The sequence below is a fragment of the Perca flavescens genome, chromosome 11 (genome assembly GCF_004354835.1).
Source record: "Perca flavescens isolate YP-PL-M2 chromosome 11, PFLA_1.0, whole genome shotgun sequence".
Lineage (NCBI taxonomy): Eukaryota > Metazoa > Chordata > Actinopteri > Perciformes > Percidae > Perca > Perca flavescens.
Genome location: NC_041341.1, coordinates 16,248,670 through 16,351,111, shown reverse-complemented (window position 1 = coordinate 16,351,111; position 102,442 = coordinate 16,248,670). Strand labels below are relative to the sequence as shown.

At 39.5% G+C, this 102,442-nt stretch overlaps 6 protein-coding genes and 2 long non-coding RNA genes across 9 annotated transcripts; 3 read left to right on the top strand and 5 right to left on the bottom strand.

Annotated features, from left to right (window-relative positions):
* Nucleotides 1-1,288: 1,288 nt before the first annotated feature.
* On the bottom strand, nucleotides 1,289-18,984 carry kpna3 (karyopherin alpha 3 (importin alpha 4)). The gene is made up of 17 exons (XM_028591074.1): nucleotides 18,787-18,984; nucleotides 16,132-16,176; nucleotides 11,542-11,631; nucleotides 9,696-9,725; nucleotides 9,516-9,568; nucleotides 9,335-9,430; nucleotides 7,573-7,658; nucleotides 6,625-6,711; nucleotides 6,359-6,528; nucleotides 5,997-6,041; nucleotides 5,758-5,889; nucleotides 5,498-5,626; nucleotides 4,973-5,077; nucleotides 4,623-4,694; nucleotides 4,111-4,273; nucleotides 2,563-2,657; nucleotides 1,289-2,473 (listed from the first exon to the last, which is right to left on the bottom strand). The coding sequence occupies exons 1-17, from the start codon at nucleotides 18,853-18,855 to the stop codon at nucleotides 2,375-2,377; spliced, it is 1,566 nt and encodes a 521-aa protein (XP_028446875.1). The 5' UTR covers nucleotides 18,856-18,984; the 3' UTR covers nucleotides 1,289-2,374.
* A 5,069-nt stretch (nucleotides 18,985-24,053) lies between these two features.
* spryd7b (SPRY domain containing 7b) lies at nucleotides 24,054-32,733 on the bottom strand. The gene is made up of 5 exons (XM_028590795.1): nucleotides 31,680-32,733; nucleotides 30,269-30,385; nucleotides 29,699-29,865; nucleotides 27,865-27,967; nucleotides 24,054-25,222 (listed from the first exon to the last, which is right to left on the bottom strand). Exons 1-5 carry the CDS (start codon nucleotides 31,843-31,845, stop codon nucleotides 25,125-25,127), a joined length of 651 nt encoding a protein of 216 aa, XP_028446596.1. The 5' UTR covers nucleotides 31,846-32,733; the 3' UTR covers nucleotides 24,054-25,124.
* On the top strand, nucleotides 32,452-34,908 carry trim13 (tripartite motif containing 13). 2 transcript variants are annotated; one of them, XM_028590793.1, is made up of 2 exons: nucleotides 32,452-32,748; nucleotides 33,393-34,908. In XM_028590793.1, the coding sequence occupies exons 1-2, from the start codon at nucleotides 32,716-32,718 to the stop codon at nucleotides 34,590-34,592; spliced, it is 1,233 nt and encodes a 410-aa protein (XP_028446594.1). In that variant the 5' UTR covers nucleotides 32,452-32,715; the 3' UTR covers nucleotides 34,593-34,908. The 2 variants fall into 2 exon arrangements, with proteins under 2 accessions (XP_028446594.1, XP_028446595.1); XM_028590794.1 differs by lacking the exon at nucleotides 32,452-32,748 and adding an exon at nucleotides 32,762-33,298.
* Nucleotides 34,909-35,131: 223 nt separating this feature from the next.
* LOC114563862 (uncharacterized) lies at nucleotides 35,132-50,243 on the bottom strand. The gene is made up of 3 exons (XR_003693696.1): nucleotides 50,112-50,243; nucleotides 37,927-38,515; nucleotides 35,132-37,558 (listed from the first exon to the last, which is right to left on the bottom strand). It is a non-coding gene; the product is annotated as an uncharacterized LOC114563862 (long non-coding RNA).
* Nucleotides 50,244-74,916: 24,673 nt separating this feature from the next.
* LOC114564058 (uncharacterized) lies at nucleotides 74,917-81,797 on the bottom strand. The gene is made up of 3 exons (XR_003693722.1): nucleotides 81,655-81,797; nucleotides 79,751-79,876; nucleotides 74,917-75,261 (listed from the first exon to the last, which is right to left on the bottom strand). It is a non-coding gene; the product is annotated as an uncharacterized LOC114564058 (long non-coding RNA).
* On the top strand, nucleotides 80,887-86,780 carry rnaseh2b (ribonuclease H2, subunit B). Its single transcript, XM_028591203.1, has 11 exons — nucleotides 80,887-81,330; nucleotides 81,676-81,744; nucleotides 82,753-82,860; nucleotides 83,393-83,469; nucleotides 84,987-85,101; nucleotides 85,187-85,251; nucleotides 85,358-85,463; nucleotides 85,704-85,785; nucleotides 85,890-85,935; nucleotides 86,211-86,288; nucleotides 86,604-86,780. Exons 1-11 carry the CDS (start codon nucleotides 81,267-81,269, stop codon nucleotides 86,712-86,714), a joined length of 921 nt encoding a protein of 306 aa, XP_028447004.1. The 5' UTR covers nucleotides 80,887-81,266; the 3' UTR covers nucleotides 86,715-86,780.
* A 1,198-nt stretch (nucleotides 86,781-87,978) lies between these two features.
* Nucleotides 87,979-90,869, bottom strand: c9h13orf42 (chromosome 9 C13orf42 homolog). The gene is made up of 3 exons (XM_028591920.1): nucleotides 89,931-90,869; nucleotides 89,708-89,852; nucleotides 87,979-88,300 (listed from the first exon to the last, which is right to left on the bottom strand). The coding sequence occupies exons 1-3, from the start codon at nucleotides 90,351-90,353 to the stop codon at nucleotides 88,056-88,058; spliced, it is 813 nt and encodes a 270-aa protein (XP_028447721.1). The 5' UTR covers nucleotides 90,354-90,869; the 3' UTR covers nucleotides 87,979-88,055.
* Nucleotides 90,870-92,475: 1,606 nt separating this feature from the next.
* LOC114564525 (uncharacterized protein CXorf21) lies at nucleotides 92,476-94,376 on the top strand. The gene is made up of 2 exons (XM_028591918.1): nucleotides 92,476-92,659; nucleotides 93,148-94,376. Exon 2 carries the CDS (start codon nucleotides 93,150-93,152, stop codon nucleotides 94,170-94,172), a length of 1,023 nt encoding a protein of 340 aa, XP_028447719.1. The 5' UTR covers nucleotides 92,476-92,659; nucleotides 93,148-93,149; the 3' UTR covers nucleotides 94,173-94,376.
* The last annotated feature ends 8,066 nt before the right edge of the window (nucleotides 94,377-102,442 follow it).

Genomic DNA, 102,442 nt, shown 5'->3' with positions numbered 1-102,442 from the left:
GAAATGAAAAACAAAAGGCACAATGATTTTCAACTCATTCTTGTCTTTAATATGCACAAGAGTTGAAAGCATCAATGAGCCACCTTAAAGAGAGGAATTCAATCTTAAATTTATAAAAAGATATAAACAATCAGAGGCCAAAACGCTGTCTGTTGCTCTTCTCCTATTATTTTATTTAAAACAACTTTTCATTAGCAAGTAAAAATCTTGCAACAAACATAAGCTTGTATCCAATTCAGATACAAGGCAACAAAATTGTAAATCTTTAAAGTGGCTCGGTCTAGTCTGCTAGTTCATGACTGTACACCCTCTCTATAGTTTTGTTCAGTATTAAACAGCTAGTCCCAAAAACAAGCTTGGGCTGCTCATAACAACCCAACCCAATATTTAAAACCCCAGTATGACCCATCCCCCTCCCACACCCCTTCCCCACCCCACCTGTCCTGACCCCCTCTCAGTAGTTAGCAGCCAACCAGAGGATCAGAGTCTTCGAGACCAGGGCTAGGGTCGGGTTCAAACTTTGACACATGGAACCCTCACCCATACACCAACTGGGACATGGGACGGCACATTTTAAACAGCCCGTCACCACTACGAAGAGAGAAAAAAAAAAAAAAAAAAAAAAAAAAAACAGCCTATTCCAATTCATCAGCATGTCATCACAATACATATGCAAGTCAAAAATAAAAACATTGAAACAAAGAAATATTGCTTCAACAAAAACAAAATAAACCCCTCCCCAGCCATCTTTGACAGTAAGGTTATCGTCCATCCAATGACTGTCAGCTGCAGCAGCTTTGTACAGGCTTTATGTAAATATATTCATATAATTCATTAGACGGCAAGGAGAGATACACATCACATTTTTGTACAATTATTCAAATTGAGTGATGACATGTGACCTTTTCATCGAAAAGTAGTTAAGTACTGTAATCAGGACCTGTACTCGTTATATAATTCTAGTCTTTAAGGAGTATAGGTCCCTTTCTGCAGGCAGACATCAATATGCCTTCTCAGACGTGTGCATAAGACTGAAGAAAAGTAAAAAGTAAAACAGACATATGGAAGCTCCACAGACTCAACCAGAAGAAGCTGAAACATGAACCTAAAATATTTGTTTGAAGAGAGCATTTAAAAGAATTAAAATAAGGTCAGGTAAGCAATTCGGGTTGATTTTAGCTCAACTTTTGTTTTGTTAAATGCCCCCCCCTTCCTTCCAAGTTTCACATTACAGGGGAGTCCCAAGCAAACACTTCAGTGGATCACAGGACGTGACCAAGCTGGGGGTAAACGCTACAGCAGACATGTTCCTCTTCTCTTAAGTCTCTGCGCCTTCGCCTAAATGTGCTTCCTCCCGTGACAGGTATTGACATCCGCTCTGCTGAATCACAAGCAGGCAGTTAGCAGGGTTTACAGTTTTATGTATTGAAAAAAGCAAAAAAATATTTAAAAAGATAATGGCATTTTCTTCACATTTTTGATGATTTTTTTTTTTTTTTTTTTTTTTTTTTTAAACAAATGTTGATAATTAAACGGAGGTCACATTAAAAAAAAAAGTGACGTCATTGAGTAAGAAGTCCCGTCAGTCAGTGTGCCACGGAGTCCTCTTTATGCCTTGGAGCCCTTTCATCCCCCCTGGGAGGGCGGTGGTGGTCCGTGGTTGATCATGGCTTAGCTCTGGGATTAACTCTTTAAACTGGGTGAGAGAGGGTTATTGGGGTGCCCGGCTATCGGGAATCTGTGTGAATAAAGTGTGGTGACGTGTGTACTTGTATGTCAGTGTGCGTGCACGTAGGTGAAGTAACACCAGAGGACAATCCAGGGGAGGGAAAGCACAAAAATAAACCACAAACAAACAGCAGTATTTCTTCCCCATAAGTGATACAATGGCTTCTAACAGAAGTATGCACTCAAATCCTAAGTGTCAAAAAGTGTATATATGTGTGTTTGAAATGTGCTTGTGTTTTTGTCTTAGTGAAGATATTTGGCAATTAAATCTTGCCACGAAGGCTTTTTCTTCCTTCTGGTTTTATTGTGGTTTTTGTGTGATATTTCAAAGCACTGGCAGAGAAAACTGACAACCCTCCTGATGCAGGCTGCCAGATGCTAATAGTGCCTGTTGTAAGACCAGGACTCCTATGGTGGGTTGCCATGTTTGGTGAAGGATGACCATTAACCAAAAAAAAAAAAAATAAATAAATAACCCCGTAGTGCAGAGGTGGGGTGGGTAAATCCTTCAGTGGTGAGTTTCCTTGTTGAAGTGATGGGAAGTAAATCCTTCGGTACCAGGTTGCCAGGTTTGAGGAGAGATGGATGAATGTCTGGAGTGATTACAGAGTACCTGTGCAGCTGGTTGAACCAAACATCCTGGCTTTTAGAAATTAAACTCCTTTGTTTGCATGTTGGAAGCTGGATCAAAGTTGAAGGTCCCTCCTTGAGTGGTGTCAGGGATCAAGCTTGGATCTTCATCAATCTGAAAACGACAGATATGTTGAGATCACGGCACAGGAAGTTGGCGTACGAGCAGGAAAAACAAACTATGATCACTGGTGGTAAACTTACATCATCTCCTGAAAAGTACTGATCAATGATCTCAAAGGCTAGTTTGTAGATATCTTCATTCTCATGCTGCTGCAAATTTTCTATCTTCTCCAAACCTGAAAAATGAAAAACAATGACAAACATTATTTCCTGTTATTAACCAATTTTCCCAATAAAAAAAAACACATTTAAAAAGGTCCAATATGTAATATTTGTACTGTAATAAATCCAAAAATGACACCAATGCCTCATCAGATATTAAGGAAACATGTTAAACTGAAATACTATCTTTTCTGACAACAATGCTAATTTCAGTATTTTTTCTTTTTGAAATTTACATTCCGTGACGGAATTTATGTTTTGATCTGTGTATTGTTATCCATGGCCCAGTTTGACAGGCAGGCCAAGTTGCCAGATATACCTGTAAAAACGTAAACCCAGCGCGCTACAGCTGTAACGGTAGTACAGCCATGAAAGCAGCAAACAAACGAACAGGATCAACGGAGATAGATTTCTACATGACATAAAAAAAGAAAACAGCATGTTTCTAACAGTTGCTTGACCAGAGACGTAACAACCCCCTGGTAAATATTGGAGATGTATTTGAAAGATGGAGACAGCTTAGATCCCAAAAGGACGCAGAGTTGGCTTATTTTCTCCTGAACATGTAAGCATTAGCTTCAGGCTAATTTATCACAGCTACTAGGGATGGGCATTTTTTGTCATTTCAACATTTGTGTACTCACATTGAATTATATAGCTAGAGTACCCGAGTTGGTTACTCGCAAAAACAAATGAGACATAGCCAGTAAAGTGATCCCGACTGGTCCTGGCTAACGCCGCCATGCTAACCCTGCTAACTGTTAACGTTACCGGGAGGACCAGGCAAGCAGCCCATGGCTGTTTACAGCGTGTAGCCTCTTCAGCGGCTGGAGCCGACAACGGTGAGTTATTTTAAGCCACGAGAGGGGGGCTGTAAATCGGAAAGAGGAGACTATGAGTTTGCAGTGTGTTTAGCAATTGTTGCCGTAATTCTAAGCTAATGAAGTGTGTTCCGTCGGCAAGGTAGTGGTATTTTTAGCGTTTCGTATTGTAATTCTAAGCCGAGGAAGTGTGCCTGACTGGCGTGTGGAGAGGACAGTGAGGTTGTTGTGTTTTTAGCGGTTCATACTGTAATTTTAAGCCAAAAAAGTGTGTCTGTTAGTTGGTTACAGAGCTCCACGTGAGCACGGGCTTTTATGACTGTCAATATAGCCAGCATCTAACGTTAGCTACTCTGCTGTGCTGTGGAGTAATGTCTGGCTATGTGAGAAAAGCGTCCAGCTACATTGTTGTGAATGCTGCGGTGTCAGCCTGGCAACCTCCGTGAACTTCGAGTCTGGGCAGGAGGGGGGCGGGGGAAACGACTCTCCAGTATTTTGAATTGGTAGTGCAGTAACTATTTTAACCGCTAGCTGCCAGTATTACACACAATATTACATATTGCACCTTTAATGTATAAAGAGATTAAAACAAATGAAGAAAGCAGACTGGGGTATAATGCAGGGAAACCATCATCCAGATACAGACCTCCACACTCCTCTATGATCTCAGCAATAGTGCTGGCTTCGTCCCCTGCCATGATGAGGATGTTCTTCAGGCCGTCCAGGACCACCTGCACCACCTGTGAGTCCTTTACCGACAGCAGGTTACAAAACGGGGGGATGACATTCTGCTCCACCAGAAACTCCACCTACACAAACCCACACACACACCACATCCATACTTGATTACAACACAGGTACATGGTTACAAGTGTGGAACATGTCCTTGGTATTTCACTCAAGTCAACATCGCCTAGTTTCACCCCTCAATAATGGGGACAGTTCTGCCTCTTGAAGAAAATGTGAAATGGTGAGTTAAACATTTACTATTGAAATTACGGAATATTATATGACTGACTCACATGCTAGGTAGGGTTTCAGCAGTTCAAATAAACACACTTATGTTGAATAAAAACAAAATAAATCCCTCATGGTATCAGTAAATTAATTCAAACGAGCTCCAGATTTCTACATCATTGGTCCCAAAGCCCAGCTCACCTGGTCTTTTCTCCCACTGATGGTGAGGTTGCTGATGGCCCACGCTGCCTCCTTCTGTGTACCAAAGTCACCCTGTAGAGAGACAAGCTGTCACTAAGATGTGCACATAGCAGCTCTTTTCTACAAAAATGCCGAAACACAGAAAATCCTAGGCCACATTTGCATTCAATCCATTTTTATCAAGAGTGGTTTTGATTCTCTGGCTACAAAACGTGCAACATAATGTATAGGATTAATGCCAAAATTATGCTTTTCCGAGTGTTATACCATTTGTTCAGAAAACTGAATATAAAGAATAGAGAACATAAAGCTTCAGGGATGCATTTCCTGCTCGTCCACCATGCACAAACCTTAGCCAGCTGGTGAATGATCATAGGAATCAGCCCAGCATCGATCACAGCTTGGACCTGCTGCTGGTTCCCAGCTGTAATGTTGGACAGGAACCAGACTGCTTCCTGCAAACAGACCAATCACAAATGCTCAAAACCTGCTCTATATCTTCCACACACCCCCGGATATTCTTTCACCGTGCATTTATATTCCGCTACATTACTCTCATTGACCTAGTAAACAGGGAATGTAGCAGATGATTGACCTTCTAAATAATTTTTGGATTACACAGTTCAATCAAATTCAAACTCTGGTGTTACCCTCCGATTCCATGTCTTTTACAGTCATCAGTCTATATAATCTAGCTACAGCACCGCTCTAACAACAACCCAGCTCCAGAGATATTATACTTTCCGACTCTCCTAAAGTTGTCATAAATGTAATGAACTGACACCTTACTCCTATTTCCATACTAAGCCGTAAGAAACCGGCAGACTTACAAAATAAATTAAAAAAAAAAAACACATGAAAACTGATGGTGATACCTTGTTGATCTTTTCTTTAGGGTGTGTGAGCAGGTTGGGGAAGTGCGAGAGGACGTCACAGTTGAGCACAACCTGCGTCTGCTCGTCTGTTCCTGTCACAATGTTACCCACCGCCCTCAGAGCTGCTGTCTGCAGTTTTAAGACAAAGAATAAAATAAATAAATAAATACGCTGATTAAATTTATTCTAATAAAATTGTGAAATGGTCATCTTACTGTAGACAAAGACTAATGGATTCAATCAATAAAACAAAGTCTCACCTGAACTTTGACCTCCTGATGGCTGAGGAGAGGCACAAGAAATGGAACGACTCCAGAATCAATGACCATTTGGATCTGCTCATTGCCCCCGTCCGTCAGATAGGACAGAGCCCACACTGTGTCTACTAGGATCTGAACATGCGGAAACATAAGCTCGTAAGACTGCAAGTCATTTTTCTTTACAATCTATTAAAATCAGTAAATACAAAATGACAATCACCCCTCGCTCTGATACTTACATTTATATCGGTGTGATATATTAGCACACAGAGGGCGGGCAAAATCTGTGGGGAAAGAAAAGTAGGTTGTGAGTGGGTTGGATGTAGGCGGAGGAATAGATGGATCAGATGAATGCAAAAACAGAGCAGAGTAAAAAGGCAAAAAAAAAAAAAGAAAATCACAAAGAGGAATAGCTGTCAAAACCAGACTTCAAATGTTGCTTTAAGAGCTTTTCCCCTGGGTGATGAGGCTGATTTGGCTACTGAAAAGGCGCAGCAAAAACTCTTGTGTGACTCAGCCTGCAGTGACACTGTCAACTGCAACACATCCATCTGTCTGGCACATGAAGCATGCACGCATGCAGACACGCAAACGCACGCACCTCTTGCACAGTTTCCATAGGTGGCGGGGGATCCTTGTTGCGGCAGAGGTTAACAATGACCCAGGTGACATTGCGGAGGAAGGTGATGGGGATTGATGGGTTGATAAAAGAGAGCAGGGGCTTGACCACGCCCAGGGAGATGACATAATCCCTGCACTGTGGACCATCACCTGGGTAGGCAAGGGGGCAGAGGTCAACATAACTCTCAACAGCTGCATCCAAGCAGTATATATGGGTACACACTTCAATTAGATGACACTACTTACCTATAATGTTTCCTAAAGCCCATACTGCCTGTTCACATACGTTCTGGTGGGGAGAGTGCAGCAGTCGCAGGAACAGGGGCACTGCATCTGGATACACAAACATCAGAATATCAAATACTTGCCCAAAGTGACCGATTGTGAAAATCCAGTCACAATAAAAGCCACATTAAATTAACCCATGACTGTGCCACAACTCTTGTATCTAAACATAAGTAGGTTTACAGCCACCTACAGCCTGTAGGTGGCCTCCTCTGCTGTCCGCTTTGCCGGACACAGAGGAGGAAGGCAACCTTCATCCCGAGGGCTGTCCAGCTTATGAATGATAACTGACTTATGAACATATATACACACACACACACACACATACACACACACACATATACATACATAGATACATACAACAGATTTTTTTTTTTTTTTTTTTTACAGCATCTTAAGCATTTTGGTTTTAATTGAAGCACAAGAAAGTACTTAAGAATTTTTTAATTTAAACTTATAACCACTACTATGTGATGAATGATGACATGTGGTATGTAGTATGTAGTGTGTGGTTGTGCAGTGTGGCTATGGATTATGTTTGTGGGTTGATGTACAGTATGCGTGCTGCTTATGTTGTTGATTTTGTCCCTTGGAATGCTGAGATAAGCTACTGTAATGTGCCCTTTTAAAATTGCCCCTGACGCTCAAAATTTCATGGGGGAGGACCCCCCCACTTAATAAGTTTCCCCCCCAAAGGCACATTCTGAGCCAGGAAAAACCTTAAAGAATAATAAAAACCTGAGCAGTTTTAATAGGGATCCAGTGGCCTCCAGCCCCCTCGGGCTTGGACCCCTAAAAATGACTTACGGCCTCAATTAAATGAAAAACAAATAAACATGCTAGCTTGGCAGATTGCAGACAGTATACAAACACAGCCTGCAGGAAGACAGAATGTGGGGTGAAACTTACTGGATTTAACCACAGCCTGAGTCTGTGCTGACGTCCCAGAGGCAATGTTGGTCAGAGCCCAAGCTGCCTCAAACTGAAGAGACGGGCTGCAGGACAGAGAACATAAAAAAAACAGTTAGGAAAAAAACAAAAACAGTTAAAAGACATTTAGAAAGCTCATTTAGTTTCCATAGTAGAGTGGGACAAAAAAGGAGGGGAACAATAATAATAAATATTAATGTGAAGACTTCCTGAAATCCCATCTGCCATTAACTGTTTTTCAAGGCTGATTTTTATATTTCCCCCCATGCACCTAATACACTTCTGTTTTGGGCCTTCCAGTACTAAATATGCTTTCCAGAGCAATGCGTCTTAAACTTATTTTAATCAAAAGTTTGTTACTTATTGGAGCATAGTGAAGTTTTTCATAACTAGTTTCTTTAAAAAAGATTCATAAATCAGTTTATCCATATGAAATCCTGGTGAAAACAGAGTTGATGTGGTGGATAAAACATTTGTGCTGTTTGGCTAACCAGTGCTGTGCTCAAAAGGGAAAACTATCTTGACTTATTTTTATTTATTTTTTTAAAATGCTGCAACATAAAATATTAGAAATCACAAAGTTGCAAGTGATCCTCACACCACCCACCAGCCAAATGCTAGTAAATCACGGCAAGTGGTGTTAAGTCTGTCTACGTGCATGCGCCCCATATACAAAGGCTCGGTCCTTGTCGCAGCGGCCACAGGTTCGATTCCAACGTGTGGCTCTTTGCTGCATGTAGTTCCCCCCCCTCTCTCCCTATTTCATATCTACAGCTGTCCTGACTAATGAATGCCTAAAAAAAGAAGAAGGAAAAAAAAAAAAAAGTATCTACTCCACTAAATATTTCATCAAGCAATGAGCCATGATCTTGATTTCCTACTGGTGTCTTAAGTGTTAGCTAAGATTCAAAACAGTAAACAGGGTGTGTGTCCTTTCTTATATAACCAGCCATTTTGGTTGCCTGTGGACAGAACAGTTTAATTTTCTGCCCTATCATGCGTTCACAGATTTCATTTGAAGACTAACTATTCTTGTTTACGTACAATGGTACTTCTTCATGCTGTACTTTGCATTGTGGTTCTGTACCTCATGATGTCGTTAGGCTGAGCTGGCTTGGCTTTCTGCCATAATGCCATGGCAACATAGTAGATAATTACTTTCTCTTGATGGAGGCACATTGGTTATACTGCATTGCTGCATTTGCAACTCAGAGATAACAGAAATGTCCAACACAGGATGGTGCTCCATGTTAACATGATGCAATCTGTTGTTTGTTGCCATGGTAGAATCCTTACAACTTCTTGCATACAAGTTCTTCCCCCTCAACTATTCATCCACCCCCCCCCCCCCACCCCCTCAGTGAACACAAGGTCCTGGGAATTGGGAACTCCGAGAGACGGGAATGCTGTTATATTTGGCTTGGCCTGGACTGAGAGGACCAGCCAACTGCCCTGCGTGCCCCCACATACTCTCACGTGTGGACACAGTGGGACTGGGACACACACACACACACACACGCACGCACGCACGCACGCACGCACGCACGCACACACGCACACACGCACACACGCACGCACACACGCACACACGCACACAGCCTCTGTTGCAGCAAAGACTTGATGTAGCAGCGCCAGTAATCCATCACAGCAGTCTGCAGTCTTAACAGCTAGAACACTCAGTTCATCGCGTCACAGAGAAATAACACTGAAGACAAACAAACTGTTTTAGAAGAAGACTTACTTGTCGTCCCTTTCCAGGCATTTCACTAAAATGGGCAGGATCCCAGACTTTATCAAGTCGTCGATAGGAGGGTTTCTGTCACTCGAGAGCAGTTTTCTAACAAAGGGCAACAAACATATCTCAATGTAAAAAAAACAGCAACAGCTGGAGTCTGTATATGTGTGTTCTGTCAGTCACTCACCTGGCTGCCTGTACAGCACTGAGCTGGACAACTGCATTATCACTGGTAGCGTTCTGTAGTGACAAGAAGTGAAGGCCATGATAAATGTCAGCACAGCATAATTCAACAGTTTAGGAGCTATTGCTGGTGGTACATTTGGGAAAGGCAAATTTATAATGGAAGACTTCACTGAATCGTTACCTGTAAGATGGCATCAAGCGTAACGTTTTGCTGTACGAAGAGAAATGAAATGTAAAGGAATATTAGCAGGCATAGTTAAAATTTTCTAAGTATACTCCATCATCAAATGTGAACCACTCCAACAGTCAATTGCAGATGCCGACTGCACAACAGTCCAAAACAGTGCATTTCCCTCATGTCATTACGGTGCAGTAGTGATACAAATAAACTGCTGCTCGGATATAACTTTTACAATGTAATATGCAGGGTGCTGTATGGATTCAAATAGTGAAAAACATGAGCAGATATTCTAAAAACTTTTGCAGAAGAACTAAAAAAATGTAACTACTCTTGATCAACACCACTTTACATAATATGTTAAACTTATGTAAATGTGCTTTTTGTTTACATGTCTATGTTAAAGAGTTTAGAAGCTTGCACCTTGGTATCTGACATGAAAATGAGTAATGTAGAATATGCAAAATTCTTGCTGGCTTTCAACTGAAAAGGATGAAGGACATTACAATGAGCTGCACCTTCTCTTTTCCCTACTGTTTGCTTGTTGTGACTCTGAACATCCAGTAGGGCTGAAAGAATAGTTTGTGGAAGTACCACCCCACTTCCAGGCTAGCTTGTTTCAGAATCAAGTGATATTTTTGATTAAAATAAGTCTCTCTACTAACCTAAGGGCGCTGAAGTTTGAAAACCTCACCAGTTTATCAAAAAATGATAGCATTAGCTTTCAACACAGCTCTAATGAGACTATAACAGTGTGTTTGTGTCTAACACACAGAACTAACATGAAGAGGTAACAATAACATTGGATGAAACATCTTGAATCTGTGGTGGCACACAGTCATCCAGGTTTTGATCAATGCTATACATTTCCTGTCTCACTATTACTGCTGTTGTGTGCCACAAATTGAGACTGCAATTTCAATTTGTGATTAAAATGCCCAGATTGGCTCACTCTGCAGGCCATTTCTCATAATTTCTTCTAAAATAATATAATCTGAAGTCAACCACTTTGGCGATAAATACATCTTGGGCAGCGCATTGCCCACATACAGCTTATTATCTCTTGTGGAGAAACTAGAAGGTGTCCTTAAATAACATAGCAGCAAGAGAGAGTGAGAGAGAACTGCAACCTTCTGGACCTAGGACCTTCAATTATCTGCTTTAGTTTTAAGATATTTGTCTCTGCGCTTTTTGATGCCAAAGCAATTCCATGAAGGTTGATGGCATTTCATGGAAAAATATATATTAAAAAAAAAACAGCAGATTGTGTTTCTAGAAACATTGTACTTGTTTCTCAGTTGGGTGGATTATCTTGAGAAAGTGGAACATTATTTCTGGAAAAGACTTTCAAAGATCATTTTTCATTGCTGTGAGGAGCACAAACAAAATCCCATTCACCGTAATTGTACTAGGGTGGTGGCAGAAATTGACAATTGCGAGCTCTCCATCTTTATAAAGAATGTGTGACATGATTGAAAGCTCCAGAACAGCCAGTAAATAAACCATGTGGTGAGATTTTAAGTCCGCTGTTTTTTCCAAGATCAAGAATGAACTTTCAGTCTCCCCTTAGGAGAAAATGTTTTTTGTAATGTAGGTGAATTGGCCCATTGAAGTTTGAAATGATAACTATTACTGACAGACAACATTAATAACATGAAAACGCAGCACTGTGAATGCTTTCATTTGGGAGGAAATCCCAGTAAAAACAGACCTTTCTCCATTTTATTCTTACTGAAGCTGTTCAGCTACTGCTACTTGTGTGTATCACACGCAGTTGGAATTAAATACACTGCTCCCGGGATTTTAACCCCACACCCTCACCCCCACACACACCCACACACACACTTACTCCTTTAAAGTCTGAGTCGACATCAGAGTCCTCCAGACTCTCCTCCTGCGGGACATTTCTCTTCTTCAGTAGATGTTCATCCCGTTTGTTCTGACAAGAGGAAAAAAGAAAGAAAAGCAATGAGGGGATGAGATGAAAGGGTTCATTAATGCATTAATGATTTCTTAAAGTGACAGTGAATATAGGCCTACCTCAAAAACAATTGCTCTTTCCCAAACTTTTACTTTCTGGCGTGTAGCCTACATGTTAGAAATCCCCATCATAAGTGGCTAAGTCAGAGAAATCTGCCGGCAGGCTTGTCCACAAAGCAAACACACACTCATCTTTGAAGGACACTGAACCTTAACCCTCTAAACACACTCCGCAACCCCCCAGCAAGCACACATTCATTCAGCGCTGAAATACAAAAGACATGGACATGCAGACAGGAAGAAAGACCCACACATCCCATCAATCTTCAGGGCATGTGAGTCAGTGGTAGGAGGAGATTCCCTTGCCCTACATTTCTGTGCATCATGCTGTTGTGCGTCACTGATGACTAATCAGCTAGTGCAGTGCTTCTTGCTGCTCTGATCCAGCTAAAAAGAATTTGCTAGACTTGAGACCACGAGTATTTTATAGCAATGACGTTATATGTTTTAACATATAATGTGTAACATAATGTGCTTGGTTACCACTATTCTTAGACTCTCTCTGGAAGCACAATGCTACAGTATCCATTTTGTTGATTAGAATTACCACCTTAGAAGGCCCTATACCAAAACATGCCTTTGCAAGTGAATCTGTCCACCGTCTAATGTGCTGTTTACATGCCGTCATTTTCTCGACGGAGTCACTTTTGTGCCACACTGGACTGTCAAAAACACATTTCTTAAGAGCAAAAGGTTTCAAGATTTCAATTTTTTATCATTTTGTGAGGCACCCAGTTCCAAGAACCAGAGGGAACCTTCTTCTTCCACAACCTGCATATGCCTTTCCTATTCCAGGAGACTAAGAAGGAACAACTCTGAAAAATAGCATATGACTCAACTAATGCAAATCAGACTTGTGGGCTAAATGTACAGTATCAGTAAGGCCAGGGTTTCCTTTAGGATTTTTTTTTAGCAGTGGGGGATACCGTGGGGGTGCAGATATGTTGCCGTGGGGGGCTGCCGCAGTCAAATCAGCATAGAGGAAACAATGAATAGAATATCTATTATCAATAGATAATCCTTACTAAAATGCTCATTAAATGTGCTGTGGATATTCATGCCTAATGGAACACCACTACTCAATGTGGACTTTGTAGTGGATTTAACCCTTATCGATGACTCTGATCTGATGATCTTAGTGCTTTATTTCTCAGTCATCAGGTGTAATCTACAAAGACATTTTTTCACTTAGAAAAAAAGTGATAGTTGTGATTGGTCTTCTCGTTGTCAGATATCACATCAAATGAAACAAAGAACTCTTAACCCAGATGTGACTGATCTATTAATCTGTTATGAACACAACAGAGTCCAGCTGTGTGTGAAAATAAAAAACTCAGGCCCATCGGCAAGTTTAAAGGGTGCATGACAGAACTGATTTCACAGTACAAAAAAAAAAAAAAAAAAGCACACAAAGACAATGCAACACAAGCTATTAAAACTCAACTACTGTTAAACTGTATTCAACCCGTTGAGAACCATAATTTCAATGAGGCTTATTCCAATGATTTTAATACATGACAGACAACACTGCAACCCACAACTAGAATACAGGTGCCAAGTCTGATGTTACCCAGCAGACCTTGACGATCTGCTTACAGTCTATGAAGATTTGACCACTAAATTGTTTTTGTTCAGTTTTAAACCAGAAAATGTATTAGTATGAGCAAGAAATATCCCACCAGGCACTGTCGCAGCACACACAAAGGCTGTCTCCAAGTGACAGTCAATGAAGCAGCTCTGAAGTGTCGAATCACATGCTGAAGTTAAGGATCAACTCCTTCTGACTCTGGGAGACTTGTTTGCATACAGAAATCATGATTATACTTAACAAAATAACATTAATATCAAACATTTCTTGTATGAGCAGGGTGAGGTTTTGCATTGGTAGAAAGCTACACAGTATTTGGCTACAAAAACAATGTTTATGTTTGAACCGGTTATAGCTAAGATTTTTCCTAGGTCGCACCGTTGCACCTAACGTCCTCGCATCCGCTGCCTCTCCACTAACGAAGCGATGTCATTTATATCGATATGGTTTAATGTTGCGTTACATGACCCATTCCTTCTGGAAAGCCGTGCCTGTGTTTGGATCGCTCCTCTGCACAGTTGTTGAAAACAAGTGAAGGAGCTTTCTCAGAGATATACATTTGTTTAATATATCCTAGGCTATTCATTTCAGATAACTTTCATTTACATGTGTTGCAGCTGTATATTTTCAAACTGGTAAAAGGAAACCCTGTATTTGCATTTTATTTTAATCACAATCTGTTTTAATAAAAAGACCTTGTGAAAATTGGCTTTGACTTAAAATTTTACATTTAGCCCACTTTGTAAAAAAAAAAATACATAGCTATATATTGTGTATTGCCATTCAGCATTAACGGCGACGCGAGGAAAAATTTGGGTGCACCTAAATTTTGTGATGGTGCACCTAAATAAAAAAAGTTAGGCGCACCAGTACAACCAAGGCAAAAAGTTAGCCTGGAGCCCTGAGACGATATCTAGTCTCATATATCGATGTCGATATAATATCGATATATTGCCCAGCCCTATGTGGCAGTCTAATGGGTTCTTAAGTATTCTACAAAGTGCTATCTAAAAGATGCCACAAAAGGTCCACAGATAGATGGAAAGAATTATGTGTGGAGGAAACGTGATTCAAGGTGTACTGCATTATCTGTGAAACATGGTGGTGGTAGTGCTTATGCTTGGGTTGCTGCCAGTGGAACCAGCTCACAGCTGACGGTTACAGCAGAATTAATGCATATGTCTCGTTTGTTCAGTTTAAATTTGATGCATCAAGGGCGCCCCCAAATAGCTCAGCTGGTAGAGCGGGCGCCCATATATAGAGGTTCACTCCTCGACGCAGCGGGCCCGGGTTCGACTCCGACCTGCGTCCCTTTGCTGCATGCCATTCCCCCCTCTCTCTGAAAGGGGTTTCATGTCTTCAGCTGTCCTGTCAAATAAAGGTCAAAAAATGCCCAAAGAATAATCTTTAAAAAAAAGAAAAATCTCTTTAGGCAATGTCATCGTAAAGCAGCAGCCGTACAATGATCCAAAGCGCATATCCAAACCCACCCCCTGAACTAAGCATGGGTCTCACTTACTGAAGAACAGAATGAAGGCAAATATTCCTTGCAACAAGCAAGACATTAAGACACCTGCATATTGTGATGTATATTGGTCATAGACTTTGGCACTTAGTGAATGCAAAGAATATGCACTCACTCAATCTATGTGACAATTCCTACACCGTTCAGCTGATGTAGATGTTAACACCCTCAAATTTAAGCTGAAAATTGGCATTTTACTCTTATAGTCCTTGATTATTTTTTAGCCAATGGTGCAGAATAAAGGACCAAAACAACCAAAAAAATATGTCATAAGCACAAAACTGCTCGTTGTACAATGCCTACTAAAAGCCCCCGTTGTTCATGTTTTGCTCCTACAATCAACATAGATGATAGCACTACATCCTCTTTCCTTTCAATTCCTTCACCGTGCTGAACAGTGGGAGTGCAGCAAATCAACAACAAACGCGGTAGCCTGGTAACAAAAACTCATCCTGGCCCAACATCATTTGGCAACATACTGTGTTGGCCAAATTGAATACATGCCAAGTATAATACCTTGTAGCTTGTGCTCTGTGTTTGTGCTAACTCTTCTATTTAGCTGTAAATTCTTAAAACAAATCAGTTTTTTCCCTGTGACAAGCAATTTCAATTTCTCAAAGAAGGCTAGTCCAAAAAGTGCAATTTCCACCATTATATTACAGAAAGTGTGCAAAAATTAAGAAGTTCAACAACAGAAATGCATAAATGCTCAATAAATCCACATTGCTTTAGAAGGTGTCTGTTTGGAAGATACCTTGATTATTGAGGGACAGACCACAACAATTATTTTGGTGTGCATTTAACACACAATGACTGTTAATTAACTATAACTATTTAACTATTACCTATTAACTGACTATGGGGGGAGGAAATTAAACAGGTGTGCCTCAAAACAGAACTGACAAAAGGAAACCAAAAATGCATGGCTTTCAATAGTTTGCATGACCAATGCTTAGCCAGTTGCAAGAAACAGTGTAATAGTGGGTGGTGAATGAGGCTTTGTTAACATTTGAGCCAGTTCACTTAAGGGTCAAGCAATATCTTTGACATTAACAATGAATTAAATGGCTAGTGGTGCCAGTTGATGAACAATGAACTTAAATGGCCAATCTTGTAGTTTTCGAACTATTATCTATAGAATGAATGGTTGCTTCCTAATGGCTCTCAGCATATAATGGTTTGTCAGAATTTTCTATTTTCTCAATGGTCTAGGATCTGAGACAGATTTATAATACTTTGACTGAGTGGTGTATGTGTGTGTAGACAGATGATGCATCTTTTCTTACCTTTCTCAACTCAACCGTCACCTCATTTCGATGTCTTCTCATAGTCTGCAACAAAAAAAAAGAAAAGAAAGACCGCAAATGAGAAATTCAACCATTTACTGCGTGGAAAAGAAAAAAAATTGCTGGTTACATGAATAACAAAATTGTCTAATAAATCACAAAATATGAGCAAAAGACATCCAATTGTGTGTTTTCCATTAGAGTGCACGCCTCAATAATAAAAGTATTTTAGTGATCTTATAACCATTTCAAAATGCAGGGCAAGTATATGACCTTTTCAGTTTAGTAATAATTCTGTGACTGAATCTTGAAAACAGAAACCACCACATGAAGTTAAGAGATATATAAAACAAAAGAATACAGCAGAAGCAAGGAAAGACTGTCTATTGGGTTTGCAGTTCATCCTGAACAGTTTGAGATGGTCTAAGATCTTGTGACTGTTTGAAGAGGTTCATGTTGCTATCCTAAATAGCCGCTTATGTAATCTGGGACAGTCATAACTCAGGAGGCTGTGGAGCAGAGAGGTGTCTCCCAACCACTGATAAACAACATAAATGCCATTACATTAACCCAAACAAAAATGTCCCTTAACAGACAGCAGAACATCAGATACAGTATAACAGTCCAGCCTGGGTGTCTAGAGAAGTGAATGCAGTCCAGTAAACTTTAATTTGCCTAATTCTGTTGGTTGTTTGCTGTGTACCCAAAATATGAACATTTCCTAAAAATAAGAATATATATGCCTAAATTGCTGGAGCGCATGTAGGCACCACAATAAATACTCAAAAATTAAATCAGCAGTTCCACAAGGCAAGAAAGACATGGTATTATGAAATGCTTGACCAATCTAAGCCATAAACACATTCCATATAATATCCATGTGAGACTTTACTGCTTTGCAAATCAAAGCTGTTCCTAATGATGTCATGAACGAAGAGCAATCTGTTAAGCCTGACCTACATAAATAAAACCCAAACTGGCATTTTCTCCTCTCCTGTAGTCCGAGTCATCCATTTAGAAAAACTCAAATTCCTGCCTAGGCTCTTAAGGGGACCCAGGTCAGACATCCAAGATGCCTGGAATAGCATCAGGGACACAAAGTATGTCTATCGTGGTAGCCATGTGCTTGTCAAACTGACTCCAAGTTTCAAAACAACAACCAATGGGGCTTCAATCCATGCTTTTAGGCATTTGAGGGTCAAAACAGCACCCTGATAGATTTTGCAGAGCCATTTTCAGAAATACCTTTGTTTGGGTCTTTGGTGGTAAACCATGAGGTCTGAGAGAGTTGCATTTTGATAAATTATATGTATAATGCAACCTTAACAAGTTTAGATACTATTTGTTACTTTGACATTTTCCTTTGGTCCAACACTGTTAGCTTCCTTTATCTTGGCTTGTCTGAATACAGTCTTTGCTAAATGGTTTGGTCATCATGTCAATGGGCATTACAGACAAATGCTGTCACAGAGATTTATAATTAGATTGGTTAGTTAAATGATGCTGCAATACCCAGCGTTTTGGACTGAGTTTGGCAGTAGGGCACCTGGTATAACATTACTGGTGGTGTTTATTATGTGACAGTGAAGCAACCACATGTCCTTCACGTTTGTTTAATATAGCAATGTCAACTTAAAAGTCTAACCACTGAGAAATGTGCGAGATAACATTAAAAACGTTAGACCAAGGCATAATAGTACTGCTGGCTCCATGTTTTAAAATTCCAATTCAGTAACTTAACATTTTTAAGTTAGCCATTTTTAGTTAGTTCACGTGAAGTAGTCTCTTTTTATTTGCTCTTTATTTCGATTTATTTATGTTTTTGATTATATTGACTCATACTTGCTGTTGTTATATTGACCTCTGGATATCCTGCTTTTGGCTTGCTTTTTCTGTCAAAGCAAACTGTTTTTAAAAAAGGTGCTAACGTTATATACAAAAAGTTATTATAAAATATTTGCCGTGTTCCACATCAAAGTAGACCGTAAAACTAAAATCCTCGCATCATTACAATCCAGCTGACTGTTTAGTGGCTCACCTGGCTTTACATGCTCGCTATTTGCTTGACAACGTTAGCAAGCTAACAAGGAGGGGCAATGTTTGGTTAGGGTGGATGTGGACCAACCATGTGATTCAGCCTAAACCGATGTTTTAATAATAATGACACATGTATGTGACGTTCACAAGTTACCGTAGGTGTTACTTGAGTCCATATGGCTGTAAAACATAGCAAATGTCAGGATTATGGTGCAGGCCAGGCCCAGTCTCGCTTGCGACCGGTGTCCATCCAACTAGCTAGCTAGTTAACGTTAGCTGGCAGTGACAGCTACATCGCCTCCTGCTTTTAGCTAATTCTCCCAATTACAACGGTCCGACTGTCATGTCGCTTACTTTTTACAAAACATATTCTGAATATTGGTAGACCACTTGTGTTAGCTGCATAACAATGATCACAACAGCTTAACATCGAGGGGGAATTGACCGTTAACAAGATAGGCCAATAAGCACTTTTGATGGCGAACTCTTCACGTTAGCTTACGTTAGCTGGCAGCTGCAGTCGGGCCAGGCTCCCTAACGAGGCCCAAAGACTATCGTTTTCTACGCAAAACTTATTCGATTCATGTTGTTTACACTTGCATGTATATGCCAGCTCACCTCAACATCACGTCCTTTATTTTTAAAGCTCTTGATGCGGTGGTTTTCCAAGCCGGCGTTTTCTGCCATGGCTGTATGGGGTTTTGCTATTACTCCGGCTTTCGGGATCTCCTCCGTGAAAGACGAGGCACGGCAGCTCCTGTGCTGCTGCTGTTGCTGCTGCTGCTGGCTCCGGAGAGGGGAAGGAAGACGACGTAACTACGTAACAGATCGCAGAGTGAGGGGAGGAGTAAATCCGAATTAGAATTTATTTATTTATTAATTGCCAAGTAACAAACACTTACAGGTAATTAGCCCTGGTGGTTGGTGCATACATACATAGCTGTATCAAAAGGAAATGAACAATGAACAATAAACAATAAAGAAAGTACTGCAACAGACAAGAACATAGAATAACAATAGGCTACAATAAATTATTACAATAAATAATCGATATGTAACTGACCGAGGAGATAAGGCTTGCTGAATCACTGACTTCTTTTAAATCTCTTCTCTTCTCTTCTTACTTGCTTTCATGTGATGCTGTCTTTTTGCCTTTTATCTGTTCATCGCCACTACTGGCTATTTCCACTTATCTTACTCGTGAATTCTCTTTCTTCTTTTTTTGTCCTTTAGAGCTGCCCCCTCTTTTGTTGTGTATGTGTACTGATGTGCTCTGTATATATGTTTTGTTTATGCTTTTGTTTCTTCTGTTAAAGCACGTTGTAAGCTGTAAGGTGCTATACAAACAAAAAAGTTAACTGTTTAACAATAGAAAAGAAGGCTGTATGGTTTAGTGCAGAATGTGCAACAATGGTGAGGAAATGTGCTAATGTTCAGGATATAGAATATGTGCAATGGTAAGGTAGCCTATATAGTCCAGGATGTTAGTTAATGTAGTGACTAGGGGTGGGGGGTGTAATTAAATTCAATTTTATTTATAGTATCAAATCATAACAAGAGTTATCTCGAGACACTTTACAGATAGAGTAGGTCTAGGCCACACTATAATTTACAAAGACCAAACAATTCCAGTAATTCCCATAAGAGCAAGCATTTAGTGTGACAGTGGCGAGGAAAAATTCCCTTTTAGGCAGAAACCTCGGACAGACCCAGGCTCTTGGTGGGCGGTTGTCTGTTGGTGCCGGTTGAAGATGAACAGTGGCAATTATAGTCACAATAAATACGCAGGGTGTAGCAGGACATAGCATGACGTAGCAGGGCGTAGCTGGCACTGCAGGGCGTAGTAGGGCACTGTGCGGCGTAGCAGGGCATAGCAGGGCGCCAAGCAGGACCACAGCGACAGCTGTAGGTGCCACCCTAATCCAGGGAAAACTGCGAGGCGAGAAAACAAAGACCCAGGGGAACAAGCTCCCCAGAGCTAGGTTAGTAACAAGAATGTGCCCACATATGAGGAGCTCATGTGTCAAAGGAAGTCCCCCGGCAGTCTAAAACTATAACAGCATAGCTAAGAGCTGCACAGAAGCAGAGATAGGGAGGGGACGCGCTGTGACTGTGGCTACACACCCTCCCCCGCCGGCAGAGATGGCAAAAGTACTCACATCCCGTACTCAAGTAGAAGTACAGATACTTGTGTTAAAAAATACTCTGGTAAAAGTAGAGGTACTGATTTAACTTCTTTACTCAAGTAAAAGTAACAAAGTACAGGCTTGGAAATTTAATTAAAGTATAAAAGTAAAAGTAGCCTTGCGAATGACAACCATTTTTTATGCAAAGCTACCTGGACCACACAAATGTTACTACAGTGGAAGCTGGGAAACTTCAGTGGACATGGAAAAAAAGGCTCTTTATATGCCATTGCCTACATTTTAAATGGATGTCTGCCAAATAGGTCTAAAACATCACATATACTGTATGATTATTGTGACAGAGACTGGGACTCCAGGTTAATAAGATTCTGACTGAGTAAGATATGAATTCAATTGTGATTCTGTGAAAATTCAAACATGAGTCCTTTAACTTACATCTGAGAGGTTTGAAACATTAACATTAGCCCAAAATAAAGTTGATATGAGACAAGACCAAGTAACGTTAACGTTAACTTAAGTGGTCTCGAAAACAAGAACGGCCTTGAGTAACGTTAACGTTAGTACAGCACTGTTACATTAAATCAAGTTACTGAATTTGTTTTTAATATGAAGCTATACATGCAGATATTGTATCAGCTAGTATTAGATTATTTTCAAATAAACTGAACGCTCGCTAACCTTAACGTTACTTGGTTTACTTAACTAAATGCTAGCAAACCAAAGCAAATGTAACTGACCATTAACATAAACTTAATAAAGTTACTGAAACAAACAACAAATAGCTTTTGAAAACAACAAAAAAGATGCATTTACCTCTATGTGTTTTTTCAAATTCTATGGTGAATTCTTGAACGGCATCAACGTATATTCCCATCCAATTAGATTGAATTCGGTATTGATGATGCGAAAAATAATAACGGTAACTCCACTGAAATTATTTGAAACTAAAGTAACAAGCCAAATTAGTAAAATATAAGGAGTAGAAAGTACCAATATTCATGTTAAAAATGTAAGGAGTAAAAGTAAAAAGTCGGCACAAAAATAAATATCTGAAAAATCTACTTGAGTACAGTAACGAAGTATTTGTACTTTGTTACTTCCCATCTCTGCCTCCCGGTCTGGACGAACACTGCAACTCCTCACTCCCTAAATGTAAGCTCTCTAGAGAAGCAGAGATAGGGAGGGGCCGCGCCATGACTGTGGCTACACACCCTCCCTCGCCAGTCTAGGCAAACGCTGCAACTCCTCACTCGCCAACTTTAAGCTTTATCAAAGAGGAGAGTTTTAAGTTTACTCTTAAATGTGGTGACGGTGTCTGCGCCCTGAACCCAGACTGGGAGCTGGTTCCACAGGAGAGAACCCTGATAACTGAAGGCTCTGGCTCACATTCTACTTTTAGAGACTCTGGAACCACAAGTAACTGCATTCTGGGAGCGCAGTGCTCTAGTGGGACAATATGGTACTATGAGCTCTTCAAAATATGACGGTGGTTGACCATTTAGAGCTTTGTAGGTCAGGAGAAGGATTCTAAATTCAATCCTGGATTTTACATGAAGCCAGTGCAGAAAAGCTAATACAAGAGAAATATGATCTCTTTTCTTAGTTCTTGTCAGAACACGCGCTGCACCATTCTGGATCAGCTGGAGAGTCTTAAGGGACTTATTTGAGCAACCTGATAGTAAGGAATTACAATAGTCCAGCCGGGAAGTAACAAAATACATGGACTAATTTTTCAGCATTGTTTTGAGAGTGGATGTGCCTAATTTTGGCAGGTGAAAAAAGGTGAAAAAGAAGGTCGAAAACAGGCTCTTTCTTGAAGTTTGTTTTAAGTAAGCGTTAAAGGATATATCCTGATCAAAGATAACTTCTAGATTTCCGACACTAGTGCTGGAGCCCAGGGCGATGCCATCCAGAGTAGGCCTAGCTTTAGTATCTTTAGATAATGAGGTTTGGAGGTGTTTAGGGCCCAGCACAATAACCTCGGTTTTGTCTGAGTTCAACATCAGAAAATTGTAGGTCATCCAGGATTTTATATCTTTAATGCATGCTTGAAGTTCAGCTACCTGACTGGTTTTGTCTGGCTTGATTGATAGGTATACTTGGGTGTCATGTTTAGGATTAATTAACAGGCTTGAATCAAAGATGGCTGCAACTCATATTAAATTGAGTAGGCCTATTAATATGACTGGGAGGAGTGGATTCATTTAGACTAACATATTCTTCATGGCACAGCCATGTTTCGGTAAGAAAGAATAGATCAATTTGATTATCTGATATCAAATCGTTTACTACTTTAGAAGACAGAGATCTAATTTTCCTATTCTGTTCTATCATTGCAGTGGTTGTTTTAATTCCAGTTAGGTTCTTAAGTATAGTATAGCTCCTTGTTTAGCTTTGATTTAACGGATTTGAGTCGGGGGGGACAGACACCGTGGTAATGAAACTGAGTGGGAGAAGCGCGTAGCACTGCACCTCTGATTACTGATTTCAACCTTGGGTTGTCATGGTTTATGACCGATAATAGACTCGGTCAGATTTCTTGATGAGAGCGGCTCTGTCAAAAATGGGATGTCTCTCCTAATCAGACCAGGCTTTCCCCAGAACGCCCTCCAGTTATCTACGTAAAAGTCTACGTCAGTGAGTGTCCGGGATGGGAGGAACCGGCCACAATTCTTACCTGGCCACTTCAGGGTCCTGGAGGCGTTATTATGGATCCCACGCAACTTCTAGGCAAGTACCGCCCTACGAAGCAGCCCGATTGGTTAGGGTTAGGAATGGACCTCGAGTGGTTAAGGTTAGGATAGCCGACTGGTCAGGGGATAGGACCTGAACAAATCGGGTTCCGCTACCTTGCGTAAGCACGCCTGACGTGCGAATGCTAAAGGGCGGGTCTTGCCTAAACGTTGCGTGGGTTCCCGTACGTAGGCTACAACTCCTTCAAGGGACGGCAGATTGCAGCCAATCTCCTACTGCATGGGGTAAGCTACCCGGCTTCATCAACGCAGTAATAATAAAATCACTTTCGACTAATCGACCACAACATTAGATTATAACAACGTTATTTTTACACAACAAATACACAACTTGACTTCCACCAAACTACAACTCTGACAAGTCTGCTTTCAGAACCAAAAGTTTAATGAATCAATATTTGGATTTGCTTGTACAATAACATCATTAGTGTAAACAATCATCAAGACAAGAGTTTGAAATATTTTAGGTCATACTTCAGCAGCAAATATGCAATGCAACACAACAGTCAGACATTTTTAACCATACATCTCTAATCAGAGACAGCCAGCTCTGGTAATATTCTGATATTATAGAATAAATACACCAGGAGAAAAAAGTGTGGGGAATCTAAAAGGCAGTTCATAGAAGAGATTTAGAAATCAAGTTTAAAATATATCAGTGTCAGCCATTTAAGAAACGTTTCACTTTGTATAACATATTCCAGAACCTTCAACTCAGCATACCTCAGTGAAAAGTCAACCTGGCTGTGCACTGGTTTATTCTTAAACATCTGTGGCAACTCAAATTGAAGAAGTGACATGAATTGAAAAGTGTTGCAATATCCCCGCTTTCAATTTATTTATTTTTGCAATATAAGTGGCTGGTTGGCTCAGTTGGTAGAGCGGGCGCACATATGCAGAGGTTTATTCCTCGACGCAGAAGGTCCAGGGTTCGAATCCGACCTGTGACGTTTTCCTGCATGTCCCCCCCCACCCTCCTCTCTCTCAGCTTTCCTATCCAATAAAGGCAGAAATGCCCAAGAAAAAAAAAAAAGAAAAAAAAGAAGGCAACATAAAAGTGAATGAAATAATGTTAAATGATGTTTAAGTATTGGCAGCAGATCCTTTCATTCACAAACTCTTGCTGGCCAAAAAACATTACATCTTTTGTCATACCAAAGAGACACATTACTTGATTTTTGACTTAAATAAATACAAATAAATATAGGGTGTATGCTGAGATGTCAGTATGCCGGCATTTAGGAGACTACATAATCAAAAATTTAAGTATATAGCAATGTCAATCAAACATGGCTTCTGATCCTGAATAATGGGAACATTTTACCATTACATCCACTGTCTGGCATCTACAAACAGATTGACAACGTAAGCAACAATTGAAAGGGTTTCAGTTAACACTGGGTGATTACTACCCTGGAAATCCAGAGTTCTCGTGAGAGCACAATTTGAATTTGCTCAGTGAGTCACTCTGGCATTGAGTAATGATGCTCATTAACCATGCCCTTGTACCAATCATGTCGGTGTATCTGATGTAGGCGGGGCCAGAGGCGAGCTAAACAGATGATGAAAGTTTAATCTACCAGTTAGCTCTGCTGGTAGCTAAGCGTATGGGGCTCTGGATACGTCACCCCGTGTATTGTTAGGATTGGTTGTAGTGTTATTCAATTGCGTGCAGTGAGATTTTCAAATGCATGCTTGGTGCCGCCCCTCGAGATGGGCCATTTTCATAACTCAATGCCAGACACTTAATCTTTCAGATTTGGGTCTGGATTTCCGGGCTAGGTGATTACCACTAACACAAGGTAATGATTTGATAGTTAAACATCAGCATAGTCATAGCCGACCAATGATCAGAAATCCCCACTCCTTCAAGGATACTCCGACGGCGACCCAGAGCATCAGTAGATTGACAGAGTAATCAGCGGAAACAAAACAAAAGGCAGTCAAGCCACACATAATATGATCCAATCAAGGTTAAACTGTAGTGTTACAGAGGTTGCTATGTGATATAGGGGAGGGTGACAAAGTAAAGAGGGGCTGAGGCTTAAGTGCTCCTTTAGAAGATTTGTTGCTCAAAGAGGATCTTCTCAAATCCTTGTGGAGCTGTGTGATAGAAGTCACTAAACTGGCAGTCTAAGATGGCGCTGTCATCCACTAGAACAAAAGAAGCAGTATTTAAGGTAAAAAAAAAAAATGTTTTCACAATTTTTGACATCTCATGTATTGTTCATATCCCTGTTTCAGTATTTCTTTTAAAGTTAATGCATGTACATTACGTCAGATATTCAAATCCAAGATGCATGTTATTTTGGTTGAACCATTACATAAAATGTGTGATGCTTGGCCACATCGTAAAAAAATTACATAACTCAATTTTGTTTATTATATTTCTCAGTTAAAATCATACATGTACCCAGGACTCCCTGGGAAGCCCTTTTGTTATTGGTAAAGTAAAATGAAATTGAATTGATGTCATATCTTACTCTGGGGTGATAATATGATAAACAAGCAAACAATCCAACATTTTGTCTTATTTATTCTGCAAAAGGTATTTGCTCTACAGAAATTAGGTAAAATGCATTCAAATGCAAATGAAATCGGTCCTTAGGTAGAGAAGTAGCATGTTCTCCAGAGCAAACACTTTCCAAAGTCAACACACATCATCCTGTGACCCTGTTTTGTTTAACAGTTGTCAATCCGAGGTGTGGTTACAGCAGAGGTGATGTTTATACAGTAGATCTCTTTCCTAACCACTCATCTCAAAATCAAGTTTACTGTACATGCCACACCTTTCTAAAGAGCTGCTTAAAAACAGAAAGCAGTTCCCCAACGGAAACTCTAAACGGAGCTAAAACCAATTGGATATTGTTGCAAATTACAATATAAGAATGCAATCATTAGTTGCAAAAGAGGAATAACAAAACTAAGAACTATGCTACTGTGCCACTGCAGCTCCTGGAACTAATTTGGTGAAAACTTTAAATTTTTGGGAAGGGTAGCTTACTATTTTAAGGTTTTTCATTACCAGCTTCTTTACATTTTTATTCAATCTAAAATATAGACTCAAGGTGCAATGATTGGATAATTGAAAAATATATATTTCATGGCATTATATTCAGTAGTAGTCGCAGTTTGATTTAAAAAACAAAAACGATTAATGCAGAGTGAGAGTGGAGCATGTCCCTATTGCCATAGTGGAGCTAAATTTATGTAAACACTTCCTAGAAAACAGTGAATTTGCCCTTAAAGTGATGGTTCGAAGTAATTTCACCCTAGGGTCCTTTGCACCATGACCTTGAGCCAAACACCCCCCCAAAAGCTTTTTTCACCTGGGTCGAACATTGGGAGAGTTAGCGTAGAGTAGCGTTATCAGCTGAATAGCTTATTAGCGCAGGGGCTAATGGACCCACGTTTGTATCTCGTAAATGACCCCACTAAAAATTACCGAAATAATACCAAACTTCTACACTAGTACAAATAGGTTATGTACTCATAAAACGATGGATTGGAAAGTTTGTAAGTACACCAGAAGTTTATGAACACTTGCCTGCTCTCTTCTGCTCTCTGTTGCTGCTGCTGTTACTGCTGCTACCTGCAGTAAGACAAGTGCTTAGGGCCGTCTACAAATTACTACACCGAAAAGAGATACAACAAAAATATTTATTAATTTAATGATTAAATAAGGTAATGTCTCCAAACTTATCTCAGTTATTACTCGTCTCCTGCTAGTTATACTACAGCACTTACTTTAAAAAAAAAAAAAAAGTTAAATTAAAAAATATTTTTGTTGCATCTCTTTTCGGTGTAGTAATTTGTAGACGGCCCTAAGCACTCGTCTTACTGCCGGCAGCAGCAACAACAGCAGAGAGCAGAAGCCAGCAGGCAAGTGTTCATGAACTTCTGGTGTACTTACAAACTTTCCAATCAATCGTTTTATGAGTACATAACCTATATGTACTACTGTAGAAGTTTGGTATGATTTCGGGCATTATTAGTGGGGTCATTTACCATATACAAACGTGGGTCCATTAGCCCCTGCGCTAAGCTATTCAGCTGATAATGCTACTCTACGCTAACTCTCCCAATGTTAGACCCAGGTGAAAAAAGCTTCTGGGGGGGTGTTTGGCTCGAGGTCATGGTGAAATTTATTTGGAAAGTTTGAGATCATAGTTATTAAAGCATCCAGAGTGACTTTCTGATCTGATGGATGTATTTCTTAGCTCAGAAATATTAGCGGTGCTTTACAACAGAGGGTGTTCGCACAAGAAAGCTCAGACAAATGAGTCACTGGTTACAGTCTGCATTAGTGTTGCTGTAGGACAGGAACAGGCAAAGCTGCCACTAAATACCAAAAGCTTACCCGTTTTCTTTCCAACATAAAGTGGTCAGTTGATTTCACCGACTAGCTTAACACCAACCCGAGAGGAGAAGCTAGTCAATGAAATCACCCTTTGACCAGAATAAAACCTGCATGTCCTAAATCTCCGTGACAAGGCTGTCCCTTCCTGCTAAAGACTTTGTTTAGATCAGACCCAATAACTCACTCTTGGATGTGTGGAATCTGTTTATGGTCAAATATGCAAATAATAATAAAAAATAAAAAAAACAAAGAACCAAAGTACAAGAGCCCAAAATGAGCAGTGTTATGTAAAAAATGCACAAATACAGCCCTCTAGTGGAATACAATTGTAACAGACATATTGCCATTTCTGAGGAAGCAGTTTGGCAATCAATAATGTTTACATAAATTGTTACAATTGGAACACTTAACTTAACACTTGGAACACTAAACTTACCATAAACAACAGGGTATACAGTGCCTCGGATCCCTGAGGCAGGACAATGCATGTTCTTTCCGTTCAGATATAAATTCAGCTCCACATGGTCATATGTGATGCCCTGAGGAACACAAACAAAACTGGAATTAATCTTAGAATGTCTGCATGTGAATATGACTACACATTTAAACAGGGTTTAATTATCAAAAAGTAACCTTCATATGTGTAACTTGGCTATTCAAAGTTTGTGACTGTAATCTATTCAAAATATAGGCGTTTAAATTCTTTTTTTTCAGCACACGTCAAGAGGAGCAGGAAAACCTTGGGAAAGCTAAATAGCATAGAAACAAAACAAGGTATGCATATGTTTTTATCCCACAGTATTAGTTGCTTTCCTCTACATCCTGCAGTTACACTTTGCAATTACGAAAACATTTTCTGGTGGATTAAAAATGTTTTGTTTTTTTAAGACATCAATGACATTGTAAAAACATATTAGTCATCTGCACATAGATGTTCTGCTGATTGAACATGTAAGTTAAAGTAATTAATATGCACTTAACTGAGCAGAAAATTAGTTGTAAGACTGTGGCGTTCTTTTGCCAAAGTGTTAAAATTGCACTGAAATGTGTGTGAGTAGCTTGAATCAAAAAACCATCAATAAAGGCCTGTGCTCTAAAATATATGTCAGTGCTAAACAGTCAGTTTGTATTCCGTGATCACTGTTCCAGGAGTCAATGATAAAGTGAATGGGTAACAATGTATGTGGGTTTTGCACACTGCTCCATGACCCTGCAGGCTATTAGTCAAAAGCTTGCATGCATCGCTCAGTGCTGGCAGCATCTTATCTTGTTCCTTTATACAAATTAGTTTTAAATGAAGTCCAGCAAACATTTTGGTTCAGCTGTGTTATTACAGTAGAACCTGCATATACACGTTGGAGGGCCTGTACTAAATGAGCAAGAATCCCTCAATTTAAGCTGTGATAAAAACACGGTTTACTGACTGACAGATTGGCCGACCTGAATTTAACTCCAGGTGAAAATACCTTAAAAATCTCCAGTACTGCCACTAAAGGACTTAAGGGGTCACCAAAGTCACCAAGTCTTAAGTGCCAGTAGTAATAGCTTTAAGCTGTTTTGGTCTCTTCTTTAGCAGGAACATATAGTGTTATAAAATATGCATAGAAATAAAGCAAGACAAAATGTTTTGATGCATTTATATTTTATGTTTGGGAAAAGGACAAAACAAGATTTGTCTTATTATGTTAGGTACAATGTCAACCACTGCTTTGTGCAGATAATGAATTGCTTGCTGACAGTGAGAGAGTTTTAAAACAGCTTCCGTCCACCCCCGCTGGGTTTTGCGTTGCACCCGCAGGATTTTCTGCTGCGCCAGCCAATAACTGCAATCCATGTTTTTTCGGACTCAACGTCTGTGCTTATTAACTTCATATTTTACTAAATGATTTCTTAGTCCTGAATGACATGAATGATGGTTTGTAATACGAAAAAAATGTAAACAATAAACGTTGTCTCGGTATAATGAAAAATCTGTTATGATTTATAAACTGATGCCAAATAGCAATTTGGTGCACATGTGAAAACGGAAGGATATACAGTATGGCCCATATTAGACCAAGAATTACAATGTGACTATGACGATGTCAGCCAGCTGCTTCGAAAAAAAAAAAAAAAAAAACAATACCAAATTCTACTGTGGGTCTCATGGGGCCTGCAGGCCAGCCTGCCCCACCAGGCCTCTAGCAGATGATTAGTCTGAAAGGGTTGATTTAAGTTCTGTAACACAAAATCTACAACCTTAGGTTGTAAAAAATACATTTCGCACTTACCACAATGTCACCCTCCTGAGGAAGGCTGTTTGCGGGTAGGCGATTCTTCTCTTCATTATTGTGGTACACAGACCCATCATGTCTCAGGACTAGGCTGTTTGTGTCTCTGCCCATAGGCACTTGATTAAGATTCACTTTCTGCGTAGCCACACCTATTCCCCACACACCTGAACACAAAGAACTTTTTTTTTAAATTTTAAAAACACTTTTATCCACAAAGATTAAAATGTATTTATATTTATGACAAAGGCCAGCTGCAATAAAAAAATAATAAGCAAGATTTGCATGCATAGCAAATTCGTAATTGAATGCTAGTAAAAACAGTATATGGCTAGTGTAAAGCTATGCAGCTTTACTTGCTCATATATGTAAGAAAGCAAATTTCTTGTCCTTCAAATACTGTCTTTGTAAGTGTACAGAATTCCACTATTGAGCATGCAGTCACAAGACGGTGTAGCTACTAAAAACAGATACTCTGGATGCAGCGTGTCAGTATTAATAACTCCAACTAGGAATGCACCAGAAAATGTCAATCTGGCAAGAAGAAACAGCCAGAAGCCAAGCTCTTACCAGTGGACTGGATCTTAAACTCAAAATAACTTTTGTTCTGGTGCAGAGGAGCGTTGGCCAGACAGCCTCCAGTGCCACATATCCTCCGGCCGCTCTTCACAATGACAACATCTGTGCCTGCAAAACAAAAGGCAATAATACATCTTGCTGTAAAAACACATCTTTGAGTCTATATAATGTCAGAAAATGCCCATCACTATTTCTTTGTCTTTGTCACAAGATGACAACTTCAAAAGGGCTCGTTTGTTCCAACAACCCAAGGATAACCATTTTTCAATCAAAAAGTCAGGTAAAAGCAGCAAATCCTCACATGTAAGAAGCTGGAAACAGAATGTGTGCTTGATAAATGACTAAGGATTAAACAGATGAGCAAAATTGTTGTTGGTTAATTTTTTTGTGGATTGATTATTCAACTCATTATTTCAGCACAAAGCCAGTTGCTGCCGTTGGTTTATTTAGGTTAATTGGGGTAAAAGAATTTGCTATTATAAAAGTATGGTCAATAACCAATAAACCAGTTGTTGTATTTGAATAAAGCTTCAGTTGTGCTATCCTTGTTAAATGTTTTCAAAATGTAAGATGAATCAAATTAAACTGTGGTCAATCATACGTTAAAGTACTGTCCTGTATGAAAATATCCAAGTGCACATTGGACTTTTCAGTGAAGTAGGATACATACTGTCCATTATTTAGAAACATGTGCATACTCCCTACTTTCTGGATTTTTAAATAAAGGGAGAAAGAGTAGATAAACCAGATAGGCCAAACAAAGTATAACAAATACAATGATACATTTGATATAATAGTTACACTAAACAGCAGTGTATTGTCTTTCCAATAGAGAAAAAACAATTAATAAAAAAGGTTAAGAATAATACTGAATCAAATAAAAGAAAAAATGAATAAATAAAAATAAATAAAAAAGTGTGGATGTCAATGACATATCAATGAACTAATTGGTGCAATTTAATATATTTTTCAACTAATAATTGAACAAAAACATACACAAATCATTATTCAAAGCAGAATAACGTTACTTTTATATGCCTAAAAAATGTGTGGAAGGGAACTTTAAAGTTGAGTAGAAGTAAATGAGATATCGTTAGCTGTCACCCGTGTATTGAGTTCAACGTTACATGACCTAGCTAGCTAGCTAAGCCTTCAAATTTCACGAATCGCCCTGTATTTAAAAAAAAAAAAAGATAATAACCTTGTAGAACGTGTGTTAAGGAGGATAATGTTATAAACACACAGCTTCAACCACTCCATGAGACCAAAAGCACATTTAACTGCAAAGGTTGCAACACTACGAGCAGCTATCGGTTAGCTAACTGTTAGCTATTATGCTAAAAGCGGAAGTTGCTCATTTGTAGACTTCAATAGTCTGTACAACAGCTGTGATCTTACTTACCCATGTGGTGAGTATCTAACTGAACAGTAGGCATTTCTTTAAGGGGAATATGGCCCGATCCGCCATCTCCGCAGCAGCCTAGACAACACGTAAACATCGCAGCCATTCTTGCTCCCGATACTAGCATACTAGCTAAACAACATCCGGAAACAAACTCATAGACCATCAAACCAAAGAGCGCTTGGCGTTAAAACGTCAGGCTCCACTTACACAGCGACGCATGACGGCAGAGTTTGGAACTACATAAGCCCCTGCTACCCAACTGTATCCAATCATAGTGGCTAAGATAGGCAGTTGCTCCTGATGGCATGGAAACAAGGGAAGAAAATCAAGGTCAAAATTTCTACACGTGACTAAGTAACTATTGGGTATCGATGTTACATAACCACAAGTGAGAAGAAAGTGAGAAAATGTATAAAGTTTATTGGGCCAATGCGGGATTCGTGATAATAACTGCATGAAGATCATCCTCAGAGGCTGAAGCATATCCTGATATAATGTTGCTGATGTATGATAGTGGTCATTCTTTGTCGGTGCCAAGACAATACATGTGCTCAGTGCGACATAGCGTTGCACTTTTTATATCAGTTGATGAAGCTGGGCGCCTTCACTTGCACCTTTTTTATCGTGTTAAATGTTTACAGATGCACAGGCCTATATTGACAAGTATAGCCACACAAGCGACTGAAGTGGGTTAGTGTAAAAACATGTGACGCCAAACTGGAACTAAAAACTGGTTGACAGTTTTTCACGCTGTAATGTTTTGCATAGCAACAGCCCCTCCCCCATCCGACTGGCAGGGATCCTCTGCAAATTAACCAGCAGGGACAAAAACGTAAACAAGCCGATGTCCAAAATTAAACACCTCAAAAAAATTTGAAATATCAGTAGCATTCGTGTTAGTGGTATTATAGTACACACTCAGATTCGACTGTCTGCAATTAGGAACAGATTAGTGTATTTAAATGATCTGTGCGCCACCGAAACGGTTAACTCTATACCCGGAAAGGGCGAAGTCTGCACAGCAACAAGCGCCATGATTGCGTTGCACTGTGCGTCTCAGCAGCTGGTGAGTGATTCTTTTGGTCCAGTAGTTGCATGTTACTATGCGCTTGCAAAATCTGTCACAGCCCTAGTTCAGTACCTTGCCAACAGGAGCAACGCTAACTCGAACCCTGTTTGTCGATAATTTGTCGCATTGGATTGCTTACACGGCGGTAATTTAGGGCTCAACTCAGCTAACCACTGCTCTGCTATTCTCTAAAACAAAGCTAGGAGAAAACAGTTTGCTGCTGTTATAGTCTACGTCTATAAAGTCATTTACGATTTTGCCTTGTTTTGCGACGCGGTTTTACGCTTCTTGCAACGCCAGCTGGTTTACAGAGAGATATTATAGAGCATGGTGTTATTTAACGTTCTGTGGTCGAACGGAGTCTTTGGCAGAGCTCATGCCAACCTTTTACGCGGGCACAGCGATGCAAGTCAGTTTCACTTTGAGGATGGGCATACTCCACACACAGCTGGGACATGACTGCAAAATCAGTATCCTTTGCGATTCTGCAGCATTTTTGTGTGTAATTTGTTCCCTGTGCTGCATTAGGGCATCCCTCTGAGTGTGGGTGCGTATGGAGCCTGTTTTATTAAGTGCTGATTTATTGGCTCGCCTGTACTTCGATTAAGCACAGATTTGACGCCTGGATAATGTGTTTACAGGATACCATGGAGCAGCTGGAAGAGGAACTTACGTGTCCTATCTGCTGCGGTCTCTTCGAGGACCCGCGGGTTTTGCTGTGCTCACACAGCTTTTGCAAGAAGTGCTTGGAGGGACTCTTGGAGGGGAACCGAGGTCCAGCTTACAGAACACCTTTCAAATGCCCCACATGCCGCAAAGAGACCCCTCACAACGGCGCAAACAGCCTGCAGATCAACTACTCTCTACGCGGAATAGTGGAGAAGTACAGCAAAATAAGGGTTATGCCTCAGCTGTCACTCTGTAAACAACACTATGGCCAGCCTCTAAACATATTTTGCGCCACGGACTTAAATCTAATTTGTGGGTTTTGCGCTACAACAGATGACCACAAAGGGCATACATTCTGCTCCTTTGAGGATGCATATGAACGAGAGAAGGAGGCGTTCGAAGAGCTGCTTCGCGGGTTGGAGAGCTGGCAGAGCGCAGATGTCCTGTCCTGCCTGGAGACACTACAAGCCAGTAAGAAAAAGGCGCTTCAGTCAGTGACCAAGGACGCAGAGAAGGTAACGGACTATTTCGACAAACTCATCAGTACCATTGAATGCAAAAAGAATGAGATCCTCTCGGATTTTGAAACACTGAAGCTGGTGGTGATGCAAGCGTACGACCCGGAGATTGCCAAACTGAGCGCAGCGATGGAGGAGCATAGACGGGCGCTCAGCATCGCCGAGTCTGTCAAGAGCATCGCCGACCCCCTGTGCTTTCTGCAGCAGATGCAGGAGTTTCGGGAGAAGTTGAAGGTCCTTAAGGAGACTCCACTGCCCTCTGGGAAAGACACGGACGTCGGTCCACTTGTGCGCAATTTCGATGTTAAAAAGTGGGACTCGCTGAGGCTCCGAGAAGTGGACAAGATCGCAGTCCCCCACGAGAGTGGCTCCTACCGAACGGGGGGTTCACGGATGGCAGTGCCAAGATGGATCACCTTATTTATGAGCGTGTTACTGCCAACACTACTCCTGCTGCAGCCGCACAACCTTGCAGCCTGCGTGCCCTCGCAGATTGAACCGCTTCTCACTGCCGTGTCCTCGCAGCTCACTCACACTGGTGTGTACCTGCGGGAAATGACTGACATGTACACAAGTTTAATGGGTGCAGGTCAGGAATGTATTGCTAACTTAATTTACTCTACGGTCAGTTTTATTGGCAGTTTTAATTACTAGCCTGTGGCATCTCTGCCATGCACTCACAGCTACAAATTGTGAACCAAGTGACCCATGAGGTGCTGTTTAAACGACAGATATATCGCACCTGAATACATGTGGAAGCACTTGTTTGCCTAATTGTTTACCATGTCTTTTGTTATTGCCCAAGCTCTAACCTCAATGAAGCAATAGAATCAATCCATAATCCACGTTATATAAACACTATCGATGTGCACAATCTCCTTTCTTTTTTTTTTTTGTTAAATACGTCATGACAAATGTATACCTATATCCAGGGTGATCTTGATAAATAAAACAAGTGTAGGCTAAGTCACTTTCATGTTCCGTTTTTATTAGTGCGAAATGCCAAATCAGCCAACTATTTAGAGATACAAGCGAGCCTGTGAACTAAGCAAGTGTAATAAAAAGAAATGAACAGTGTAATCGCTGGCCTCTTCCCTGCAGAGCGCGTCCGCACCACAGTGATGCTGCATCCTCTTCAAGGTTACAAACGTTGCATAACAAGGCCCGTGTGAAATATTCACCAAGCTGCAGACACGGTGGAGGAGGAAAAGAAAATAATAAAAAAAAACTCACTGTCCATGATTAGAATGTTTTCACGAAACCCTAAAACTGACAGCTGTATTTCCCCTATTACTGATAACAAAACGTAGGTAAGGGTACATGATTGTCAAGCGTGCTGGGCAGTCATTTTATTTCTACACAAGATCTAGGCTATTTGCGGAGGTTCATGTGACTCATTCGTTGCATGACTTGTCCGGCCTATAAAGTCAAACATCTGAAGCCTGCTAAGTTACAGTCTATGTTCTGATATACATCTGAATTCAAAAATGCAATTATGTGGGCAATTGGATGTTATTCAAATAATTTTAAAATCAGCGCAGCTCAGTGAGATTTTTGTCTTCTCACAAAAAAGGTCTTTATTAAAATAGGTCAGAGCAAAAAGACAAGCAGTGAATTGTGCATTGATCATTTAGCCTATTTGTTTATTTTCGGAGTAGAGCTGCATTTTGAAAAGAAAATTAAAATAATAATCCTAAAGTCAGACCACAAAGTGAATCCGTGATGTCAGCACTGACCATAATTCAGGATGTACGTCATGTCACGCATATACATATATAGCCTTCTGTTGCCAGGCAAAGATAGGATCCAAATAAATGTAGCCTACCACTCTACATTAATATTTGAATTGCACGGCACGCAAATTTAAATATAGCCTGAAAAACGTTAACTCCAATAAAATTAAGAAAAAAAATGTTGTGAATCACTAAGGCTTCTGAAAAGGTCGTACGGTCAGCCATTTACATCAAAGTTCGGCCTGCGGTGAGGGTTAATACAAATAAACTTCAAGTCATCATCTATTCGATCAATCAACAGGACTTAATACCCAGATGATAAGTGAATAGCCTTTTAATGTATCTGGATACACAAAATAGGCTACACACTGGAGAAGGTCCCGCACACTTTTACACCGAGGGTCTAATGGCTATTAATGTGAACCCCTATTTAATTGCTCCGGTGATTAAATCATCTTTAGCGGTTATTTCCTAATGTTAGAATATTAATTTTACACCGAAGTTAATTTTTCACTTTTTCTGGAAAAGGTGGTTGCAAATTAAGTACAAGCGAAAACAAAACAGACGTGTTATTCTACAATAATACAAGTAGGCTAGTTAAAATATGGACGGCCGATATGAAAGCAGGTAAAGGTTTAAAAAGTCACAACAGCAGTAACAGGTGTAAGACAAAATGTGGAATTTCACGCCGTACATCATCAAGGCGGCTTCCACATTTTGATGCGCTGTTCTAAAGACGCAAAATAGTCAGACATAAGACATTACATTTTAAATCGGTTAACTGCCCTTAATAAAGGGTAACATCATTTACAAAATAAATGCTTTTGAATTACGTTGACGTGGTTAAAATTCACATTCTCTCACACTCACACACACACACACACACAAAGTTCCATCTTGAAGCACTGACATTATATAGGCATATATAAAAACAGAAGTATCATATAAACGCCTGTAATCTTTTAAATACAGGCTATAGGCTAATAGATTTGAATGTTTCTCCATTAAAAAAAAAAAATTAAATAAATGCAGTAGTAGGCTACTCCTAAAATGCGCACATATCTATTTTTTCTCCAATATAATTTTGCATAAATTTCACTTTTGCCAAATACCCTAATTCCGATTTATTTATTGCAGTTGGAAAACAAATATGAGTATTCAGAATTATCATCAAAAAGGCCTACAAGGCCAAATGGAAGAAAACTGCTGCAACATATGAGTTTGTTCAGTGGGCAGAAAAATCCTATAACACGTTATCAAAAAAATAAAAAAGATCCACGGTCACCATGAAAAACGTTATAATTAGGTCACAGGTTTATTTATTTCATGCGTTTTTATTAAAACCAACGTCTGATTCGTGCGACTTCTTTTTTTGTGGAGAAGTGTAATTAGTTTGTGATCCGATTTGGAGCATTTCTATTGTACCGCACACGTTCACATAAAGCCCGTGATCTAAAATTTTACAAAAGCCAGATTTACCAACGAATGCCACATTATATCAAAGGCCTGTAAAACATTATGAATTTAGTCATTTTTATTATTAGGTAAATCGGATTAGAGCTTTTGGTCATCGGACGTCCTGGTACAGAGATGCACGTAATAAGGCGGTTACGTGCGCATCCGACACGTCTTAAAATGGAGGTTTTTAGCCACGTTACAGGACACCATTTCATTTGTTACAGCATTGTTGCGAACATCAGAATATATCATTTTATCTCGACTTTATAAACTGAATGACTTGTTATATATTTAAATGGTGTGTACACTACAGTCCAATATTTGTAATCCGCAGCCAGTCTTTCGGCTCGTGAACAGGCTAACACCCCAGGAGCTGCAGCGAGGTCACGCAGGCCATCTTGTGCATGATTTCTTCTTTGTGGATAAATTCTATATAAAACCACGTAAGGGATTTTCAGTGTCAGAAAACTTTCAATGTCAAAACTTTTAGTATAACGTGAATAAAATACTAATATACAGGTCAGCATTCTGTTAAAAAAAAAAAAAAAAAAAAAAAAAAAATAAATAAATAAATAAAATATATATATATATATATATATATATATATATATATATATATATATATATATATATATATATATTCATAACACATTACAGACAATAAGGCAATTTAAATTTTATTTCGCCAAGTGTGCAGAGGTGACAGTGAAATGTAAAAAGATTATGTATACACATTTTAACTATTAAAGAAAGGCAGTGTTGGAGGTTAACTCTAAAGCTGTGTGTAAACAATGTACCTGTGTCTCTCAAGAACTCACTCGCTGTCAGTCAGTTTGGCACGACCGGGTGGTCTGAGTAGTGGTTGGTTGCGCTGATTGTGAGTGGTCAGCTTTGCTTCAGCAGCACGATCAATACTGGAGGCTTCAGCTAGTCTTAACTCCAATATTTACGTGCTGCTACAGTAAGGCGACCAGCAAAGGAGAAAGGCAAAATCAGCCCAACAATTGTCTACGTGGCATTACTTTAGAAGGTCTAGGCTACATCCAAGAGTGATAGCCAACAAGTCAGCTTCAACATGTTGAAGAAGCGCAAAGTGACAGCCAGGTTGTATATTCAGGCATTACTGCGGCAGCACAGTATGGCCTGCATCTCAGTGTAACCCACAAACCATTCCGTGCTGCTACAGCATCACCAGAACTGCAGCCAAGTCCCTCCACTTCCAGCTCTTTTCATCTTCTGTGTTATTTGCAGTCTTCATCCTCCAGGCTTCTAGTCCAAACCACATGTTCACAGATGGCTACAGACTATCATCTACCACACAAAGTTCAGATGATCAGAATTGTTTTTCTTCTGTCCACTACTAAAGCAGGCGACGAGGTTCACCACCTGAAACACAGAAAGAAAATGCCGTTAAATGTTATCCTGACACTCAGCCTGTCAAAGTTGCAGCGTGGGGCAACAAAGTGCACTGTATGGCCAAAAGTATGTGGACAACAGAATGTTACACATGTACTGTATATTGTGGAATATCTCATTTAAAAACTATGGAAAATTCCCACGCTTTTGTAACCATTGAAACCTGGCTGCAGACATATGCACCAGTTTAGCCACAACGTGAGGTTGGGTGATAAGACCAAACATTCTCCCAGTTCAATTCAAAGCTGTTGGATGGGATTGAGGTCAGAGATACAGGCAAATTAAATTCTTCCACTCCAAACTTATTTACGGATCTCGCTTACATTGATAATGCAAAGGGACAATGTCGTATTGAAACAAGGACGAGCCTTTCCCCAAGTGTTCCTGCACCACTGGAACTATACGGTTTAAAATATTGTATGCTCTACCATTAAGATTCCTCTTCATTGGAACCAGTCAGCCTAGGGACAGAGTTGTCCACATACTTGGTCATATAGTGAGTAGTGTAAGTAAGTTCATTTCTTGAGTGCAAAAATTTGTGCAGACAAGTTCTCTAATGAGTAGAACATAATTCACTGCAGCAGATCTGACATTGTTGACTGAAATAGTTTAGTAGCATAGCTAATGTTCCAAACAATTTTTTTTTTTTTTTTTTTCAAAACACTGATATGGTATGACAAATAATTCACATAGATTTGTCAACAATGCAATGTGGAAACAGGAGAGCAGGGCTGACGGGGGGGAAAAAAAATAGCAGTCGGTACTTTGCATGACTCAAAAGATAACATTTTCTAAGGATTCACTGTATCACTCAAAATACTGTGGCATTTTCATGCCCAGTAACATACTTTAGTGCTATTGACAGACAGGTGCTCCAGACACCTGGGTGTAAAGTGAGCATCTTTGTCTGAGCTACAAAGATGGTTGCTTGTCATAGGGTGTGTCCAGTATCTCATTCAGTGGTTGAACACTTAGGTTACAAAGCCAATTACTGCTACACTGTCCTCAGCTAAATGTTCACCCCACAAAAAAACACTGTACATAACCTTAAAAAAAAAAAAAAAAAAAGAGACAAAATATATATGTTTTTAAGAAAAAAGGAAAACAGTTTAACCAGTACCAGCATATAGCCTTTAAAATGCACTTTAACCCCTTTAATAAAGCTAGAGTCCACTTATTGGAGGGACTGCATAGCCTAAGTTTACACAATTGTCAAGAGATAGCTTGTGTTCAAGAGTCATTTAGCCAATCACTGAAACCCTACCAGCATCAGAGGTGTTGTTCAATAGCTGACCAGACAAATTTAGCCAACTAGAGGAATCAAAGTACCATAAAAAAGTAGCCCTTCCACTTATACCAAGAATGGTAACTTTTCTAGCAAGATGTTCCAGACTGTCCTTGTAAACCTCAACAATATATTTGAATTTAAAAAAAAATCTCCTTCGACAAAACCTAGTTTGTATGCAAAGGTGCTAAAACAAACTTTGTCCTGGTAATCCTGGAGGAGATTGGGTCCAACAAATGTGTTGCCACTAGAGGTCTCAATGGACCTGTAATTATGACCTTGGTCCGACATGGACCTGACGGACGGAACCTAATAACATCTCTAACATACTTCCCTTCCAAAAACACTGACAAGATGTGCTGGCCTTCTCTCTGACACACACACACACACACACACACACACAGACCAGTGCAGCTCAGAAGAGGACAAAAAAAATAAATTAAAAATAAATCATTAATCGACTTGAGTAATGCATATTTATTTTTAAAAACATTGGCATCGAATTCGAACTCTGTATCGGCCAATGCTTTCGGGTATCTGAATCGGGAAAAGAAAATATGGTATCAGAACATCTCCAGTTATGCTGCTTAAAATTTGCATTAACTTTACCTAACTCATCTTTCCATCTTAAGGCATAATACAGGTAATTCCCAGTTATGACTACAGTTAAAATGTGTTATTAGGTATGCAAAGATAGAGAACACAAGTGCAACAATGTTATCCAGTCAGACACCCCTGACGGTGTCACCCTCTTACCATCGTCAGGTGGAGGGTGGGAACACAATGAGGATAGTTAGTGCAGTGCTTTCTATTTAAAAAAACAAAAAAAAAGGTGTAGGAGCCTGGCTCTTTCAAACACGTAAGATGACATGTATGCCTAAACAGTAAAAGAAATGTCGAAAAATCCATAGTTTACATTAAGTACCAATTTTACAATTATTTCTAAAATCTCAAAAATAAATTGTTTGCACAAAATTTGCACAGCCTTTGCAAAATTTGTTGCACCTTCTGAATGACAAATTATTAAACTGGTGTAGGAGCCTTTATGGGGGAACATTTGGTTTAGAGTTTACAGCAGGTATCAAAAAGTCAACTAATAATACTCAAAACATTTGATTGAGTTACACTGTGGTTAATTTACAACTTCACATCAGGGGTGTATAATTGTCAGATATGTGGGGAATGCCAAAATCACCTTGTATTAGTCCTGGGCTAGTAGGGTCCACATTTCCTGTCAAGGTCCACATCACAGGATGCATTCACAACGATTGGAAGCAGTGCCTGTTTAAATGATGTGAGCAACAAAAAAAGTAACTATTTTAAAAATCAATTAATAACTTCTTACATAAAAAAGTGGGAAAACATGGGAAACACACAACTTGAAATCACATACAGAATATTTGTCATTTCCTTATCTCTATGGCATAGGTTAATGCCAGTTTTTCAGATAGTATGGTATAGTCTAAACTTAACTAGAAGTCATAACTATTTATCTTGCTCATCCTTAAAAAAAATAAAAATGTAACAAATGTGCACAAAGGAAGTATCCAGGTAGGCTGTGTATTTTTTACTTTTAAGCTGATCATTTCTTTATAAGTCCTTCATATCAATGATTCTAACCTCTCCCCGTTTTTCTCCCTCTCCTTTAAGGCAGCATGCCCAGACATGTCACCTTCACGGCTCAGCCTTTTTAACCCATTCCTACACCATTTGCTCCCTATACAATGGGCTCAAAGAGTCACCTGACCCCAAGGTTGAAGGCCAAGTAACCTACACACCATTGAGTACAGGGACGTGGACATGACAACCCATCACCTCCCCAGAAGGGGTCTGGGCCAGCCTTTTTTGGTCTGGTTACACCATCTTCTGCCTGTATAAGAAAAAAAAGAGAAAAAAAAAAAACTAAAAAGGAAGAGCTACATTGACTAAGCTGTGCAAAAAAACAACAAAAAAAAAAAAAAAACCCAATGGCAATCACACTTCTCTGCACGAAAAGATCCATGCAAATGTGAGTTTCTTATTGTGTTCATCAAGCTTTCTATCTTCAGCCACTGGGACATGAAAAATACTCCCAAGTTAAATATCTGCAGACACAATGGCCTAGTTTGAAAGCACTAACAATTAAAAAATATTACTGATTTATACTAGTTACAGAATATATATTTAGTCATCCAAAATTCTATTAATGTAAGAGTAGACCCACCGTTTCTTTTCACTGGCATGCAAGCAACATACACACATCGCTTTAAAAATGTAAGCTAGATAAACGGCAGGTATTAGGCTAGCCAAATCATTGTTGTCCTTGTTTGGCAAGTCAACACATACAGTACAAATATATTCTGTTCACTGTGCCACAACTTTATAATCTTTCACCAGCTACTGGTGCCACATGTACACAGCATGAGATATTCACAGTAGTAAGCAAATACAAAACCAATTCATCTGTAATATCAAAGCAACCAATTGTGATGACATATCAGAAACGGAAAAAATAAATATAACCGTTATACAATTTAAAAAAAAAAGAAAAGAGGGTGTGTAAGTCTAAAAGCAATCCAGGAGGCATTGAACCGTTTTTTTATTGTTCATTGTAGATCAAGGATGCTACTTAGGAAGAACTGCTTTGTTCCATACACCAACACCAGTACTGTTATGGTGTTAAACCCTGGAAAAACCTGTTAATTTGCACAGCCAGCAAAACATGTCCAGCATAGCACAGGCAGAGTGACTGGGATTCCCTGGAAGCTACAGCCATATCTTATCAAATTAATTACAGTAAACTCCAAAAACATGTGAAAACACATACCTGGGATCGACAAGGAAGTAAACCAGTACAACACTAGCAGATTTGTGAGAGTGACCTCAGAGTCATTCTTGCACTCCACAGGTATACACCACCCCTCCATTTACTGTCAGGTGTGAGTGTGACAGAGACTCTTCAGGTACACAATATCTATAATGGATAAAATTATTTGAAACACTGCATTTGAAATTACGTTTTTAAAAAAGGCACAACAATCATCTAACATGTAAAATAATGTTGAATAGGACTCATTATGCTCTTTTGAATTAGTGAGAGCACGTCTTACAACAGAACAGTGCAGGCCTTCAAAAGTTTAAGAATAGTTCAAATATATTTTTAACCACTTCCAAAGAAAGCGTGGACCACATTATAGGGTTCCCCCAAGACATACAGCAGTGTCTGCCATCTAAACACACCAGTGTGTCCACAATGTGTCTGGTGAAATATTTAATCTGAACACACAATTGCTATACCTGCCTTTTACTGCAGAAACGATGCATTTCAACACAGTATTATGCATTCCTCAACAAATCCATTTGACTCGTTATTTACTACTTTATATGAACTATCTCAAGCTTCCTCTTACTGCCATGGAAGACAGAGCAGCAATAAACAGGATGCAGACAAAGCAGTACGCTGTGGCGCAATTTCAAAAGTACGTTCATTTACACTTGACCATTAGTATGGAACGGTTAAAAAAAAAAAAAAAAAAAAAAAAAAAAAAAAAAAAAGGCATGGCAAGAAGCACACATTTTTGAAAACTACCACAACTTTTAACATCACTACAACCTTTTTATTTATTTATTTTAAATTACAGTGAGTCTCTACTTACAGAACCATCCGTAAGGCTGAAATTAGTGTGTATGTACATGCACTCATAAGCAAGAGGGGGGGGGGAAAGAGGAAGTAAAGCTAAAGTGTGAGAGTTGAATGGCACACCCATAAACCAATTACATAAACATAGACTATACTTGGTTTATTTTGTGTGCGTAGTCCAACTAAAATGCCTAGAATGAATTCAGACACTAACAATACTTGGGTTCACAGTGTAATACATGTGTGTTAAACATTACAACCAAAATCTTTTCCTGCAAACAGTAATTAGGCTTTCCAAGGACTTCAAGTTTTGTTACACTGTTGATTGAATTTACATGTTGATACAAAATTTAAATAAATCAAAGTGTAGTATTGTTACAAAAATTAATTACATGTAAATACAGGCATTAATAATCTTTCCGATGACTTCGCTGTTGCTTGCTAGGCTTACAACTGTATTGGCAGTGACAATTACACACCAGCAGATCAACATGAGTTACAGCAGTAAATCCCAAACTATGTGTGTGCATGAATAACTGTCTCAAATGCACCAAATTAGTTTCTTGAAGTAAACATTAAAAACTGACCAAACGAGAGATTGTTGGTCAGACTGTGTGTAAAAATATCTGGTCTCTTTGCACCAAAGCACACTGCCTGTCTGGGGATAGTGGGTAAGGTATTACCTGCCTACCCAGTTACAGCCACTAAAATAAAAATACACATAACCAGCCACCAATAATTTAGGATCACTATAAATCTTTCCAATCAAACTGCTCACAAGTTAATACTGTGGGCTAATCTAGCACCCTCGAGTGAAAAAAAAAAAAAAAAAAACGGCTGGTGTAGCAGAAATGAAAACACCATGTGTGAGTAATCAGAGGAGGTATACTCCTGCTATGTCAGATCTTACTGCCAGTGCAGTTGCAGGTTATCATATTACTACCTAAAATTTAATTGTCAAGCAGAGAATTCACCAGCACTGTAACAGCTGACATATTCTTTCTGAATATTATGTCCAAGTCCATAAGTACTTCTGTCACTACACAAAACAACAATAAAAAGGGAATCTGGGGAAACTTTTTGAGTGCAGCTGCAGAAGATCATAAGATTTGAAAATCTACAAAATGTTTAACCCTCTAATTGACCACCTAAATTTATTAACGTTCACAACAGATTATCTTACTTTAGCAGGCCATAAAATACCACTTACTTTACCAGCCACTCATTAGATTACCATGTTTTTTTTTGGACTGGTGAGTGAATCAAATGTACCAGCACCATGTATATTTTCACCAGCACCATCTACCTGGCTGGTGGATGATGTTATTGGATTATACACAAACCATAACAGCAGTTAAGCACAGAACTAATCATTATTTAAAAAAAAACAATATTAACCACCAATATAAGCAGCTTTTTTAACATCTACCATTTAGGTGAAACCGGTGTAACGCCTACTACAGTGATGCAGCACCTACTGTATGAAAAAACCAGCTTGAGATGAATCGTGAACATAAAACATTTGATTTGACGTAAAATAACCTTCTGAAAACAGCAAAAAAAGGCAAAGGTACAAGACTGTGTACACAAACTAGCATAGACTTCAATGGTAGCAGCTAGCTCTAGCTAGCTGTTCGCGGGTTCAGTTAACATTTCCATGGTAACAGTTTCACTGTTAAGCTTAGGGTTGTGGGTAGTGTAGTATTTCTCCATAAGATCACGAATAAAACACGTTTTTCTTAAAACAGGGTGGATTTCATACGGACTTCTAGCTTCTACAGTAGCAGAAACTTTCACTTCACAACCTCGGAGCTCGTGGTCAGTCTACCTCGGATGGTTTAGACATGATGGCTAATAATCAAAATCCTTATGGAGAAAATTAATGGGATTTTTACTTCCGGAACCGTTGAGCTCTATCATTTTCCTTATTACACGGTCTTGTTGACGGTTATTTCTGTATAACAGACCGTTGCTAAGTATAACACACCATTGTCATGGACGGAATTATGATCGTAGAATCTTGCCGACCATTTTTAAAAACAATAAAATCGTTTTTGAATCAACATTTGTGCTCATATCGCTGATCAGCGGATAACAAAGAGAGAGAGTGTGGAGCAGACGGAGATCGCTAACAGTGCTAATGGCAACTGTGCAAACAGAGCATTAGTTAGCTTTATGCTAAGCTCAGTCACCAGAGCGACATGGCTTCCGCTGGACAGCATTGTTTATCAGTGGCAAAGTTGTATGTATGTATGTATGTATGTATGTATGTATGTGTGTATGTGTGTATGTATGTATGTATGTATATATATATATATATAAAAATTTCAATAATGATCAGCTCGCTCCTCAATATCCCTTACATTTTGCTCCATTAATTTAGCCAACAAGTTTTTAGAAGACATTAGAGCTTCTCTGTCGACTCATAAGTAACGTTAGGCTAACTGACTTTTTAGGTAGCTACCAAACAAAATGTTTTAATGTATTGCAATATTTATATATTTTCAGTGTTACTAACTGGGCGTGACATCTCCCGAAAGAAATTCTGTATTAGTTTTTCTCCATTGTATACACACAAAAACATGGAGCTATGCACAAGTTCTGAAAAATGTAATCCCATGTATCAACAAGACTTCAGACCATATAAATAGAATTAGATTTATTATATATTACTATGCTCCAGACTGCTTAACTCTCAGCAAAAATGTTTTCACCCAAAATAAAAAAAATCTTATTTTAAGTTGCTAGTGCAAATTTTAAGCTCTTTTATTCTACTAAGTTCGTGGCGCTCTGCTGGACAGCGCTCACAGCGGAGAGCTATGTGACACATGCCACTATATGGAGACTGGCGGGTTAAATAGAATGTCCTACAGAGAGTATGGCCGACAACCTCGCGGTGGATGCACTGGAGACAAGCTTGGACATGCGCTCCACCGACATCTGCGGGCTTGTGTCACGGACACAAAAGTGCTTAACAGGTGACTGCTTGTTTCCACGTCACTGCGCGCAACGTTGTGGCTGCGCAACCGCTACAAGTCTGCAGCTGTCCGCCAAAAGTATGTCTGAGCCTCCAGGACGGACGAACTGGTACTCAGTTGCCTGCTTGTCGGTTAGCGGTTAATGATCGGTTTACAAGGGTCAGCTATCGGTCAGAAACAAAAATATCTATAAATTAGCATCCAGACATAGAACCCTACATAGAACTAATACCAATGCCAACTTCTAGGGAGGAAAAAAATAAATTAAAAAAAATAAAAAGACGCTTGAAAACCAGTTCCCATTACTGCAAATTTGAATACTATAAAGTTTGTGCTGAGTGTTGCAGAAAGAGGGAAGAGAAGGGTGGGGGTTCTCTGCAGCCTGGCTACAACACGTGAGCAAGTACAAAAAGAAAAGCACAGTTTCACCAGGAAATGGGGGTGGGAGCCCATTTTGCCGGAGGGGTCTGAGAAGACAGAATGATGAGTCACAGAATGTCATGCTAACAGTCTGAAACAGCACAACAGTGCTGTACAAAGAGAGTTAAGAGGCAAATACCAGAGAATGGAGGCGAGACATAGACCTGTAGCATTTACAGGAGACTAACTGTAGGCACCACAGGAATAAGAAACTGTTCAAATACACCAGTACTAATTTGACAATTGCAAACGGACAGTGTCCACAATAATGCAATTCCTCTTTAGAATATGAGCAAAATATTTACACCTATTTCACCTGTATGAGCACATTAGATACATTCTAAAACAAGATAGCCAGTGCAGAAGTTTATATATTACTAAGATTCTTAATCATAAAATTTTACTCTGAAAAAGTGCTACCTCATCCCCTCTAGAGATTAGAGCTGGCAAATTAAAATCTAGTTTTTATGAAACAGAAAAATCAGCAACAGTCACACAGTACAGCTGATTTTGTAAAACTGATTATGAGATATATATATATATATATATATATATTTTAGTCGACTGACACAGAAAGAAAAGGGACTTTTTTTCCCACACTTTGCCAGCTGAGGGTTCAGTAAATTTTATTTTCTACATGTAAGGTATTAGAGCCATTTGACTTTCTATCTTTAAAACCGCTATCTGGCTGAATTCACTCAATGACAGACCAGTAGACAGACAATTTAAACTTTTAGCATTAAATAAGCAGGCAGGTGTACACACACACACACACACACACACACACACACACACACACACACACACACACACACACACACACACACACACACACACACACACACACACACACACACACACACACACACACACACACACACACACACACACACACACACACACACACACACACACACACACACACACTTACATGTTTCACAAACAAAAACACAACTTAGGTGCATTGCATTTCTTTTTTACATTATGTGTGCATATCATATTGGGGTTAACACCACCACATGTAAAGAGATAAATGAAAATGTGGGTTATACAAGTTGCCCATAAATTTAAATACACCATGTGGTGTACATTAAAAATCAACCAATTTGTTTATTCCTAAAGCAGATAATTACACGCCTGTCACATTTTGAAGTTATCATACTATTCATTGTTTCATACGACAACAAATTAAACTTTTCTTGTCAGTCAGACACATCAGATCTTATAGTACAGTGGTTTCCTCCTCCTCCTCCTCCTCTTCTTTGCTCTGCTATGTGGCTGTGAAAGATCTTTAACTCATATCACTTTAGCTAATTTCCCTCCAACTAAATGCCCTCAAAAAACAAATACACAAAATCTAACTATATAAGCTGGGCGGTTTCATGGTGAAAATGCGCTCCCTCTTCACCAAAAATGATTATACTAAGGATACAATCTGCAATTTCAGTGAAGAAAGCTATGCATAACACGATGGTATTTAGTTTAATTTCATTCAGTTCATGCATATCTAATTGGTGGAAACAACTCTTAACCTTACTGCTGCAGAATATGTATGACAAAATAAAATTCCTGGACAAATGCTATTAGTAAGCACCCTGTCATTTGTGACGGGGCAAGGGGGAAAAAAAGGCTTTGCAGGGAAATGGCCTACTCTGTCTCATGTTCTCAACGCAGTTAATTCGAATTAAGATTTTTCAGAAATGTAAACATGTACATGACAATGTGGGCACGTATTTGGTTAAATAAATGCAACCCTGCAACGTTAAAAGATAGGAAGGCCTCGTATTATGTAACACATTAAACCGATCTCTACTTAGAAGGAAGTAGAAGGGGCGGGTTTAGACGCACAATTATATGGAGCCTCTCTTTTCCTCTCTCATGCTGTATTAGTCGAGTAGTCACGTTCATTATAAGAAACATAAGGCAGGATAAAATGTCATACATACAACCTATCCAGTAATTAATGATTGGATCCGTTTTGTCACTCTTTACTAACCAGATTATACCTCGAAGGGTTTTTTTCTCCCTTCAATGTAACGTTACTTAAATTTAATCAGAGTCCAGGGCACACAGAAAGTGGAGCGATGCTACTAAGTGCAAAAAAGCCAAAAGGCAATGACTGAAAACCTTTCTACATCAAACTACGATGATCCCAAAAAAAACAACAACATTACAGCGAGCCACGAGCAGCACCGCAACTAACAATAAAATTTCCGGCTTTTTATTTTTTTATATATTTGACGTTAATTCAACTTTACTGAATCGTTAGTGGTTATGACTGCCATTCGTCTAACGTTTAATAGAGCTATTAAAGTTGAATCATCAGAAGTGGCGACTTATAATTGTTGTCACTTGGCCGAGAGCCACAATGATCATCCAACGTTTACGTTAAAGTAAGAGAACCTATTCAAATCTATTAACGGATAAAAATATGAAGCAAGTACTTAACGTTGATTAAGACTTAGTAAATTATCTGGTAACGTTACTGGTCATCGGACTTACGTTAATTACAGAGATACCGTTAAGACTGCAAACACACGTTAAGAACCACTTTACGACACAGACAGGAAAATAAAACAAAATCCCGTCTTTATTATTAAAAGGCATGACTGAGTGGAAGCTCATACAGCAATATAAAGACAAACTTACCAGGTGTTTTCTTTCTAACCACCCACAAACCGTTTGCAACAAAACATGCAATCTACCAGCTTGCACCTTAGTTAACAAGCTTGGTAAAATCAGACGAGGTCTCTCGTTTAGATTTTTTTCCCCCTCCTAAGCCAGTGAATGTGCCGTGTGCATTTGTTGACACTGCCGACTGTGCTTCTCCTCTGCTCGAGCCTGGCTGCTTTTGCACCTCCCGCTCAAAACTAGGATCCAATGCGAAAAAAACAGTCCATCATAGTTCAACTTCAATTTATAACCCTTAAGTTAAGGGTCTTCTACATGCTAAATAATTTCCCATTTTTCGGATTTTAATAAAATATATCCCTCTCATCTCCTGCGTAAAACGGACCACTGTATGAGCGCATTTTTTTTTTTTTCTACCGTCACAGCGCAGCAAAGTCAGACTTCCCTCTATATGAGCTAGCGGGCTAAGCTAACAGGCTAGCTGCTAGGAGTAGTACAAGCAAGCAAAGCTGGCCAAATGGCTAACGTCTCCCCGCCACGGTCTGTCTCTCCCCTTTTCCACGTATTCCTCCCCTTCAGCCCGTTTATATTGTCCGATTAAAATCAATTTAAATACTTTGTGGCGTCAAGTACCTGTGTTTCCATTGATTCTTGCGATTCCCCTCTCTAAAGGCGCAGTTTAATTTTGAGCGCTTGGTTTCTCCCCCGTCTCAGCGACAGCTTTCTATATTCGCAGCATCCTCTCTCCGCAGCTGCTGAGGCAGTCGCTGCTCACTCGAAAATGGCGCCGAAAGATACACTCCTCATTCAAATTCGATAGAGCCTCCCATTCTCCCTATTGGCTGAATGCGGAGTGGAGTCCGCACAGCTGATTGGACGCAGAAAATGCACTCTCGAATGATCTCGCAGCCCACGCAGCGTTCAACAGAGAGAGAGACAAATTAACTCTTTCGGTTCCTCAACGATTTATACAGCACTCAGCAGAGCTTACGTTCAAACCAGATTTTTTTTTTATATTAAATGAATGCTACAATCCTTAGTAACGATTATGCACTATTAAAAACACAATGCAGCCTTTATATGTACCACAAAAATATAGTGTTACAACAGGAGATTGAGAGAATGTGCAATAAAGTAAATACTAATAGCATTATTAAGTACCATAGACACCCTATATTCATAGCCCAAAATAAATATTGTATACATTTAAAAAAATAGTATAGTTGCATGAGATTACTTTTCTTATTATACCAAACATTACCATTTTTTTCAAGTTTCTTACCACTGGTGAAGAAAAAAAACTAAAACTTTTAGTGGACGCTCCACAGTTTTGAAAGTAAGCATAATAAATGCCCATGTTGCCAAATTAACAGGGCAAATTCAAAAGCTCACTCCATAGTTATCCACAACAAAACAGCAATGACTGAGAGATGCAGTTGGCCTCACACTTTTTGGTACATCATATCATATAGAGTTAGGCCTACATGTAAAAGCACTTGTTATTTGGGTGTATAAGAATGCTGAATATGTTGCAATACTTTTCTTACCATCCTTCATATAAGCGGCATGAATTTCTATTCAAAATGTGTTCCTTATTCATAGAATGGGTCCTTATCTGCAGCTAGCACACAAGTGCTTGTCTTGGAGTGACAGGCCTATCAAAAACAGCCAAGATGGCCTAATAAAACACATTGTTGCAGCCATAGATGACAGGAATATAACATCTGGTATATGCATATTATTAGGTCAAGAAGTAAAGGAATCTGTGAGATTACTCCAAAGGCCAATGAGATTCAATCCAAAATCATAAAGGATGTGAAAAAGCAGGACTAAAAAGCAATAAACGCCTTAACCTCTGAGGTAAAGGGCCTGCTAAACTGTAAAGGCTCAGTCAGCAGTTATGTTCTCTTCCATGCTCTTCTCGATCATAATGTGGGGTTGGGTTTAAAAGACTGTCTATTTTCCACAGTTCGAAAGAGGACATTGCTTTCTTATCTTAAATTGCTGTGACATCATATTGCCCTCTCTAATTTGAAGTTTCCTTCTTCCCCATTTTAAAAAAAAACTTTTGAAAGATGTGTTTTCCACATATTTCAAAGGGACATGGATATCATGCTTAAAAAAATAAACAAATTCCATGAGTATATTATAAGGCATAACAACTTCTTCTAAACTTAAGACAACACCACACGAGTACACACACCACTGCAGTGTGCAAGCAAAGGCCAAAGCAGGGACGGTTGGGTACTGCCACAATAACCCTGCTGTTATCATATCTAGTGTAGCATAGTGTACCTTGGGCAATATAAACAGAGACAGCCATTTCATCCCAATGCACACATAATAACAATACATAACATTCACCTGCTATGTCAGTAGTTGGCTCCACCAGAGTGCATTGGAAAAAGAATCAGCTGCAACCTTCTATTAGTTTTATGACGTGCTTAAGTGAATAGAGGCCAATCTTTTGAACACAACTTTAACTAAGTTCATATTTCTACTAACCTTTTTGAAAATGTTTACACCATCACAGATGTAATGTACTTTTTTCAACAAAAAAATGGTCCTCATCGAGAAGCATATCATTTCTTTGCATTGCTATGTGTGGTAGTAACAAAAAAAAACTGTGTTTTTTTTACTTTAGAGTACAAAAGCAGACTGGGAGAGAGAGGGCGCCCATTGTGCATGCATTCTGGTGTAGTGTGGACAATGGGGCGGAGAGGAAAAAAACACACTTGTTTACAGATAAACTGGTTTGGACAGGAAGCCAGTAAGGAGGAGCTCTGTGTTGTTAAACAGGCATGTGGAGAGGCAGGGATGAGCCAGCAAAAACACCACCGTGACCATAGGGGAGATCATGATGTAGTACTAAAAGACATCATGCACACAAGCACGCACGCACGCACGCACGCACGCACGCGCACGCACGCACGCATTCAAATCTACAAATGCACATATGCAGTACTACATCTTTGCAGATTAGTATACTGTTGAAAACCTCTGGTTTCGTCAAAGTTTTAAAAAGAGTACACAGTAACCACTATAGCCAAACCCCAACTGTAACATGAACAGAAATTGTGGTTTGTTTAGTTTCATTATGAGAAAAATTAACAAGATAAACAGGCGCTCATGGGTCCTTATTAGCAATGCCAAACAGTAGCCAAGCTGAGCTCTGGTGAATACTATACAGTTCATCCTGCATTGTGTCACCGTCACATGAGCACACACTGCCTTCCATTAGGCAGGAGATCCTTATGATTCACGAAAACACAAGTCACATGTCACTACACAAATGAACCATGCTACTCACTGCTCTGTTATCCACAGCAGCTTTTCTGCAGGCCCAAATGAAATCACATCATAATGCGTCTCTTCATTAGGAGTGAGGAGTGGGGCTCTCCCTTGTCTTATGGTAGACGCGGGGCTGAACAAGAGCCACAGTGTCATGTATCGTGGTGTTTGGCCACAGCAGGCTAACCCGGCTGCAAAGTTGCCATGCTGGGGCAGTTTTTATTCAATGTAATTTGATTTCATGTTAGATGACTTGCGTGCATGGTTGGCTGTTACACTCAGCTGCTTCTCATTCAAGGAGGAGTTTTACAGATTTTTTCTCTCTCTCTTTCTTCCCTCATGTGACTCAAAAGATGGCATTTCACACCACCACCAGACATGGGACTGCATCACATCAAATGATAGGGAAATAGACGTAGAAAAAGCTCAGCTCACAACACGCTTCTAGTTTACTGAAGTGAAAAATATCAATAAAAAAAGAATGAATGACACCTTGAAAACAGGTTGATTAAGATCAGAGGTGACATCAAACCAGGGATAAGCACCCATGTATCGCAGAAGACTAACAGTTAGCAGCTTTAATGTCAATGTAAGGCACAAGCAGGTGACTTCAGATGACTCTTGTTTAAAGTGTGCTATACAGTAAAATCACCTTCTATCATGGGAGCATTAGGTGTAGGCTGATTTGAGAAAATGCATAGCTCTCCATGGTGCATTGCTGCCTATCCCTGAATCAAATTAGGCATTTCAAATGAATAGAGTGTGAAACTCCTCCTACTTTTCTCAATGTAGAGGTGAATTTAAGATTGTCATCATTTTAAATAGTTCACCCATTCACTCTTTGAATCAAAACTATCAGAGACTCAATGTTCTTGTGCTAAGAAAAAAGTCCCCTTATTCTTCAATTCTTCATAGTAAATATCAAACTGTGTAAATGGAGCTAATATTTGGGGATATTTTGCAGTGTAGCCTATACCAGAAGACAACTCCCTCTGAAAGTAATACATGAATATAACAGCACAGCAGTCAAAATGAGCAGCACCCTTAAACAAAGTTTAAGAGACTATAGGCTAACTATATTAACGTGGCCTAGTCCCTCGTCTTGGTCCTTAGCGAACACAATGAGCCCCACTGAGAACTCCATACTAGAGAGAGACTCTCCATTGATGTCTCCTCGGCTCCCCTCCCCCTCTCTCTATGAGACATCTGTAGCAGCTGCCCCCTTGTGCTCCTGTCAGCAGGGCAGAGTGTGTGTGTTTGCGTGTGTGTGTATGCACTGGTTAAGGTGGGGTTGGCTGGGGAGGTTAGTGTGGGCCGTGTTATAACACCTCCCCCTTTGGAGGGGTCCGGCCCGCACACTTGTGGGACATCACATTTATCAATGGCTAATAGTCACTAGCAGGTCACCCTGTAAACACAACAGAGACCTCTGACCTCTTTTAAGCACAAAGGCTAGGAGGTGGTCACGTTAGCCCTTGAGCGCTATAAGAAGTGCACACACAACTTTTTTTACATCTAAATTGGCCGTGAGAAAATATGATAAAATATTGATTCTCATGAAATAAAATTGTAGTAGATAGATAGATAGTAAAAGCATAAAACAGACTTTCCTAGTCAGAGTCCTGCTAAACACTATCACATGCTTGGCCAGCAAGTTCATATTATAGCACAAGAAGCCTTTTTTATAGTTGGTCTTACAGACATTCTCACACATAGCAATCAAATTAAGTGAGTATATTTCATAGAGTAGTCTAAAATTACATTACGAGCATAGGGGACAATTAAGGGGGAAAACTTGGCTAGCTGCATTGGTAACATGGACAGAGGGGGGTAAAAAGTGTTTAGTAGCGGAAATAGAAGGCAAGCTGAGGAAAATTAAAAAAAGCTCCACTAAGAAATTCTTTGGTTTGAAACTTCTGATGAAAAGTTTTTTTTATGTTAAATAGCAAAAGAATCAGGCAAAACTTCCCTGTAGAAACTGAAAAGCTGTGTTTCTAACTCTGTTATACAGTACAGAGTATACCATCTATGAGGATTTATTTTCTCATATGTATTAACTACTGCATTTCCCAGACTAAATGTGGGGTATTGTGCCAAAAAAAACTTACGATCCAGTGTACAAAGCAATCAAATTTGACCAGTAACGTCAGACACACGTATCACTGCATCGAGAGCCAAACATCCAGTGTCCTGGTTGGAGTGTTTCAACCTGAGTAGAGATGTCCATTAAAAAATATATATATTATCGTTATTATTGGGACAGGTTTAAATCACCCACCAAAACATTATTTATGTTGCTTCCTGGTCTAGTAGTAAAAATATTTTATTATCTTGATGATTGTCCACACCCCTCGGAATTTTTTTCTTGCTGTATTGAGGCAGACTGCTGAGAGGGATTACAGAGAAGGCTAAACACAAGCAATACCTAATCCTAGGCATGCAGGGTTACAGAAAGGCCTCAAAGAATAAGTTTTGGAAGCCTGATATTAACTGCAATATTTTTTTGCCGGAAGCTGGTGATTGCGGATATTTTGTGTATACATTCTTCAGCTCAAAATTTGATGATGATTGTGCAAAAAGAAAAAAAGAAAATAAAAAGAAGCCAAATGAACAGCAGCTTCACCACAGGATTAGGTCTCTCAACTGAGACCTGGATGGAAATAATATAAATAAATAAATTGTGCAATTTAACGAAAACACTGAATTTAAAAATTAGGTGACAATCAGAGACTAATAGGTGTACCCCATACAATAAATACATCAACAATTCTCTGAAGACTGTTCAACTTGTATCTGCAACTACAATAAACTATTTGCAAATTAATTTACAGCAGTAGCATATCATTCTAACATTATGTGAGCTCTAGTGACATTTAAAAGGCTAAAGGAGACCCAATGACAACAGCAACCCACTATAGTATAACTGTCCTACTGTCCTTTTTTTTTTAAATATAATTTTTTGGGCATTTTAGGCCTTTATTTGGATAGGAAAGCTTAGACTTGAAAGGGGAGAGAGAAGGGGAATGACACGCAGCAAAGGGCTGCAGTTTGGAGTCAAACCTGCGTCAATGAGTAATCCTCTATATATGGGCGCCCGCTCTACCAGGTGAGCTAACCAGGTGCCCTCCTACTGTCCTTTTAATGGACATTATTTTTTCTTACAGAATTATGTATGTTCCTTCTTATTTCTCATTTCATCTCTTACATTTAGCACAATCTAGACTCTGAGTTTAGGTCACGGCACGCAATAACATTTTCTAGTCCAGAAAACATTCAAAAACCACTAAAGCTTACAGTAAATTTCCTAAATTGCATTCATGAGTGTTGTACAGCATTGCTTGTGCTCATACTGTACGAATATCTGCAAGATAACGTTTAGTATTAATGTTTGTTTTCAGTCCTGCCCAAAGTCTGTGACCAGGAACAAAAGTAAGTGATACGTTTTGCACTCTAGATTTAAATCTCTGGACCGTATTTAAATACGCATTTGACACCTTGGAAAGACTGCAAAGTGATTGCTAGATGATGAAGTGGAAAACAAACCACATACAATACATAGCCCTCTAATTTATTTTCCATTCATAGGCATATGTGCTCATCTGGTGTCAACTCATTACGGCAGCTAAACTAAGTCTCCATTGTCAGTTTTGTTGTTTTGATAACCGAGAACACTTTGTAGGCTATGTGTTAGATTTATAGATATATATTAGTCATCTATCACAATCAACCAAATATAGCTGACATTTAGGTGATGCTAAAAACTGAAATGTTTCCTCACAATGGACTGTTTTTCTATGGCAAATATCACCCTGTTGTGAAGTCACTGCACAGTAGGTGCTGAATTATATTATACACTGTCTTATGCTGAAATAAATTAGATGACGATGATGTTTATGTTTTTCTCAAGTGCTTAAAGCTAATCAAAGCCTAATATTCATCAAAACCAATATTTATATTAAAGGGATAGACTCCTGGCTGCTTGTCTCAAGTACACCACTTGTATTTAATGATCTTATGCTCTCTTAAAAAACAGAGTCCAGAGCAGAAAGTGTCTCCATTGTTATAGTGTAGTATGGCCGATGATTGAATTTGGCAAAGCAATATCAGAGCAGGTATCACTGATACTAACATCAATAAATTACATTTAGACAATTAAGGAGATTACTGTCTACAGTCTTACATGTATTATTATTTTACAGCCTAATATACTACTACTGCTGCTGAAACTAATAATTATAAAGCAGTAATTCAGCCTGTCACCATGCAGCTGGCATTTGATTGCAATATTTCCTAACAAAGACTCACCGCAGCCCACCTCAAGACTCTTTCTGAACAGCATCTATCACTGAAAATAAGTTTCTCTTTTGTTGCAGCTTTGTAGCCTCTTTCTCATGTTTAACTCTTATGTGTTTGAACAAATATATAGTGCTGAAGCCGAGCGTCTACCTGGGCATTTTAAAGTTGACAGAATTTTTGTTAACAGTTAAGATAATAGACCCAATTTGCAGTTTTTTCACTCAGCCGTTGTAGGTGCTGAGGCAGGAGGACTGGGGACAGATGACGGATAATCTCTTATTTGACAGTTGGTGGCTACAATGCTGCTGTATGGTTGCAATTTAGCAATAAATGGGGGAAAAAAGCTCTACCTTAACTACGGTATTATCAATTTTCCTTTCAAAAATCAACACTTTACGAAAATATGCGTCCATCACTAGTTTCTAATGTAGAAACCCATACATTAAAGGGTTTTGGGGGGAGTTTTTCCTTATCCGAATCAAGGGTCAAATTATAGAGGGTGTGGTATGCTGTAGGCTACAGATTTAAAAGTCCCTTTGGCAAATTTGTGATTTGTGATATTGGGCTATATAAATAGAATTGACTTGAAATCTTGAGGGATCACTAAGCATTTATAGAGTTGCCTAGGCTGTTGCTGAGAAATGTTGTGCATGTATGAAAATGAAACAGCAACCTCCTAAGTGTTCCTCAGCCAAGTATTTTTAGCACTGAAACTGGAAGCACGCTATTGACAGATTTCAATTGACACTCAGAGGTTATATCAAATTAACCAATACTGTAGGTTTACTGATCATGCCTGCTATGTAATGACACAGTCAGAAACAGTGTTTAAGGCCCACCTAACAGCATCTTGGCTAAATACGAGTGTAAACACCTTCTGGAAATGTTTGATGAACTCTAAAAATCCAGACTTCAAGCTTCCAAAGACAAAACTAATCTACTCATTGTCCTGTTTCTGGACTACAAATTGAAAATCCCTGCGGAAGTCCCTCCCTCCACAAGCCACTGTTGTACCGCGATGATGTAACCACTTTCCAAATATAGCGTGTTGCTGATGGCTAAGCGGCTCCCCGATTGGCCGAGGGCGCTGTCAGTCGCGTGACGTCACCCGCGACCGTGTTATTATTGTAAACAGCCCGCCTGCTCTCCACCGACGCTCTGTGCCGAGCCGACTACTCCATCCAGTCCTTTGTTCATGCAGCGAAAACACCGACGCGACAAAGCACAGTGATCGTCCGTACAAACCGCGGATTAAACCTCAAAGCAAAGTTAGACACATCACCCAAAATACTGACACCATATCTGTTTCATAAAATGATCGCATGCTGCTTATGTTGGGGACATGTTTGTCGATGACCAGGATCTTCATGCAACCGGCGACGTCTCAAGGCTGCTGCATGAATAACAATAATAAACTGGTAGCCTGTCAATGCACAACACATTTATGTCTGCTCGGATAAAGGTTGTTCACATTTAGGCGATACCTCATAAAACTGACCCCTCATTAGATGAACTAACCTACAACCACCGTCTTTTAGATTGACAGACTCGTTGTCAATGGCTCCTAAATGTCATATTGTTGAAAAAGAGTAGCCTACATAGCCTAGGCTACTTGTCATTTTGAAATCAGCATACACCTCGACAGCCCCCACAATGTACATAAGGCCTAAAACTTATATTCTACCTCGTCAATTCGACAGCTTTAGGCTACATTAAAGGGACTTTACTTTGTGCCCCGTGTCGCAGAGAATCGACCAAAACGACTTTATTTTTTTTGTAGTGACTGACACTGTACGGCAAACTCAACTAGTCGAGAGGTCACACAGCAAAAGTTGAAATTACTCCACTGAATGTTTAATGGCACTTACTCGACAGCCTGGATGTCTTTCGGAGTGATCGACTGCATCTTTGTCGCTGCCAGCCGGCCACTGGTGACACCCTCACATCGACATTTCCATCCAGGCAAGTTGACAACCAGCTTCCATTCTCCGACTAAGTGCAGTTTCAGCAAAGCTTCAAGGAAGTTGTTTCTTTTGTTCCAGTATTTTTGGTTGCGTCAATGTTGCGAAAAGGGGGAGGCGGAGCGGTGAATACATAGAGCGACCGAGAGAGAGAAAGAAAAAAAAAGAAAAAACATCTGAGCGCACCATAGCCTAGTTCGCACGCCTGGCCATTAACGCACAGAAAACCCCTCATCCAAATCCGCGATAAACTCGTCTCATCAGCTCAGCTCACGTGTCTGGGACGACCAGCATCCCTTCAAAGTGAAATAGACAGTAGGCTAGACGGTGCCCAGGTTTGATAGGCTATCCAAGATCAGGCTACTACAGGTCGGTGCGCCCCGTGCGCGCGTAGAGGAACAGATACAAAGCCCGGCTCGATAACTTGGATTTCTTTACACAACTAAGGATTCCGAATCGTATACAGACTTCCTTGCCTGCTTTCAATGGCGCGTATAAGCTTTATGTCTGTGACTTCGCCGAGCCAGAGCCTTCAGAACGAGAGCGCAAGCAGCCTTCACGCCTTTCGATTTAAAACTAGTTCCCGGACAGTGCAGGGCGGTAACGAGATGCGCAGTAACGCGTTACCACCAACAAAGAGTAGTAGTGTAGAGACATACAATTTTCTTCTATTTCAAAACTCTTTGCACACGAATTCACCTTTCATTCACCGGACTGAAGTTGAGTTATTATCTCACCCATTCATTCCTTGTCATGCGAGGTTACTCACTCTTTGTCACACATTTTATGTGGCAAAAAAAAGTAGATTTTCTCTCAATGGAAGCAGGTTTTATCAAACACGAAATATGAGAAGACAATTTGGACATCACTAACAGGTCAGGCAATTGGATTTCCTGTTTTCTCGCGGCAAAGACAGGACCGTAAAGCAACGCAACAAGTAGTAACGAGGCTTTTGCCCTCATGTTGTAGAAAACTGAAGCATAAACCGACTCTTTGATGTAACGAGCCCGTCACTGTTCTTGGAACCGAGGGGAGGGAGAGCTGAGACGGCTTACTATGCAGAAATAGGATCATGTTGGTTCATCGGATAAAAAGGTGAGCTCCCTGTTTCCGCGCCGCTGTTACAGTAGCGTTGCGTCAGGAAGTTGTTGGTGTCAGTGAAGTCACCATCAAGACGCCCTTCTCTCCATCCAGCCTGACGACTGTAGCAGCATATGCTGAACACTGACCGCGTGGATCATTTCTATATCAAATAAAAAGACGATCAGTGCCTTCAGCTCAGGTATCTTTGAACATATTTTGACCTCACGCTATAGGCTGTGACAAAATGTTTGCTATAGAAAAACAAGGCTGCATATTTCAGTGAGTATTTCAAAGGTTGCAGATGAAATTTAAAAAGACAACTGTGAGGAAACGAACTACACCTAATGAGTGTGAAAGTGTGACCAAAAATGAACAAAGCTATGTAAAAGGAGTTCCTCAGAGCTATTGCTGCACCTATACTGTAGGCCTGTAGTCTCAGGCGACCTGCATGATGTTTATATCCGGGCTTTACCTTTAATAGTTAACAGTAACATAAAAAGCAAGGCCTTTTGGAGGATAATTGTGGATTCTGCCAAAGCAATTCCACAATAAGATCATAACCTCACAGGTTGAAAGAAAGCATGATTACGGATGGCTTGGATTAATAACACTACACCAGTCTGCATGCGTAAAATACACTGCACACGTCTGTTGTACCGACATTTTGTGGTTTTGGATTTGATTTTAATAGAGCTCCTATTTGTGGGATGAAAAATATAACTTTTGTAAAGTTGGCACAACTGTCTAACTGTGTGTGCCATCCCTTTTTTCAAAGTAGACAAAGGGAAGGGGTGAAGCAGCCATCTAGGCTACGCTGCATGAGCCTGCCTGGCCTATGCCTTTAGTAAGAGAGTAAAAGGTGATGCTTGTTATCAGAAGCATCAATTCAAAAGGTTATTATTTTATCACTAACCTAATGAGGAACCCATTTTCACAATCCTTAATGTCCAACAGGCATGGCGCCACCACATCTTAAATGAAAAGGTAAGTATTTTTTAACCTCAAGTTTAAAACAATCTTACGCACGTTCAGAAAAAAGCTTTGATGCTTCTTTCATACTTTCTCCTATAACAGCAGGTGCATCGTACGTTTTTATATGCGCCAGAGGTCATCTATAAGGACTGGGCAACAAATGCCTTTATTGTTTGTGCTGCACAGTGATAGTACAATAAAACAAAACATACAAGGCAAAGTAAAATATGAAAGCCATATTTGCCTATTTCACACGCACCAAATATTGTTCTTGTGGTTTTAGACTTAACGAGTGTTTACATAACTCGTTTGCAGTCTTTTATGAGACATCTATTCCGAAATTGCAATGAAATACCCTACATGCAGTCTTATATGGTGCATGTGGGCACTTTGAAACTAATATCCGGTTTGTGTATGACTAATTATAGAAAACGCATGGAATTACTTTTTATTTCTTTGAGAGAACATTTTTACTGAAAATGGGACTTTGGATGATCATCAATTAAATGATCACCGTTCGATATCTCAAGTCTATGGTAAAACTACAAATATTAAATTGCAATAAGCAGATTTGTATTAACATATTCTATTATTTGACAGAACTAGTGCGCCCTTTGAAAAAAACGAAACAGCCTAAAGTTAAAACCCGAAGCTGAAAAACCAGACTGACAAGTCCTAACGTAGCCTATACATATTACAACCGTATTCGCTGTTAATGACTCATATTGACTGTGAGTACTGTAGCTGATAACCTACCTTTAGGTTCCTGTGTTCTGTGCGCAAATTAAAGTGATCAACTGACAGAGCCGAAGAAAAGTAATTGTTATACAACGCTCTCTCTCTCTCTCTCTCTCTCTCTCTCTCTCTCTCTCTCTCTCTCTCTCTCTCTCTCTCTCTCTCTCCCTCTCTGTTTTTGGGAGTGTCACGCTCACAGTTATGCAGCAGTATTTGAATATTTGCCCGATGTGTGGGCTGATGCACAGTCAGAATGCAAAGAAGAACAGTAAACAGGCACAATAATCTGATGGGCTGCGGTTCCTCTTAAAGGTCATCGATGAAGAACAAGACCGGAGCGCCAAAATTGTTGATTTCATATTTTCCACCTTTAAATCTGTCCAACAACCATTTTAAACAAACTCACACATTGCTCAAGAAACTTTGTGCTCTTCCTCTCTCTCTGTCTATGTGCTTTAACATTCGACTGCTGACTTTTTGAAAATATAAGACAGATGTGCGTAAAAGACACCTTTACAACTTTTTTTGTTTAACTCCGAGTTGCACATCTACCAAGGCTGACCTCTCCTGTATCAAAGTCTGCGCTTTGAAGCAGCTGCTTATAAAAAAAATTTTCTAGACTCAACTTTGCAATCGATTATCTATCAAGCATTTCCAACGTGACCAAGAGCATATGAGCGCATGCAATTGCGCAAGAGCGGCCCAGTTAAAAAAACATCACCTCTTTTGTTCAGTTTATTAGATATTTAGAATATGAGCAGTAACAGAAAGGTCATATTGTGTGGGAGGAATCTATATGACTCAAAACGAAGGAGTTGTAGCTTAGTTTGTTTTTGTGGTGTGCGGCACATTGATAGGCCTACCAGTCATCTCTGCTTCTCAACAATTCTGTAACTGTTTAGACTGTAAAGAGGTTTTTAAAGTTATTAGTTATGTTGGAATTTAAAAAAAGTTAATACAATACAATGTTTTCCTTAAATAATCTGTTTTAGATATACAAACAAAACAGAATTACTGTTATATTATATAATCCAAATTTATATGCAGCCCAATAGCCTTAGATGTAATGATCAGTTAAGTCAAAGTGAACCCCACTGCCTTGCATGCGATTTTGTTACAAATTACATTAGACATTTAGTTTTCAAAGATTTTGACAACTGCAGAGCGGACGTTATGTGACAGACAGCCATGCTTTTCACTCGTGCTATAGACTGAAAATGCACTGCCAGCATGCAAACATAATCTGTGTCACTCTGTCAATGGTATCCTTGTCAGCTGCACGGCGACGCATTCAAGATCAATGATGTCCACTCAATTAACCTGATGGATAAAATGCCAGGGAGGATATGGATGCGAGTGCGCGAAGCTCTTTTCTCTGAGTGAATATGTTTACGTCCCGGACTGTGGTGTCTACTACGGGTCCACAGAGGAGACAGAGGGTGAGGCCTGTCCCTTCTAAAGCACCCTGTGTCCAGAGCAGAACTAGGTCAACAGAGACCGCTGGTTGGTGAATTGGAACGATGCTGCTCTCTCACACACACAGGAAAGAAAAGGAGGAAAGAAAAAAAAAGCAGGAGAAGAAAATCCTTGCCTTCGATCGAGGGATAATTAGAGACTGTTTGACCTATTTGTCCCCTTAAATAAACCGTTGGCCATTTAGTTGGGAGTGTGTTGAGAGCCCTTCACTGGACCCTTCCAATTATGCCTTTTAATTGCAAATTCCCTGACGAAGTTCAAATGTCTCCCCATTCTATTCCCTTCTTTTTCTCTGTCACAATTTACATTCAGATCCACAATGCAAAAGCAAGTATTTGCCATAATATAAAGCAGAAGTTTCACGGCCCTGTTTCAGGAAAGACAGTGGGCTATAAGATTGTCTCCGATTAGTTGTTAATTGATTGATGTTTGTTCCACAAATCATGTGCAGCTAAGGTGATGCCACATGGCACAGCTCTAATTATCGTCAATTGACAGAGTGTGAGCAGCAGGCAGAGAAAAGATGCTTTGGTTTTGGGACTTAAGTTGCTGGTTTTATTTTGGTGTGCCGTACCTTGTGCGTGTACTGAACTGTTCTTTCTGTTAGAAATAGATTTTTAGAGAGAGAAGTAGGCCTAGTTAACTACCAATTTAGGTTTGCTACATTTTCATCATTTTGGCTGTTAAGTTAATTTAGTAACAAAGGGACATAATGATAATTTCTTCACTAACATATGTAAAAGCCTATTATTTGCTGTGGTTCAAACATGATGCTTTATATTTCCTTATTTGTTTCAGAACCACACCCATCTACTCCTTACACCACTTTGATATTAGGCAAAAATAAAGACACCAAGTGTGTGATTCAAGTCCTAAACTAAGAAACAATTCCAGTTCTAATTGCACGCCCTGCACCGATTCAACTTTCCACATCAGCATATATGCATAACCACAACAAACAAAGTCCATGATTTCCACTGTAATGATAGTACATAGAAAAAGGAACAAGTACAAGTAAAGAAAAGGTGATAAAACAAGATAATAAAGTTATTCTTCAGTAAAAGTGTGCCTTGAGAAGTGATTTTAAAGATGTCACTTTGCAAAGGCTTACAGTAAAGTCACTGTTACCAGCTGTTTTTACAGGCTATGTTCACATTTTTGTTCACATATGTACATCTAAACTGTTATTAGATGCTGTAACTATTCCTCTCTCTTTTGGAACAAGCAGTAAGGCTCTGAGAGAGATCTCTTAGGTTTTCATAGAGGGCCTATTTCATTGTGCCTTAAAAGCCGTTACCTGCAACCCCTGTGGACCCGCTTAAACAGAGGCCGAGCAGCTGAGTTTTCTTAAATGTGGATGGAAGTGTCAGAAATGTGTACTTGTAACACAGAAGGAGATTGAATCCAAGCACATATGCAGTGTTATTGAGTTTGAAGCAAATTAATCAATTGCTGTTACATACATTGCAAAACTTATCTTGTATCTAGCGTATGGTTATGTAATGTAAATAGTACAACCTTACGCATGCTGACAGGAAGTCAAACACACGTAAACCCTCAAATGCAACATTACTGCATGCACAAAAGGTGTCCCATATTCACAGAGTGCTTATGGGCTGGTGTCCATAGGGACAGGAAGTGTTCCTGTGATAAGTTCCCTGTCCTACCCTGCTCTGTCAGCACAATGGGAATCAACAGGTAACTTAGCGACCTGAGCCAAACACATTTTCCACAGAAAACCTGAACACAAAGGCTAATCACAACAGTATATGTTCCCTTTCTGTTGACCTATAAAGGCTCTCCGTTACTCAGATGCATGCAAACCTAACCTACCTGAAGAACCGGATAAAACGAGGAGACTGCGCTTTAAATTGAATCCTGTTTCCTCTTTATTCCTAGTTAAGGGCTGGATTCAGGCGCCATTTGCATGTTTGCAGTATGTGTGTTTGTGCAAGAGTGATAAAGGCGCAGAGAGAAAACACACGGAAGTGACCAAACATATCAACTGTTGGAGGGCTTCAGCTGGTGCCACAGGAGTAAGGCCTATGACTAAGATCGAAAGAGAGTAGGAGTGTGCCTGGGCCTATGTTACCATACCAATTCTGGAGAGAAAAAAAAAAGGTAAAGAGTGGATGGTGATTGGACTGGGCATGGATACACCGAATAAGACCAAAAAATAGGCAGTGTGTGTGGAGTGGCATGGTAGTGTAATTCACCCTCATTTGTGTAACCATTTACATTTTGATGAACACTTTGATCCCACAAGCAAAATTACACTCACGCATGTTGTGTGAGAGAGTGTTGTTTATTCATTATGTACAGTCTGTGTGTGAATGCATGTCTGTGGTTGTGAATTATTAACTTATTGTGTTCATCAGGTAGTCTCGAGGTCAGGCTGTATTTTTTTTTATTTTTTTTGGAGCCAGGGATGGGATAGCATGCAAGCTTTTCTTCCAACAAAACACAACACAAAGTGAAGGGACTGAAAGGGGAAGTAATCACTAAAATCGCCTGCTTCCTCTTCTCTGTTCTAAGTATATCTTTTTTGTTAACTTAGTTGGGCACAAGTGATTGCACTGAAGCCAACTTTTTGAGTTGTAAGGAGTAACTTGATGAGGCTCTGAAAAAGTACAAGGCCATCAAATGTGTGCAGCCCATGCCCCTGCATCACATTTCTGCTGTTGTTTATTGATACAGGACTGTGAGTAATATCGCAGCCAAGAATAGATGCTGGTCGGGGCAAAAAGAGAACTTCACAGCTTCATCTTTGGTGGTTATTTGATTTGATTATCCCTGACCAAATTTTTCCTCCATTGTGTGGACTCACACCCTCACATCACGACGAGCCCTCCCTCATTCCCTTCATATCTCTCATCCCTGCTCCTCTCTGTCCCACACTACATGCCTCTCTATTTATACAGTTGAGTCAGTTTGCGAAAAGGAAGATTGCATCATCGTGTATTAGAGACACCAAGCTTTCATCTATCAATACACTGTCTTAAAAGGAAGCACTGACTGTTGCTGGCAGCTCTTCAAGACATGACCAGCTCCCAAGGAAAAAAAACAGGGCATATTCATAACCTTGCTATCAAATAAAGAGAGTTTATACAAAGAACGCATCACTGTGAGCCAAGTGGAATGTCCTCAGCATCGGCAGTGGCTCCAGAGAAGGAGAGGCGTATCACTCCAGCAGGATACTGGTCCATAGGTGTCTGGTTTCAGATGGGAGGCATGCTGGGAGCACAGTGTGGAGCACAGCACAGCCAAGTGGACAACAATGGAAACACGCAGAGACACAGGTGTCCCTGCACTAGGAACCGAATGTGTGTGAGAGTGTTTATTTGTGAGTCCATGTGTAAATATGTTGTTGTGCATATAGCATACGCTGTATGTATGCTACCACACTACATGTGGTTATATGTGTGGGATGTGACTGATACCATGCTTGTGTGTTTGATGTGTTTACGTGTGTGTTGGTATTAGCTCACTGGTATTGATTCACTTGCACTCTCACTGCACTTTAGCTGCACTCATGCATACTTCCCTTAGGACGGTAACACCTGCAAATGGAAATGTAGGAAGTATTCCCTAAAAGAGAGACACGTGGCTCTGTGAAGACTGCAAGAACAAGAAGCGAGTCATGTAGAAAACAAAGAATGAAAATTCTGATCACAGTCATTGTCTCTCTCTCTCTCTCTCTCTATCTCAGTGTCCATTCCCCTTCTCTTTATTTACAAGTCTCTCTTTTACTGTCTCCTTCTTGCTCTCTCCCTTTAACTCACTGGAGGATGCTAACCCATCAGGTCCCTTGGCTCCCCTCCATGGGATGATGTCATTTTAGATGACATCACCATGCAGTGTATGTGTGTATGTGTGTTTGTGAGTGTGTGTACCCCCACTCCTCCTCCTCCTCCACCTCCTGCAGCCCTCCCTCTGTTTCTTTCCTCTGAGGGAAGGTGCTGTTTGACACACACCCGCTATACCCAGACCGTCAGCCAAACTGCAGTGCTAGCACAAGTACTCGTAGAGAGCAGGGCAAGGAGAATGAGGGAGATGGACACGGACTGCCAGGAAAGCAGAAACACTCACACAAAGAAAGAGGCGAGCTAGTCTTTAGAGCAGCAGTGGTGTGATGTGAGGGCAGAGAAAGAAGAGTGGAGGTGTGGCGAAGATTCTGAGGGGCAAGTTAGTTTAATTACACAACACGGCTGCTACAGTACCATAACACCACAAAGCCCAGGCACACACTGTCATTAAGCTTAAAACTAGTACACGCTGGAGTGCCACAGACTGTCTGAATTCTGTTTAGCTCTATTGTCTGTTGTTAACACTGATATATTAAAGACTTCACTGTCTGGTGCAAAATTCTGATACATAAATGGATTTAAAGGAATAATCCGACATTTTGGGAAATTCGCTTATTCGCTTTTCTGCTGAGAGTTAATCGAGAAGATCGAGACCTCTCATGTCTGTATGCTAAATATGAGGCTACAGCAAGCAGCCGGTTAGCTTAGCTAAGCACAAAGAGTGGAAACGGGTAAACATGCGCATAACCACCTTCTCGTTTTTACACTTGGCTTTCTGTATGTATTAAACTAATTTTGTTACCTTTGGACAGAGCCAAGCTAGTTGTTTTACCCTGTTTCCAGTCTTTATGCTAAGCTAAGCTAACCACCTGCTGGCTATAGCGTATTGACAGACATGAAAGTGCCAGCGATCTTCTCCTCTAAGTCGCGGCAGGAATGCGAGACACCCAACAAGTCCTACAAATGAAACAACAAAATACATTATTTGTACACTGTATACACTCTATAGTACAACACATCCAAGGTTTTTCTGATCTGACCCCCCTATTGACAGGACATTATCATTTGTCTGTGTCCTCCAAAACCGTTACAAATCACTGCTGAAAAATCCATCAGTTTTATGATGTGACAATGTTATCGGTTAGGTTAAGGCACAAAACAACTTGATCAAATGTTGAGGTTATGGGACCTTTAACTTTGTTGTCATGGTTACAATGATGAACACGTGGCTTAGGCTATGGAACGATCACGGTCATTATTTAAAAAAAGAAATGTTGACCGTCAATTTATAGCAGGAAACAAACAGGGCTTAAGTCCAATGTTTAGTTAACCAATACCTCCACCCAGACCTCTATAATACCATCACCTGACTTCCTGCTTTGCTTCTGTCATAATTAAGCAATATTAAACGACTTCTGTCATTCTCCTTGGGAAGACAGTCTCAAATTAACTTCAAGCATATCGAAAACTCACTAATGAACGGTTTATATGTCTTGAAATAGAGCCCACTGCAGACCTTTCTGAGTTCAGCTATATACATTAGCATAGACAGCAGGCAGAAAAGGATGTTGTTGTAATGATTCAGATTCTTTACAATCGGTGGTGACAAGCAATACTCTCCAATTTTTCTGCCATGATTATTTTAGTACAAAGATCTTCTCACTCACGTCTTTCATACGAGTCTCAGTGCAGCAGAGGCACTCCCACACTGAAACATGCCTGGGCTTTATTGAGCACAGTTGGCACAGTCTGAGCCAATGATGTCATCCTGGTGAATGGGCCAGCAATACGGGGATCAGCAACTTTCTAAAATGAGAAATGGTGGGGATAGACATCATGTGTACTAGTAGATATTGGAGTCATAGTAGTGGAAATATGAAGTTGCAGCATTTTGGTGTGTCCCCCCCCTTCTTTCTTTATAGAGGGGACAATGGTGAGTTTTGGAGACTGTGTGCCCACAAAAGCTGTTCTTAAATTACATGTTGCAAGTCTCAAAATATTGAGGCATGGTTGGAGGTTTTCATGTGGCGGTGCTGAAGAGTTTTGATAAGTGGTTTTAGAGTCTGCCAGAGAAATCTGTTGTTTTCAGCCTAGGATTTTAACATAGTAAGACGCAGATTATAACCATCAGTTTGAGGTAATAACAGACTCATTTTTAGAGGTGTGTCGGTGTGCTGAGGTGGGGAAATCATTATCAGTTCTATAACTAGATTGTGAGGTCCGGGGCATTGGTCATGGTGTTCACCCGTCTGTCCCATGAGTACAGGCCAGCGCCCCTGTCACCTCCACCTGCTCCAGCCTCCAGAGGGGACCAGGGCTAAATTTAGACCAACAAGGAAGCTCGTCTGTGGACACAAAGCGGGATAGAGATCCTCCAGATTGTTGGAAAACTGGGGCCCACCTCTTTGTGCCAAGCATGGAGGGAGGATATTTACTGCAAAAAATATTCCCCTTCAACCATTTTTTAATTTTTCAAATATTCATTCATATTACATTTTTAGCCATGATAGTGGCGTTGCTCTTGGGATGGCAATGTCAGTCAGTAGGCCCACCACTTTGGTCCAGACTGAAATATCTCAACAACTATTGGATTGATTGCCATGCAATTATATACAGGCATTAATGCTCCCCAGAGGATACATCACAGTGACTTTGGTGATCCCCTGACTTTTGCTCTTGTGCCAAAATAAGGTTGACATTTTTGGTTTTAAGTGAAACACTCAACAAACTATTGGATGGACTGCCATTAAATTTGGTTCACAACTTCATGTCCCTTGTAAAACCGCTGTATCAACCTTCACTTAGTCTTGCATTGACAGACCTATCTCCACAGCACTGTGGAGTAAGGTCTGGCTACACCACAGATAAATTCTAGGATAGGATAAAAAAACGCTCTGGGTTGTTCGCATTTCTTCAAAACAATCACATCGTCTTGGGCTACGCTAAGCTTCGGATGCAGCAACAGTGGCTCTGCAAAAATAGTCTCTGGAAGGAACTTGTTTTGGTGGAACATTTGCACCCCGCAAAAGAAAACACCACAAACAATATTAAATGAAGTTAACTGTTCACACAATACAGTAACATGAGGTATATAAATTAGCTGGATACATGTAATTGGCTTTCACCAGTGTATTGCCATGTATACTTCGCCCATAGCAATCCCACCAATCGTCCCCTAACGTCCCAGTTAGATAGTAAATGCCATAAACATATTCCTTTATAAATCTTTGCAATCATTCCCCGAAAGAACCAAGCAGGCCTGTCTTATTGCACAATCCAAATTTTCTGTTTTCTATGTTTGTGTTGTTTCCCGAAGTGAACAGAGTTTGAAAACAGCAACACACAGAGAGCGGAAGGTGTTAGGATGCTAATATGCTAAACTAAGATGGAGAACACAGTAAACATTATACCTGCTAAACATTAGCATGTTAGCATTGTCAGCTAACTGATGTTTAGCTCAAAGCACCGCTGTACCGTGGCTGCAGACTTCTAGTCTTGTTATAACATAGTTTGATTCCCACAGACAAATCATAATGAGAAGAAACATATTTTAAACAAAGTTGGACTGACTGAGAAAAACAGGATTGCAAGCCTCAGTTAAAGATCTGGTGAGGTGGACATTTTTTGCAGCATTGAAGGGGTTGAGCAATGAGTCCACCCAGAGTGAGACGTGGACCCCGGCCAAACACTCACACTTTCTCTCTGTTTTTGTGCACTTCTCAAAAGTCTTTTAGTGTGAACACACACACACACACACACACACACACACACGCGCACATACACAAGCACATGTGCACTCCTGCCTTGTGCGCACCTGTTATCTGATATGGAACATGCATCTCCCTTGAACAGGAGGTAGAGCACCAAGAATTTCCACCTGTGCGTGGGATGTTTGTGTTTGTGTGTGTGTGTGTGTTTGTGTAAGTAAGTAAGTGACGGATGAAGAGTGAGACAGTAAAAGAGGGAGGAGAGCAGCAGTGGTGTTTTATTAAGGGATGACTTGAATGAATTTCCCCCTCTTTAACTTACTCCTCTGCCCTTCAGCCTCTCTTTGTCCACCCTTCAAATACTCCTCCTCCCTTTACCCTGTGGGCCCAAATGTCACCCTAACATTGACATGTTTTGGGTCATTTAATCTGATGGGATCTCCTGGGAGGAATTAGCATGTGCAAAAGAAAAGTCCATAGTTTTAAAAGCTCAGTGTTTCCAATTTGCCGACACATGCTTCAAATTAGCCACGTATTTACTAAGGTCAGGCACTGGGCACAGGGCCCATGGGGGAGCCTGTGCATGGGTTTGAGAGAGAGAGAGAGAGAGAGAAAGAGAGAGAGATAGAGAGAGAGAGAGCAGCAAGTTAGTTTTAATTGCAGTCCACTACTGCTGCCATCATAATACCACAAACTTTGAGTTCGGCCTATCTAAACGAATGCACAGAAGCATAACCATTTCAACAAACACCATCGTCATCTGAGCAATGTAGAAATTCAATATAAATCCTATATTATATATATAACTTACAGAGGAACTCTGTATATAAACAGAAAGAAAATTAGCACAGTGGTTTACAATACTATTTTTTTTAAAATAGGCTCAATAGGATTACATTTAGAGTCTGAGTTTATATATATATATATATATATATATATATATATATATATATATATATATAAAAGCTCTGGCCTGGCGTTTGTCAGAAACCTGAAGAAACCTTTACAAGCTTATTATTAGGAATTTTTAGTTCTGCGTTATTTGTTCAGAGGCCAAATGACATCCTTATCACATCTCTTGTGTGCTTGTCTTGTTTATGTCACGACTCAGTCTTGGGTGAGGCTCCTGGAGTGGGTTTTATGTGTGTGCAATATGTGTGCATGTGTGTGTGTGTGTAAACATGCACACGCTTTAGTGTGTGTGCGTGTGTATGTGAGTGTGCAGCCAAGCCTAAAAGCATTTAAGCGGGAATGGGAGAGGGTCTGGAATCCTGGGATGACATCATTATCCATGATGTCATTTCTGCAGGGTGACTTTGGCACGTGACCGTTTGGGTGAGGTCACACTTTCACTTCTAACTCACTGTAATTGACGATGCAACAGCAGGTCACAGCTGCAGATTGAGCCATGTCAAATTTAGCAGCCAATTAGATAGTCAGAACTAACAATTTATAATTTTATTTAATCATTTAATTTGTCTTAAAAAAAACAGGATTAATTTAAGTAAAACTTATGGCTAAGTTAAAGATATGGATTTGATTATTGCATGTCATTATTGTTTCTATCATACAGATTGTATTGATGTAAGAATTTATGATATGCTCGGTGTGTGCTTTTATGATCAATATAGCCTACTGCTTATGCACAGCTATTGTATGTGAGGTCAAAATTTCCTCCATATGTGCACTCATAATAAGAGAAAATTCTCATACTAGCTCACCAATTGTTACTATGAGTTTTAAAGAATGGCAATAATTTTCACATTAAATGGCTCAGAACTAAAATAATTTGTCACATATATATGTCAAGTAGAAGAAAAAACATTGCACTCAACCACAGGTAAAAAAAAAAGAGCTAGTGTACTCCAACCAAAGGGTTGGAGCACACAAATCAATTACAATGTTGCTTATATTCAGTTTTCAATGTCAAAACAAGGGAAAAATGGAGGACGTTTTGTCTATGCCCTCCTCAAAGTGCAATAGTCCTTCAATTTCATGGCGGAGTCCTCTTCATTTTTCACAAAAATGAATGTCACCTATACAGTATATGTGGAGAGGAACTGGTTATCAGTACATATTCTTATACTTTCAAAACTAAGTAGAGCGGACCAATATGTCACCAGAAGACATTTCTGACGTTATAAAAATGATCTTGTTATTGTTTTTTATAGCCTATGTAATTAAAAAAATATCAACCCTTTGAGTTCTAACACACTTTGACATCCTGATAAAAAGGACAAGCAGGTGTTGTAGCTCAGTTGGTAGAGCGGGGGCTCATATGTTGAGGAGGTTTACTCCTCGACGCAGCGGGCCAGGGTTCGACTCTGACTTGTGGCCCTTTGCTGCATGTCATTGCCCCCCCCCCTTCATGTCTTCAGCTGTCCTGTCAAAATAAAGGCCGAAAATGCCCCCCAAAAAAGGACAAGAGTAACTGACTGATCATCTATTTGAGATGAATACATAGATACAAATATTACCTATGTTAGATGTAATTTGCCTTTCACAATGTCTGTACCGAATATGACCCTATATCCTTAGATTCGGATAAGAAAAAACCACCTTTAAAAGGAAAAAATAGTGTAGTAGTGTTAGCTGGTCCACCTTAATGGTAAGTCCACCTCAAACCTGTTTAATTCTCAGGCTGTAAAAGACACTGTTCCTCCTCCCTTGGGCATGAACTAATTCATGCTACTGTTTTAATGCATTGCATATACACTCTGTGGTTTAGTATAGTATATTTAGTATACTTTGAAACGTGAATATAAAATATTCACGTTTCAAAGTTCACGTTGTTTTTCTGCTATTCCTTCTGTGTTTTATAGGTCAAACACTGTCCGACATGGTTGAATCCCCTAACCTCTGGTCACATAAGGGAACCTCAAGAAGAGCAGCAGAGTAAGGATCCCTCTCTCAGGACGGACAGACAGACATGCATTAGATATCATATGTGGAGTAGACAAAAACTACAAATCACACTATGGGGATAGTGTGATCCCTCTGCTGATTATCTTATTCAGAATGAGTCCAACAGTGAAAGAAGCTTTGATTGCTTCATTACTAAACTAACTAGCAACCAGAACAGAAAACACACTAAAGCTCAGGCCTTAACTTCACAGCACTATTATGACAATGGATTATGCGTAGGAAATTGTGGCGATGGCTCAGACCACAAAGAGTACATTTGGAAATAGACTCAACCTTTGGTTGATACTCATCTGATGAAAGATTTGGCGTGGTCCGTATCTTTTGCCTCATGAGACATTGTCTAAAAATCAGTATGTGTCAGTGGGAAAAATGAATCAGATTCATGTCAAACTTGTTGACTTCAAAACTTGCATGCTTTCCTCATGTGTCCTCCTCCGGCGTTTTATCTGTAGGTCATTTGCATAAACCCCCTTTTTGATTACATCTGCCAATGACCATCAATTTATCAAAGCATGAATATTTGCACTCTCTCCCTCTCTCTCACGCACGCACACACACACACACACACACACACACACACACACACGTATAGCTTGAGGCAGGCTATCCATTCTCATTAGTACGCTGTTGCAGTCGGCTGACGGTAAACTGAGCGTGTGCCAAAGTCATAAACGTACACACCCCTCCCGCCATTACCTCATAATTATGATATCACACAAGTGTCTCATAGTGATGACATCACGCCGCCAGATTCACGGTCTTGCCTTTTTTGATTACATTACATTACATTTGGCCAGTACATGCCAAAACCCTTATCCCCGAAAAGTCAAGGACAAAATGCAGACTGTGAGACAGAGTCCAGGCTGGAGAGTAATTACCAATTTTACTATTGAGATGAAAGCGTCTCTTTTGTCATCCAGTTAGAAGAGCTAATTGGTAATTCTTGTTCACACCCTGAGATAATGGTGTTGGCAAGTAAAGTTGTCATTACCTATAGCATGGAAATTTGCCAAAAACCTCACTGTATTTCACATAAATAATGAAGTCAATGGTCTTGACACACTGTCTATCCATTCATGTCCCTATATAAATATTTGCTGACATACACCATTTTAATGCATCACTTAAAAAAGATTGTTTAAAATGCCAATGTGTTTATTGAACATGTGCAAAATCAGCACCGCTTTAATGTGAAGTCCTTCAGAGCACATGAAATCATGGCGAGTCGTTTTAGTTTAGTGGAAAAATGACAGTTTTGACATAAAAGCATAGATCCATCATGGGAACAATTTCACTAAAAGACCGACTAGTTATTTTATGAAGCAGCTGGGTCAATTCATCTTCTGAGGTAAGTTAAAGGCTACACGCCGGGCTCTCAGCCGTCCGGTACCTGTCACTGCTGGGTAGCCACTCTGTCTCCATCGATACAAACACCTTCATGTTTTTGCCTGTCTGTCTGTCCTCTGCTCTCATTCAGCATCTGTTTTTCTGTTCCAGGAATGATTCTCAGATTATGGAGTGTGAGAGAGGGCTGGAAAAGAAATGAAAATGATTAAAATGCAAAGCTGCTTAAAAACACACCAAACCTCATGGTAAAATAATTCAGCATCCTTGATAAGAGGCGATGTGCAATACATGATGACAGTAGTTTGGTATCAAAATCAAAAGTGTCCTTCAATGCTGAGAATCTCTCTAAATACTGGAGAATTTATTTGTCTTTAGAGGTAATATAAAATAACCACAGATGTGTCACATCACATATACTGCAACACACACGTGCGTGCACACAAAGACACTGTGTAATAGACTGTTCTTGTGTTTCACCATCCACCTTGTAGATTTATATGGTATGAACATAATGACTTTGCTCCCAAATTACCCCACTATGCCTGTGAAATATCCAGATAATCTTTTAATGGCCCAAGTTGTCGACTGTCTTATTGCGTAGCTCATAAATCTGGGAGTGGAGAAAGCGCCCCTCAGCAGCTATGGGTCCCCTTGTCTACTTTGTGTCTGAAACTGGAGCCCTTCAAAGTGGAATGCTATCAGTGAAGAGGAAACAGTGGGTCTTTGCTCTGTCCGAGAGATTCAGTGATTTTGAAAGTCCCAGTGGTGGACTACTACTACGGCTACTACTACTAGAAAGTGTACAGAACAGAATCCATTAATGCTCCACATTTTAGGTAGGCTCAAAGTTTTACATAAATAGCCCAAAATCACACATTTTACCATCTCTACAACATGAACACCTTCTACCATTGTACGGTCAACTCGTGTACGTAAAAATTCAACAATTTATTTTTAAATGAAAAAGAGAGAAGAGCAACAGACATAAGCCCTCTCTGAGGATGGACAGACATAAATTGTATATACAGAGTAGACAGAAGTAGCAGTAGTAGAATTATATTATGCAGAATAATTAAATAAATAAATAACGTAACACATAATATTAAAGTGAGCCTATGTATTTTTTTGGAAACAGTGTATCTATGTATACTTCTTCTATGAATGTTTTCTTTGCCATAAGTGACAACAAGGGGATAATGGTAAAGGCTTAAAGAATAAGTTTGACATTTTGGATAATGTGCGTGTATTGGCACTTTTTTTGTTGCCGTAAGTTAGATAAGAATATTGATACCACTCTCAGAGCTGTACGATAAATATGAAGCTCCAGTGGTTGCCTGGCAACCTCACAATGGAAAATACATAACCCTCGTAAAAACCACAACTTTTTGGTTTGAATTTTTTGGCACTGATCAAACAAATGAGATCCGTGTTAATCAGCAAACTTTAGAGGTGCTGGTAGACGGATTCTTTTACCATTGGAAAGAGCCATGCTAGCCGTTTCCCTCCGTTTCCAGTCTTTGTGCTAAGCTAAGCTAACCAGCTGCTGGTGGTAGCTACGTATAGAGGGATATCAATCCATTTAACTGACAAGAGCTCTTCACCAAAATGTCAAACTATTCCTTTAAACTTAGTGTAACAGTAGCACAAGTGGAGGAGTGCCATTAAGTTAGCCTAGCTTAGTTAATTAAATTCATTTTTTAAAGCTTTTGAGTTAAACTTTTCATTTGCACAACAATAAATACACTGGTGCTTAAGAGAAGCGCTGTTATAGTAGCACAGTCTCATAACTATCTGGTTCTGGTGCTCATCCCCTGATGTGACCCAACCTTAGAGAGTAGAAGCACAGAGAAGTGGCCTGGAATTCTGGGGTCTCATAAATAAACAAATAAACACATTTCATACACAGAGTACTTATTCTAATTACAGCCCTGGACATGTGCTGAGCAGCCTCTAATTTCTCTCTGAGCAGAGAGACTTGCGGAGCCGTCTGCGGCAGACCAGCAGTCGGCAGATGTAATTACCACATCATCTCTTGTCCCTGGTACAGTGAGGGAGAGGGAGGGAGAGATTGATCCTAGTAAACAATAATTAGGGTTGGGGATGGTGTATTGTGGGACATCTACTCGGCGGGACAGAGTAAAGAGAGGGAAAGAGAAGGGAGAGAGGAGACAGGCAGGGATCATGGGCAGATGAAAGCCTCTGGGACAGACCCCCCCCACATCAGTGTTTCAGTTTCAATTTTTAATCATTTGTAAAACATTTTTTCAATTATTAACCTTAAAAGTTTTTGTTGTCTTTATATCTTCAAATTGCTTATTTTGTCCAACCAACAATTGTTGTAACCCCAAATATATTCAATTATCAATCATATAAAACCAAAAAGCTGCAAATCATCACATTTGACAAACTGGAATTAGTAAATCTTAGACATAAAATAACTGGTGATTACTTTTCTGCAAATTGACTTATCAGTTATTTTTGCAAGTCATTTTAGCCCTATAGCGCCATGATTAATAAATTGTGAGTTGTCCAAAAACAGAAGTGAAAAATACACAATAAAGAGATATGCAAATTTCAGTTACTAAAAAGCAGCCAACGCCTAATTGGGAAACTAATTTGAAATGTTTCACAATACAGAGAAGTCTTGGTAGTACAATATTCCTATCAGTTTTAAACAGATAAACATTAAGTTTTGTTAACATTCAGTGTTCCTCACCAAATTGTGTGCATTTCTCATAAAAACGCTGATGTTTTTGAAAAATCTGAAAACTGATTCATTTCATCCGTGTTTGCTAGCTTGTAGTCTTCTTCTACCCTGCAATTTAATGGCCCACTGCTACTTTTTTGGGCACATAATCATCACCTGCAATCAGTGGAATAGTGTGAAACCATTGGTAGGAATGTATATTGTGTGACTCGTGTCCTAAATGCTTTGCATGAGATGCACACAAAACGGGAACCCACTCATCAAAACATTGCTTTGTAGCACTACTTTTGTTCTTTTATAACATCTGACTCCAACATCAGAGTCACGCAACAGTAAATCCATAAAACAACAGAATCGCTCGGTGTTGTTTTCTCATGTGGGAAAACTGCTTTTCAAATGTTGCTGTCATTTTTTTATCCGTCATCGGTATAATATGCCTAAACTTGGCATGTAGCATTCAAGTATAGGAGTACTGGTTGGTACAAATGACAGTTGACGGTTTCTTAACAACAACAGGTGTGAGAGAATGGGGCCCTGGGGCCGCCTAGCAGGTTATTCTGGCCATGGTTAAACTCAGCTTTACGAGCTTATTTGATATTTTGATATGTTCTGCAAATTTATGACAGCCTTCAGTTAAATGTACTGGAGCAAAAACTAAAACGGTTACCTTTAAAATGTACCTCAAAAGTGTACTTATACTGTAGCAAATATTGATAATATAGATATTGTGATTTTTACAAAAATGTTAACTAAAAATCCATATATTTTTACATTTCTACACCAAGCACAGTTTATCTTCAAGCCATTCTCTGCCTTTAGGGAGTGGGGAATTACCACATTAAACCAGAGGCCTTACACAGAGCAACTGATGCTGGGAATAAGGAGTCACAGAGAAATAAGACTTTACGGGAAGGAATATATCCTATATATAGGACTGGCGAAGAACATTAAGTGTGTGTGTGTGTGTGTGTGTGTGGCATGTGTGCTGAAACTCAGACATTACAAACATGCATGCGGGAATAGTATTTCGATGATTCTTGCATTCCCGACATTCCTTCCTGTGAATTTCCAGTCAGCGTGAGGCTCACTGTTCCAGAGCTCTGACATCACAAGGGGTTTCCACTCTGCCTTCCACATTCTGCCTCCCGCTCTCTCACAATCCCACCCATATTTGGAAGTGAGAGGAAGGGAATCCCAGATGATGACTCAAAGGCTACGGCTGCCAGCGGGAATTCTCTCCACATCTGTTTTTTGTATGTGTGTGTGTATGTGTGTGCATGTTGAGTATTAATGTGTACATTACCTCCTTGAGCTGAAGATCTGCAGGGAATTCAAAATGTGGCTTTAACAGCTGAGTGAAATAACAGCCTATGCCTGTATCTATACAGGAAAAAAAGTGGCACCCTGGGTGATGTTATCTTTCTATTTATAACCTGCTTCTCTTGGCAGCCATGGCAGTTAAACAATGAATATGTATACTGTTGAAATCGGCTCTTTTTATTCTATAAATCCTAAAGATAAAGGATGAAGTGGGTAAAACACTGCCTTGGTAACGGACAGCACATGCTGGTGACATGACAGCTTGAGGCTGAGTCGATATGTAAGCTGTAACCAGTTACCCTGCATTGGACCACCACAAATGAGGCCACAGAGATAGATAGGACCATGGAGTGGTTCAATGTGCTCAGCAGAGTGTGACCAACCGTCTACCGCCTGCTGGCTGCAATAAACTCCTACCTCCACAGAGAAGTTTATTGGAATCATCTTATTTCTAACAAGAAATAGCAAGCTCAAAAATGAATTACATAGGGAAGAAGAAAGAAGAGCTCGAGGGGAGATAGACAGAATAGGCTTTGGTTGTGTTGAATTTCTCTCTGATGTATGATGGATGAAGATTTGGGTGAGAGGAAAGGTGTCTCTGACTCAGGGTCTACGAAGTCATATCAGGGCCTAAATTTAGACTCACTTTGTTCTCGTCTGCATGCTGGTGACAGAGGACTCAGCTCTCTGGGGCTGTCTGTGGTCCAGCGCATCAGAAAGGCCGCTGTTGTTCTCCCTGGCAGTCAGAAACACAGACGTTCCCTTAAGCAGCCTAAAAAGAAAGAAAGCTTTCATGGAATATTCTGTTTAGCCGCACAGACTGTTGTGTATGTATGATACTCCCAGGACCCATAAAACAAGTAATTCACAGACAATATCTCACCCACGCTCTCTTTGCCACAGACTACAGCAACATAAATCTAACGGATTTTAAGGAGGAGCCAGCGTTCAAAGGGTTTAGAGCATGTGTTGTGCAAATATGTGCAAATGGGCCTGCAAGGCAACATTTTCAAATGAACCAAAAAAAAAAAAGGAAATAAAGTAATACAAGAGACAATAAACTGAAAATGCAGAAAAAAGGTGACATGACTAAGTCAGAGAAACATTAAGCCATAAGTCATCCTGAGTAGGCTCTAGCTTTCCTCTACGTCATGCTGCTCCCCACAGAGACACTGTATTGGCAATGTTAAAAAGCTCAAGTCAACCAGCACACAAATCCCTCCTTTCCTCAACTCAGCTAATTAAAAACCTGTTAATGGGCTGTGCTGTGGGTGTTTTTAGGAGAGAGGGAAATCAACAGCTCAAAAAAGCAGATACAAACATATCAGAGGGACCCCGAAACAACAAATCAATGACACAGCTGTAGTCATCTAATGAGGATGAAAACACAAACAAGCATCCTACACATCCTCATTTGAGAATGCACATAAACAGTGCAAGAAGGAGGAACAAAAAAAAACAACTGACTCACTGAAAACCAACTGGGACACACACAGTGTCATATCCTGAGAGAGAGTGTAAGAGATGCCCTCTTCTTAGTGAAGGACATATGGACCCCCCAATCTGTTGTGTGCCAGTGTGCCAAAGGACAACTGGTCACCAAACAACCTGCAAGTGAGAGCAGAGACCTTTGGCTCTCTGGGAAGACCACCAAACCATATTTGTTTTTAAATATCAGCTAAGTGAGGAGTGGGAAGGTAAACTGTGTAAGACAAACCTCAAACGTTGCCATGTAATTGTTATCAAAGCTGTTGAGCGACCTCTAGCGTTACTTAAGAACTGCACATTAACACGACGTCACCAAGGAAAGTTCCACTGCATAAAAAAACAGGGTGAACTAAAAGTCTAAAACGCGAACTTTTTCGGTTAACTGTGAGCTTGTTTCGACGCCGGAATATTTACTTGCTTTTAAAAACGTGTTTGGTAATGCTTGTTTTAAAAAAAGATAAAGAAAATGAGACGACGGCTTGTTTTCTCCTGTGAGACGAACGCAGCAGAAACTGCTCAGAGAGAGAGGCGCCTTTTCTGAGCTCATGTTGTCAGGCAAAAAGTAGTAGCCCTAGTTCAGTAGGCCGTCACTGTTTTTAGCCCAAATAAGCATTCATTTCAGATCAGTATCAAACCACGTCAACATACATCCATTTCGTTAAGCTGAATACAACATGGCTACTAAAAAGAAGCAAACGCCCAATTTACAAAATGATAGTTGGGTTGTCATTGCTGCAGGTAGGTGAAGCAGTTTGAGCTAACTAGCTTGTACGTAGGAAACCACAGCAAAGTGATTAACGTTAGACCTTGATATCTGTCAGCTAGCTATATGCTAGCACGCCCATAACTTCAAGCCACATATCACAGGAAATAACGAGTTACTTCTATGTTAGCTAGTTATTTACTTTGTTACTACAAAATAGTCATTAGTGATTCAATTAGTATTAACTTTGCAGACTCGTCACATTGACATGCAGTTAGCCAGTGGTCATTTCCCACAGTACACAGTGATGTTCTCAATAGATTAGCTACACCTTTAACATTAGTTAATATGGATCTTACTTTTTTTTTTGGTGTCTACAGACTCTGTCATCGACACACAGAAGAACGACAGTGACCCAGCTTTTGTGAGACTGAGGAATCCCTCAACAGGTCTATCTTTTTTCTTTTATTGTAATAAATCTATTTAGGGCTGCAAATTAATTATCGTCAGGTCCATACATTGTCAGAAGATAGTAAAAAAATTCTATTTTAACTTTCCAAACCCCAAGATGACGTCTTCAAATAACTTGTTTGGTCCAAACACAAGTCAAAAACCTCAGTTTACTATCATAGCTTATGCAAATCAGCAAATATTTACATTTGAGGTGAAAATAATGAAATTTGAAGCATTTCTCTTTATAAATGTAGTTCAATGATTTTGCTCCTGTGTATATTTGACCTCTAGTAGTGCTATGGAGCTGTGTTTCTCTGAGTTGGTCCCGGTTTTATTTTTCTTGTGCAAATGTTTTAAATGCGAATGCATTTCCTTTCTGTGATTCCCTAACCAGGGGTACTTGTACCCAAGAAGGTACTTCTGCAGTTGCTAGGGGGTACTTGGAAAGATCGTAAAGTAGCTCAACTAATTTGAAAAAATAGAAATTAAGATTTGATTGAAACAATGTATCCACATATTAACATTAAATCAACAGTAACACCTGAACACGTAGGCTTCCTTTGGAACATACATTGGGAATCGATGAAGGGATACATGAGTTCATCTGACAGGGCTGGGGGTACCTCAAACCAAAAAAGTTGGGAACCACTGAGTTAGACCCCAAGGATAGACACTGTGCGCTTTGATGAGTAACACTGGATGTAAACATAACTTTTTTTGTTTACAAGACAACTTCACAGGGCACCTTTTAATCGATGATCAAATTTGTTGCAGATCAATAATGAAAATGATTGTTAGTTGCAGCACTAACAACACTGATTTAACATAAAGTATACAAATATGTACAAAATATGACAAAAGCCAAACATGAGGATGTGTATAAAATAAAAACATCATATAAGACAAGCCTTTGAGTTTTACCTGCAGTCTAATTCTGTATCTTGTAAACTGCATTTGCAGATGTGGCAGTGAACCTAACACAATTCCTCTTTTTGATCCTGCAGATGCAGCATCTCTGTATATGCTGAGTAGTGGTGATGTACAGCTGTTTGAGGTCAAAGCATTTGAAGAGGATTTCCACTCCTGGTTTGTTGGCCAAACTGTACAGAGAGGTTGGTCTCATTGATCATTACAGTGTCAACTCTAAAGCTGCCTAATCTAGTTGTAGATGCTGCTACGATAGTGGCTCACATTACCTTTAGTCCCCATTAGCAGTATTTCTCAGCTGTAGAAGAGTTTTTGCAATCAGCACTTATAGCAGCTTGGATCAACTAACAGAGCTCCAAAGACACCAAATCATCAATGGAGAAACAGCAGGTGCATTGGTCATAAAAACTGAAAAAAAAAAAAATATTTAACATGTCCAGAGGGACAGTGTCAAGCACAGACAAACATCAAGAAAGAGGAACTTCTTTTAAGTTAAAACTAACCATCAGGTCTGCGATCAACCAACAGGTTCTCATAATGCAATCTGGTATGCAATCTAATGTTGATTAAAAGTTAGTCATAAAGGTAATGCAGTTAATTTTGTGCATTTAAATATTTAGAGATGCTGCACTTTTATTCTGTAACTTTAACTGGTCTCAGCTCATCATTAGATCCGGTGTTTGAGTTTTTTACGTATTTTTTATTTTTTTTTAACAGATGGAAGACTTCTCTTTTTGACACCAATGGATCCTCTCTATCTCATTTTGCCCTATTTGATGACATCTGGCAAAGAGGTAAGAATCTGAAATCTGCATTAATCTCACATCAGTTGTTCCAGTGATGTTTTCATGCTGATCAGTGTGGTATAATGCAGTGTTGTTCTGCCCCTCGACGAACCTGCCCGAGCGAAGGGTTTGACTCCCACTAGAGCCTAATTTACAGTGTATTTTTTAAACTTAATATTTGAACTTAATATGTACTAACATTTATAAATATACAGGTAATTAAATGTATTTTGGGGCTCCAGCATGCTAATGAATTAATCTTAATCAGCCTTAGAAGGGTGAAGAGTTAATTTACATATTCATGTTGATTTAGTTACTTATCATTTTTTATACCTTTGATGAAAGTGCAAGAGTTATCATTAGATTGTGATGCTTGTGTTTATTGCGACACAGGACTCTGTGCATTATCACTAGGGATGCACGATTCAGAAAATGTCACGATTCGATTCGACAATGATTTGTAGGCTCAAGATTCGATTCAAAATTGATTTTCGATTCAAAAACGATTCTCGATTTAAAAAAACAATTCACAGTATGTAAATGTAGTTACTTTTCCCATGTTATTTCAGTACACATATACAATAAAAAAAGAAATAATAAAAAATTCTATGTTTTGAATTTGAATTCTATGAATCGATTTTGAATCGGTAGAGCTTGAATCACGATTCAAATGTGAATACATTTTTTTGCACACCCCTAATTATCACTGATTCTTATATAGCCTGACAGCATATTAAATATGATTACCTCTTTATTCAGCCTCTATTTAAAAAGTCCAGAATCTTGCAAAATTATTGTTTGCATGTTATCCATGGCTAAATAAGATCAATACATATATCTATATACATCCAGTACTGTTGAGTACATGTACTGATAGGTCCACAATGTGTTTAACTTGGCTTAGCACAAACACGCAAAGCTGGGGAAGTAGCAAGCTGAGATGTTGGATACAAATCAAAAACACTTTCTGGTTTATGTATTTTTATTACCAACAACAAAAATGACATGCAACAACAACGGGAAGCAACATTTCAAAAGCCGCGTCTTCATAATGATCTTGCCAGGTTGCAATGTAATATTTCTCCTCAAAGTCAAAGTGCCAGGTTGGTAATGGGTTTTCACCTGTGTTCTCATACAGTAGTGTGCCTGGCTACACCTGCTGGAGCTGGAGATGCTGTGCAGAAATGGCTCCATGTGTATATCTCCTAAAAGAATGTATAGTTTTAGATTTAGTTTATGCAAGTCATATAAACAAAGTCCAGCACGTATGTAAGACTGATTTTAATATTGTCAGAAGATGTTAACTCTGTACTGGAGTCTCAGCAGACGTCATCGCAGATAAAAATTAAGAGTGGTGGCCATCGCACCATATCAGTTGACACTAGGGCAGCAATATCGTGCCTCTGATATAAGTTATATCAGAGGCACAATATTGTTATGGTTATAATAACCATAGCAGTTTATCAATGAATGTAAACAGAACTTTCATAATTTCCGATTTCTAACTTATGTCATTTGTTGTTCAGGGGAAGTTCCAGCCTGTGGATCAAGTTGTGATGGATGAGGAATTCCCAGCTTGCTCAAGGCTGCTGAGCCTTACACGTTCCCTAGCCTTCCTGCACCACATTGCCGAGGAAAAAGGTGACGTTTATTTTCGAAGCTAATACTGTATATCTCAACTGTTATGCGGATTGCATTGTTTACATGCTGTGTTTCATACTTGCAGAGGTGGGAAAACTGAAGTTCCATCGATACAATCAAGAGAAGACGATGAATTGGTTGAAGAAAAAGGTACTCTAAAGAGCTCATCGCAACTATTTTATATGAAATTCAACAGTTGGTTTTACACAGAGGCATTTCATAGAAAATATATTTTATTTTTTACCTGTTGGTGTAGGTGGAGAGGACAGTCGCTATGCTCAAGGCAAGAAGTATCTCTGTGGGAGAAGGAGTCAAATCCATAACGTACATCAGAGTAAAGTCAGATTCGGACTACCATGAGGGTAAGTCGCTCCAACTTCAGCCCACTTCACTTGTTTAAGAGAAATCCCATCTTGTTACTGTGTAAAATTGTAGTCTCACCTTCCTATGAAAAGACCAGCAGCAGATAGCATGTTCACCAATAGATGGCAGTAATATCGCACCGTTTGTATCTATGGGTTATGATCCTATAAAAACATTTCCCCAATCTCAAACTATAGAAAAGTTAAAGTAGGATTATATTGTCATTGTTTATTATACAGAGGACTACCTACGCTATGCTCATGGCCTGATATCCCAGTACCTCAGTGAAGACCTGAGCAAAGCCCTGCTCGACCACTTGCAGTAAGTTCAGACATCTAACACTTGCAAGCTCTGATCATTTTAAGTGAGAAGGCAAAGTGGTGATCATGGAGACCAAGCATACATCTTATAATTCTGCTCCACAGGTTACCAGAGCTCACAAGCCCAAAGGAGACAGAACCTCCTTCCAAGGTATGTTTGTGTCTCTCTAAGATGCGAGTGAAGTCTGTATAGCTAATCCTCTTCCCTTTCTGCATACTGTCAAAACCACCGCGTATGTTTTCTGTAGTCCTCCACCTCATTTCTTAACATTGTTGCATTGTGCTTGTGTGTTTTTAATCTGGGTTGTAAGAGCTTTTTAATCAACAGTGTGGCATTATTCTAGCTCGTAGCGGTGTGTGTTTCAGTGGTAAAAAGTTTCGGTGCCCTTTGTTATAAAAAGCTTGTCTTACTTCCTCATTCGGCAGAAGCGGAAACTTTCAGACAAACCGGTGGAGGCCGGGGAGGACTACACCAAATTCAACAGTGCAGACTTTGTGCGGAAAGTGAGTGTATACAGAGCAGTCTGCCTGAATAGACCGATCAATTATTGGAGGAATCTGTGGCTTTTATTTATATCATGATGACTAATGGTCATGCCTTTGCTTTCATCTCTGGAGTCTTTTTATTTTTTTTTGAATTTTTTTTTGTTGAAGACCTTGAGTGATTGTCTTGTTTGTTGAATGCTTACTTTAAGCTTTGTCTGTAGCGTATACCAGCCGTATACACATATTTGAATTGAAGTCCATGATATGTAATGAACTTGAGGTGTTGAGTTATATTGATTTTTTTTTTTTTTTTCTCCCTTTCTTTTATTCCAGCCATCCAAGAAGATGACTGCAGCTCAGAAATCGCTGGCTAAGGTGGACAAGACTGGCATGAAGACTATGTCCTCCTTCTTCAGCCCCAAGGCCAAAGCAGAAAATAAATGAATGTTGTATAGTTTGTGGTTTTGTATATGAAACATTTGTAATAAAGAAAATGTATTTGACAAATGATTTTTATTTTAAAATTGTTTGAATGAGAAGGGGAAGAAATAATGGCAAGTAATTTAGCATTTGTATTTTAACCACATTTGTTTGTATTTTGCAAAGTATTAGCTAAGATATGGCTTTAAAGGGCAAGCTTTACCAATATTGCTTTATACTTTAGAGAATACAATTTTACAAATATCTCAAATCCCAGGCAAAAGAATCCAAAAATGTCCGTATTGCAAGATACCAAAAGGTTAAGTCACAAAATGTGTTTTATTTTATTTTCATGTCATAGGGTGAATTGACCTATTATATTTAAGACCATTTTAACTTTGTCAACAGAAAGCATAATAACCTTAGCTGGTTTTGAACTTTTCAGTCAATTCAGCCCTGGGACTTGCTTTAAAGAGCTCAATTAAATGAAACAGGCATTCCTGCAGTACAAAAGTAGGTTTATTGCTGTGAAGGACATTGTTTACTGTTGGCTTTGATACCTCGATTGAGCGCAGTCTCTCCGCAGGTCTGAATGATAAACTCTGCTCAATCTAAATGTCATACCCATAACACAATTTTATATAAGTTAATATATTTCTCTTATTTAATTCATTTCAAAAGCACATTTGAAAGAAATGCTATTAACAAATGGGTTGGTGAAAGAATTTGTATTACAGACTATGCTGCAAAAATCCTCCAAGTAATATTCTCCCATTTAATGTGGCATCCAATTGATACATATGAATCAGATATTGATGTTTATATTAATCTGAACCGGTTTAGAATGTCCCTGAAACAAATACTACTGGATAAGCCTTTTTCACAGAAGACGTTTTGTAGCAAACTAGAGAATGCTGGAAATTGGAAAGCTGACACTTGTAAGCTATAAAAGTTAAATTCTACCAATAATGTATGAAATATGTAGAATATTTAAGGTTTGTTAACCTATGGCTAATGATGGCTGAATTCCATTAGGCTGCTTCAGTTCGGTCCTGGTATTGTGCATGCTGGTTCTTTGTCACGCTGCCATGACTTACTGGGACACTCGAATAGAACGGAGACATTGTTAATATAATTAACATTTGTGGCTTTCTAACTAAGTCAAAATGTCTGCTGTGAAAAAAGAGGAATTAACTTGATGTCATCGGCTAGACAGGTTTTTTTTTTATTCATTTCTTTACATTTGCTTTATTAAAATTCCTTTCAAATATTTTATGTAAGTATTAATTGTCCAGATGGAGTTTTAGCAGAGCATGGTGTATGGCAGCAGAGTGGCAGTGCCGGTTTCAAATGTCTTATCAAGCTTCACTGCTTTTTTAATTTGGGCTTGAAGCGCAGAGTCTGGAATGCACTCTCCACCACTTTGGGCAGATGGATCGGGTTCCTCTGCAGCCGCAGTCTGCTGCTCGTGGACCCGCTCTGGCTTTTCTTCTTTGGGGTGCTTTCGTTGGCACACTCATAAACTGCTTTCGGCTTGGAGTCGTCTGCGACCCGAGGAACCCGCAAGACCCAGTTAGAGTGGAGGTCGTGTTCCGCCGAGCTGGAGGCCACTGTGGGAGTGAAGAGTAGAGAGCAGTGGAGAACCTGTTGAGGCTGAAAGCTGTTATGTTGAAACCAGTAGGACCTTAAGACCCACAATTATTTTCACTAAAGCAGCAGCCGTTTGAATGAGATTAAGAAGCTGGTGTAGATAATTAGCTGGCCCCAAAGAGCTGGGGTAATTTAGAAAGAAGTATCTTACAAATGATTGCTGGTTTTCCCAGTCCTTAACCACACATGACCTTTACCAGTCCGTTGTCAAAGTGGTGGAAGGACAGAGCAGGAAAAGCTCAAGTGTAATCAATAGCACAAATAATGGCTGCATTCAATTCAGGTGTGCCAGTTCAGCTCTGTGTTGCATGCTGACTTACTTAGACAAATTGAGCCCTCATTGACATTAACAGTGACACCTGTGCTTTTCTTGCAAAGACGAGGCAAAACGTCTGCTTTTGAAAAATAATTAAAAGTAGTGATATTTTAACAATGTTAGAAAGTCACATTACAAGGTATGGAAGTAATTGCACTACTTAAGTATCACAAATAAAGGACTTGTGAAAAGTGGCCTCTTTGAGAGTGTTATGAATTATTGATACACTAACCTGTAAGCAGCATTTGTAGCTGGTCCAGGTGGAATTACATCTTACTACAATACCGCTACAAACAACTACCACTAGTACTACTGTATATGTGTAGCCTAATATAGAGCAATTGTAACAATATATATTACTTGAACTTAACATGTAAAAACCGCAATCAAGAAGGTAACAACTGACTAATAAAAGGAGTGAAATGCACAACATTTATAAACATTAATATGTTGCGAGTTGTGTTTGTAATGAATACGTTTAACACCACACAATATATAAGTGACTAAGTAAATATGTGAAAACACCTGTGTGGGTGTACCATGGATGTGTAGGGGCTTTATGCTCAGTACTTGAGTGAATGTCCATCTCTGACCAGAACCTTAAGTCAAAATAGCAATACAGCAAATACTGTTTAGTAAAAGTCTTGCATTTAAATGATTAAGTAAAAGTCAGTAAGTAGTATCTGCAAAACATGCCTAAAGCATTATTGTCTCTTATTTTGTTGGATTATAATTGTTGATGCAGTAATGCGTAAGCAACGTTTTAATGTTTTGTATCCACTTTATAGTAGTAGGGTAGTTTATTTTGTATGTACAATCTAAATGTAGTGGACTAGAAGTTAAGTAGCATAAAATGGAAATACCAGAGTAAAGTGCAAATACATCAATCGTTTGTGTGTAAAATCTTACAATACTTGAGTAAATCTACTTAGCTGCTTTCCACCATTGTCTAACCCTAAATTAAACACAACAGTTTTCAGTGTCATAGCTATATTTAGTAGGTCCTAAATTCCAGCCTCATTACAGTTAAAGAGGATTTCAAATCACTCACCTATGAAGTCCACATCTGCGTTTCCATCATCCATATACTGTTTGCGCAGAGGTTCACTGTCGCAGTCTGCGATGACTGCATCAAAGAACTGCAAAGTGTCCTCCTCGTTGGGGACTGGAGGGGCAGAGGGTTTGGCTCTTGATATCTGTGGTTAAAAAAATGGGAGAACATTTGCCTTTGATATTGCCTGCCATGTGCTCTGGGATAGAGGATTTAAGCTTACCAGTTCTTCCTTCGTAGGCCGCGGGGGTGCAGGCTTCTTCTTGGAGGACACTGTGGCCTTGGTGTCATTACTTTTCAAGTCAATTACACTCTTTGTGTATTGCCGTCTCAAAGCCACAAGTGCTTCCAGGTACTCCAGGCAGTTCTGATTCTGCGAGTAAAGCCAAATCCTGTCCTCTTGTCTCTGATAATAGTAAAAGGTTGACTCAATGCTCACTGTACTTTTGCTCCGTTTCAAAGTTGAGCCCACGGCAGCCTGAGTTTTCTCTCCCACCACGAGCATGGAGGTGCTGCGGACCAGCCTGACAGTGCAGGCTTTGTGGTAGTCCTGTTCGGACCGAAACCCTCCACCACCACCACCACCATCCAGCCCTCTGTGTCCGTGATGGTTGGGACGGAACACATTATTAATCTTCCTGAACATTCCTCTAAACGCTGTCTTTCAAGTTTACAGACTTATCCTTAGATTCCTCAGTGTTTGTGAAGCATCTATCCATATTTGTCTATTCAAACCAGCAAATATGTCTCAGAACAAACAACAATGCCTTTAAATTTGACAGGAGCCGTTCACTATTGCTAGTCGCTGTCCAGGGTGCTGGAATTGCCAAATGGCTGCTCTCTTGTGACTTAAAAGCAAAAGCAGGTCTGAGTCTCTTGTCTAACCTGATCTCAACTCGTCTTTAATGTTATTGGGTGTTGCTAAGCAGCATTGCTGTAGCAACAGGTCGGTAACTCTACACTTTGGGCTACCATTACTACTTAGCGGCGGGCCTGTGTCAGATATCCTGACTCATATGAGACTTAGTAAACAAAATAACAGCAAGCAATCCAAGAAACTCTGGGCCTGTAGTTTCACTGCTTGTGAATGTGAATCCACCTCTCAATAAACCATGTGTTAGACGATACAGGGGATCTTAGAAAAGAACATATGATAGGTTAAACTGCGAGTGGGTTAAACAAAGACAATTTTTGAGTTTATGAAAAGGCTCAATAATAATAATAATAATAATAATCAAAATAACTAATTCACTAGTATGAACGACCTGGGAATTGTTACTAACTCCAGAAGTTATATGATGCTGACTTATGTCTAGGTTTCCTCGCCTAATTAATAATGAAACATCTTCTCTTGTGTTTCATGGGCTTCTATTGTTGGACTTCCCTGCTGCAAGCAGAGGAAGTCTGAATACAAGAGTCTTAACTGAACCGTGTCATAAATGCAGGCAAGGAAAAATCCCAGCCATAAATATAGCCTGAACGTTTCCATCACTTTCACCAGATAACTGATTTAGACCTCAGCTGTGAAAGAGATAAGATTCATACAAAAGTTTTTGCCAACAAACATTCATAGATATGTGATTAGTGCAAGCAAAACACTTGAATGCTCTCGCCTGACACACATGCTATCAAACATCTTTATCAACCACCTAGTAATATTAGGAAATACCTTAATTAACAAGTAAACCCTTAGTTGATGTTTGATAACATTTAACTAATGTTTACTATTGTATGATTAACTTTTAAGTGATGCTTATTACTGTAATAACTAATGTAAATAGCATCTTACAAACCATTAAACAATGAATCAATCAATACCTTAGTTAACATTAACATTAGTAAATGATAGACACTTTAGTTAGCGGTTATTTCCAGTTTAGGCTTATTAGTACATTAACTAATGTTAAAATTATCCAGCCTTATACTTGATGACATCGAAAGTTTGAGACTTAATTCACTAATTCCTGGCTTTGAGAGAGAGAGTAGCTCATGGTCACAAATATTGATTGAACTTTCCTAGGCCCTGGAAATAACATATTGGGAAGTAACACTCCAAGGTCTCAGGCAAATTTACTACAACAGCTGCCGCATTTATTTAAACATGCTAAAGATTGGGCATGGTTTCAAGGAATATATGATAAGTAGTAGTTACAAAACAGAGCATGAAGTCACACTTCTGCTTTTGTCTGCAGACAAAGTTTACAGGAGGAGCAAAGCTAGAAGCTCCAAACAGCAATAATTGGACTAAAAAGCTTAAATGTCCTCACAGAGAGGTAACTTAACATTTGTGGTGTGACTTATCAGAAAACGAAAACAAGAATCCGGCATCTGTCCACCTTCTGTTTTTCCGATCATTTGTATCATATTAATTATGACTTTCTTTTCTGCTTTTAACTTTACCTCAACCGCACAACTGTTTCTTTTACAAGGAAACAAAACTGCGGTGGTTTCCTTTTAAAGCATATGCTGTGTAAGAATAAAACATCTGCCATTTATTTGGCAAGAGGAAATACTAACGTAGATGTACATACATTGTTATGTAAGGCTGTAAAATAGATGTAATTTACAAAAGTAAGTAAGTAGGAACTGGAGGGAGTTATGCTAAGACTGCCTGTAACAATCCTTTGAAAATAAAAATAATATACAGTAACTGGCAGGATGTTGAGATGGAACATATTCATAATAACCCAGCTGCAGCATTATGTTAGAAATGGGAAGAAAGAGAACGTATCTTACATTCACACTTCCTCTTGGGCTGGTACAAAACAACCCTCGCACATGAATGCACTCTTATTCATGTAGACCTTGAATCAAATACAGTATACACATTTGATAGGGTGTATCGATAGAACATGCGATGTTTTTAAGAAGTGTTTTTCTCTACCGTAATAAAGCATGTGGAAGAACACCCTAAGGCGAAAGCTGACAAAGAGACTGTGATTCTGGTACAAGGTAGGAAGATGTTTGCTACAGAAGAGTGTGATTTATCTTTATGATTGTTATGAGTTAAGGTGCAGGTGCTTTCATTAAATCTTTTTCTGTTTTGGGGATCAATATGTTGACCTCCTTACCCACAGAACTCGAAATGGATCATGAATAGGATACTTTTACTCAGCTGAAACAGCTTTTAAGGAATAGGGGAGGGATAAGTGATGCAGTCATGAATTATCTGGTGTTTGTCATATCATTTTATTGTAATTCTATTGTATTATGTTTTGAGCTTTTGTGTTTTATTTGTATTTTTTGTTGAGTTTTGTGTATTCTTATTGTAAACTATCTAAAGCACTAAATGCTGTGAAACAGTAGCCTATGTATTATTGTTCCATGCTATATACAGTATGTATCCCTATATTAAGAATAAACATTAAATGAATAGATACATCTATGCTGACAGTTGTATCTTATACACGTTGAATATATGAATGTGCTCTTTGTTGCAGTCATGCTTTGCGAAGGCAGATTGTTGAGCATGACCTATGGTGACTTGGAGGAGCTGGATCCCCTTCCTCCTAAGAAAGCTCCCCAGAGTTCTTATGGGCTGCAGAGAGCAGCTGCTTCCCTGGTGCCAGGCTCCATCAGACACACTCCACTCGTTCATCACAATTCCCCTGAGCTGACAGGTTGTACGGACGACAGGAGCAATTCAGTGGAGTTGTACAATTCTCCGCTGCAGTTCTTGGATCTCCACGGAGCCCAAACAGGCAGACAGAGCTCTCCGGAGATAGAGATCCCAGCTCAGGCTCACTCAGTTGGTGATGCCCCTTTCTTGGTTCCCTCCTTTTGTCATAGCATCTGCTTTAATTACAGCGACCTCCATATTGGAGGCGACCAGGTGCTGCCTCTCTCAACCAATGATGGTGAGCTCCGGCTCGGTACTGACGCCCAGGCTGTAGGCCCTTTCCTCCATTCCTGTGATGTCCCCTCAGCAGTGGAGGATTCTCTCCCAGGACAGACATCTCAGGGTGGACTTTTGCATCCACTGAGGGGGAGTTCAAATCGCTGGAGACTGGGGAGTGCCCGTGATCGGAGCTTTTTGCTCCAGGGGCGTGAAGGTCCATTCTCCAACTCTCTTCTAAATCACTATCTGGAGCAGAAACTCTTGGATTTGTACCAGCAATACATGATGGAGAACATGGCCAGGCAAGGGGCCCCTGGTTCGGATTCAGACCAAGGCCCCATTTGCCCTCTGCTGGGCTCAGAGCTGGTCCTGACCAGCCTAGACCAGATCACTCTGCAGCTGAGTCGGGAGGGGAACCTGGAGGCCGGCCTGGCCAAAGACATGGTCCTCAGCTGCCTGCTGCGGGTGGCTGGTGACATGCAGTCAAGTGAGATCAGCACTCCCTTTCTACAAATTTCAAATGAGGCATCCAGGGAGCAGCTCACAGATAATAAAGAGGAGCAACCCCAGTGTCACGAAACTCACTCATCCTATTCTCCCTCTCATTTTAGTTTTCTTTCCAAATAAGATGAAACTGATAAACTGAATTTCATGTTTTTCTTTTATAAGCTGTGGAAAGTGGGGCTGTGCAATTAATCAAAATTTAATCGTGATTATGATTTTGGCTCCCAATGATCAGAAAAACAGAATAATCGAAAAAAACAATTTAGCTCATTTTGTTGCAAGTAAACTGAAAAAATAAAGTTTAAATAGCAAAAGTATTTAGGCAAATTTCACAGTTGTGTTTTTTTTTTTTTTTTTACTGTTGATTTATTTAACTTTTTTCACTGTTTTTTAAGTTCAATAATTGCAACATCTTTCCAGAAGTCAATGAGTAATCGTGTTAAATTATTGTGATTTCAATATTGACCAAAATAATCGTGATTATATTTTTTTCCATAATCTAGCAGCCCTAGTGGAAAGGATGGTGTTGAAAGCAAATTTTGTATGTGGTTAATAATTACCTGAATATTCTGCTGTATAGTATGCAGTAATGCAAATGGTGTATGTTCATGTGGTATGCTGTTGTTGCTGCAGTTTTCACTTTCTAAAGGACAATAAAGACAGGAACTGAAAATTGAAACCAAGAATGTTGTTTTTACATTCATCCTTTTCCTGTTTAAATTTAAGATGTGTGTTATCATTTTGTGATATTACAACTAGATTGGAAGCTTGTTTCAATATACAACTTATACAAGTGGCATGTGGAAATTTGAAACCCTCAGTGCACATACACTGAATAATTATTTTTCCGTTAAGTAGGAGACATCTTGTGTCCATTAGTTAAGCTTTTGATATATTTAATAAAAGTGTGAAGGAATATGTGCTTGTAAATTTTTTTTTAACCAGGATGTTTTTGTAGGGAAAAAAACATCTCAGACACAAATTATAAATTAAAGCCTCTTAAAACATGTCTGGAGTGGCTCTTTAAGTATTTGTTTTACATACAGTACAAAGCCCAATGCAATCAGTTGATATAGGGCACTTAAACAAATAGTATAAAATGCCAAATCAGTTGCTTATAAAAGATATATTCCACAAATGTAAACACGTTGGTCATTGATGTTTATTCCCATGCTCTACTGCAAATCTGCAGTTTAATAAACGTTCACAAGGGGGAAGCATTATCACCTAACTTATTAACTCCAAGGACTTTGACGCACACCTTCTACTCCTCTATTTTCTTTTATTCCTCCCATCCTCTACACTGTCTACCCCCCTACCTCACCCAACATCCATCCATCCAGCTAATGCTTCCTATCATCTGCACCCTGCTAATCTATGATGTCATCAGGACTGGGTTGTAAATCTGTAGCACGCAGGCAGTCGGGCACTGACACCAAATTTAACACTGTGTCTGATACGGATTCCTCTACGTTGTAAACAAAATACAAGCTTGAGATAAGGTTATCTACACTGCATGATTTATTTTGGGAAAATATTGCGCAGGCACGAATGCGAAACTCATTGCAGCAGGGCTGCAAACCGATAGATTTGCACACTTAAAGAGACGTGTTATTTCCCTCTATTCAAAGTGATTCGAAAGACCCGCGACTTCATTCCAGCTCAGTGCAGCCGTGGACTTCTGAGCCAGTGTTTGATCAGCTTCCTTGTTTCCTGTCCAAACAGAGAGCCACAGGAGGAAACTGTGTTTACTGAGCTGAGCGCCGCAGTCGGAGCCCTGTGAAGTCTCAAGGCCGCAGAGACACATGTTTGGTATTTCTTCTTCTATCCGGATTTGAACATTCCAGGTACAAGGAACCGAATCCTTACAGACCTAAACAAAAACAAGCTCACATACAAATATGATTTACCCGGTGCCAAGACCAGCAGTGTGAGCACATTAAAACTGATTTCCACAGACCCTGGGAACATTAAAAACAGACCTCTTGTTCAAGCAGAGGTTAAGAATTGTTTACAGGGCTGGAGGTAAGCACACACACACACACACACACACACACACACACACACACACACACACACACACACACACACACACACACACACACACACACACACACACACACACACACACACACACACACACACACATTAACAAACTGTCAACTTGTCAAAAGCTTAACAAATAATTCAATAGGTTTTACTTATTTGGGTGCAAATACAGCATAAATAGAAGGGGCAAAGATTTTATTTTTATTTTCTGTAATTAGTAGTACTTTTTCTCTTAAAGAAAAAGTGAAACTAAGGTCAAAGAATGAAGTAGAGGCCATGAAATGAGAGCAGGTACAGAGACGGATAAAACGAACGGTAAGCTGTAGCGATTTAAAAAACGGAAGAAAAAAACCCATACTTCTCTTATGGTCTAGCGATGAAACTAACAGGGAGGTGGTAGTGTTGGAGCGTCTTTCACAGGTTCATAAAGTAATTTCCTTGTCACAAAGAGCTTTTAACATGGAGGGCGGTAAAGGCAAGGCCACAAGATTTCATATCAAAGCCAAGGTCCCAGATACACTCTCACTATTGTGGCTTTAATGCTCTGTAACACTCTGTGGCTTGCCTTTATTTAAAAAGCTTTCAGTTTGAAGCGCTGTTAATTGGAACAGTCATATACTGTTTACTTATATTTTTCCTTCTTTGTGACGGTTTGGTTCAAAAACCTTTATCACAAATTTTTCAAGGTCTATTGATAGTCAATATCCTTTCGCGTTCCCGGATTAGACATGGACACACACACAGATATTTCCTTTTTTTTTTTATTAATTATTATTTAAATTAGTTTGCCACACACACACACACACACACACACACACACACACACACACACACACACACACACACACACACACACACACACACACACACACACACACACACACACACACACACACACACACACACACACACACACACACACACACACACACACACAGGTTGAAACATTTCAGGCTGCAGTTAGTGTGTCAAGGCACCTAATTCAATTAGGTCCAGAAGCTGAGCTCTTCCTCCTAATTTCTTGGATGGCCTTGAGCAAATGTGTTTTTTGTTTCTCTTCAGATTACATCTACTGGAATGACCTAATGTCCAAGGGGAACATTTACCTGATTGACACTGGGACACGTAGGTGGTGGAACGGGAGAACACACATTTCCCGGTCAGTTAGCCGCCCAAGGTTGCAGGGAGCCTGCAGCAGCGCGGCTGACCTCGGCTAAGCTAGAGCAGACAGAGAAAGACCTTGAGAGACAGCGGGGCAGCAGGATCTGGCGCTCAAAGAGCGGCGGAACATAATGTGATAATGCATGACTATATATCACAGCGCACAGTACCCACGTGAATGTGGATTGCGACTGGACGGAAAAACTGATTTTTATCCACTCACATGTTTAGTCTTCTTTACTAGATAACACTATGAACACTAAGTTGATTTGTGGACCTTGTTGGTCATATATGCTTCTGCAAAGTAGGTAATGCATGGGTGGGAAACGCCGTTCTCATGGTCTTCTTCTATGTAATCACTAATGGATTATGGTTATTATTATTAGCCCTGACCCCATTTTCTGGAGCTTGTAACATACTTGTTCTTTTATCTCTTATTATTGTCTCTCATTTGTATCTCTCTTTGTCCCCTTTTCATATCATTATGCAACAAATGTCTTTGTTACAAGACCTTTATGGATGAATTTGACTTAATTCTTTACATCCACATCTGGATGCTTTGGGGAACATCATGTTTATTTTTTTTTTTTTTTTTTTAAAATGTAAATATTTTTACAGATCAATTATTAAACCAGTTTTTCAATTTCACATTTTGATGCATTTGTTGACCCTTTAAACTGCCAGAAAACTCCAAGTCCACTGCAATTCTCAGTTCTTTAAAATCAGAAGACTTTTCTGTTTGACGCTGCCTTTTGTTGAATCAAGTATTTGTTCTTTTTTACACTGCACTGTAACATTAATTTTTGTCTTTTATACCTCTTATTCTATTTGAGCTTGTTTTTATTTTCTATTCTCTTTAATTAGTTTTTAATTGCTTTTTAATGTTTTATATAAAGCACTTTGAATTGCCTTGTTGCTGAAATGTGCTATATAAATACATTTTCTTTGCCTTTACAATAACATTTTATAATAACTCTCACATGCAAGTGAAGTTTACCATGCTGTCTTAACATTGTAATACTGTATAAAAAGAGGCACATATGGAGTCAAATAGTAAAGTGAAGTTAGTGTTTGGAATTGAAAAGTCAATCCCATGCTCCTCCAGCCACATGTCAAAGTGTCCCTGAGCACTGGACCCCAACATGCTCCCCCGATGCTATTAGCTGTCCACAGCTCCTAATACTTAGGATGGGTTAAACTGCAGAAATACAATTTCACTACATTGTACTCTGTGTATGTGACAATTAGGAATGTTTTTTCAAAAAGGTAACCTACCGAGGGACAAAATTGAGCTATGGGCCTCTATTGGTCCCCCATGTCTCCCACCCTCTATGCATTGTGTATGCATTAGTTTGTGGTTTGATTATGTATATATTTATTTATTTAGGAATATGCAAAATGTAAGCACATTATATACTGAAATAATGCAGAACTTGAAACTTGATTTTAACTTGGAGCCTCTCTACAAAACATTAGGCTTTAAAAAGGTGCTGTAGGTAGGATTGTGAAGATCCAGGACTTAGCCAAAGAATTTGAACATCGACAACTTCTCAGTCCCTCCCTCCCCTTTCTGCTGAAGCCCAAACGGTCTCCTAAACCCCTCCCCCCACAAGGGAGAATGAATGCGTATGCATGAGCAGTGATTGACAGGCAGTTAGTTTTTTAAGTATTACCTACTGCATCTTTAAGGTGTCACCCTAAGGATCCTATCAGAGCCTTTGGGCTGCCCAGTTGGTAATCCAGCCTTAACTGCTGGGAGGCAGTTTCAATTTATTATTTCCTGTAAAGAAATTATTCTGTCACTGTTTGGGAAATGTATAGTATGTATATATATGATGATCCTTTCTGTTAAAGTCTGGCTTGATTGATCCAAAGAAAACAGTGTTAAGACGCATATAAGACAAACAAGTATGATGCCTGCCCAGGTAGCTCAGCAACAGAGTGTCTCCTATAAACAGGAAGTTCAACAAGCTCAATAGCGGAGGCCTTGGCAAAAGAAAACATGTATAGAAAGCAAAACCTGGAATAAAGGAGGCAGAATGATGTGCCAAAGCAATTTATCTAGTTAAGCAAGGGCAATAAATGAATTTGAAAGATAAAAAGAAAGAAGCGTAATTGGGGAAAAAAACTTAAGAATTAATAAAAGAATCTCGGATGAGATTCACACGGGTGAAATATGACATGCTTTAAATCAGTTGCCATAGTTGAATGCTTTGTTTAGACAAACAACGCTCACAAGCCTCACATCATTGGTACAACTTGAATCTGACCTTGTGTTATTAAGGGCCAGTACTCCACGGTTTTGTATGTGAAGCTCACTGTGCAGAGTAAAGACAGATAATTCCAGGTAGAATATCTGAAACTAAATCTGTATGCACATTGAAATAGCAGCTGAGGCTAAACAGCAAGGCTAGAAAGTTTGGATACACCCCCTGCTCGTGGATTTGTAGCCAACTATGAGGGAAGCCAGGCTGGCAAGGTTACTTCTGAATCAGCTCAAATAGGCACTAGCTGAAAAGAAAAAAAAGCTGCTAATTGTGGAAAAAAACAATTGACAAAAATATAAGAAGCTCTATGCTGGTGTAGCTTTGGAAGTGTACATGTAACTATGTCATACCGACATATTCCTTTATGTCACCCATATTCCATAACGATGAACGCTCCTGTTCAGGCTTTACCAAATGCCTTTTTTTCCCTTTTCTTTTTTTACATTTAAAGCTTTTATTGAGCTTTTGCGAATGAAACTTTGTGTCGGTTAGTCTTTCCACTGTTCCGACAATCACCAACTCTGGTTTAGTCAAAATAAAACCTTAATTCACAGAGTAAAATGTGAAAATATGCTGCAGGCTCTACACGCTGTTTTTCCCCGTTGTCGCTCCGCTGTTGCCATTGCCCACTGAGCAGCTTGCCTCTCACCCGTTCTTTGGAGGCAGATCATTAAATTGGCTAAATAAAAGGACAAAAATTGCCCCAAAGAAAACTTGTGTGTACTCAGCCAATTGCCGATATTTCCGTCCAACTGCCCAGCATTCAAATGATTTAGAATTTGAATGTCAACGTTATGAATGAAGCTTTGAACTCTTCAGTACAGCCCTCATGAGCACTGAACAGTAGTTTATTTCGAGTCAATCCCACATGTCCTGCTGCCAGAAATATTCACTAGCACACTAAATCAGCAGTTGAAAACAGTCCCCAACAAATACGCTATTTACTCAAAGAATATTTGCTAAAAACTACAGTGCCAGGCTGTTTTAGGAAATTACTCAGCCTTTATAATTTATTTTTTTAAAGAAAACTTCACGTAAAGGTCACAAAATATTGAAAGGCAGACTTCTGCATTGCTGGTTTTGGTCTTTACATGGAATGTGTTGACAGTAAGGAAAATTTTGAATATCGCCAGCCTTAGCCTTTAACTCTCTATACACAGTTGGAGTAGGTACGTTCTCTCACTTTCCTCAAGTATTATTCATCCAAAACATTAAGGTGTAAAATAGTGGTATTCAGAACACTTATGTAAATGTTGCAATACTGCAATAACAAAATATTCCATCTCAAGCAGAAAGTCAAGCATTTAAAACAGAAAAAACAACAAAATGTGTTTAAGTATAAAACTTACTCAAGCTGTCATCATCATGATGGAAGTATTAAAGTATTGATGCCTCAATGTGTAATAAGCATTGTAAGCTGGTTGAGGTGGAGCTAATTTCAACTACTCTTTGGTTTAATCTTAAGCAATGCATCATGTTTCACGAGTTTACTGTATATTTTTTGTATGTAGAAACATTTATCTGCAAAGCAACTACAGAATCAGACAGTAATGGAGCAAAAATTATTATTAAAGAACAAAATTATATTTCCCTCTGAAATGTAGTGGAGTAGAAGTATTGTATAAGTAGGACAAGATAATTTGTCTGAAAATTTGTCTGAAAGCGATTTCTGAGGTTTTCAGGGGAGTAATTTCACAGCTTCAATTACAAAGAAGAAAGTTTAATACTTTCAGGTTGATGTATTAAAAGATAGAAAACATTGCATTTTCAAGGATATTTAAGTCAGACAGCATGATTCATTGCCTGCCAACAAATCCCTTACAGAAGTATAAGATATGGGTTTGTTGTTGCTCAAGGTGCGCAAGTCTCAAATGAAGGACACCTCACTGACAAATTTAATGAGAATTTTTAGGGATGGGAATGAAAATGAGTTGCTGCATTTCACCACTCAAAGACAAAAGACCAGTCAAACTTCTTTTTATCCTTTATTCTTATTTTAAATGTTTGTTTAAACCATCAATGCCTTTTCTCACACCTTGGTCTTGACAATATGTGAGCCCTTCCCCGGTATTCCACTCACCCCCTCATCCTCACCTCCTCCCACGGCTCTTCCTGGCACGCTGACATTGTTATTAGTGTCATAATTTACCTCCTTATGCAAACATGACCCTGTCCTCGATATGCTATAAGGCAAAAATATTCATACTGTAGTCACATAAGGGACATAAATTATTGCTCCACAGCTACAGTAGTTCATATTTCACTCAGTAGCCTTTCCACACATCACATCACACACGCACCGATGTATGTGTGTCTTACATGTGTTGTCAGTAATGGCTATACATATGGAAAAGCAACATTATTTTATAGTGTAACATATATTATTTTTATTTATATTTAGATAAGATAAATAGATCGGCATGGACAAGCAGAGATAAAAGGAAAGGGAAAGAGAGGAATCAAGGCAGGGATATGGGATATGTATAAAAAGGAGTCAGGTGAGGCAATCTGCATTTTAATCGCAGTTATGTCTAAATGCATTTTTACGATGCTACTGTCGAAAATCCTTTGCGACTTGCTGGGGACGGCCCGTGTGAGATAATGGGAATGAAGGTGTGTTTTGCCAAAGTGAACATGGTCTTACGTGGTGAGGAGACTGAATGAAGTGAACCCAGCAGAGTGGCACTGGGGGACTATTGTGCTGTATGGATTCGGTAGCACATGCACACTCATGGGGCTTGACCTTGGCAGCTTCTCCCTCTTCTCCTCCCTCCTCCGTACATGTTAATCCCCCCAGGGTCCCACTCAACCTTGGCTAATTAGCTCACGTCCCAGTGGCATATGTTCAACACAATTTATCCACAACAAGGACATTACAACTGCAGTGTCCCGCCTCTGCCTCTTGCTCACTTTCTC

What these genes read in the sequence shown, in the direction of transcription:
- kpna3 (XM_028591074.1), bottom strand. Translation starts at nt 18,855, where the DNA reads ATGGCAGAAAACGCCGGCTTGGAAAACCACCGCATCAAGAGCTTTAAA. An exon ending in TCAGGCTGTGGTTAAATCCA is followed by an intron (nt 6,712 to 7,572) that starts GTAAGTTTCACC and finishes TTGTGTATCCAG; the next exon opens with ATGCAGTGCCCCTGTTCCTG. An exon ending in AGTACTTTTCAGGAGATGAT is followed by an intron (nt 2,474 to 2,562) that starts GTAAGTTTACCA and finishes TGTCGTTTTCAG; the next exon opens with ATTGATGAAGATCCAAGCTT.
- spryd7b (XM_028590795.1), bottom strand. Translation starts at nt 31,845, where the DNA reads ATGGTCTATGAGTTTGTTTCCGGATGTTGTTTAGCTAGTATGCTAGTA. An exon ending in GTTAGATACTCACCACATGG is followed by an intron (nt 30,386 to 31,679) that starts GTAAGTAAGATC and finishes TTTGTTTTGCAG; the next exon opens with GCACAGATGTTGTCATTGTG. An exon ending in CTCAGGAGGGTGACATTGTG is followed by an intron (nt 27,968 to 29,698) that starts GTAAGTGCGAAA and finishes TGTGTTCCTCAG; the next exon opens with GGCATCACATATGACCATGT.
- trim13 (XM_028590793.1), top strand. Translation starts at nt 32,716, where the DNA reads ATGATTGCGTTGCACTGTGCGTCTCAGCAGCTG. An exon ending in ACTGTGCGTCTCAGCAGCTG is followed by an intron (nt 32,749 to 33,392) that starts GTGAGTGATTCT and finishes ATGTGTTTACAG; the next exon opens with GATACCATGGAGCAGCTGGA.
- rnaseh2b (XM_028591203.1), top strand. Translation starts at nt 81,267, where the DNA reads ATGGCTACTAAAAAGAAGCAAACGCCCAATTTACAAAATGATAGTTGG. An exon ending in TGATGACATCTGGCAAAGAG is followed by an intron (nt 83,470 to 84,986) that starts GTAAGAATCTGA and finishes TTTGTTGTTCAG; the next exon opens with GGGAAGTTCCAGCCTGTGGA. An exon ending in AGACAGAACCTCCTTCCAAG is followed by an intron (nt 85,936 to 86,210) that starts GTATGTTTGTGT and finishes CTCATTCGGCAG; the next exon opens with AAGCGGAAACTTTCAGACAA.
- c9h13orf42 (XM_028591920.1), bottom strand. Translation starts at nt 90,353, where the DNA reads ATGTTCAGGAAGATTAATAATGTGTTCCGTCCCAACCATCACGGACAC. An exon ending in GGCCTACGAAGGAAGAACTG is followed by an intron (nt 89,853 to 89,930) that starts GTAAGCTTAAAT and finishes TTTTAACCACAG; the next exon opens with ATATCAAGAGCCAAACCCTC. An exon ending in CGCAGATGTGGACTTCATAG is followed by an intron (nt 88,301 to 89,707) that starts GTGAGTGATTTG and finishes TCACTCCCACAG; the next exon opens with TGGCCTCCAGCTCGGCGGAA.
- LOC114564525 (XM_028591918.1), top strand. Translation starts at nt 93,150, where the DNA reads ATGCTTTGCGAAGGCAGATTGTTGAGCATGACCTATGGTGACTTGGAG.